At 40.1% G+C, this 126,957-nt stretch overlaps 4 protein-coding genes across 9 annotated transcripts; 1 reads left to right on the top strand and 3 right to left on the bottom strand.

Moving 5' to 3' along the window:
- Positions 1–19,528: 19,528 nt before the first annotated feature.
- LOC148803584 (uncharacterized) lies at positions 19,529–20,251 on the bottom strand. Its single transcript, XM_088896882.1, has one exon. It carries the CDS (start codon positions 20,249–20,251, stop codon positions 19,529–19,531), a length of 723 nt encoding a protein of 240 aa, XP_088753008.1.
- An 18,075-nt stretch (positions 20,252–38,326) lies between these two features.
- LOC104605589 (uncharacterized) lies at positions 38,327–39,842 on the top strand. The gene is made up of 5 exons (XM_010270414.3): positions 38,327–38,550; positions 38,639–38,898; positions 39,044–39,137; positions 39,272–39,383; positions 39,456–39,842. Exons 1-5 carry the CDS (start codon positions 38,373–38,375, stop codon positions 39,646–39,648), a joined length of 837 nt encoding a protein of 278 aa, XP_010268716.1. The 5' UTR covers positions 38,327–38,372; the 3' UTR covers positions 39,649–39,842.
- A 3,405-nt stretch (positions 39,843–43,247) lies between these two features.
- Positions 43,248–76,584, bottom strand: LOC104605588 (CDPK-related protein kinase). Of its 4 annotated transcripts, none has more exons than XR_016077198.1 (12): positions 75,791–76,584; positions 70,978–71,108; positions 67,474–67,515; positions 67,221–67,329; positions 48,586–48,664; positions 48,193–48,489; positions 47,990–48,102; positions 45,149–45,256; positions 45,008–45,070; positions 44,729–44,896; positions 43,708–43,898; positions 43,248–43,632 (listed from the first exon to the last, which is right to left on the bottom strand). XR_016077198.1 is itself a non-coding variant. In XM_010270413.3 (12 exons), the coding sequence occupies exons 1-11, from the start codon at positions 76,367–76,369 to the stop codon at positions 43,758–43,760; spliced, it is 1,830 nt and encodes a 609-aa protein (XP_010268715.1). In that variant the 5' UTR covers positions 76,370–76,584; the 3' UTR covers positions 43,248–43,632; positions 43,712–43,757. The 4 variants fall into 4 exon arrangements, 3 of the variants coding, with proteins under 3 accessions (XP_010268715.1, XP_088745504.1, XP_088745511.1); XM_010270413.3 differs by having other exon boundaries at positions 43,712–43,898; XM_088889378.1 differs by having other exon boundaries at positions 43,734–43,898.
- Positions 76,585–85,397: 8,813 nt separating this feature from the next.
- Positions 85,398–100,333, bottom strand: LOC104605586 (Phosphoglycerate mutase family protein). 3 transcript variants are annotated; one of them, XR_016077194.1, is made up of 8 exons: positions 100,037–100,333; positions 99,668–99,788; positions 98,181–98,231; positions 97,992–98,102; positions 96,496–96,627; positions 93,555–93,681; positions 87,637–87,712; positions 85,530–85,768 (listed from the first exon to the last, which is right to left on the bottom strand). XR_016077194.1 is itself a non-coding variant. In XM_010270412.3 (7 exons), exons 1-7 carry the CDS (start codon positions 100,255–100,257, stop codon positions 85,545–85,547), a joined length of 936 nt encoding a protein of 311 aa, XP_010268714.1. In that variant the 5' UTR covers positions 100,258–100,333; the 3' UTR covers positions 85,398–85,544. The 3 variants fall into 3 exon arrangements, 1 of the variants encoding a protein (XP_010268714.1); XR_016077195.1 differs by having other exon boundaries at positions 93,585–93,681; XM_010270412.3 differs by lacking the exon at positions 93,555–93,681 and having other exon boundaries at positions 85,398–85,768.
- Positions 100,334–126,957: the final 26,624 nt, after the last annotated feature.

Raw genomic sequence — 126,957 nt, 5'->3', positions numbered from 1 at the left:
TGAGTAATGCATGAGAAGGTCTCTAATTGAGTTGTGATGGAGGAGACCAGTATGGTTAGAAAGTTTCTGAGAAATCATAAATGCAACATGCACAGCAGCCCATGTTTGAATACTTCGTGAAGAAAGAATGACCTATTGATTTTAATTTGCATTTTAGTTTTGTTTTTTTACTTTTTATTAATAATTAATAAAAAGTAACAAATCGTTTATAACTTAAGCAACTATTAGATCTATAAATTTGCAGGCTCAAGCAACTATTTTCTTTTAATTTAGGTCTACCTGAGATATGCATCATGCCCACACATTATCAAGGATAATCAGATTTGAAGTCTAATTAAGTATCAAAGTTTTGGAGTCCAATGATGGCTTTAGCGGATAGGGCCCAAGCTAAATAACCCCTAATAAATTTGGAAGTTGATGTAGTGTGATCTGGTCACTCCTAGCTGGAAGCAGCCTCGCTCCTACCTAGCAACGGACAACACCTGAGAAGGAGAAGATGAAGAATTCCCGGGGAGCTCGTCCGGCGGGAACACTCTGATGCTTAAGTTAGAACTCTGAGAGAGAGGCTTAGAGAGTAATGACAAACTAAGAGTGGGGATGCACACTACTCGATTACCAAAAATTCAAATTACTTTTTTCTTGGGGGTCAGAGCCCTTATATATTAATGTGCTACAAATCGGGTGTAACCGCCTCTAGCTCTCTCCCACAGCCGTTATTCGTCAGACTGATTTGATTGGCACAGGTATCTGTCGTAGGGTACGGTCCTGTCACCTGAGAGACGTTATGCAGAGCTGGCGTGTATGCCACCTGATGTGAGACGTGGGCGCAGTCCTTTGGACTAGCAGGTGTTGCGCCGCCGGACAAGAGACGTGGGAGCAGACTAAAAAGCACGGTCTTGTCGGATAAGACGTTACCCGAAGACTCCAGGTTACTCAATAGCGAGCTCCTTTGTAGCGCGCTCCCTTGTAACGAACTCCTTCGTAGCGAGCTCTAATAGCGAGTTGTCTTGCAGCAAGCCGTTCCGTAACGAGTTGTAGCGAGCTGCCTTGTGGTGAGATGTTCTGTCGGGGTTCCAGCGAGCTCGTTACAACGAGTTGTGGCCAGGCTGTCATGCCGAGCTATCACTTACGTCGAGTCATATCCACGAGTCCCTTAGTTAGGAGGTCGGGTCAAATCACCCTCCATCAATTGCCCCCCACTCCCCGAGCTAAGAGTCTCACTCTGGCACAGGAAGTTCATGAAGTGATGGGTGGATTTGACCCATATTCAAAACTAGGTTGACTGATTGCATGATGTGTACGCACAGATGTCAGGTGACTTCTGGATTTTTGGGCACCAAAAAATGTGCCAAATTTCATTCAATTTGGGAAGACGTGCAGCCGTCTTTACTTCAATTTCGGAGGACGTGCAGTCGGCGTTATTGTACGCCGTCGGATATGCTCTAATCGAGACCATTGGTTTTTCTAGCGCAGCGGCTATAAATAGGAGGGCCTCAAGCCTCGTTTTCTTTACGCCAACTTGCCTTGCATTCAGTTTTGAGGTCACGCCTTCGCCTGGTGAGTCCTCTATTTTGTCCAAGCAATGTTTGGATATCCGTACCACAGTGGCTTTTCCCGAGACGGTAACCAGGGCGAGGTCCCCTCGAGCTTGGGGGTTCCCTAAAGGGCAGGCTCCGGAAGCCTGTGAGGCCTCCGGTAATGCGGCTTCCACTTCCCAGGGTCGGGAGCCTGATAGTTTCGGCCCTTCCTCCATGTCCATGGAGAGGCTTCGGGCCCTAGTCTCTTATTATAACCTCCCTAGCGATCTCATCTACAGCCTCCCATCGGGTAACTATCCCTGGGAACACGGCCACGACGAAATCGTGGTCTTTGAGGAGCAGCTCGTGGCTGGTCTTTGACTCCCTCTACATCCTTTGATAGTGGAGGTTCTTACCCATTTTAATGTCACTATAGGCCAACTCCATCCGAACTCAATCCGGAATGTGGTTGGGACGATTTCTTTGTTTTTTGAGTATTGTCTTCCTCTTTCCCTTGACATCTTTGCCACCATCTTGTCCATTAAGAATGCCTCCCCCGAAGCCCCTCCAAAGAGGCGCTCGTACTACTTTTCCCCTCGTCCTGGCTTCAAGCTCCTCCAGGATCTACCGAAAGTTCGAGAAACGCTGCAGTCTTAGGCGGGGGTAGGCTTCCTCTATTGGGACTACTTGGCTAAGGACAAGCTCGTGCAGGCCGGTTTGAACCCCGGTAGGTCACCTTTAGGTCATTTTTTTTTCTTTTTTTTTTTTGAGTTGGACTAATCCCTTGTGATTCTTGCAGCCGACATGTCTGGTGTGGATGTGCGTCACCTTCTGTCAAGCAACCAAAAGCGCAGGGCAAAGAGGTTGCGCCCCAGCCAGGCATCCACTTTTGGGGCCGCTGAGTTCGAGGCTGCAGACCCAGCCTTTGTTCTGCCGCCAGAAGTCCCGCCTATGTCCTTTGAGGGAGTAGCCGCGGGAAGCGGCGAAGAAGAAGAAGAAGAAGAAGAGGTCCCACCTCAGGAGCAATACCCTTCAACCCCGTGGTTTCCTACCGAGGGAAGGGACAAAAGCATCACCAACTACCTCGTGGCCTCACGGAGGAGCCGGCGGGTGGTCACTCATGATGAGGTCGCGAGTTGGGCCGGGATGCACCATAGGGAGCTCACCAAGCTGGCCTCGGCTTACTGCATGGTGGTAAGTGCCTGCTTCTTCCCTTTTTCTTCCTCCCTTCTCTTTTTCTTTATCTCCCTTACTTACTTCGACTTTCTATTGGCAGCTGAACTCCGCCATCCACACCATGGCCTGTCAGACTGCTATCCACTCACAGGATGCCGCCAATCAGAGGTCGAACGTGCAGGGTCTCCAACGCGAGCTTGACCGGGCCCGGGAGGAATTCCTCCAGGCTCAAAAGGGGAGCAAGGCCTAAGAGCTGCTCGTTAGGGACCAGGAAGCACGGATCTCCCGTTTGTCTGAGGAGACCACCCGCTACAGGAAGGAGTCTTCAAGGGTGGCGGCGGAGAGGGAGCTTCTTCGCTAGCAGGTCTAGAGCTTGAAGTCCACACTCCATGAGAGGACCCGCAACTTCGACGCCACGATGGAGGCATAGCGTGCTAAGGCGGTGGAGGACTTCAAGGAGTCCTAGCAGTTCCACGACCTCCAGGTCGAATACGACTCTAAGTCCTACTGCTCGGGGTTCAAGCTTTGCTAGTGGCTGATCCGGAAGAAGTTCTCCAGCCTTAACCTGGAGGGCGTAACAATGAGAGACCTGGCCCCAGAGACGGCGGACGCGGCAGAGGAGGAGAAGCCCGACTCCCTGGAGGAGAGTGACGAGGAGGTAGAGGAGGTGGAGCCTTGAGGCTGGTTGCTCTCTTTTTTTCTTTTGAAAAATGAATCTTTTGAAGTTGTTGCTCCCGGGCGGCTAAGCCCGGTTCTCTTTCTTTTCTTTCTGTTTTGATGTACTCTCCCGGGCTGTTAAGCCTGGTTTTTTTTTCCTAGTAATGAAATGTTTCTCTTTTTTTTGCTAAGTATGTGCGATTTGCTCTTTTGCCGAAGTGACTATTTCACTCGAACTGTTAGAGCTAAGTGCCTGAAGTGGGGTTTCTCGATTATTGTTACCCCGAGCTGTCTCCCAGTACTTGGTAGGGGTGATTTTATAACGTACACCGAAGTGACCAACATAGCGAGCATATGCCCGACCTTTATCCACCTGGTTACTTAAGTTGAAGTCGGTTGTCCTTAACGGGTCCAACTTGTATATCGGGGCGGGCTATGCATCATAGGATTCACACCCGAGTTGTTTGTGCCTTTTGTATTAATACTTAGCCTATGCCGACGAAAAGGTTAGATCTTATACGGTGCCGAGGTCTTCGTTAGCTTGGCGTTTTAGCCCTTATGCTGGGGGAGTGACTTATGGTCCACTCTCCTAGAGTTCGCTTATGCCACAGAGGCGATTGGGTCTGGTAGTGCCGAGGGTTTTGTTAGCTCGACGCTTTGGTCCTTAGGCTTTGGGAGTGACTACAGTCCACTCAGCTCGGCGATTATAGGCAATACTGCCTTAAGTTGACAATATTCCATGCCCGAGGTACTTGTTTCCCTTCTAGGGTTTCGAGCTCATACGTTCCTTCCCTGAGAACCCATTTTACACGGTAGGGTCCTTCCCAATTTGGCCCGAGCTTACCAACATCGGGCTTAGGCACCATAACCTTACGAAGGATCAGGTCACTGACGCAGAGGTTCCGCTTCTTGACCTTGGCGTTATAGTACCGAGCTACTCTCTGCTGGTAGGCCGCGGTCCTAATGTATGCGAGGTCATGTACTTCATCGAGTAGGTCGAGGTTGGTGCGTAGCTCGTCTTCATTTGCCTTGTCATCATACACTTCCAGATGCAACGTGGGGACTTCGATCTCAGCTGGGATAACTGCTTCAGTGCCATAAGTGAGGTTGAAGGGAGTCTTTCTTGTTGCGGTCTTCACCGTGGTCCAAAAAGCCTATAGTACACTGGGTAGCTCGTCTACCCAGAGTCCCTTGGCTCGGTCGAGGCGTGCCTTCAGTCTGCGGAGAATGGCTCTGTTCTTGACCTCCGCCTGACCGTTTGCTTGAGGGTGTGCTACCAAGGTGAAATTTTGTTAAATCCCCATATCTTTACACCGGCTCTGGAATTTGATATCCCCGAACTGCTTACCGTTGTCAGAGATTAGCACTCGGGGTAGTCTGGAACGACACACTATACTCTTCCAAAAGAAGTTCTGCACATTCCGCGTCGTGATCGTTGTGAGAGGTTCGACTTCTACCCACTTGGTGAAATAATCAACTGCGACCACTAAGAACCTCCTCTATCCTGTTGCTGGCGGGAACGGTCCGAGTATATCGATCCCCCACTGTGCGAAAGACCACGGGCTGGTGAGATACTTCAGGTTGGTGGCAGGTTGGTGGTGGATGTCGAAGTGCTTCTAGCACTTATCGCATCTTCTGACAAGCTCGATCGCATCTACCTTCATTGTTGGCCAGTAGTATCCCTGTCGTAGCACTTTCTGGGCGAGAGCCCTACCCCCCAAGTGTCCACCACACAGACCCTCATGAGTGTCGCGAAGCACGAGCTCGACTTCGGAAGGTCGCAAGTAGCGCAAATAGGGGAGCGTGTAAGATCTTCGGTACAACTGTCCGTCTATTATGATGTATTTGGCCGCCTGACGCTCTACCCTTCTGGCGGCATTGCGTTCTACGAGGAGGGTTCCATGTAACAGGAAGCTCGCGAGTGGATCGATCCAGCTCGACTATGCTTGAACGACAGGAGCGACCTCCTCTGCCCCCCCCCCCCCCCCCCCCCCCCGAGAATGCAAGGCCGAGGCAGGTTCTCTATGTACACGGTCCTCATGGTATTATCACTGGTGCTGGCTAACCGAGATAGGGCATCGGCCTCAGCATTCTCTGATCTCGGGATTTGCTTGATGAAGTGTGGCTAGAAGTTGAGCAGAGCCTCTCTTACTTTAGCTAAGTAGGTGATCATGGTTGGCTCGCGGGCTTCGTATTCACCCATACCTTAGTTGACCACGAGCTGAGAATCACTGCAGACAATGATGTGTTTGGCTTTCACTTTGTTTGCTAGGGCCAGCCCGGCTAGTAACGCCTCGTACTCTGCTTCATTGTTGGACATCGTGACTCAAAGCATAGCGCATACTCCAGTTTCAGCCCGCTCGGCCCATACAGAATGATTCCAGCTCCACTGCCCTGTTGGTTGGATGAGCCATCTACGTGAAGGATCCAGGGCTCCTCATCCCAGCTTGGGTTCGATCTAACTAGGAGAGAAGCCGCACTAGTTGCTACTTCACGGTGCTCGAGCTCAACCGGCCTAGGAACCTCGGACTCGACCGGCCTGGGGACTTCGGTGCTGAAAGTACATTCCGCGACAAAGTCGGCTAAGGCTTGGGCCTTGATAGCAGTTCGGGGCTTGTACTGGAGGTCGTACTCGTTGAGTTCGATGACCCACTTCGTCAGCCTACCAGAGACCTCGGGCTTGAGTAGGACTTGCCTCAGAGGCTTGTTGGTGAGGACGACGACAGTATGAGCTTGAAAATACGGGCGAAGCTTCCGAGCTGCAATAACTAGAGCATACGCCAACTTTTTGATCTCTGGATACCTCGTCTCTGCTCCCTACAACACCTTGCTAACATAGTAGATAGGTCGTTGGACTCTATGTACCTCTCTTATTAGTACTGAGCTGACCACCTTGTCACTTGCAGAGAGGTACAACTCCAAAACATCATCCTCCTCGGGTCGGGTTAAGACCGGGATACTAGCAAGGTACCTTTTGAGCTCATCGAACGCGAGCTGACATTCTTTGGTCCATTCAAAGCCTTTGCTTTTAATTGCCTTAAAGAAAGGCAGGCAGCGATCTACTGATTTGGACATGAAGCGGCTTAGAGTGGCTATGTGGCCATTCAGCCTTTGAATCTCCTTCAATTTATGGGGTGGTCTCATATCTAGGATGGCCTTAATTTTTTCTGGGTTGGGCTCAATGCCACGCCGGTCGACGATGTACCCTAGGAATTTACCCGAGGTGACACCGAAGGCACACTTGTTTGGATTTAGTTTCATGTTAAACTTACGCCGAATTTCAAAAACAGAATGCAAGTCTTGTATTAAATCATTTGAAAACTTGAGTCTTGACGACCATGTTGTCTACATAACATTCTATTTTCTTGTCGATCAACGGCTCAAACAATTTATTTACAAATCTTTGGAACGTTGCCCCGGCATTTTTCAGTTCGAAGAGCATGACCTTGTAGCAATACAGGGCAAGCTCAGTTATGAAGACTGTCTTTTCTTCGTCAGCAGGGTCCATCATGATCTGGTTGTAGCCTGAATAAGCGTCTAAGAAACTCAGCAACTCATGCCCTGAGGTCGCATCGACGCACATGCGCCACTTACCGTTAGCCTTTTTTACCAGAACGGGGCTGGCCACCCAGCTCGGGTAATGGACTTCCCTGATAAAGTCGACTACGAGGAGCTTCCCGACCTCCTCGTCAACTATTCTCCAGCGTTCTGGGGCTAAGTTGCGTTTCTTCTGTTTAACGGGCCTAACTACAGGATCAATATTCAGCTTGTGAGTGATGATGCTAGGGTCTATGTCGGGCATCTCTGCCGCGGGCCATGCAAAAACATCTAAACTTTCAAGTAAAAAACTTACTAGTTGGGATCGCAGAGGCTCATCGATTGAAGCGTAGATCTGGAGTGTCCAAGTTGGGTTCTCTACCGAAGTCGAGACAGAGATGGTCTCTTCTGTGGGTGCAGCTCGCTCCTCGCACTGTTCCGTAGGTCGTCTACCACCTTGGCTTTCCCTTTGAGGGCGGTGACGTAGCACTTGTGAGACTCAAGTTGATCGCCTCGCACCACCCCAACTCCGAAATCTGTTGGGAACTTCATTGCCAGATAGTAGGTGGAGACAACCGCACGTAGGGCGTGAGTGATGGGCCGACCTATTATGGCGTTGTACGGGGAGGGAGTCGCGACCACCAAGAAGTCATGGTTGAGCCTCACTATGCTAGGCCAGGTGCCGACCTCCACAGGTACAGTGGTTCTCCCCAGGGCCTGACTTCCTCTTAGCTGAAGCCCACCAAGGGAGTATTTGCGGGCTTAAAGATTGCCTTCTTGGAGCTTAAGCTTGTCGAACGCCGCTTTGAAGAGAATGTCCGTCAAACTGCCAGAATCGACGAGGACATGCTTGACTTCAAAGTCGTTGATCCTTATCTTCACGACGAGCGCATCATCGTGGGGGTAGTGGACCCCACACGTGTCATCCTCCATGAAGAAGATCGGGTCTTTTGTCTTTGGCCGCTTCGGGGGGTTCTGGTCTTCCCTTTCGACCTCGCGAGCTGATGTTCGAGGTGTAGCCTGCGACAATCGATCCTCCGACGATCACATGAATAGTCCCCCGAACTAGTCTCTCTTCCGGGGGCTGTCTCTATGGCTACTCTGCTTGCCTACCGGAACCGACGAGGACATGCTTGACTTCAAAGTCGTTGATCCTTATCTTCACGACAAGCACATCATCGTGGGGGTAGTGGACCCTACACGCGTCATCCTCCGTGAAGAATATCGGGTCTTCTGTCCTTGGCCACTTTGGGGGGTTCTGGTCTTCCCTTTCGACCTCGCGATCTGATGTCCGAGTTGCAGTCGAGGTGCAACCCACGACAATCGATCGTCCGACGATCACATGGATAGTCCCCCGAACTGGTCTCTCTTCTGGGGGCTGTCTCTGCGGCTGCTCTGCTTGCCTACTGGATTCGGGAGCATCTCTACTTTGCTCCCTCTGCCGACCTGCTTTGTTGTTATTATTTTGTACAAAGTTTCTTAAGTATCCGCGACAAATGAGCTCCTCTATCTCGTCGTGGAGGTTTTTACAACTCTCGGTACTATGACCGTGATCTTTATGGAAGCTACAATACAAATTTTTATTCCTTACATTAGGGTCCCCTTTCAACCGGGGTGGCCACTTCACGTACGGGGCGTCCTTGATTGCCATAAGGATCTCGACCCACTTCGCGTTCAAGGGTGTGTAAGCTGTCTTCATTGCTGGTGGAGCTCAGAAGGGCTGACCTGGCCTTGCCCCCCGAGTTAGGTCTTTCTTCTTCTTACTATCCCCTTAGGTCGGGGGCTCGACTTCTCTTTTCCTTTTTTCAGGGATCTGCTCACCCTTTTGGTTGATTTCCTCCTCTGTCCCTATAAACTGGTCTGCGAGCTTGAGGAACTCGGTTACCGTCTTGGGCCGATTAACAACCATGTGCCACTTGAAGTTTTTGTGCGTGATGCCTTTCTTGGCCTCAGTGAGCCGAACAGCGGGGTCCAAGTCAAGTATCTATAAACAAGCGTCATTGAACCGATTAATGTAACTTCAGATAGATTCTCCTTCCCTTTGGACTATGCCAAGGAGGCTCTCCTAGGTCCTCGGGCACCGCTTGCTGGTGACGAAGTGAGAAGTGAAGACTTGCACGAACTGTGCCCAACTTCTTATTGATCCGGGCGCAAGGTTCTTGTACCATGTGCGGGCCACTCAATTGAAAGTGGTGGAGAAAGCCATGCACATGCACAACTCACTGGCCCTTGCCAAGTGCATCTCTGATTGGAAGGTGTCAACATGGTCATTTGGGTCGAACGACCCGTCATATTTGTCCAAGGGAGGCAGTTTGAAGTCCTTGGGCATTGGGATGACCAAGAGTTCTGGAGACAGAGGGGATGGTACAGAGAGGAGTGGAGTAGCTTTTATTTCACCTGAGATTAACTCTTCCTTACCCTTGAGCTCGGGCAGGTTGTGTGTTGCAGTTCGGCAAGCTCGGCGACGTCTCCGCTGCTTGTTTGCGGGCTCCACATTAGTGCTGTTGGCCTCGGTATTGTCAGGTACAGTTTTTGCAGGGAGGGGGACGGACTGCTAGTGATGGCTGCGAACAGAGGGGTCTTGCTTGGAGTCCGCGGCCAAGACCTCAAACTGGTTCTCCACAAGCGGGGCCACGAACTCAGAAAGCTGGGGTGACGGGGGCTTGGTAGGCTGGGACCCTCTCGACCTGACTGCGCGCAGCGAGGCAGGGGTAACTGGTCTTTCCTTCCTCCCGTGGAACGAGACTTGACTCTTGAGAGGATTCTAGGTCTGAGAGGTCTCTCCCCGGTGAGAAGGATGCTCATTCTGACGGCGAGTCCGGACTTGTTGCGCGGTTGGATGCTGAGGGGGAAGGGGCTGCTGGGTATGAGGCAGGGAAGGAAACTGCTGTTGATAGTGATGCTGAGAAACTTGGTGCAGCACTTGCTGCTGATATAGTTGGAACTGTTGGACCTGTTGCATCTGAGCTTGCATGGATCGCATGCATTGCACCAGGTCTTCAAGCTGGTTTTGGGTTGTCACGGGGGGAACAAGGGAGGGTTCAGTGAAGGTCGTTCCCACCATGAAGGGGAGTGGAGCATTCACGGGTGCCATTGTCTGAGGCACGTTTGGAATGGGAACTCCATCCGTGGAGAGTAGGATGGTGAACTGTCCAACACACACCGCTGGGACCTGGAGTTGCTCCTCGGCAGTGCCCATTTTTGCACTACGTGCTGCGTTGTTGGAAGAAGCCATGAGAATTGAAGTTTGCAAAGTTTTGGTGGAAGGCTTTTTGAAGCATTCCACAAACGGCGCCAAATGATGTAGCACGATTTGGTCATTCCTAGCTGGAAGGGGTCTCGCTCCTACTTGGCAACGGACAGCACCTGAGAAAGAGAAGATGAAGGATTCCCGGGGAGCTCGCCCGGCAAGAACACTCCGATACTTAAGTTAGAACTCTGAGAGAGAGGCTTAGAGAGTAATGACAAGCTAAGAGTGGGGATGCGCACTACTCGATTACCAAAAATTCAAATTACCTTTTTCTTGGGGGTCGGAGCCCTTATATATTAATGCGCTGCAAATCGGGTGTAACCGCCTCTGGCTCTCTGCCATAGCCGTTATTCGTCAGACTGATTTGATTGGCGCAGGTATCCGTCGCAGGGTACGGTCCTGTCACTTGAGAGACGTTATGCAGAGCTGGCATGTACGCCGCCTAACATGAGACGTGGGCGCAGTCCTCTGGACTGGTAGGTGCTGTGCCGCTAGACAAGAGACGTGGGAGCAAACTGAAAAGCGTGGTCTTGTCAGATAAGATGTTACCCAAAGACTCCGGGTTACTCAATAGCGAGTTCCTTTGTAGCGATCTCCCTTGTAATGAACTCCTCCGTAGCGAGCTCTAATAGCGAACTGTCTTGCAGCAAGCCGTTTCGTAACGGGCTGTAGTGAGATGCCTTGTGGCGAGCTGTTCCGTCGGGGTTCCAGCGAGCTCGTTACGCCGAGTTGTGGCCAGGCTGTCATGCCGAACTGTCACTTACGTCGAGTCATAGCCACGTGCCCCTTAGTTAGGAGGTCAGGTCAAATCACCCTCCATCAGAAGTTATATGCATATATGGTAAATATTATTATATAATATTTAAATAACAAATTTTATATTAATATATATAGAAATGTTATATATTTTTTATACTAGGCTATAATTAAATAGAAATTTTAATTTGTAAAGAAATCATAGTTTTATAATTAACACGGGCCTCTTTATCAATAGAAAATGTACAAGCCCGAGCCTGAGCCCAGCCCGACCATCGGGCTAGATCTTGGGCCCAAGCCTAGCCCTTATATAATGCCCCAAGCTCGAGCCTGAGCCCGAAGCCCGATCTGTACACAAAATGTCTTATTTTCAGTATACTTTTATAAACTAATATTGTATTAATTCAATAATAATTTAATAACTCTAAGCACCCCCACCTAAAGAAAACCCGGTATCTAGTTCATATCAAGCGTGTCAACCCAACTTATATATATTTAAGGAAAAATAACTCTAAGCGCCCCCACCCAAAGAAAACCCGATGTAATGATACATCTAGGTATGTAAAATTAAATAACAAAAATATAGCTAAATTCTCCATGTTCTCAAAGACATAATCCTAGCATTCGATCAATTCAATATTTCGACAAAAGTAATAAATGGCAATTAAGTCAATTAAAAAATGAAATTTGCTTCCTTAATTTCTTTTGCCAAGAAATCATCGTCTATATTTATTTTGTTACATAAAAATAGTCTATTTTTAGTTTTTCCCATTTCTAAGTTTTTCCTATTTCTAACCAAAAAATAACCCAGTGGCTATTTAAATGAGAGAAAATTTGAATGTTGAGGGAGTTTTTATAATAACAATTCATAACATAGGGTCGATTTTCATAATAACGGCTAGTAAAATATGACCGGTTTCCATAATATTGATTCCCAATGTTTTCAACCCATTATTGATCCAACCAGTTGAACTGTTTGAACCGTCACCCAATCAAGATTTTAGGTCCAATTTTAGTAAAACTCAGAGGATGGTCAAAAACTATTTGATTCGAAGGGTTGGACATTAACTCCTTCAACCTGGTGATTGGGTCACGAGTTGCACACTAAATGTGCATGCAAAGTAGGGAAGGTATAGGTGCCTTGCCCCGCTATTTTTTTGCCAAAACACCTTTTTTTTGCCACAAATTGCAAATTTTAATATTTTTATAAATAATATTTTTAAATTGAATTATAAAACATAAATTAAATATAAAATAATACATATATTACATGTAGAACATAATTATACCTTATTTATTGATAAAATACTTGTTTATACATACATGTAGATGTGTGTGTGTGTGTATATATATATATATATTTGTATGTATGTATGTATGTATGTATGCATGTATGTATGTATTTACATATTGTTGACGTGGCACGATCAGACCCGTTTGACCCAAAGTGGTGACATGCGACCTAGAGGCAAAAACGGTTCAACTTATGGGCCAATTTTTAAAACATTGTCGAATTAAAAACAATTACTACTTTTTTACATTACCATTGCTTGGGTAGGGACAAACAGTATTCAAAAATCCAATTTAGAATTTGAGATTCAACATAATTGAATCAAATTCAGATAATTGGAATTTCACAAATTTGAATATCTTATTCATGTCATGTAAGTAATTGAACCAAATTTGAATATTACCATATTCATTTTGATAAATATCTAAATTCAATAAATTATTTAATTCTTATGTATAATATATAAAATATTTAAACATTTTTTTATAATTTATATATTTATATACTATTTTATAAATGAAATAGTTATTATATATATATATATATATATATTAATTACATAAAATAATTAACTTGCCGAATTTGAATCAAATTTAAAAATTAAATTTTGTGATCAGATTTGTATTAAAATAATGCCTAATTTGATTAGAATTCGATACTTGGTTATCGTCTTATAGAAATTGATGTGGATATCTGTTGAATAGAAGGCAAAAATAGTTTTGATAGTCAAAATTACGATTTTACATTTTCAGCCATTATGGTAGTTTCGGGGACCAGATAGGCTCCATATTATAGGGGTTGATTATGGTAACCTATTTAACATATTACAAAATTCACTACATCGACATGTTAAGAGAGACCAGATTGGCCTAAAGTGTGATTACACATTTTTTATCGTTAACGATTGTAATGGTGACTCTAGTGGGGATGGACACCATATTTTCTGGGTGGATGTTGTAAAATATTTCATGGAGAGTGGAATTGGTCTTGAGACATTAGACATGCTAGGTTTCAAGCCATCCAACAATATAAGTTCACATTAAAAATCTTATGATATTTCTGGAAACCGATTAGACAATGTATTTTATGGGTAAATATGGTAACACCTATTTAACATATGATAGAATTGTTCTCAAGGCCTAGACATGTTAGATGGGGCCGAGCTAGTTAAAAAATATGATTTCACAATTTTGATCGTTAAGGACCATTATGGTGGTTGTAACAACTAGTTAGGCATCAAATTTTATGGGTGGATGATGTTGAAAACTATTTAACAGATGGCGGTTTTAGTGGTTGAATGGGCACCATTTATTACGCATTGATGTAGAAACTCATTTAACATATTACTGAATTAACCTTGAATTGTGAACACATCTTCCACCACTATTGCTGCTTACTTTTCAATAGCTAGGTCGTCGAATAGTGAAGACATCCTCCACCAATTTGGCTCTTCACAAATTTACACTCCATCTTTCTTATTAAATTGCAACAACATACTTCTATTGCCATGACTGTATTGTAGTAGGCTGAATTTCTAGTGGCTTCTATATCCGAGAATTGGAAGAGAAAGGATTGTCAAGATTTTAATGAAATCCAATGTTCCACTCGAATGGTTCTTGATAGCCTTGACCAATAGCTGAATGGTTGCGATGCCCCTTTTTTTTAAAAAAAAAGTCAACTCAAAGTTGTTTTTGCTTACCAATAACAACCAAACAATTGAGATTGGTTCTATGGATTTTCTTGGCTCCGTAGACAATGGTGCATCATTCTAATTACTCTCTCTCTCTCTCTCTCTCTCTCTCAAATTCCTGTCCTGTCATGGCTGTAATTAATTTGGGCGTTTTATTTGCTTAGATACTTGTAGAGCGCTCTATTTGGTGGAGACACAATTCATTCCAAGTATCATGAGATCCATTTGCTTTTAAACAACATGTTGAGTAAGAACTTCACAGCTTGGCACATTTGTATGGCTTCACATGCAACAGGCCCTTGCAGACCTTCAATGGTCCAGAGCTTCGTAGACTTTTGGGTTTGAGGTCTCTTGGATTTAGGGATTATTAGCTTGCACAGGGCTTCTTTACCAGAGAGTCACATCATGCAGAGAGCTTCATCAGCAACAGACCCCCACAGACCTTCAATGGTCCAGGGTCCCTAGGTCTAGAGCTTCGTAGACTTTCGGGTCCGAGGTCTCTTGGATTTAGGGATTAACTTGCATAGAGCTTCTTCACCAAAGAGTCACAACATGTAGAGAGCTTCATCAGCAGCAAGCCCTCGCTGACCTTCAATGGTTTGGGGTCTGTAGGGCCAGGGCTTTGTAGACTTTCGGGTCCAAGGTCTCTTAGATTTAGGGATTATCTTACATAGAGCTTCTTCACCAGAGAGTCACATCATGTAGAGAGCTTCATTAGCAGCAGGCCCTCGTAGACCTTCAATGGTCTGGGGTCTATAGGTCTAGAGCTTTGTAGACTTTCAGGTCCGAGGTCTCTTGGATTTAGGGATTAGCTTGCATAAAGCTTCTTCACTAGAGAGTCATAACATGCAGGGAGCGTCATCAGCAGTAGGCCCTCGCAGACCTTCAATGGTCCAGGGTCTGTAGGTCTAGAGCTTCATAGACTTTCGGGTCCGAGGACTCTTAGATTTAGGGGTTAGCTTGCATAGAGCTTCTTCACCAAAGAGCACGATGCACTGAACTTCTTTCTTCACTAGAGAGCACATCATGCAGAGAGCTTCATCCGCAGCAAGCCCTCGTAGACCTTCAATGGTCTGGGGTCTATAGGTCTAGAGCTTTGTAGACTTTCAGGTCCGAGGTCTCTTGGATTTAGGGATTAGCTTGCATAAAGCTTCTTCACTAGAGAGTCATAACATGCAGGGAGCGTCATCAGCAGTAGGCCCTCGCAGACCTTCAATGGTCCAGGGTCTGTAGGTCTAGAGCTTCATAGACTTTCGGGTCCGAGGACTCTTAGATTTAGGGGTTAGCTTGCATAGAGCTTCTTCACCAAAGAGCACGATGCACTGAACTTCTTTCTTCACTAGAGAGCACATCATGCAGAGAGCTTCATCCGCAGCAAGCCCTCGTAGACCTTCAATGGTTCGGGGTCCTTAGGTCCAGAGCTTCTTCGACTTTCGGGTCCAAGGTCTCTTTGATTTAGGGATTAGCTTGCAAAGAGCTTCTTTCCTAGAGGACTTGATGCACAAAGCTTTCTTCTCTTCAAGGTAAGGTACTTTTATTTTATTTTTATTGTACTAAAACTTCTCTTTTGCTTATATAGGTGATGTCTTCTTCTAGATCATTTGGTCAAGAAGCTTCATCACCATCTTTAATACATCCTCCAACAAAGAACTTTCCTCAAGAAGGAAGGTTGCAAAGCTAGAATACCCAACTTTGAATGGGTGATCTCTCTACTTTCCTTGTAGAACTCTCAACACACTTATTCTTGTAACGGATGAATTCTTGATAAGTTCTTGTTGTCAACATAGAGCTAAATAGGAAGAGCTCTTTGAACCTCTCCAACCAAGAGGAGCTATCGTAGATCATGTAGTGCTTGAGTCCTCTATTTCCTTAGAGAGTTTGCTAGTCTTTTGGAAATCACATAGAATGAGTACTCATTTAACATGAAAGGGATAAGATTGCTCTTGACTTCTTTAAGCGAGCTTGTTGCAAAGATCTCTATATACATGAGTTGATGTCTATGACCAAACTGCCCATGGTGGCAAGGTTCTTGAAGAGGTTGGTTCCTCGTCATCATGTGGAGAAGAGTAACTTGCTTATAGAGGTAAAGTTAAACATGCTCCAACTAAGAAACAAAAGGAGGTGGAAATTGGCAGATCTAACTATTGAAGTGATGCATATGAATTGAACAAGTCCTTTTCCAGCAACCAAAGTATTCAAATCATAGTTGACATGACTTCCACTGACAACAAGAAACCCCACATTGATGTAATGTTTGTACCTTTGAGGAGGAACAACAAGGAATAGAGAAGCAATAATAAAAGTAGGTAGTGCATCACTTTTTCCTTAACCTCTAAAGACAATACTCTAGCAAGAAGCAATAGATAGATAGTGAAGCACTTGTAGTGGAAAAGCTCAACATAGCGAGTTGAAACAATTAAAGGCAACCAACAAGTAAGAGATGCAAGTCAATGTTAAGTGACAACACAACTTGTAGAAGCATCCATTGCTCTTTGTAAAAGTATATTTATTTAGGCTCATGCGGTCCAGGAGCATTACAATGCAAAAATACCTTTTTTTTTGCCATTCACAGTTTAGGCTCATACGGGCCAGGAGCGTTACAATGAAAACGACTTATTTATTTTCTTTTGTTTTGTCATTCAAAGTTTAGGCTCATGTGGGCTAGGAGCGTTACAATGAAAAAGACTTGGGGTAGTACCTCTTAAGGTACTTTCCATTAATGGGCCCAAGACATAGACCCTCTGGCATGATAAGGAGATAAGCACCATTAGTGTAGACTTCTTCCACTACGTGAGGCCCATCCCATTTAGGGTCAAATTTCCTCCCTAAACGGTGTGAGAGAATGTTAGGTCGTCGAATAGCACAGACAATATCTCCTTTCTGAAATGAGCGGAGACGAACCTTCTTGTTGAATGCACAAGCCAAACGAGCTTAGTAGCACTTTAGGGGAAGTACAATGCAAAAATGTGTTAGACAGAGTATGCCCTTAGCTCCAATCATAATGATGTACATTATGACATTTTTTATAAATGAATAAAGTACATATTTGATTCATGTTATTATGATGTATTTCTGTGTAATACCCTTAAACTGGACACATATGAGACTCGTGTTAGTTTAGAATCTTCACAGCCGTTGGATAGATTTGAGGAGATTTATCCTACCAAGGTTGACACTGATGTGCCGCCAAGTTGGTTGGGGTGGCTTGTCTTAGCTGCCTGGGTGAGACCTGAGGTACATGCAGTGTAGGCTTTCTTGAAACCCTGAACCGGACCATAATTCCAGTATTGCCCTGGACCTTGGAGATTGATGGGCAAAACTGGAATGTTACACCTGACCCCTAGACTCGACTATGATACTGCACTAGGTGTCAGATTGGGCTGTATTTGATATGCCAATCAATGAGATCCTTAGAGGGGGTCAAAACCTGGGTATGTTGGAACAGTCTGAGAATTCATCTGAGTGGGTGATCATAGTGACAGGATCAGCCCCTTTGTTGGACAAAGGTAATGATCAGGGATGCACTCTCTCTGATGGAAACCAAAGCTGTTTTCAATCGTTGAAATTTGTTTTTGCAACCTGGGTATGTTGCAAAATTCATCTGAGTGGGTGATTATGTGTAGAGAGTGCAACACTGTTCCTTGCAGCCGAGGGAGAGGTCCTCTCTTGTCGGGCAGTGTTTGATCATTATGGGCTGAGAGGTTAAGTGTAAGACTATTGAGGATAATACCTGATGGGCTAATCTTGCATCTGTCCACAATCCTTGGGTTTTTATAAGGTGGTTTGACCTAGGAACTACTTAGTGTAAGTGTTGGGCCCATTAAGAGCCCATGGTGATGGGCTCAGGGGTTCACTGTTTCTTACAATGAATTCAGCCAGGTCTTGTAACAGAGGTTGGGCTGGACCCATGTGGCTGATGTGTAGATCAATGTTTGGGTCCCATGCCATACAAGGATACCCAAATGGGCAGCAGTTTGGAGGCCGAATGATGTGTAGATTAATGGGACTAAAGCCCAAATCGAACTGGTTTAATTTGATTAATTAAAGAGGGGCAGTTCTGGGATTTAGATAAACAGATAGGATAGGGAGTTATCCCTATCCACTCAGAGAGTCTAGATCCAAAAAATGATTTGGATTAGGAAGCTCCTAATAAGATTAGGAAGGCTGATCTTAATCTGCAAATAAGATAAGGGTTTATCCTTATCTCTTAAAGAGAGTCCTGATCCAAATACAGACTTAGATTAGAAAACTCCTAATGGGATTCAGATGAGCTCTCTTTAAGGCTATAAATAGAGGAGGAGGGTGAACCCTACTTCATCCAACAAGATCTCAGATCCAAGAGAGAAGACAACTCCAATCAGACTGACGCCATCTTCTACTCTTGCCTCCCTCTATTGCTGCCGCTATTGCCAGTTAGTTCTCCACTAGTAGGAGTGATCAAGAAGTGTTATTGATATCAGTTTTTGGAGAAAAAACTAATCTAAAGTCATGGTCATACACCCTCCATTAGATTCTTGGTAAAGAATCAGGTTTTTGCTGAAGGACCACCCTGCTGATTCTGCTTCACCCTATACTGCGTCATCTTCAGTGGGAGCAGTCTTTGGAGATCTCCTTGGCGTGAACACATTCATTGGGAGTTACTACTACTCTGTATCAGGTATATCCCTCTCCTACCTTTTGGTTTCAGATTTGGTTCGGTTTAGGGTTCAAGACTGCTCATTGAAAATGCAGTTTTCTAAAATAGGGAATATGATTCCCACATGGAAGAGAGAGAAATTTTTGAAATTTCGCCCTACCTTCTTGTAGGGTTCAGCTATCCATATGATGAATCTCTCATCCCTACAAAATGAGCATTACAATGCAAAAAGACTTAGGGTAGAATTGTTTATTCTTTGTTGAGCTTCTAATCTCTTCTCGTCTAGCTCTTCGAGCTCAGCTAGCCGTAACTTTGCATTCTCATCTTCTGTAATTCCCTCTTGGATAGCCATCCTTAGGGAGTTCATTTGTCTCTCTAGGGAAAGTACAAATTCTACACCATATACTAAGGCAAAAGGAGTTGCATTTGTAGTGGTGTGGTAAGATGTCCAATATGTCCATAAGGCCTCATCCAAGCATTCATGCCAATCTCTCTTGGACTTGGACGCAATCTTCTCAAGTAATTTACACAGAGTTTTGTTAAAGGCCTCTGCAAGTCCATTGGCTTATGTATTGTACATGGTTGAAAACCTTTGCTTAATGCCAAACTTGTCACAAAACTGTGTCACCAATGTTGTTGAGAATGGCTTCCCGTTATTTGTGATTATGTAACGTGGAACATCGTAGCGATAAACAATGTGAGTCCGGAGAAAGTTGACAACATCTTCTTTCTTTACTTCTCGAAGAGGAACAACTTCAGCCTATTTGGAAAAGTAATTCGTTGTTGCTAGGATGAAGAGGTGCTGGCAAGAAGACTTAGGCAAGGGACCAACCACATCAAGACCCCAAGCACCACATGGCCATGATGCAACTGTAGGATGTAGAGGTTCTGGTGGTTGGCGAATAAAATCCCCATGAATTTGACATGCCTGACATCTTTTGGCATATTCAATTGATTCTTGTACCATTGTTGGCCAATAGAAGTCTATTCGCTTAAGGCGATCATGGAGCTTAGGTCCTTATTGATGAGCACCCCAAACCCTAGAGTGTGCTTGGTCGAGTGCACTTTGGACTTCGTCTCCGTGGATACACCTCATGTAGCCATCATTGAAGGAGCGTCTGTAGAGGTTGTTAATGTAGTATAGGAAACGAGGTGCTCGACGTCGTATCTCAGTTATACGCTTGGGATCTTCGGACAACTTCCCATGCTGCAAATAGTCGATGAAGGGTTGTCTCCAGTCCTCAACATCTATAGTGAATGCAGAAGCCACATTGTTTTCTTTCTCTATCTCTTCTTGAGGTGACTTAGGGGGGAGAACCCATTTTGCACAAATGGGTATTGTTGTTGCTTCATCACCCGTGAGGGCTAAGACTGCCACTGGATTAGCAAGGGCATCTTCTTGCTTGTTTTCGCTTCTAGGTACATGTTCAATGTTAGCATGCTCAAATTCCTTCAGTAATTGGATTGGATAATGGTGATAGAGAACTAGGTCATCCTTGCTCACCTCATACTCTATCTTCAATTGGTTGATTACCAATTTCGAATCCCCATAGACTGGGTGGTAGTAAATTTCCAAGTCAAGAGCCATTTCTAAGCCAATGATTAAAGCTTGGTACTCCGCCATGTTGTTAGAGCAAAGCTCAGTTAAGACAAATGAGTTTGTGAGGATTTCTCTTTGTGGTGAGACAAATACAACACCAGCACTCCCATCTTTGCGTGCTGCTCCATCGAAAAACATCATCCATGCTAGTAAGATGTCTATGTAGAAAACCTCTTCACTAGGAAGGTCTTCGGAGACTTCCCAATCTGCTGGAATAGGGTGATCTGCAAGGAAGTCTGTAGTGCCTGTCTTTTCACAGCCTTCTGTGGGACATAGGTGATGTCAAATTCTGACAAGAGGAGAGCCCATTTAGCCAATCTCCCTAAAAGTACAAGTCGTGTCATGATGTTCTTGAGGGGATCTACCTTTGAGATGAGGTGGACAATATGTGCCAACATGTAATGCCGTAACTTCTTCATGGCAAAGATGAGAGCAAGACAAGTCTTCTCTATGGGTGAGTAGTTCAACTCAACTCCTATTAGTGTCCGACTGAGGTAGTAGAGTGCATTCTCTTTCCCTTCCTCATTGACTTGTGCCAACAAAGCTCCCAATGACTGCTGTTATGCAATGATGTATAAGATGAGTGACTTCTCAGGGATTGGTGCAACAAGTACTAGAGGTTTGAGAAGGTATTGTTTTATGCTTTCTAAGGAATTTTTGCAGGCCTCATCCCACTCAAATAGGACATCCTTTCTCATCAGCTTGTTGAATGGTTGACAACGTCTTGATAGGTTGGAAATGAACCGTCAAATGTAAAACAGTCATCCTTGGAGACTCTTCAACTCCTGTAGGTTCTGCAGCTCTGGCATGTTTTGGATGGCGTCAATCTTTGATTGATCAATTTCAATCCCTTGATGGCGAACAATGAACCTGAGGAACTTGCCTGAGGTGACTCTAAATGCACACTTGAGAGGGTTCATCTTTAGTTGATACCTCCTTAACCTATTGAAGATGCTACACAAATCATCGAGATGGTCTTCTCTCTTCTTAGACTTAACAAACAACCAAGTCATCGACGTAGCACTCGGCCTTCTTGTGAAGAATGTCGTCGAAGATCCGCTGCATCACGCACTGGTATGTAGCATCGGCATTCTTAAGCCCAAAAGGCATCACTTTGTAATAGTAGATCCCCTTTGGTGTTCGGAAGGCCATGAGTTCCTTATCCTTAGGTGCCATGCGAATTTGATTGTATTAGATGAACCGTCCATGAAGGATAACGCCTCATGGCCTGGATTTGGCCATTCTTCTTTCTCACAGGAACAATATTTGCGATCCAAGTTGGATACTTCACCCCCCGAATGAAACTAGCTTCAATGAGCTTGTTGATTTCGGTTTCAATTTGCGGGATCAACTCAGGCTGGAATCGATATTGTGCTTGCTTAATTGGTGGTACCCCATGACTAATAGAGAGGTGGTGGGCAACAACCTTTGGGTCTAACCCGACATTTCGTTATATGTCCAAGCCAAGACATCCTTGTTCTCTTGAAGTAGTTTGAAGTATTTGGTTTCTTCCTCATGGCTAAGGAGTGCACTGATGTAGATAGGTCTAGGTTCCTCTTTAATGCCAAGGTTCAACTCCTTTAGGTCATTCACTGTTTCTTGGCCTCCTTCTTGAAAGTTAGGTGGAGCAGGCTCAAGTTCTTCATCTGAAGAAGTGCTTAGATCTTCATCCTCAATTAGCCATTCACTTTTCATGTCTTGTCCTGGTTGAAGGTTGAACTTTGATTGAGAAGATGATGGAGATGTCATGACAATCGTTTGTTGTCTAACTGTCAATGTCTCATTAGAGGAAACTTCTAAGTTCGCCACCCTCTTCATACGAGAAGGAACAACACTCTAAGGCTCTAGCTTCTCCTTTGTAGCAATGACACATTGTTGGCTTTGACTTTGTTGTCAGCCCTTTTTCTTCATATTGGTACCCTTAGGCCTTATGCGGGAGAGTACTGAAGTCCTTTGTGGTTGAGCAGATGACGTTAGAGTAGCATCTTTTCCTCCGAACCTATTGAACACTGATTGTCTTTCTCTCGGTTCTCCTAGCTGGTTGAAGATTGAACTCTGGTGTGTATGCTTCTTTTCCTTCTTGTCCACGACTTCTACAGTGATGTAGTTGGATGGCGCCTTCCTCCGTGAAATTTGAGTTGGTGGATTTCGATGGTATATTAAGCCAACATTTTTGCTAAGGGATGTGGGAGCCTCCACTTAGTAAAGCTCTTTGCGTCTTTGTTAGAATAGGCTTGTCCACTTGTAAGGATTGGCTCAAGGTTCCCTAACTAACAATTTTCACCTTCTTTGTAACCTACCTTCTCGAGGAGTTTCTCAGCGTTGGGGTTAAACCACCCTTCTTGACGTTTCCCTACCTTACTAGTTGATGAAACTCTAACAAATCCCTTTAGTGAAGGTTCAGAAATCACTAACTTCGATGCTGTGAAGATTGGAAGCACAAGATCATTCTCAAGAACTTTAATGTCACTCCTTGATATCAGTGTAGTGCTTGGTGCAGCCATGACCTCATAAGGTAGTTGCCCTTCCCTTCTCCTCAACTTTGGTGTGTAACGAAGCACGGGGGTTGATTGGTTACAAGAAAAGGAAATCGATGGTGGAGTTGTTGGCAAGGTAGTAGATGCATGCTGGTTTTGTAGATGCTCCTTGTCACCACTTGAAGATGCATTTTCTTCTTCATGCATCTGGTCTTCCTTTTCCTTCCAAACCTTCATTGTGAAAGGTTTCAACACAGAGACCGGAAGATCTTCTGAAATGACCTTGTCAGTATAGAACTTTGTGTCAGCAAAATGTGCTTCGGTTTTGTTGAAAGGCTCTGGCTCAATGACTATTTTCATCTATGTTCTATTATGGTAGTATTTGAAACATTGATGCCACGTTGAAAGAACCACTCCTGTCTCATGCAACCAAGGACATCCCAAAAGTAGTTGGTAGGATGTCTTGGCATCGATGACATGTAGAAGGGCTAAAGATGTTAAGTCCCTATTTCTATCTCGAGACGCACCATGCCAACAACACGTTGTCCCTTTTGATTGAAGCCTTGGATTGTCAACTTGCTCTTTAGCAATTCATCCTTGTTAATTCCAAGTTGTTTCATAGTGGAGACCGGCATGATGTTGACAGCAGATCCACAACCAATGAGGATGCGTGACATCTTCTGTTCATGAACATATCCAGTAACATACAGGGGTCTGTTGTGTAGACAGGGTTCGAGTTGTAAATCCTCATCTATGAAGGTAATTGTTGCCATGCAATCCGCACAGTTGTCTCCTTTTGGTATTTGTTGGGGAGGATCAGGGTCTTCGCCATTGCAAAGCGAACATTCTATGGTAGTTGTAGTACTTGGGTAAGGCTCAAGTGGGATGGCACTTCCTTCAGTTGCTTTGCTACTTTTTCATCACACATGGGGTACTCTTGAAGAAGCCTTGTCATGTCTTCCTCCTCGTTGGATGATGCTTTTTCCACTGATGGTGATGTTTCCTCTTCATCAACCTTCACCATGTATGTCGCTACACATTCCTCTAGAAAAAGTTCTCTTGGCATGAACTCCCAAAGGGTTACTGGAGTTGGATGAGGCTGTTGAAGCACTTCCTCCTCACTAGCTGGTGGTACCTGAGGTGCTTTCTTCTTTGGCACTTTCTTCTTCTTGGAGGCGTTGTGTACTCGCCGTCTTCTAGTCTGCTTTGGTTTGGTTGACGCAGGGACGACGGGACGAGGAGCCTTGTTCTTATGTTGAGAGACGACAATCCATCCGATCTCGTCCTAAGGAGATATTTCTGAGTCACTAGAGTAGATGGAGATAGTCTTGCCCCCATTTGAAATGATTCCTTTGGGTTGGTGTTGTACCTTCTCCTTACTTTTCCTGCTGGTGAAGGTGGACCACCCATCTTCTATCTCATCTTCCGAAACAGACGACTCTTCTCAATAGTCCAAGTCATCAGTCATCAGCTCATAGAGAGTTGGGATGTCGGGATTGCTGAACCTTGGCATGTCAGGATAGGCATAAATCGTGGTCATCTCTTGATCCATAATAAACTGGACACGAACTGCCCCATGTGGGAGGGACACAGTAGGAAAAGACGTCATTGGGGGTCTAGCTACCTTGCCCCTAGTCTCCATAATTTGAGGAGAATCCATGGAGTTGTGCTGTGGTGTTGACTTCTCTTTTTTGCAGGTGTAGAGTTCCTTGAGGTCGGGACACTCTCTGTAGCTTGAGTAGAGGAGGAAGAACCTGTAGAGGGTTGCAGTGGTATTGGGTCTAAAGACCCAAAAGTTACCATGGTGACGTTAGTAGTAGCAAAATTGTTGCCAAGATCTAGCTCAATCTTTCCTTGTTCTGCGAGGTGGAGTATTTTGTCCTTCAGGACAAAACACTTTTCAGTTGGATGACTTTTTATCCGATGGTACTGGCAATACTTGGGGTCGATCAAATGTCCTTGCTCTTCAGGTCGCTTGGGCGGTGGAAGTGTTAGACAGTTTTGTATGCCCTTAGCTTCAATCAGAATGATGTACTTTATGAGTTTATTGTAAATGAATAAAGATACATATTTGATTCATGTTCCCTTGGTATGTTTCTGTGTAATACCCTTAAACTGGACACTTAATGAGACTCGTGTTAGTTTAGAATGTTCACAGCCAGTGGGTCGGTCTGGGGAGACCTATCCTGACAAAGCTGACACTGTGGTGCCACCAAGTCGGTTGGAGTGGCCTGTCTCAGCTGCCAGGGTGAGACCCTAGGCACATACAGTGTAGGATTAATTGAATATTTGAACTGGACCAGATTTCCAGTATTGCCCTGGACCTTGGAAATTGATGGGCAAAACTGGAAAGTTACACCCGACCCCTAGACTCGATTATGATACTGCACTAGGTGTCAGATTGGGCTATCTTTGATGTACCAATCAGTGAGATCCTTAGCGGGGGTCAAAACCTGGGTATGTTGGGACAGTCCGAGAATTCATCTGAGTGGGAGATCATAGTGACAGGATCAGCCCCTTTGTCGGACAAAGGTAATGATCGGGGATGCACTCTCACTGATGGAAACCAAGACTGCCGGCAGCCGATTTCAACCGTTGAGATTTGTTTTGCAAATATATTTATATAGGATATAAAAGTATATATATATTATGGTTTCTAAAATGTTTGCAAGAAGGTTTTAATTCCCGGGATCCATATAAGTGGAGAGTGCAACACTGTTCCTTGCAGCCGAGGGAGAGGTCCTCTCTTGTCGGGCAGTGTATGATCATTATTGCTGAGAGGTTAAGTGTAAGACCATTGAGGATAACACCTGATGGGCTAATGTTGCATCTACCCACAGTCCCTGGGTGTTACAAGGTGGCTTGGCCCAGGGACCACTTAGTGTAAGTGTTGGGCCCATAGAGCCCATTTGATGGGTTTCAGGGGGTACACTGTCTTCAGCAGTGCATTCGGCCAGGCCTTGTAACAAAGGCCGGGCTGAACTCATGTGGCTGATGTGTAGATCAATGCTTGGGTCCCACGCCATACAAGGAAGCCCAACTGGGCAGCAGTTTGGAAGGCTTTTTGAGTACATAACCTTAAATGGGCCTTAAGCCCATTTCGAAGTAGGCTGATTTGATCAGTCATTTAAAGGGGAAGGATTAGGAGATAGCTGATCTGATCTACAGATAAGATAAGGATTATCCGTTATCACTAAGGACTTCTAACCCAAATATGATTTGGATTAGCAACTCCTAATCTGATTAGGAGCTGATCCCTTTGAGATTATAAAAGGGGAAGGGGGCGGCAGCCTTTTATATGATCAATAGCATTCTTCTCTTTGAAGAAAGAGAGATTGAGAGATTTCCTGCATACTACGAATCCTCTCCTACCGCCACCTTCCTGCCATTGCCATTCCTTCAGTTTAATCTCCAGTTCTTGGGAGCAATCAAGATTTGATCTTGATCTCAATCTTTTGGGAAAAGATTGGTTGGAGCTGTACTCACAAGCCGTCCAGTTGATTCTTGCGAAGGGTCAAGTTCTTTTGAAGAACACTGTTGATTCTGCTCCATCCTTCATTGCGCCATCTTCAGTGGGAGCAGATTTTGGATCCTTCCTTGGGCGTGAACACCTCCATTGGGAGACAATATTTCTCCGTATCAGGTATAATCCTCGCCCACTCCTTTTGGTTCAAATCTGGTTCAGTTTATGGTTCAAGATTGATCATTGAAAATATGATTTTCTAAATAGGGAATACGATTCTCAGTTGAAGGGAGAGATAAATTTTTGAAATTCGCCCCTTATTCCACAATCTTTGGGCGTCCATAGGATGGATCTCTCATCCCTTCAGTGGTATCAGAGCCATGGTTCAAATCTTGAACCAGTTTGTTTCAGATCTGAACCTGCGCAATTGGGCAGAAGGTGTTCTACCCAATTTGCACAGATATGGGTTTTAGGAAATTTGTTCCCAAAATTAATGGGCGAATAATCTGAAATTAATTTTATATAAATCTGATTATTATTTAGAATTGTTCTTTATGATTTTCTTGATTTATGGGCTATTCGTACAAGAGGAGATCGAAATCTTGGTTTGCGCAGGGAACCTACAAGATTTCCAGTTTCTTGATTTATTTATTACATTTGGTCTGTAAATAATTTTTTTTTTTATTTTCTAGACTCAATGTATAGGTATTCGATCTGATGTAATTATTAATAGAAATAGGATTTTTATTTATTTTAATTATGGATCGAAGATGGCGGTGCAGAAAGGGAGATTTCGCAGAGAAGAAGATTTCGCAGATGGGAGAATCGCTATCTACGATTTGTAGTTTGTGAAACTGCATTCTGTGAGCTAACCTCTGTTTTGCAGGATGGATTGTGCGAACAGCCCTGATTTACTGATTGTTGTTTTTCTTTTATCAGTAATTAATTTCAGATTATTTTCTTGAATTAAAGATTTAATTAAAGATCAAACCCTAGACCCATTCGAACCAAGATTGGTTCAAACTGTTTGGACCGAATCTAGGGTTTAATCAAGGCTGAAAGTCAGCCCTGATTTTCCCACTAATGGGCCTAAGGATTGATATTTAATTAAATGGTTAATTCGGCCCAACTTGTAAAGGCCCAGTTTTAAACAGTTAAAACTGCTAAAAGCCCACTTAACACATAAAGCTATATGGGTTGAACCGTTCAGCCCACATACCTGAATAATATTAATGGTTAATATTATGGATTTAAAATGGGCTTCAAATGGGCTTTACAGATAATTAATTGATTGGATCAATTTATCCCTGCATGTGATGTATGGATGTGTGATGTGCTACGTACATGGGCCATAAGTACTTGGCCCATGCTCAATCGACAGTGGCTCTTTCGCACACATGGCTGAATGCACATCATTGCCATGGTGTCCCTTTTTGGTCATTGGATGACCTCCCTCAGTGGTGGTCCCCACACCTCATCATGAGGTCTCGTGCGGAACCCTAGCCGATTTAGGCCCACCAAAATCTGGCTTTATGAAAGTCAGTGGGAGCCAGTTTGGTTTGACCTAAAGTTAGAACTAGGGCGTAATTATCTGTTCCCTCCAGACAATATGAGTGCATGTGGTAGGGAGATTCATATGATGAACTCTCTAAAGGCCTTCCATCATTAGCACAAGGATGGGTCCTTCAGTAAAGAGGAAACGCACCAAAAAATGGGTTATCCATTTGCTGTTGGGCTTGTCTAAGTGTTTCATAAGATGATAGGGGTGTCATAGACCGATGTGGGAGGGGCTTCACCAGAAAATGGGAACTCTCTCACGGTACCTTGGCGTTCACGAATATGATGGGTAAGCACTCACTAGACAGAAAGGTTTACCTGAAAACGGCTCTGAACCTTGTCTGACAAAGGCCAAAGGGAAAACTCATATGATGAGTGGATATGATCCTTCACAGAAAGGTGGTGGGGTTATGCAACTGAAACAGTTGGCCTCATGCACCCTATGTGATTTCCCACATATCCAGAGACAACCTGTAGTCTCCGCCACTGAGAAAGGAGGGAAATCTCAGAGATGAATAAATGGAAATAGATCGTAGATTAAAATCCATATCTATGAAATGAACATGAATCAAATTAGGTTGTGGACTGATGTTTGCTCTTTTATCAGAAAATGGCAAACGGATCATTTGCAAAGCTACTTGATGACAACAAGATGAAGGGCCCAAACTATGCTGACTGGTATAGGAACCTTATGCTGGTCCTTGCTTCTGAAAAACTTGACAAAGTGGCAAAGAATCCTGCCCCGGAGCGTCCGGGAGATAGGGCTTCTGAGGCCCGAAGGAGAGACTATCAAGAATGGGAGGAGAAAAACTCCCTTGCCCGGTGTTACATCATTGCCTCCTTGGACAATCCGATACAGAGGCAGTTCGATCAGATCGAACTTGCCAAAGACATATTGGACAGTCTCAGGACAATGTATGAAGAGCAGAATCGTTCTACTCGACAAAAGGTCTTGAAACAGTTCATGACCACACAAATGTCCAAGGGTCAACAAGTTCACGACCATTGTCTTTGGATGATGGGATACATCAATGAACTGGAGGCTCTTGGATCCGGGCTGGACCTTGCAATCCAGATAGATGCTATCCTTAACTCTTTGCCTCCTTTCTTTAATCCGTTCATCATGAACTATAACATGAACAAGCTGAAGCTTACAAGAGCTCAACAATATGTTGCAAAGAGCTGAAGAACTGATTAAAAAGGATGAGCCTGTAGCCATGCTTGTTGAAGCTGGCAAGACAGGCAAGAGAAAGAGGAAGGCAAAGAAGCCTCAGAAGAAAACCACTAAAAGCAAGAAGCAGAAGAAAGACAAAGCATCGGATGCCTGTCACTTCTGCAAGAAGACCGGCCACTGGAAAAAGAATTGTCCTGCCTACCTGGAATCCAAGAAAAATTCACATGTCTACAATGCCAAACATCACCTTAATCAAATTCAGAACATGCCCATAATATAGACACTTGTGGATATAAAGCAACCTTTATGACCATTATTTGCTTTATACAAATTAGGGAGAAAGGCGGTTCAACCCAGGGTCAAAATTTTTAGGCCCAAAATACAGTTTGGGGTAGGTGCCAGGTCGGAATTGATGCCAATTCACAAATAGGCATTGATATATAAAATGGGAGATTTTGACATTTAGAATATTTAACTTTGAGATGAAATTCAGAAATCTGCATTGCATTGGGCCTATCCTTACTTTTCCTGAATTCTAAAACCAGAAAATTTACTCGCAATTTATTACCCATCTAATCCATCTTTGAATTATTCAAAAGATGTAAAGCTTCTTTATCCACAAAGAGAAGAGTTAGGGATAAGCAAGGTCAAACATAGTCAAAGGACAACTACACCAATTATAAAGCTCATTAGAACAATGCTTTCAGTTGCATCATCAATAATATATCACTGCCACCATCACATGGAGTCGAAAGGACAACTACACAAGTGATAAGCCTTGTCGGTAACCACACATGGTCATCTAAGAGACCAATCTTCCTCATCTGCCTCCAACCCAAACTTAGCAATAAGTATGAAGGATGCCAATGGAATTTGGCCAAATTGAGGTGATTTGTTTGGATCTCATCTGCTTTATAATTTACAATCTGGGCTTCATTTTTTTGGGCTTTTATCATTCTCTCTATTTGTTATAGATTTTATGCTTTGAAGAGCAGATGACCCAATTAGGAACACGGGGAGGGAAATCGTTTTGTCTTGTCATATAGAGAACTGAGTGGACGAGACGACTATAAATGCCACTCAACATCAGCTCGATTGTTCAACCCAAAGTTCAAAAAGGTGGAGATGTGACTGTCGAAAATGATTTGCAAAGAATTTTCTAGTACTTGATAAAGGTTTTTCTATATTTCCCTTCTCCAAATCAAATACATCCTTAATTCTCAGTTTTCATGAAAATTAAGAAATTACAAAACAAATAGAAAATGACAAAAATTTTTAGAAAATTTTCAATAACACGAGACATCTTTAGTTGTCAACAAATTATCCTTTTTTTGTTTTCTATTTTGAAAAGAACAAAGTTGCGACTTGCATGAAAAGAGCCTAAGCACAAGAACTGTCCAGCCTGTAACTTTTGTTATATTGATGCACCTTATTCGCTACCCAGAATGGGTTGGATCAAAGGTTCCAAAGCTTGTCGCCAACTGAGCTCCAAGTCAAAGGATTCAACCTAATTAAATATAATACTTTTCAAAATACAGAACTGTTGCTTGTCTCCTCTAAAATTATATTGAACAACCATTTTACATTTTTAAAAGCACAAAAAAACCTGAACCGAACCATTGCTGGTCTTGCATATATTCTCGCTCTTAATTTGTTTTTTTTTTGTTCCCTGTTGCCTTCTGAAGAAACAACAAAACAATAATATTCTGAGAGAATAATTGGAATCAAGAAAACTTTGGCGCCGCGACTCATTTTCTCAACCCACCGAATCACCAAATTAAAGCCGATTCAACAATTCTTCTTTCTTCTGATTAGACATTTGGAATCCTTAATCAGATTTTCATTGATACTGCATGCAAATGGAAATATCCTCACAACATATTTCTTTGTACATGCATTGAATGATTCCGCTGGCTGTTTCCACATTCTCTCTGGTTCGGATTGTCCTTTCGGCCGGTCTCGCCGTTGCAGCTGGACATCCTGACCTCTGCTGTGAAGATTTTAGGGATTTAAATAATCAATTAATTTATTTAATATAACCCCACAAGCCACAACACAAGTGGAGAGTTGAGACAGCACCCAACGAGTAGGTTAATAGCCCAATACACACCAGTTACGAGGTGTGCCTGCACCAGCAAGACAAACAATGTGTATGTGTTTCTGGTCTCTCTGTCTCTTCTTGTACTTGATTAACTTAGATGGGAAGAGAATTGGCCAACTGGGGAAGTAGTGGGTTCCTCACCCCTGCCCTATGATATGGGACCCGCCCCCTTGCGTTGAATGATGAGTTGATTAATCATACATTCATTAGTCTTGAGCCTGCACGGTCGGCTGTCACATCACTGCCAGCATCAATGGATGGGTCTGTCCTTTCTTTAATTTTAAAATACCATAATTCAGTATTCGAATTTATAAAGAGTATCAATTTAATATATTTTGACATTTGATGAAAAATATAAGTATTCTTCTGAGTGTTATCTAATTTTTTATTAATTATTCAAATATTGATAAAAAATGATTAATCTTAAAGCTTTCAATAAAAAAAGATAATGATTTGAGATTGTTCATTTTTTTTTTTTTTGTTAATACTTAGATGGTTGATAAAAATATTAGATGACATTTAAAAGAAATTTATTTCTTTTCAAATGCCATTAAGGCCGGTTAATAGTAGGTATTGGATTGACACATTCTGAAAGTTTGGGAACTAAATTGTCATACTTTAAAAAATTCAGGGACGAAAGTGACACTAGACCTAAAGTATAGGATACTAATCGGAAAATTTCCCTTAATTCAATGCTAAACTTTATAGAATTGAGAATCACAAGCCCCAACCCAATCCTAACCAAATAATAGTAATGACTATGAATACTCCCCATTCCATTTTCCATTAGACCTATTCATGAGCCGGATTCAAGCTTAACTTTTGCAAAAATTTGAATAAGGCCTGACCCTAAGCCCAAACCTGACACAGTAAAAATCAGGCCCAAAGCCTGGCCCGTGAACAGATCTATTTTCCATTACATCTAATTATCTAACAACCAACTAATGCCGCCTTAATGAATCTAATCTTCGATTGTGTTGGGGGCCCAGCGAGTAGGTAAAGAATGAAGATCGACAGTGCATAATTCAATCGAGTTGATGGGTTGGAATCAGTCATGCCTACCTGTCATACCACCACCATTCAGCCATTCAATTCAATCAAGGGGGACAAACGTCACTTTAATTAGTCTTAGGTCGACTAATTTCATGTGGGCATGCGTCATATGTACCACCATACAAGAACTCCTAGTCCAGATGAGATGGACCTTAGGCTTCAACTTGCCAGACTCTAAAAAAAGCTGATTTTGGCCAGTACCCCACTTTAATGGCTAGAATTGAAATGCTGCCGTTAGCATGGTTCGGGTCAGGGCCAACCCCATTTACCCTAATTTTATGGATCTGCACCTTGAATCCCCGTTAGCATCAGAATTAGCATCATTGCTTGTTCTCACTAACGCAAATCTCAACGATTGTGCAAATTGTTGAGGAATAAATTATTCTCTAATATGCCTCTTTATAAGAAAATCCATCGAGTTTGAAGCATACAAATACGGGCCTTGATGAGGGCGGATTTGGCCATTCAATGATATTGTGACACATGGCATCTCGGAACAATTAGATGACACCCAGAACTACTTAGGCAACAACTTGCTTTAGTCAAGGTGATTGTGTCCTAATTGGTGACCTGGCCTAGGCGCCGACCTGGCAGCCTGGCATAGGCGTTGACCAGGCGACCTACGAGACGTGTTCGTCGACAAATTCGGCATGCATATCCAAACACTCCCACGATCCTTGGAAGTTGGTCCACGTACCGAACGATCCGGAGGGTGGCCAACGTGCATGGCGGTTGCCTTCGGGAATATCGGGCCACTTAGACGATCTCTCAGAAATCTCGGATGTGGTGTGTGAAGCCCATGCCAAACTATGCCTATATAAAGGCACCAACCCCAATGGCATGGGGGGGGGGGGGGGGCAAATAAGCATATTCTAGCTCTCATACTTTATGATTTTTAGCTCGTAGTCTACCATGAGGGTACTGACTTAAGCATCAGAGCGACCTCGCCGGGTTAGCCACCCCGGGTTCTCTGATCAACCTAATCTGCCGTCCAACTGAAAGCCAAATCACCTTCAGCAGGGAGTAACTAGATTGCGCTACATCATTTGGCGCCGTCTGTGGGAAACGCTACAAAAAGCTAAGTTTTCATTCTCTGAAAGGCTAAGTCATCTTCTTCCAGAAAGCTAAGTTCTCACCTTTTAGAAACTAAAAGCTCTCACTTTCTATCTCGGATAATCAAACCACTTCGGCACGGGTTACCTCGGAACGAGGTCACCTCGGTACAAGGTCGCATTAGGACCACCTCGGTCCCAAGGCATTTCGGCGTTCACTCCAGTTCGGAACTAAAGAGCATCAGTTCGGGGATACTGACTCAGACCACTACATGGCGACCCCGGAAATCTCTCCATCAGATTTCGAGCCTCACGGGATCACGCCTCGTAACGGTAAGCCTTATCTTCCCCTTGCCCGGTTCGAGTGGAATTGATAAGCCTTATCAGATGGCAACATTATCCCTCAATTAATGCGGAAACGGATCTTGGAACCGCTCCGCGAAACCCGCGAGGACTCAACTATATAAAGGCTCCAACACCAAGGGCACAAGGTATGCGTTATTTCCCTACTCTCTAACTCTCAATATTCTCAGCAATTTTCAGCTCGCAACAAGTTTGCTAACTTAAGCATCGGAGCGACCTCGCCGGGTTAGCCACCTCGGGTTCTCTGAACCTCCTCTTACAGATCAACCTAGTCTGCCGTCCAACTGGAAGCCAGATCACCTCCAACAGGGAGCAACTAGATCACGCTACATCATTTGATGTCGTCTGTGGGAAACACTACAAAAATCTAAGTTCTCATCCTCTGAAAGGCTAAGTCCTCTTCTTCCAGAAAGCTAAGTTCTCATCTTTTAGAAACTAAAAGCTCTCACTTTCTAGTTTCCATTTTTATGAACTCAAAGACTATGCAGGAAGTTGATGGCCAATAGACTAACTCTACCGACTTTATTTTAACTCGGATAAAGCCTCATCAGTCCTCTTCACGAGGTACCCTCTACAAGATGAGCTCTTCGTGGCTTCCGCGGGAGTAGGCGGCCAACAGACTGCATGGACGCCCTTGCCGGTCGAGCCTTCCAAGGCTCCCATGCGAGCTGGTGACCTAAAGTTAGTAGTGTTGCCCCCGCAGGTCGAGCTCCTAGTAGCTTCTTGTAGGAGTGGGTAATCGACATCACTAATGAGGTTGATGCAGCGCAGCCATAGCTCTAAGGTGTCGAGCTAATAAAAGACCTCGGCACCACATAAGACCCAGTCACTTCTTCGGCATGGGCAAAATCAAAGATCAAGGAGAGTGGACTATGAGTCGCTCCCAGAGCCTAAGGGCTAAAGTGTCAAACTGGCAAAGACTTCAACACCACATAAGACCCAGTTGCCTCTTCAGCATGGGCAAAATCAAGGGTAAGGAAAGTGGACTGATAGTCGTTCCCAGAGCCTAAGGAATTGAATCGACGCTTACGAGCTCATCGAATTAGTCATTTCAGGCCAAAATGAGCAATCTACTCCCTTCGTCGAGTTACTTTCAGCTCGGGAGTGGGGGGCAATTTATGAGGGCAGATTTGACCCTCCAATGATATTGTGACACATGGCATCTCGGAATAACTAGATGACACCCAAAACCACTTAATTGACATGCTACTATTTTATTTGAGTGGGGGAAACTATGAAAAAAAAAAGTTCAGTTTTTTCATAATTTTCATAACTATATATTTTTTTTTCAAATGTCAGTCGGGGCAATTGCCCACACTAACTTATACATAGATTTGCCTTTGCCAATACATATCAATATTTTGAACCTTGAGGGGAACGAAATAGAGTTATGAGATTGAGCTATTAAGGATGAAAAAAAAAAAAAACAAAAGGACAGCAAAACATAAAGTTAAAACCCTAAATCCCAAACATCTTGGTCAACATGGAATGGGAAGATAGGTTCATTCTTGTATATATATATTTTTTATTTCTTACCTATTCATTTCTAAAAAATTGACCCCACTTAAGAAGCCAAATTTTAATTGACATGCTATTATATTCTTTGAGTGGGGGCAATTATGAAAAATATTCAGTTTCTTCATAATTTTCATAACTATATAAAACTTTTTTCAAATGTTAGTGGGGGCAATTGCCCACACTAACTTGTACATAGATCTGCCTTGGCATCAGATTATTTTGATTTGAATCAAAAGCATTCTTCTTCTTTTTTATTTGAAGCTCCCTTTATTAGTTAAATATGTAAAATGGACAGAAAACTGTTTTAGACTAAAATATTTTTGTTGTTTTTATCAAAGTTTTGCTTTATTTTTCTTTTACAACAAAACAAAGGGTAAAGTAGTCATTTACCAACATCGTTAATCTATTTAATGTCAACTTACTGACATGGTATTCCGTGGATGTTTTGAAAAGTTATGGCGAATTTAAGAGAAATGTTAAAAAGCATAATGAGTTTTAGACAATTTCCCTATTTTTTTTAGATTTTTTATTTCAAAATAGTGTTTCCTCAAAAAAGCCATATCGACCAAAATTTTGAACCTCGCATATAGGGTTTTCTAATAAATAATAGGGTTATCAGGGTTGAGAGTTTGCTTTATCGGGTCAGTTCTAGGTGTATTGATACCCGACCCGTTGAGGATTAGCCCTATGCCCCCCCTATTATGGTATTAAAGAAATATCAACATAAATACATTAAGTTGGAATGTGTATGAAAGAAGGCCTGAGAAGGCAAGAAATGGAATATAACAGTAAATTTTGCTTCTTTTTCTTTCAAATTACAAGAATGCCACTCTCTACCAACTCTCTCTATTTTTTCCCTTCAAATTACAAGAATGCCACTCTCTCCTACCAACTCTCTATCTCTCTTCCTTTTTTTATTCCAAATTACAAGAATGTCACTCTCTCTCCTACCAATTCTCTCTCTTTTTCTTACAAATTACAAGAATGCCGCTCTCTCCTATCAACTCTCTCTCTTATAAATTACAAGAATGTCATTCTCTCTTGCCATCTCTCTCTCTCTCCTTATAAATTACAAGAATGCCACTCTCTCTCCAACCGAGAGAGACCTCAGCTCAGCATGTCAATTGCTAGGGGACCTGCAATCAAAGGTTGTCAAGCCAAGCTCAAACTTCTAAGCTCGAGCTCAAGTCTCTAATTCGAATCAAGTTCGAGCTAGATGACATCTCAACCACTGAGGGAGACCTCAGTTCGGCACCTTGTCAACTAAAGGAGACCTCAGCTTGACACCTTGCCTACTAGGGAAACCTCAACTCAACACTTCAACAGTTGAGGGAGACTTTGGCTCGGCACCTCGGTTGCTAGGGAGACTTGCAATCAAAGGTCTCACAAGCCTAATCGAGTGTGTACATAGGGTGTCACCTCGGCTCAACACCTTGGTCATTGAGGGAGATCTCGGCTCAGCACCTCGACAACTGAGGGAGACCTCAGCTCAGCACCTTGTCAACTAAGGGAGACCTCAGCTAGACACCTCACCTGCTAGGGAAACCTCAGCTCGACACTTCAGCAATTGAGGGAGACCTCAGTTTGGTACCACAACAATTGAGGGAGACCTTGGCTCAGAACCTCGATTGCTAGGGAGACATTGGCTCTGCACCTCAACTGCTAGAGAGACCTACAATCAAAGGTAACCAAGATCGAATTTCCAAGATTTTGACTTGAGTCGAGCTTGAGCTCGAGCTCAAGTCTCTAATTCGAATCGAGCTCGAGCCTGATAGTTTATGAGCGAGCCCTTGGAGCGCAAGGCCCCCTCCGCTAGTATATATATTAAAGGGAAAGAGGTGGTCTCCCCTTTCGCCAAATGGAAGTATTTCCCTTTTTATATATATAAAATTCTTCATTGAAAATTCTCAAATTACAAGAAACAAACATAATAAATCTTATATATCTTATCTGCCACCTGGTTTTTGGGTTAACGGTTCGACCATCCGGTTCGAATGGACGATCTGTTTTGACAACAAAAATTACAAGCATAAAATTATGGAACTGTTATGGCCACCGGTTTTTGGGTTGACGATTCGACCGTTTGGTTCGAACGGACGACCCATTCTGACAACAAAAATTACAGGCAAAAAATTGAGTGTGTGAGGTCTATTAAGCAGTATCATACGTGTTATGTCATTCGAGCATGTGACTAATACGACCCAAAAATGGAACCATTATGGCCACCGGTTTTCAGGTCGACGGTTCGACCATCCGATTCAAACAGACGACCCATTATGACAATAAAAATTAAAAAAAATAAAAAAAATGACCAAAAACCATTGAATGGGTCCACGGGTCGATGGTTCAACCATTCGAGTCAATGGGTCATTGACTAATTCAACGGTTTTTGGCCAGGGACAAGGATTGGGATAAAACGAAATCAGTTGCTTGGATGGTTCCCAATTAAATAAAAATAAAAAAAGGGCAAAAACCATTGAATGGGTCAATGGGTCGTTGACCGATTCAACGGTTTTTGGCTAGGGACTGAGATTGGGGTAAAATGGAACCGATTGCCTAGATGGTTCCCGGGCCAAAATGTCCATCCGTCCGGGTCAATTGTGGTTTGAAAACCATGTTTTCTTGTGCAATGTTTTTTTTTTCTTACAAGACGATATGCTTTGTCTCTTTCTTTGGTTGCATGTATGTTTAGCTCCATCTCAAAGCGGAACTTTGGACTCGATTTTCTAATTTTTTTCCTTGGTTTTTCCAGTTTGGTGGATTACCGCCAATTTTTGTTCTATGTTTAAGGTCACTTTGCATTTATCTTTCAAGGTTTTGGAATCCCTTGCAATGTCCACCCATCCTTCCCATGACTATGACTACAAAGTTATTTCGTTTAATTATTGACATGTAGAAGAAATGACTCGGAAACACAACCGTTCTGGCCACCAGTTTTCAGGTCGACGGTTCGACCATCTGATTTTAACGAATGGCTCGTTTTGACAACAAAAATAAAAAAAAATTAATAAATAAAAAATGGCCAAAAACTGTTGAACGGGTCGATGGATCGACGGTTTGACCACTCGAGTCAATGGATCGTTGACTGATTCAACGATTTTTGGCCACGCACCGGGTTTGGGGTAAAATGGAACCGGTTGCCTAGACGGTTCCGGAGCCGAACGGTCCTACCGTCCGGATCAATCGGGAGTTCTCAATGTGAAACAAAGACAATTATGAAGTAAAACTCAGATAGTAGAATTATCACTGTATGGTCGTGTTCTTTTATATGAGATGCTTATGAAGCAATATTTAAAAAACAAGCACACCGTGATCTCTTTTAAGTCTTTATATAAGTTTCAAGTACAAATTTGTTATCAAGAAACTATTATCTTTTTTAATATAGCAAATAGCAATGTTACAATTCCTTTCAGCCCTTCAAAGCAGGCCCCTCGGCTAGTTATTATATTAAGATAAAAAAGGCAAGACTAATTAAAGCATCCGAGAGAAAGAGAGTTGGATGCTATGTCCATCTCTCCATGCGGCCCAAACAAAGCAAAGATGCATAAAACTAGTAGCTGCGTTACTTCCTCACTAAGAGGCATCGCTGCTATCGTTGGGGTCGGCCCCAAGCTCGGCCGCTCCATTGCCCGCAAGTTTTCCCACCAAGGCTACACCGTCGCCATCCTCGCCCGAGACCTAGGCCTCTCTCTCTCTCTCTCTGACTCTGTGTGTGGCAATTATATATATTATTATCATTATTGATGATATATAGTTAACGAACCATACAGATAAACTGTCGAGATTTGCGGACGAGATAGCAAGAGAAGAAAAGGCTCAGGTGTTCGCCATCCGCATCGACTGCTCCGACTCTCGAAGCATTCGGGAGGCATTCGAGGGGGTTCTATCTCTTGGTTTCGTCGAAGTTCTGGTTTACAACGCATTCCAGCCCGATTCATGGCATCCCACCAGCTTCACCGATATCCCCATCCAATCATTCAAGAAATCCCTCGCCGTCTGTACCGTCGGCGCTTTTCACTGCGCCCAACAGGTAAACCACTCAACCCTACTGCTCACACCTCACCCATTAATCAAGAACAGAAAATTGTCCTAGCATAAAATAAAAATATATTTGTCCTGGATTTTGATTTCTTTTTATATTTGATTTTCTTTCTGGGATCTGCGACTGTGTGAAGGTTCTGCCGGGCATGATTGAAAGAGGGAAGGGAACTATCCTCTTCAGTGGCTGCTCTGCTTCTGTCAGCGGTGCTGCTGGTTATTCTGAATTAAGTAATAAAACTTGATAAACTTATTCTGTTTCTTCTTTTCAGTTTTACCCAAGGAAAAAGAAAAATGATACTCTTGTATATATAACTTGTTCTAACTTTGAAACCCAAACATACATATATCATTGTAATTCACAGGCTGTGGGAAATTCGCGCTGAGAGGTCTGGCGCAGTGCCTGGCGAGGGAGTTCCATCCTTTGGGCATCCATGTGGCTCATGTTATCATCGATGGTGTCGTCGGCCTACCTAGGTTCTTCTTCTTCTTCTTCTTCTTTGTAACAGACAAGGTGCAATAATAACGCTAGATGGTTTTGGGTTTCAGATCACCACCGACGCCTCATGGTAATACATCTCTGGTTGGGAAGCAACAATGCGGAGGAGGCGGGTCCATGGATCCGGACGCTTTGGCTCAGACGTACTGGCACTTGCACGTCCAGGACCGAGGTGCTTGGACCCAGGAGGTCGATCTTCGATCTCCAACTACAGATAATTCCGGGTATCGTCCCACCTTCTAAGATTCTCTCCTCTATATACATAGATCGATTTCCTGACCCCCTCAAAGTTTATATATATATATAGTGCAATAATAAATGGTGTGGTGCCGCTTCTGCTTAATTATATGCGTAAATGGCGTGTTAAAGAATTTAAAATTCTGAAGTGTAGTGCATTATACTCTCGTTAATGAAAGATTTCAATTAGTATAAAGCTTCCACTTGTAATACTGGGCCAATCGATCAGAATACACCAATGTCAGCTCCGAGCTGACATATATGTCAAATCAGGATTGACACAACTCCACAAAGTTATGTAATGGGTTCTGTAACTTCTGTTCCGCTCACAATGTTTTACAGGTGTACGTACGTAGTAGGTGAATAGAAAGAATAGTAATTACCTGGCATCCTGCTGCGTGCCAGAGAAGTAGTACTATCCCTGGTAGAACACAGATTCATTGGATGTCTGGGCAAGTCTGAATGTTCAATGTACGGGTTCATCATTCTGGATTAAGTCTGAATGTTCAATGTATGGGTTCATTATTCTGGATTGAATCAAGATTAGTACAAATTAATGACCTGACACACAGGAAAGAGGTTTTCTTGTCTTCGATTTGACAGCCTGAGGCCTGAAGTTGGGTCATATATATCAAATGTAGGCGTGGTCTAAATGCTCAGTTCTTCCTACCAACACCACTTATGGCTTATGCAGAGAATCGGAGATGTGGCCTGCCATCATGCAAATAGAGTTTACATCTGCGCCCCACAATGCCCCTACAGCACATCTCCACCTTGTATTGGGAATATCTCCTAATAACAGTACAGAAGATGATGAGACATCACTGAGAGATATTCTCAACATAAGATGGGGATGTGCTGTGGGGCACAGATGTGAACTCATGCAAACAAGCCCCACATCTGGCCCAAATAAATATAATAATAATATTAACAATAATAAATATGGATGAGCCTCCATGATATATAGTTTATAACTAATGTTCTTTGATATTACCAAAATATTAACTTTACCAATATACCTCTTAATGTATCAGACCTTAGAGCAAACGAACAGATCCTTAATTATCATACCAAAATTATAAATAGTGATAGATTTTTTCAAGGGGAAAGGGGTGGGGACAGAAAGGGTGCAACTACTGGCGGGTCATCCAAAGTTCAGATTCTAAAATATGTAAAAATTAATATATCTAGAACTTGAACACCCCCCCCTCCCCCCGGCACCCGATGTTTTGCTGTTGACATGACATACCTTTGATGGCACAAATAAGGGAAAGCATTGGCTGTTGGCTGTTTGAGAACTTTATACACATGACACGTTGCCATGAATGTAGGGCAAGAAAGTGTTTGCAGCCACTCTTTTTTTTTTGGAAAAACCTACACTCATTAATCTTGATAAATAACAACTGATTGATTATCACGTTTATATTCTAGTTGACTGGTGAGAAGTTTTTCAGATATTATATATTTTTTCTATATCATAGTCGAATTCTTTTTTTAGATAAAAATAAAGGAATTAAGTGGGGTAATAATGAAGTTGGATTTTTTTCTTCACAAATTGGTCTTCACAGTACTTGTAGTCACACACTAGGCTGAATTTTAAAGCTACTTTTTCAAGCATATGTGTTTGGTTCCATTTACGTTTATTGAATAAACGCTGCCACATAGGTGCCCTATCAGCAAAAGCCTCATTATGCGCATTCATACATATTACTGTTTGCAAAAGCTAACATTGATTTTTGTATGCCTCCCGTTTCAAAAAGCTTTATTTTGGAGCTTCCTGAAACGGGTAGGCGTTTATTGGCACTTTACTTATATGGTGTCTATGCGTCATAAATGCTCTCATTAATTGCTTTTCTTGGTTTTGAAGTCACACAAATACAAAATATTTACTCAATAAATATAAATAGAACCAAACACCCTCTTTATTATTATGGGAGTTTCACTAGCTAAAATATATTCTTGGTGACATTTTGGCGCCTCTCACATGATGTTCATTCTTGGTGGTCAGATTATCTGTTTTTTTTTTTCTTTCCTAATAATTTAGCCTGATTTTATTGTTTAGGCAAGTAAGTTACTTGCTTCGTGTTCTATTATCTATTTTTACTGATAAGTCCATTGCCATTTAGCTTAAAGAAAACAAAGAAAGAAAATGGATAACAAATCAAATGTATGTCATTGTTACCTAAAACAAAAAAAAAAAGAAAAAAAAAGAAAAAAGATATGAGAAAGAACATATCCATAATGAAAAGCAATATTCTCTAGACATATGTCATTTGGATTTTTGAACATGAAAAAAGCAATGTCGAATTATTGAGAGCCATCTTTGGAGTTTTCATTTTCTGACTTTTTTTTTTTTTTGAAAAGAAATGATCATGGAATATGTTCTTTTTCAGATTTTTGAATGGTAACAATGACATATAGTTTGATTTGTAATGCGTTCTCTTCCATTTCAACTTTCTTATTCTACAAGAATAGTATTCTTCTACCTAAAATCTCTGTACCTCCCAAGGCTACTCAACCTCCCAAAATGCTTTGGTAAGTCATCACATAATGATGAATAGATGTCTTTCATACCAAGGGATCTGTTACAAGCAAACTGAGTGCTTAGGACAAATGCAAATCATGAGGGTTCCATACCCAGTCACCAATATGCGCTTATAGTGCCATGAACTGATGAATACAGTGAATGGAGATGCACCATGTGCAACCTCTTGTATTGCTAGATTTTGTTTTAAATATGGCCTCACACAAAGCACCACATCCAGTTCAAGGCATCAAATGGATATTAACCAACCTTGTATTCTCAGCATTCAAATTAACCTCTTTTGGGCTTTTATGGGTCTGTATTCCTGACCTGGTCCTTATGCCGTTCCATGTTAGGGATGCAACTTTGATCAGGTTAGGCTGGGTTTATGCTAACCCAGACCTAACACTGGACCTTGGGTCTAGGCCCAGAAAAAGCTAATGTCAAATGTCGAGCTTGCCACAACAAGCCCAACCAAAGTTAATCAGAACTTGGTTTAGTTTGAAGGTATCCGTATCTCATTCATATTTTGCACTTCTACCTTTCATCTAAGACTTTGTAACCTAATTCAAAAAATAAAAATAAAAAGAAACTACATACAAATCACAAGTGCCAGTAAGATGGTACATAAAGTTTCATTAATTGGATTAAGTAGGGAACTAATTGCATAATCCTTCAATCCACATTTCAACAATGGAATGTGGAATGTTCCATACGGCTTTATAATAGAGGTGGTCAAGTTGCAGGTTCCATGTTCAAAATGGTCTTTTATTCTTAATTTAGGTTGATTTGGCAGTTGCCTATCTGTAGTTATTCTAGGTCTTTGGATGTGAATACTATTAAGGCACATCTAATGACAATGGTGCGGAGCCGGAAACAGTTTGCTCCGGCACGGACACCACGTATCCGGGCCCGATTTGGCAGACTCTCAACCACCCAAATACTTCCACTCCATCTTCACGTCATAAAATTTACGAGGCAAGACCGCAAGAGAAAGGGCCATGGGCTATATGCAAATAACTAAATTCCTTTTCTAGAACGTAGAGGTCAGGCCAAGATCAGATGGTTGAGAGAGAGAGAATAATAATAAAAGGGATTTTTCATTCCACATTTCCACTTTGAAAGCAACGGAACAACTGACAGCAGGTTGTTATGTTAAGTGGGGGCTATAGAACACAGTTAACAATACAATGCGACCGTAGTCATGTCAAGACTCAAGGCACAATCCGATCAGACGGAGCATTTACTATCAAATAACCAGTTAAAAAATATTCTCACCCAAATCACATTTTAACTACTAAAACTTTACAGCGAGCAACACGTGGCTCAGAGCCCAAGCAAGAATTCCAACTGCATATTTCGGACAGCTCCACCTCCCTCGTTTTCCACCAACAATTCTGGTGAGAACAAGCTTCTGTCATACTTGCCATGTGAGAGTGTGACATGTTTGGTCCAGCACAACAAACCTGCAAAATCAACCAGAAATTAATTACACCTCCCCTACCTTTGTTTCAAACTTTCGACGCCCAAAACAACGGTACCTACGATGTTCACAGACATGTCCAACCTTCTTTCTTCTTCCTTTATTCATTTACTGAGTCTTTGCGAATGTTCGGCTGGACACACCATGCAACAATTTAACAAACCCAAGGAAACTCAGCTTTCCATCAGTATGCCTTATCCAATCATGAAGAACAGCATGGACTGGGACAGAGGGGCTTAGCCCAAGTTCCTGAAACAATAGTTTCCAGAATAGAAAGACCAATCAATATTTTTGTGAAGGGTAAAATCAAATAAACCGAACAAGATTATAACCAAAAAAATTGGAATAAGAAAATAAGGCACTTTTCCTGTTTATTAAAAGGGATTTTCAGTTTAATCCATATTCAAGGTACTCTTCCAAATATCACCCGTCTCTCTCTTTGTATTTAAATACTACCATTTCAAGCTCCTTTATTTACACATGCAAATATTTGTATATTAGGGATGGCAATTTCTACCCTATCGAGTGGGGTACCCACCCCGACAGGGCTGGTTTTTTTTGTTTTAAGGATGGGTTTTGGAATTCTATAACCCGTATGGGTATGGGTACGGTACGGTATTAGGCTAAACCCAACCCTCCCAAACCTGCATATTGTTGGAAAACATATAAAATTTAGGATAAATTACAGATAAGTACCCTATACTTTGGGGTAGTGATAGATAGGTGCCCTGAACTTTCAATTGCAACACTTCGAGTACCCTGAACTCTCAAAAATAGACACATGGGTCCATCCGTTTGTATTCTGTCAGTAAAACATTATATAATGCCAAAAATACCCTTCTCATGTATTTCTGGGGTCATTCTCAGGTAACTGAATGTCACCCCACTATGAAATTCTCACATAACAGATTCAAATTTTTCGATGACGGGTTAAGTATCGGGCAACTTCAGAGCCACTAAAAGCTGCTAAAAGAGTCTTCTAGAGACTAGAGCCTGGTTGTGTACCCTAGTATTGCTTGCTAGAATATCTTAACATATTAACTTTGTTTTACTACTTAAGAAAATGAAAATTCACATACTGAAGCAAGTTCCTCGATCACAATTGCTCTGTTCCCATCCTTCTCAAAAAGTTCATAGGCACAGCGAGCATGTTGCTCCCACCGATCGAGTGCCTCGAGCTGATGAACACTTAATGCTGCTGCACAGAACTCTTCAAAATCCATCCTTCTGTATTGAAGTGCAAGTAGCTGTCATAGAAAGAACAAGTAGCCATACCACTTCAGAACGGTAAACCATCAAATTATAAAGCCAAAAAAAATCATACTAGAAAATTTATACTGTCAATAGTTGAGAATCACCGATCCAAGAAAATCATGGGCACGGGACTCCTTCATTGCATCTGTTGCATTTTTCATCAAGGCCTGTCCAAAACAATATGGTTCAGATATCTTTTATCACTATTACCAACGGCATCTAAAGAATACATGAAAGAAACTGACCGCCTTAATGTTCTCTAAGTTAATACTGTTGTCCTTGTTTGGTTCTAATAGTGCAAACTGTTCTTTTAGATAGAAGAGCTCATCCACAGTCAATGTTTTTGACAGTGCCTGTCATATAGATTCAAATATTAAAAAGAAGCAAGTTTATTAGAACATAATCATCAATTAATCTGCACATAAGGTATTTTCTTGACCAGTCTGGACATGATTAAAGGTTAAAGCAGAAGCTAGAAACTGATGCATTTCAAGATGCCGTGTAATCACGTACAGATATACCTGCACGAAATCACATATCCAAAGGGTAAAAGTAGCTATTTTTTAGCCATGTTTCTGTATATTCCAACTAGTGGACTGTTCCAGCCAACATAGTTCACTGTTTACCTTTTTCACTTAAAAAAAAAAAAAATCCTTAAATAGCATATTAAAAAACACAACTATAATCTTGTAAGAGTATATAAGCCCATATGTGTACAAGTATAATTCAATTTATATTACCAAACAAAGGAAAAGAGATGGCCCTATGTAGAATTCATTGTACATCAAGAAAAGTAAAGAAAAATGAAAGGCAACTATTTGAAGAGAAGGAATAATCTGAATTTTGAAATTGCTTGCATCTCCAAGGATGGGAGCCCCCACCTCTTGGCCTCAGGGTTGAATATTTTGTTCAGTGATAATAGAGAGGTGAAGAAGATAGGAAAGAGGTGGCTGAGAAAAAACAAGTAAAAATGGTTTACTAGGCTGCTTTGCACATAGCACAAATATTGTGAAGCGACATGTGCTTTATGGTTGAAGTGATCAATAGCAAGAGTCTTGTCAAGATACAGCATCCACATAAAAGCCTACACTCTAGGAAGAACCTTCTTTCCCCAAACAAATCCTGAATCCACTCTGTGGCACCTCTAGCCAAAGCAACATAGAAGGTCCATGACATCTTTGGGGAATGGAAATGCATGGCATGGTCAACAACTTCAAGAAGGGTTGTTTCGGTGCAAAGGAGTCCGCTGCCCACCACACACCAATCAAATAAAGCTAAACTTTAAGAGCTGCAATAGGGGTAATCGGGGACCCTCAGGCATAGGAGAATTTATAAAAATGGGACCATTCTAGCCTACTCTAGGTTAGTAGACTAAGAGCTGAGCTGCAAGCGGCACTACAAAAGTTGGAAAGACTCGAGAGGTGGTCAAGCAAAGGGTGAATAGGGATCACTTGTTTTGGGGTCAAATGTAATCTAATGAGTAAGGAAACAGGTTAGATGGCTATTTTCTATCCTAAAGTGGAGGGATGCTTGGCAAGTTTGTACATAGTACATTCTTTTCTTAATTAATAGAAGTTTATGGTTATCAACCTTCTAAAAAAGAAGGTTGATAAGCTGCTCCTCAACCTTCTAAAAAAGAAGCAAAATATTCCATGCTCTCTTTATTTAAAAGGACTCACTCACAAAAGATAGTGTCCATACTACTTCCTTGCATTGGATGAGGAAAAATGCAGAATATGTTATTTCCAACTTGAAAGGAAACTCTATAAAGCCTCAGGTTGAGGGAGCACAGCTTACCAGCACTGGACCAATTATCTTCCCAAAATAAAAATGTAGATCCATTTCCAACCTTGTATTCTGTGAAACAAACATAATTTTATAGATCTTCAAAATGCCCATTCAAAAGCATTGTTAAGTGGAGTTCATTGATATAGTTGCCCCACCATTTGTTCCTCCCCCATATTTATCAATCACCCCTCCAAAGAGCAAGTTCCTTTCTGGGAAATCTCCATAGCTATTTTCCTAGTAAACCTTAATTACTTATATCTCATTCTTCTAAAGCCAAGACCAAGACCTCCAGACTATTTGGGATGACATCCAGTTCTATTTTAACCAAATGGAGTTTTTTCTTTTCACATCATTTCAAAGAAAAGCCCTCTGGATTTTCTTAGGATCTTTTTTTGCTACCAAATTTGGAATTTGAAATTCTTTCTATATGATTTGTAAAAATTCCAATTGTATTTATAACATTACAAGTGTAAATGACTTCCATAGTTAAATTTTCAACTGTTACAACAAGCAATTCATATTCCATCCATCTTGATCTAGTCGAGTTAAAAAAAAAAATATTGTTTTAGAGTGAGCCACTCTCATTAGAAATAAGAATACTAATTTTATGCAATCTACGTGAAACATCTTGGAACCAAAATATTCAACATATCCTGTGATTCATACAGATAGTAACTATGTAGCTCTCTTATTTCGTAACTTCAGTCATCATCAAATGCTGGCCTTGCATTTTCTTAATACGAATTTTAATTTTAGAATGTTACAATGAAAAGGGGACAGATAAATAAATTTAATAAAGGAAGAGCATCAGCCAATGATAGCTAAATTATAGAAACTATGATACATTAAAATAAGGTCATTACCCAATGTTGGTCCCAGCTCTCTGGGTCTTGGGAGGGGTAGACTGGATACAGTCCTAACCTTTGGCTTTTCTTTTCATTTTCTTTCTTTCTTTCTTTCTTTTTTTTTTTGCTTTTTTTTTGCTTTTTTTTTCTGCACGAAGTGGTTGCTCTCAGTCTTGAACCTGTGTTCTCAGGCTTGCGAACCCTAGATTTTACCATTACACCAAGTAATGGCCCCTAGAAACTATGATACATTATTCAATAAAATAAATTGTAACAATCCACTCAATTAATAAAAAGAATACTATGAATCTATCAATAAATAAATAAATTAAAGGAACATTATGACTAAAAAATCATGAAACTATAAAGTTCAACCTCATATTTCAGTCACGCGTCTAAAGACACTAAAAGATAGAAATGGCTTCATGTTCATCAATTTCATTGGATACACACCCTCAGAGCAGCTTTACGCAGAGATGATGAGCGCATATATGCCTTCATGAGTCTGAACATTAGAATGTCCAGAGGTACTTTTACGTCATTATAATTTCTAATCCAAGGATGGCCTGGAAACAAAAGGTGGTTGGTAGCATTATGGAAAATAGCATGAGAAACCGCCATCTTTTTTAAACTTTACAGAGGACGAGGACACTCACTTAGAGCCTGAGCAGCACTCATTCTTTTGCGTGGGTCCTTATTCAATAGACGCTTGACAAAGTCTTTTGCTTCCGGGGATAGAGTAGGCCAAGGAGGTTCATCAAAACTTGGATCAGCTTTCAGAACTGCTCGAAAGATTCCAGATTCAGTTCTAGCCCAAAATGGGCGACTCCCACACAAAAGAATATAAGCTATCACACCGATACTCCAGACATCAGCCTCAGTGCTGTAAGATCTATGAAGAACTTCAGGGGCTACATAATATGCACTTCCTACAATGTCATTTAGCCTTTCATCTGCAAAATACCTGAAGCATTAGAATCTTTCATGAACACACAAATCTAAACAACCAGATTGGACTCAAGGAGATAGACCTCAGATTCAGGACCAACCTGGCTTAACAAAATCCGATAAGCCAAAGTCTATGGCTTTCAATTGCGAGTTTTCATCCTTGGAACTGAAAAGAAAATTCTGATACCAACAAATCACTAAGTAAGATTAATACGAGCGAGCATTTTGTCAGCATAATAAAAGAGGCATTTGAGTGCTCAGAAAATGATAACCAAAAGTTAGAACCTTCATATAGATATAAACAAAGAGTATGCAACTATGGTAAATCTAAAAATAGATGCATGCTTACAGAGTTACAGTTTATTTCACAGAAATGCTCTTTTCAAATATAGCAGAGCAGTTAAGACTACAATAAAGTAGATTTAGATGAAAAACCATGGACCAATTTGGAAGTTATCTCGAATGAAATCCTTTAGACTTGGGTATTTTCCACAGCATAGGTTTGCACAAGTTTGTTACTTAAAATGGATTCAGTATCAAAACATTAATAAAAATTGGAAAGTAGTTCATTTATTTAAATCTTAAATACAACTTCATCTAAATTTCTGTTAAAATTCCAATCATGAGTTCATGTCAAATGGTGAATTTTATTTCAGGTGTTATAAGAACTTAAATGATCAAGAGATTGGATGTATAGGAAAGGGAGATCAGGAGATTATCAAGAGAAGTTGAGGCCACCTTCAAGTGGGTCAGTAGAACAGCAAACTCTATGGCTGACACATTAGCAAAGCGAGGGCTGTCGAGGGATCATTTCTTTGGGCTAATTTGTACACACGAGAAAAGGTGGCTCCAGATGGAAGCCTTACATTGTAACAAGATTTTTAGAGATTCTAGGTTAATGCAAGGTATCAGTTTTTTTTTTTTTTTTTTTTTTATAAATGAAGAAATTTATTAGTCACAGAACATAGGAGATACAAGTGACACAAGAAGAGGCACAAGGTGCGACCTCTTCAGAAAAGCCAAAAGAAGATTCTTAAAACTATTTTGAAAAAGTTACAAGGTAGTCCAAAAAAGACTGTCCCAAGAAACCCCTTGTTTGGCTAATGAATCAGCTATAGCAATATAGAATTTGCTGACGTGCTCACCCATTGGACACTAACAATCATGTTGCTAGTCAGCCAATTCACTTTTCTAAGGAAGTCTCTATAACTCTAAATGGCAGAATCTGGGTTCAGGAGCCACCCCACCACCACCCGTGAGTCACTTTCAATTAAAAGATGCTCTACCCCAATCTGGTTTGTAATCTGAATCCCTTGTATAGCATTAATGCAAGCTATCAGTTACTTATCCCAAAAAACACTTAAATGATCAGGGGCTTGGTTTCAGTGTATAATGTATTATTTTTCTAACAACTCTCTGGTTTTTGCGGCACATAACTAAGATTACATCACTCCCCCTCAAGTTGGGGCGTAGATATCAATCATCCCCAACTTGTCACAAAGATTATAGTGCTGCATGGAGTTTAACCCTTTGGTAAGGATGTCTGCAAGTTGTTCCTCAAAGCTGATGTAGGCAGTGCAAAATTCTCCTTTTTCCAATTTTTTTAATGAATTTTTCCTATTTATTTATTTTATTATATTTTTCTCCTTTTTCCAATTTTTCCTGATGAAGTATTTGCCGACCTCTATTTGTTTAGTTCTATCATGGAGAACAGGATTGGCTGCAATGTTGATGGCCCCCTTATTGTCACAATAGAGTGACATAGGGTCACTGAGAGGAAAGACCAATTCACCAAAGAGATTATTTATCCATAGTAGTTCTGCCACACTATGAAACATGGCCCTGTATTTAGCTTCTGCACAAAATCTGGCCAACACACTTTGTTTCTTACTCCTCCAAGTAACAAGGTTTCCCCCAACAAAGGCACAATAGCCACTAGTGGATTTTCTATCATCCACAGAACCAGCCCAATCTGCATCAATGTAAACCTCAACTCTCATATGCCCATGCTGCCTCTAAGTGTGTGGCCCTGGGAACATGCATAAACTGACCAAGGACTCTCACTGCATACGCAATGTCAGGTCTTGTCATAGATAGGTAGAGAAGTTTGCCCACCAATCTTTGATAATGCTGTGTCTGCTATGGGCTCATCACTGCAATCCCCAAGCCCGTGATTTACATCTATAGGAGTGTCAACAGGTTTTGCTCCAAGCTTCCCCGTATCTTTCAAGAGATCTGGAATATATTTCCTCTGGGAGATGAAGATACCCTGATTAGAGCGGGCAACTTCAATTCCAAGGAAATAACGTAAAGGCTCCAAATCCTTCATTTCAAATTGAGTAGCCAAGAATCTCTTCAATCTCTGTATCTCTGAGTCCCAATGATGATAATAATGTCATCGACATACACAATTAAGGCTGCCATTCTTCCTTGTTCTCTCTTCACAAAGAGTGTGTGATCAAACTAGCACTACATAAAACCCATCCGTTGAACTGCCTTGTGGAACCAATTGAACCAGGCCCTTGGAGATTGTTTTAAACCATACAGAGATTTTTTCAATCTGCAGACCTTCTGCTCATTTCCTTTAGCACAAAAACCTAGAGGTTGGATTATGTACACTTCTTCTTCTAAGTCACTATTCAGAAAGGCATTTTTAATGTCCAGTTGATGAAGCTCCCAATCTAGATTTGCTACCAAAGAGAGAACTCAAATAGAACTCATTTTTGCTACAGGTGCAAAGGTTTCCGCATAATCAACTCCATACACCTATGAAAAGCCTTTTGCAACTAACCGGGCCTTTCCCTCAAGAAGATCTACCAACTCCCACGTGCCATTTTTGTGAAGGGCATTGATGTCCTTCATTGCATCTATCCACTCAGGAACAAGTAAAGCTTTTGCAACACTCATAGGAAGGGAAACACTATCAATAGCAAAGATGAAAGCACGGAAAGAGGGTGAAACATTCTCATAGGATAAGGAATGAGCCATTGGGTGGTGTGTGGTGCATGATCTGACACCCTTCCTCTTAGCAATAGGAAGATCCATATCACAATTGGAAGTGTCAATTAGGGATATCAACTCATTTTCAAAAAAAAAGGGATATCAACTGGAATAATAGTACTTGGATGCGGTGATGGATTCAACCCCAGAGAGTCTGATGGCATAGGTTGCACAATTTCAGGATGCTCTATGCCTATTGAACTTTGTTCACCCCAGCCTTGACTTTTGCACCGCTGTATATGAAAGACCCGAAATGGAGGAGGGTCAGGAGGAGAAGGCAAAAAAACGTGTCTCTGTTTCTCCTCACTTGGACTCTCCACTCTCCCCTTGAGGAGAAGCAAGAAAGAAAGACACATCTTCAAAGAAAAAAACATCCACGGATACAAAGTACTTTTTGGAAATGGGATCAAAGCAACGATAACTTTTTTGGGAAAGGGGGTAGCCAAGGAAAACACAACGATGGCTTTGGATCTTGTTAGACATTGTATACCCTTAGCTCCAATCAGATTGATGTACATATACATTTATTGTAATTGAATAAAAGTACATAACTGTTTCATGTTATCATTGGAGAATAGAGAGACTAGAAGAAGAAGAGGAGGAGAGAATAGAGAAGAAGAAAATTCTGGTTCGAACTAGAGAACATAATTCTCTCTCTAAGAGGGTGAGAGGGTGAGGAACTGAGATGGGAGGGAAAATGAAGGGGATAGAGTTCGTGCAGACAGGTCAGTGGAGGAGATCCTTGAAGATAGAAGCAAAAAATCTCTTGTTCGAAGAGATGAGAATCAAGAGGAAGGTAAGCCTGAAGGTAAGGGAAGCAAAGAAGGGTACAATATTGCTGGAAGGATTAGAAGTGATAAAGTGGCTAAGAAAGTTCATAGCTGGAGCCTGTTCAAAAGGTAAGCAGATAAATTGGCAGGATTTTAGTACACTAGAAGGGAGAAGATATGTTGTTGAATGTAAGAGGAATAGAAAGGGGTGTCTACCAGCAGGAAAACAGAACCAAGGTTGGGGGGAAGTTGACTGGTTGCTCAAAGAGTAGCAAATGAGAAAAAAGCCTCCATAAGGGAGGAGAAGACTTATCTCAACAACAACAGGGTACAACAAGGGCCAGTGGTCATGGCAAAAATAAAAGGCCATTGCAGAATGGTGGGAGGTCTAGAGAGAGAGGAGTGGGATAGTAAGTTTGTGATACCAGCCAAGGAAAAGGTTAATGATTGGAGGAGGGTAGCTAACTTACTGGCAACCAAGTTGAAGTTGAAGAGTGTTTTCATAGTAACCCCCTTCGATAACTGTAAAGCCATCCTAGACCCATTAGAGAATGATTTGGAAATATCAACTATCAATGTTTAGGCTGAGTTCGGATCATTCACAGTCTTCAAATGGAATCCAACATCCAACTCCAAGGATTTTTTTGTCGAAGATGGTGTGGTGGTGCGTGTAATAGGCTTGCCATTCCATCTATGGAAACAAGAAATAGTAGAGTCTATAGCTGTGTTGTGTGGAGGAATCTTGAAAGGTGCTTTTTGGGGCGATCTCTATTCAGTAGCAATCCTGTTAAGTGGTGTGAAGCCAGAAGAAATTCCATGGAAGGTAGAGGTATGAACAGAGGGGAGCTTTGTCTCTGTGTGGTTAGCTTCCTCCATTGAAGCAGGGTTGTGGAAGGAGGCTCGTTTGGTAGGAGGGGAGAAGGAGGAAGAAGAAGCACTACGTGGACTTGTGAGATTGGGTAATTCAAATGGGAAGGGATGTTTCACTAAAAAGGGCCAACAAATTCTGGGAAGCCAAAAAGCTTTGGGGCAGTTGGAAGGTCAAACCTGGAGAAAGCAAGAAAAGGTTATGACAAATGGCAGATCCTTTGCACAGGTGGTGTCAGGGGAAAAAGACAAAAAGCTTCTAGTGTCGAAAGGGAGAGGGCTGAACTAGCAACCTCAAATAGGGAAGGTTGCTGGTTCGACCATTAAAACAGGGGGGCGTAACTCTTTAAGTGGTCACGTGGGACGAAAAGAAGGGCCCAATCGAGTGGATTCCTTTTATGGTGGGCCGGAGAAGGCATCTCAAGTAAAGGCCTTAAAGTTGGGCTCCTATAGTCTTGAGCCCAAGGCCCATTATAAGACAGATGGGCCGAGGGACATGTTAAGTGAGCACGTGACTGGGAGGAGGGATGAGTTGATAGACGAGTTAAAGCGTCTATCTTCTTCAACCTCGAACCCTTCCTCTCGACCGAACAGTTCAGGCGCAAAAAAATCTCAAGACTCGCAATCTTGAGGCTCGCTACAGTGGGTCCCATCCAACCTGGCGAACTGTCTCTCACCAGATAGGTGCAACCCGAGATACTTGAAGCCTAGTGATGAGAACAGAACAGGGCTTGAAGATTGGTTGAGTGAACGAAACAGCATTGACGATTCTGGCGAACCGTCTGGGAATTCTGTCTCCGAAAAGCAACAATGATCTTGAAACAGAAAGTTTGCATACAAAGCTGTTGTTTTTAGAGGAAGAAACTGAAGAGGCAGGTGGCGGGAAGACTAGAAATGGTGAAGAAATTGGTTCTAAAGCTATGAAAACTCCTCCTCCCTTCGTCGAGGGAGCTGACCCTGAGTCTAATGAATTACAGGATGTTGGTGGAGAGGGACAAGAATCGGCCGTGAGGATGGATGCGGGTATTCTAGTGTCGGAAACACAAAGAAAGGTTTTCCAAGTGGGTAGGTCGTCAGGAAGTGATTCTTTCACCATGTCTACTTCACAACCTTGTCCAAAAAGGGGAAAGGCTTTAAAACCATTTGCCGCCTGTCAGCAAGTCATTTCCAGTGATTCTAGTCCTACCCCCGTTCTATCAGGTATGGGTGTCAATTCTGTTTTAGGTACTGACTTGTTTGCTATGCCTATAACAGATATCCCAGCTTCCCATCCAGGAGTTTCTGATGCAAGAGAGAGGGTGATAGTGGAAGGAGGAGAGAGGGTGTTGGAAGGAAGTAGTAAGGGGGAGGCGGATAGAATTTGGGAGTTGATTTGTACAATGATGGAGGAACAAAATAAAAAGGAAGGACTAGTAGAAAGATGTTGTAGCCAAAATAAGTGTGAGAAGGGTAAAATTCTTTCTCAAACATTGGTTGGAAAGGATGGAGAAATTGGGAAGGGGGGGAAAAGAGGAACAAATAAGAAAAAAAGATCTGAAGTGGAAAGGCTAATTTCAGACATTGAGGAGGATTTAGAATTCAGTGGTAAAGGGGATAGGAGGAAGGGCCTAAAATGAGGAGAATATGGCCTCTTATTGGGTTACTTTGCTATTTTGTATCGATGAAAATTATTAGCTGGAATGTAAGAGGGTTAGGGAGTGCAAGGAAGAGAAGGGCGATCAAAGACCTACTCCGAAGGGAAAAACCTGATATTGTGTTGTTATAAGAATCCAAACTGATGGAATTAGATGGGAGATGGGTGAGGAGTTTTTGGAGGTCTAGAGATTTAGGTTGGAGCTCATCTCCTTCTTGGGGAGCCTCGGGGGGGATTGTAACACTGTGGAGGGAGGATGTGGTGGAAGTAGTGGAAGAATTGATAGGCAGATTCTCAGTTTCCATTAAGTGCAAGAATGTAGAAAATGGGTGTGTATGGGTCTTAACCAATGTTTATGGCCCTAATTCCTATAGAGAGAGGAATGAGATGTGGAAGGAACTATATGCAATCAAGGGGCTATGGGATGGTCCTTTGTGCCTAGGCGGGGATTTTAACGTCATTAGATTCTCTAATGAAACCAATAATCCCCAACAGGTAATCTCCACAAGCATGAGGAAATTTAATGGTTTTATTGAAGATTGTGAACTGAAGGAAATACCTCTACTGCCAGCCAGTTACACTTGGTCCAACCTTCAGGAAACCCCTTTGTGCTCGAAGTTGGATAGATTCTTATTTAACCTTGCCTGGGAGAATAGTTTGGAAAACTTGGTTGCTAGGGCGTTACCCAGGGTCACCTCTGATCACTGTCCTATCCAAATAGGAACTGAGTCTTTTCCTATAGGACCCAAACCTTTTAGATTCGAAAATATGTGGCTTACCCATCCAGATTTTGTGAAAAAAGTGAAAGAGTGGTGGGGTGAGGAGGAGAGGGGGGTAAGATGGAAGGGGATCAAGTTCCATAAGAAATTAAAAAGGTTGAGAGCCAAAATAAAAGAGTGGAATAGAGATCAGTTTGGTAGAATTGAGGAGCAAAAATTGGGCCTAATCTCTCGAATAGAGAATTTGGATGTAAAGGAATCTCACAATGGGCTGACCGAGGAGGACAGAGTGTTAAGGAGACAATTAAAAAGGGAGTTGGAAGAAGTGTTATTGAGGGAAGAAATCAGTTGGAGACAAAAATCTAGACACAAGTGGATTAAGGAAGGCGATGGGAACACTAGATTCTTCCATGATTTGGCAAATGGGAGACGAAGAAAGAATTTTGTGACCAAGCTAGAGATAGCGATTTATAGAAGGCCTTTGAGTGAGAGAACAGTCATGGAAAGGGTGGTTTGGCCAAGAATTGATGGAGTGGCTAGGTGGCTGGAAAGGGATTTCGAGGAAGAAGAGATTAAGAAAGCTGTCTTTCTAATGGATAGATCCAAGGCTTCGGGTCCAAATGGCTTTACAATGGGTTTTTATCAAGACTGTTGGGAGGTGTTGAAAGAGGAACTAGCTGAAGTCTTTAAGGAATTTGCAGACAATCACTATAAGCCCTGGAATTAATGCCACCTTTTTGGCCTTGATACCTAAGAAGAATGATGCCAACCACCCAAAAGATTATAGGCCTATTAGTCTGGTGACAAGCATCTATAAAATTCTGGCTAAAGTGCTCTCATTGAGGATCAAAACAGTCCTCCCTACCATCATTAGTGAAACTTAGGGGGCTTTCATTCAAGGGCGACAAATAACAGATCAGATCTTAATTGCGAATGAGTGTGTGGAGGAAATGAAAAGGTCTAGTAGGAAAGGATTCATTTGTAAATTGGATCTTGAAAAGGCCTATGATTTGGTGGACTGGGAGTTTCTATTAGAGGTTATGCGAAATGGTGGATTTGGGGACAAGTGGTGTAGTTGGATCTTTGGGTGTATCAGTACTTGTCACTACTCTATTCTGGTAAATGGTACGGTGAGGGACTTTTTTCCAGCTTGCAGGGGTGTCAGGGAAGGGGACCCACTTTCACCCTTCCTTTTTACCTTAGTAGCTGATGTGATTAGTAGGATCATTACTAAGGCTAACAGTGAAGATGCCATTAGGGGTTGGAGAATAGGGAGACACCAAGTCCCTGTCACCCACCTTCAGTTTGCAGACGACCTAATGATTTTTTTGTGAAGGAGGTCTTAGTGAAAAGGTAGCAAACCTAAAGGGGCTAATACAAGGATTTGAAAGTGTCTCTAATTTGAGAATATCTGGAAAAGAGTTGCGTAGCAGGTATAAATTTGGAGGTAGGGGAGGTCGAGGCTATTGCGGAGTGTCTTGAGTGTTCCACCTCTGCTTGGCCTATGTCATATTTAGGGCTTCCTTTAGGGGCAAATCCTAGGGAGAGTAGATTTTGGACCCTAGTGTTAGAAAAGTTTGAGAAGAGATTAGTCTCATGGAAGAGGAACTATATCTCTTTAGGAGGGAGAATTACCCTAATAAGAGCAAACTTGGCTAACTTACCTACCTATTATTTGTCTGTCTTTAGGATACCAGTTACAGAAGCTAGGAAGCTGGAGAAGTTAATGAGAGACTTCTTATGGGAGCCGAGAAAAGAGAAAAAGGATCACTTGGTTAATTGGGAAATTGTGCGCAGAAGTAAAGAAGAGGGGGGTTTGGGAATTGGGAGGGTAACTAGAAAGAATCAAGCTTTGTTAGGGAAATGGTTGTGGAGATGGCCTTTGGAAAGAGAGAGATTGTGGCATGAGGTGGTGGGAAGCATTCATGGGAGGTCAGAGAATGGATGGGATGCTGGTGTATCGAGGCAAGCTAACCTAGCAGCACCTTAGAAGGCTATTCACAACACCCTTCCTCAATTCCTCAATTTTATCAGGTATAAAGTTTGTTCTGGCAACTCTCCTTTTTTGGGAGGATATTTGGGTAGGAGACTCACCGTTAAAGGATTTGTTCCCTTCGCTTTTTTCTATTTCTTTGTACAAAAAAGAGGTGGTCTCAAAATTTGTCTCACCTTTGGGAACACCCTTAGATCCTACTTGGGATTTTGGGTTTCGTAGAGGACTTAGGGATGCTGAAATTGAGTCTCTTTCTTTTTTGCTTGGTTGTCTTAATCAGGTTTGTTTGGATCCCTCCAAGCCAAATAAGAGGGTTTGGACTCCTAGACCCAATGAAACCTTCACTTGTCCTTCTTTTTTCAAGTCCATCTCTCAACTTTCTACTCACCAACCCTTTCCACCAAAAGAAATTTGGTGTAGGCCAGTTCCCCCAAAAATTATGTCTTTTTGTTGGGAAGTTTTCCATGGGAAAGTAAACACTTTAGACAACCTACAAAAGAGAAGACCTTTTCTTTGTATTTCTCCTAATTGGTGTATCCTCTGTAGAGCTCACGGTGAGGATTGTTACCATCTATTAGTATCTTGTCCCTTTTCTGCAGACCTTTGGGCTTGGCTACTTTCGTTGTTTGGGGGTAGTTGGAGTCTACTAGTAGAAGTTCACATGCTCTTCAACCATTCTACCTTTTCTTGGCCTACAAAAATAGGGAGAATTATGTGGAGATGTGCTCGTGCTGCCTTGACTTGGACTCTTTGGGAAGAAAGGAATCTCAGAATTTTTCAAGATAAGGAAAGAAACAGCCAAGATTTGAAAGACTGTGTGTTAAACAGGGCAATACATTGGCTGAAAACCTTGGAAATCTTTCATCAATTCTCCTTTAATGACATTTGGAGAAATTGGTCAGCAGTAGCAAGGTGTTCATCTTTAAAGGACAAATCAATTACAAGCTGGTCTCCTCCACCCGAAGGCTCAATTAAGTTGAACTTTGATGGAAGCATGGGTAATCCAAGATTATCCGAAGTGGGGGGTGCTTTGAGAAATGAGAAGGGAGAGATTTTGTTGCTCTACTCAGGTCCTTTGGGAATTGGGAATTCCATCAGGGCAGAACTTTTAGCTACTGTACAAGGGGTCCAATTTGCAAACCAGCTGGGGGTACAACACCTAATAATCGAGGGGGATTCCAAAGTGGTGGTGGGTTGGTTGAAAAATTCTGAAGAGGCTATGTGGCGATACAAGAATGAAATGAAGAAATTTAGTTGGTTGACAAGGAATATGTTGGTCACTGTACAGTGGGTGGGGAGATCAGCAAATACCTTGTCAGGTGTGTTAGCTAAGCAAGGGGTAAATAGGGAAGAATTATTTTGGGCCCAGTTGTGATTCTTGTTTTTCTTTCCTAGTAAGTTTCAAGGAGGGGCTGCAGCTCGCGCCTCTCGTTGGGATGATGTATGAACTCACTCTAATTTGCTTCTAAATCAATAAACTTATTATTATTCATAAAAAAAAAAACATAATTCTCTCTAGTCAGCTAGATTAAATTTATATGTTTCTATCCATAATAACAAAAGACTACTATGTCCCTACTTAAGTATGGGACACATCACTTAACATTACACATCAGATTTAAACATAAATATAAAGACTAAAATACCCCTATACAGTAGACACTAACAAACCCCTCAAGCCGGTGAGTATATGTATAGTCCCAGCTTGTTACATATGTAGTCCACTCTCCCCCGACTCAACCCTTTGGTGAACAGGTCTGCCCATTGATACCCTGTGTTAACATATGCAGTATCTATCACTCCACTAAGCACCTTCTCTCTCACAAAGTGAGTCAACTTCTATATGCTTTGTTCTCTCATGAAACTGTAATGTGCCGTAGGAGAACTCACCCCTAAAAGCTAGCTGTTAGAGGGAGGGAACCTAGACACATATACACCCCACAACGACATCCCATACTACCGATGTGGGACTAATGAATTGTAACATTCCACCACGCTCTGTAGTCCCGACTCTCATGCAGGCTGGCTTTGCACTAGTCCCCCTAGTCCCGACCGAACACTACAATATTGACGTCACCACCTACGCCGCATCGGGACTAGGGGGACTAGTGCAAAGCCAACCTATGTGAGCATCGGGACTGCGGAGCGTGGTGGAATGTTACAATTCATTAGTCCCACATCGGTAGTATGGGATGCCATTGTGGGGTGTATATGTGCCTGGGTTCCCTCCCTCTAACAGCTAGCTTTTAGGGGTGAGTTCTCCTAAGGCACATAACAGATGGTATCAGAGCCTACACTACGACTCCCAGCTGCAATCGTGCGGCATAGGTGGTGACATCAGTATTGCAGTGTTCAGCTGGAACTAGGGGGACTAGTGCAAAGCCAGCCTGTGTGAGCGTCGGGACTGCGGAGCATGGTGGTGGAATGTTACAATTCATTAGTCCCACATCAGTAGTATGGGATGTCGTTGTGGGTGTATATGTGTTTGGGTTCCCTCCCTCTAACAGCTAGCTTTTAGGGGTGAGTTCTCCTAAGGCACATAACAGAAACACTGGATTAGAAGAGACGTAGACTGCAACTCGGTTGTCACAATAAAGCTTCATTGGAGTGTCAGTCGAATATCCCATCTCCTGTAGAAGATTTCTCAGCCACACTAATTCACAAGTGGTACGTGACTGAAGGGATGAGAGATCCATCATATGGATGGCCAAACCCTGCAGGAAGGTAGGGCGAAATTTCAAAAAATTTCTCTCTCCCATGTGGGAATCACATTCCCTATTTTAGAAAAACTGCATTTTTCAAGGATCAATCTTGAACCAAGAACCAAACCAGATCTAAACCAAAACAGTAGGAGAGGGATATTCCTGATACGAAGAAATAATATCTTCCAATGGAGGTGTTCACGCCCAAGGAAGGATCCAAAGACCGCACCCACTGAAGATGACACGGTGTAAGGTGGAGCAGAATCAATAGTGTTCTTCCAAAAAACCAAATCCTTCACCAAGAATTCGCTGGAGGGTAGGTGAGCACGACTCCCAAACAGTTTTTCACCAAAAACTGATACCAAGAACGCTTCTTGATCGCTCCTACAACAATGGAGGTCAAACTGGCTATGGCGGCGACTGGAGGAGAACGCAAGGAGAAGATGGTGCAGTCACACTGGTGCTGTCTTCTCTTTATGTAAACTGAGATCTGTTCTCTAGAATTTAGGATGCTTGGGATGAACTGAATGGTTCGCCCCCTCCTCCTTTTATAGGCTTAAAGAGAGCTCCTAATCTCATTAGGAGTTTCCTAATCCAAATCTGTATTTGGATAAGGAGTTCTCTTTAAGAGATAAAGATAAGTCCTTATCTTATCTGCAGATTAGATCAACTCTCTCCTAATATTATTAAGAGGTTTTTAGATCCAAATCAGTATTCAAATCTATACTCTCTGAGTGGATAGGGTAAGACCCTATCCTATCTGCTGATCCAATCCCAGATCCGCCCCTCTTTTAATTAGTCCAACTAAACCAGTTCGAAATGGGCTTTAGGCCCAATAAGTCCATATGCTCATTAACCTTCCAAACTGCTACCCAGTTGGGCTTCTTTGTATGGCGTGGGACCCAAACATTGATCTACACATCAGCCACATGGGTTCAGCCGAGCCTCTGTTACAAGGCCTGGCCGAATTCACTGAAAAGACAGTGAACCCCTTGAAGCCCATCACATGGACTCCTAATGGGCCCAACACTTACACTAAGTGGTCCCTGGGCCAAGCCACCATATAAAAACCCAGGGACTGTGAGCAGATGCAAGATTAGCCCATCAGGTATTACCCTCAATGGTCTTACACTTAACCCCTCAGCCCATAATGATCAAACATTGCCCGACAAGAGAGGACATCTCCTCGGCTGCAAGGAACAGTGTTGCACTCTCTACTCACATGGATCCCGGGAATTGAAACCTTTTGCAAACATTTTGAAACCGTAATATATATATATCCGTATATAAATATATTTTGCAAAACAAATTTCAACGATTGAAATCGGCTGCCGACAGTCTTGGTTTCCATCAGAGAGTGCATCCCCAATCATTACCTTTGTCTGACAAAGGGGCTGATCTTGTCACTATGATCACCCACTCAGATGAATTCTCGGATTGTCCCAACATACCCAGATTTTGACCCCCGCTAAGGATCTCACTAATTGGCATATCAAAGACAGCTCAATCCGACACCTAGTGCAATATCATAATCGAGTCTAGGGGTCAGGTGTAACTTTCCAGTTTTGCCCACTAATCACCAAGGTCCAGGGCAATACTGGAAATCTAGTTCAATTCAGGGTTTCAAGTAAACCTACACTACATGTACCTCGGGTCTCACCCTGGCGACTGAGACAGACCACCCCAACACTTGGCGGCACATCAATGTCAGCCCTAGCAAGATAAATCTCCCTAGACTTATCCAACGGCTGTGAATATTCTAAACTAACACGAGTCTCATAAGTGTCCAGTTTAAGGGTATTACATAGAAACATACCACAATAACATGATTCAAATATGTACTTTATTCATTTATAATAAATGCCATAATGTACATCAATCTTATTGGAGCTAAGGGCATACACTGTCTAATAGTGACATGACTCACAATTGTTTGTTTCTTACTTTTCCATGTCATTAGATTACCCCCAAGGAAAGTACAATAACCTGTAGTAGATCTTCTATCAGATACAGAACCAGCCTAATCAGCACCAGTGTACCCCTCTATTTCGAGATTTCCTCCACTCTTATATATCAAGCCACGACCAGAGGCTCCCTTCAAATACCTTACAATCCTTGGAACTACATCCCAATGTGGAACCCGAGGTTTCTGCATAAACTGACTCACCACACTAACTACAAATGAAATATCTAGTCGGGTAATGGTTAGGTAGTTTAGTTTACCCACCAACCGCTTGTACCTTCCAAGATCTTCAAACTCTTCACCCATATATCAGCTTGGTATTTGATTCCATAGATGTTTCAGCTAGTTTGGCATCTAATTATACTGTTTCTTCCAACAAATCAAGAACATATTTCCTCTGACACAAATTAACGCCATGCTTAGACCTTGCTACTTCCATCCCCAAGAAGTATTTTAATTTACCAAGGTCATTTGTCTAAAAGTGTTCCTGCAGAAAGGTCTTCAACCTATCAATTCCCAATCTATCACTGCTGGTAATGACAATATCATGTACATATACCACCAATAAGATCTTTCCAGCATGCGAATCATGACTAAAAACTGAGTGGTCAACCTAACACTATTTCATACCAAACTTCTTTACTACTTCACTGAATTTACCAAACCATGCACAAGGGGATTGTTTAAGTCCATAAATGGCATTCTTTAGTCTGCACACCTTACCATCCTCCCCTTGAGCAACAAACCCCAGTGGTTGCTCCATATAGACTTCCTCAAGTAGATCACCATGTAAGAAAGCATTCTTGATATTAAGCTGAAAGAGAGGCCAATCATACATAGCAGATAGAGATATCACAACACAAACTGAACCAATTTTAGCAACGGGAGAGGACTCAGTGTATTCAATACCATATGTTTCGGAATACCCTTTGGCAACCAATCTAGCTTTTAACTACTCTACACTACCATCAGGTAAATGCTTAACAGTGTAAACCCACTTACAACCGACAGCCTACTTACAAAGAGGAAGCGTGATGAGATCCCACATATGATTACGAGTTAAGGCGGAGAGTTCTTCCATCGCATGGCGCCACCCTAGAAAGGCAAGGGCTTATTGAACATCCGTAGAAATAGTAATAGAAGACAATAAGGAAATAAACTAGCGATGGGAAGTAGAAAGATGAGTAACAAAAACATAATTAAAATTGGGATGATGTGTGCAACTGCATTTACCTTTCTGTAGGGCAATCGAAAGATCAAGGCCAGAAACTGGGGTTGTAGCTGGTGTGGGAACAATTGCCAGATCTGTCAACAGTGATGAAGCTGGAGGAGGAGCTGATACATGTTGTTAATGTGTATACACTTGACGAATGGGTGGTCGTTCAACAGGAAGTTGCACAGGAGGCAAAGACTTGGTCACAACCAGAACAAGTGGAATGGGGTCCTCGACTAGGACTGGAAGAGGAGGAGGTGGTGAAGAAGAAGAAACATCACCTGACCCCGAGAAAAAAGGGAGTGGACTCAAAGAAAGTAACATCAACACACACAAAGGAACATCGAGAACTAGGGTTATAACACTTGTACCATTTCTGGGTCCGGGAATAGCCAAGGAAGATACACTTAGTGGATCGTGCATCTAACTTGTCCATTCCCGGTCCAAGGTTGTGAACAAAACAAACACACCCGAAAACCCGAGGAGTAAGGGGAAACGGAGACAAGGTAGGAAACAAAGTGGTGAAGGGAGAATGACCTTCAAGGATGGGTGTGGGCATCCATATCCAGTTAATCAGGAAGCAAGATGTAAGCACAACATCACTCAAAAAATGTTTGGGTATCATATGGTGCATAAGGGATCGAGCAATTTCCAAAAAGTGACGGTTCTCTCTCAACTACCCCATTTTGTTGTGGGGTGTAAGTACATGAAGTCTGATGGATAATGCCATGTTGTTCCAAATACTCCTGAAACAGTGTATAAAAGTATTCACGACCATTATCAGAACGAAGAATCTTAATGTGTACACCAAATTGGTTGTGAATTTCAGCATAAAATTTTTGGAAAATGGAAAACAATTCACTCCTTTCTTTCATTAGGTAAAGCCACGTCATCCTTGAATAATCAATCATCAACAAAAATAACAAAGTATTTATAACCATTGTATGACATTATTTTATTTGGACCCTAAACATCTAAATGAACTAAAGAAAAAGGACTTGGCATACAATTATCAACCCCAGGACTAAAGGGAACATGCTAATGTTTCCCTAACCGACATGACTCACTATCCAAAACAGAAAGGTGACTCAACGACGGAACAAGAAACTTCAATACTTTAAGTGATGGATGACCAAATCTATAGTGCCACTGAAGAGGAAAAAGGGATGTTTGAAGAGTTGTCAATGCACTACCACCACCATCAAGATAATACCGTCCACCAACTTCATGCCCTCTACTAATCTTCATCCCCATCTTGAGATCCTTAATAACACAAGAAGGGTAAAAAGTAATAGAGCAATTAAGGGACTTGGTCAACTTACTAACAGACATAAGATTAAAAGGAAATTTGGGAACATACAAAACTGAGGATAAAGATAAAGGGTCTATCTTTACATTACTAACACCACAAATGGAAGATGTGGAACCATTAGCAAGGGTAACAAAATGTGATGTGGGGCACTGAGAAAGGGAGGAAAACACACTTGGAGTTCCAGTCATGTGATCGGAAGCTCTAAAGTCAATAATCCAAGGGTTGGCTTTGGATGCCAAACAAACCATACCTGAGTGTGCAAGAGTGGTATTCTACTGAGATGTAGCCTGAACAAACCTCTCAGACTCATCACGTAGAACACTCATCATCTCCTTCCCGAGAACATCTGTAGATATAGAAGGCATCTTATCAGCTTGATGACCCTCCTGTCTGGGACTACTATCACTGGCCACTGCATGATTTGCCCAAGTTGAAGGTGGGCCATGCAAATCATAACAATAATTGATGGTATGTCCTTCCATACCACAATGTGTACACTTTCTTGGACCAAAACTACGTCCTCTACCATGAACTCCCCCTGAATCTCAACCTCCAATACGTTCACGACCACGACTATACATAGGTCCACCACCACCACTACGACCATACACCACCACTGCTACCACTACGGCCTCCCCCTCTTGACATTACAAAGGCCGACTTGTTTGAGATATTAGAATTCTCTATAGGCCCAATAGAGATCCTTCGAATACGAGCAAACACCTCTTCTAAAGACGAAAGAGCTGAACCTCCTAGAATTTGTGCTCTCACTGGTTCATATTCAGGTTTCAGTCCTACCAAAAATTTGGTCACATCTTGTTCTCTCTGTTGTTGCTGAATTTTAACATCAATCCTACCAAAAATTTGGTACACATTCAACTCATTGCAAAAGTTCTTCATGCTAGCATAGTACTCCTAATAAAGTTGATACACTCTAGTTGTGTTGTCTTGTCCCAAATACAGCTTCTTGGCGTGGTCCCAAACCTCCTTGACTGTATCAATGAACATGAAATTCACATTGATCTTGGGTTCTATACTATTCCATAACCAGGTCATAATCTATGCATCCTCTTGTTCCTAATCACCATACTCATTAGAGGGTTTTTCTGCCCTTATATGCTTCACTTTCTTCTTAGCTTTAAGAAAGACCTCTACAAATTTCGCCCAAGGCACATAGTTCTCCCCATTCAATTTGATAGAAGTCATCTAAACATTCAGGTAATCAGAGGGAACCATCACACTAGTTTTGTTTTCACTATTATCTCTCATATCTGAAAAAAAAAAAAAATTCTTAATTCACTTCTCACCACACTACACACTGCACTCGGCACCACTCGTCACTGAATTCTTCACTCTCCACACCACAACCCTACTACACACGACTACCTGAATTCTCACCACACTGCTTGCAACTCATCAACCATTCGATCCACACTGAAAACTCCACAAAACCCACCTATCTAATCACCAAAAAATCAACCTGCACTCAACAGTCCATTGCATCACCCGAAACAGCCCTTTTCTCACCATCGATTAGGGGGGGCTTCCTAAAAATCACTGAAAACACCCACAAACCTACTGACCGGAGGCATAGAAACCTCCAAAGGGAAAGGGCGATCACTCCTTTTCAGCCCCTTTCCCTATCTTCAACAGATGATGATGAAAAAATTAAAAAAAAAAAAAAAGAAAAACTAGCTAAATGCGAGAAAAACAGAATTCTGGGCAGATTCGATTTTTTCACAGTAGCTCTGATACCATATTATAAACCTGATCTGCACTAGAATTCTGTTAGAAATAGAGTTCAAGAAGTATTAGAGAGACTAGAAGAAGTAGAAGAAGAAGAGAAGAGAGAAGAAGAAAATTCTGGTTCAAACTAGAGAACATAATTCTCTAGTCAGCCAGATTAAATTTATATGTTTCTATCCATAATAACAAAAGACTAGTACGTCCCTACTTAAGTATGGGACACATCACTTGACATAAACATTACACATCAGATTTAAACATAAATATAAAGACTAAAATACCCCCTATACAGTCAACACTAACAAGGTGAAGAGGTTTAAATGGATCACTTCTAACAATGACAATGAGGATACAATGGGAAAGAAGATCGGCAAATGAGCTAGCTGATTGTCTAGCTAAACAAGGTTAGGGATAGACTTTTCTGGGCTAAACTGTAATTTTGAGGCTGCATCTCGTGCCTCTTTGAGGGAAGCTTACTGTAATTCATGCTTGATTCTCTTTAATAAAATTTCTTCTTTACTTATCAAAAAAATGACACAACAAATATAAAGGGTGACCATCATGCCAGTTAAAATTCCTCTGCTGAACCATATCAGAAAGAATGAGAGAAAAAGCATTAGAAACATAAAAAGGAGGAAACCTAAAAATCTGATTCCGAGATCTATTAAATATTAAGGTCATTCTTGTGTCCAGGAGATCTCCTAGAAAGCAACCATTGAACTATAAGCCACTGACCAACTATGTAATTCTCAGAAAATGTGGCCTACCCAAGAGGAAACCAGTACTAATTATGAAAGTAATCATGGAATATGAAATACCTCTGGTTTAAGGTCACGGTGTACAACACCCTGGAGATGACAAAATGCAACAACATTTAATATCTGCACCATGACAGCTTTTGCATCATCTTCTGAGTACTTTCCACCCCTAAAAGAAAAAGGAAAAGAAAAAGATTAATTCATCATAAGCTAAAACACCCAGCAACTTTGTGGAGCCAATTCTCTAAATTAATGCGCTAAAGCGTGACAAATAGTATTATGATTTCAGTTTAGCTACTGAAAAAAGAAATACCTAGAAAGTATTCTATCTAAAAGCTCTCCTCCTTCACATAACCTGAAAAATACATAAATACATAAACAATTTATCAAATAAAGTATCAAAACTCAAAACTTTTATAAAAACATGCAATAATCAGCTCCAGATGATGTTTCTAAATCCAGACAAAAAAGAAGAAAATGGATTATCTCCATGACTGATACAGAAATAAACATTAATTACAAAGAAACAAACAGGCCAGTGTCCATGTAACTCCAATAGAACAAATTTTACCATTCCCATTTCAGACCAAAGAGTGACAAGAATAGCTGTTCATAAAACTGGAATGCAGAAGTATGTAATTGTAGCTTTAAACATGCACATATTCTAGTTGTTGGCAATGGTATGCACTTGTAAGACAAGCACAATATAAAGAAAATACCATGTGCTGGCACCATATATGTTGTTACCATATACTAAATCTAACACAACACTGAGGGTACCAACAAATCCTAGAATGGAAATAAGTTTAAAAAGAATGCAGGTCCAGCCAACCTCAAACAGACTGGAACTATGGCTAAGTATCAGCGCCAGTTTCAGACCCTCCTTACAAGAGCATCTTCGGTACGACCAGACCAACAAGTTGACATGTTCACCACGGGGTTAGCGGAAACTTTGAGGGTGGATGTGGAGATGCAAAATCCCCCCAATCTGGTTACTGATATGAATTTGGCTCGCGCTTTTGAATGCAAATTGCAACTCAACCGTGGAAGTATCAATATAGGGCGGCCTCAAACAACATGGGCAGCCCCGAAACCACTCAGAATGGCTCCATCTTCAGCAGCTAGCCAAGAACAGAAACCACAGACGAGCAACAATTCTAGATCAGCATCCAGTGTGGGAAGCAACGTTGTTGCACCCCCTATTAAGCGCTTGTCCAGGGCTGAGATGGCGGAATGCAGGGCGAGGGGACAGTGTTTTAATTGTGATGAACTTTACTTAGTAGGGCACAAGTGCAAGAGACTTTTCTGCCTCCGGGTGGAACAAGAGGAAGATGAGGATGAATCCTCTTCATTGGAACCCGATCCAGGAGGGCAAAATCATTCCACCTATCCTGGATTCCTTTGACTGTGTTTCAAGACACCTATCCTGAATTCGAGCTTGAGGACAAGCTCTTAGTCCAGGAGGGGAGTAATGTTGTGGATGCTTTTACAGCCACAAACAACAGCAATAATGGACAGCAGCAATAATGGGCAATTAACTCAGTGTTCCTATCTTATCTCTTAGCCAAATTCAGTGTTCCTATCTTATCTCTTAGCTAGATTTAATGTTCCTATCTTATCTCTAGGCTAAATTCAGTGTTCCTATTAATTAGGCAATAGCATTATCATTTAGAGATAAATGTTGTTAGAATGTCTTCCTAAATGACTCTTATCTTCTTGTAATCTCCTATTTAAAGGAGCAGATGTTATTCAATGAAATCATCGAAATTTTCAGTCAAGAAAAGAGCAGAGGAGAGTTGGTGATCTCTTTAACAAATCACCATTAAGGCGCCAAAGATAGGTACCTCGAGGAAAGGGAGAAATAAGGGAAAACAAGAGGTTTTCCCCGTTAACTAACCTGTGACGAGATCCTATTCGTGGGCCCATAACACCCATCCCCTAACCCATAACCCCCCGAACCCAGGTGCAAGAGGGATTTGATCCCAAGTCTCCGCCCAATTTCGATCTTACTGCTGCCCAGTCCAACTTCATTATGTATCACCTACATTGGACATTGATGTATAACAACAGACATTAAAATAACTAAAGTAGCAGCCATTTTGTCATTGTTTTTCTTTTTGGTGTCATCTCCCCCCCTAATATCTTCTTTAACTTTTTCAAATTAACTCCAACCAATCTTTAAAATCACAGAGATGTAAGGCAAGGCACCAGAACTTTTAGATGTGTAAGGCATAATACTCATGATTTAACAATTTTAAGAAAAGCAGCAGATTAACATAACAAAATTATAGAAATATGCATATAAGCCATATAATTTTATCTGAGAAAAGCATATAAATGAATAAATTATCACATTAAAGATGCTGAGAATATAAAGAGCTTTAGAGATTGAATTCTTACAAAAACATTTAATAACTGCTAAGAAGTTCTAAATGTTAAATAATACCTCAAAATGGCTTGAAATTAGAGTGATCATTCCTAGCCTGGCCCAGAATTTTGTTTGTAATTTTATATATGCATATAATATGATATATAGTGTACTTGTTACTTGGTGCATGGACACCTAGGACCAGCCCAGCCTAGATTAAGCCCCCTATATTAAGTGCTAGGGCCTAGGTTAAAGCATGGGAACCTTTTAGGGGGCTTGCAAGTAGGAGTGCTCATAAAAAACCGAAAAATCCAGTTAACCAAACCGATCAGTTTGGTTTGGTTCAGTATTTTTGAAAAAACCGAAGGACTGGTTCAGTTTTCAGTTAACCTAAAAACCCAAGAGTTAACCCAACCAACCGGTATATATATTTATATTATATAAATCATATATTATCCAGAATATTATATATAAATATATATGCATTATATATAAATATTTTATATTTATATTTTATAATATATATGTACATCTATATATTTATTTATAATATATATTATCAATATAAAAACCGAAAAACCAAACCAATCAAAAACCAAAACTAGTCAACTGGGTAACTGGTTGATTTGGTTTGGTTTCAATTCGGGGATTTTCAAAAGCCAGTAGTAGTGGTTCAGTTTCAAAAAATACCCCATGGTTAGTTAACCGTGTGATTTGGTTTGGTTTCAATTCAGGGATTTTCAAAAGCCAGTAGTACCAGTTCAGTTTCAAAAAAATACCCCACAGTTCAGTTAACCGTGAGCACCCCTAACACGTGTTCATGAATCAAATCATGTCTAACTCTCCAAAATATGTATCAGGCTCAGATACATAGCAAATAAGGGGTTTTCGATCGCCTTGGGAGCACATAGATCTCGAAAAGCCACCCAAAATCAAAGAAAAAGATCACCCCTATCTGATAACCGAGTGCAATGTTATTGCCTCTGGATTCTGGAGGTTTCAATACATTTTAGTGTATAACTCGTGACTAGGTCAAATGGGTCAATGGTTCAACTGCCTAAGTTGGTTGGTCGCTGACCAAGTCAACAGTTTTTGACAAGTGATAAGTGATGGTTTGGATGGTTCAACCATCCGGGTCAAACGACAGGTTGAAAACATTGATTTAGATTGTCCAAGATGGCACTCTAGTATTTGCATTTTTCTAATGTTTATTTCCAATTCTCATGTCCACGTCCATGCAACACTAGATACAACACAAGCACCATGCAAAACAAACACATACTAATGACATCTCAAGGTGTGAACCGTGAGCAATGTGCTCTGCATTTTAAATCTCAGACATTTTTTAAAACATTAACCCCATCAAGAAGCAATCAAAAAAAAAGAAATATCATCAAACTCATAGTCATGAAATGTAATTTCAGAAAATGTAATGTGTTCCAAGCTTACTCCATTACTATATAGACATTATCATGATCTTCATATGCATCATAGAACTGCACTAGATTGTTATGTCCTGTCAAAGCTCTCAAAATTTTCACCTCCCTTCTAACATCCTCAATGGCAATAGCTGTAGTCATCTGTCAACAAGGAATGAACAGCCTTGTAAAAATTAGTTGTCATCCATTGAAAAATAGAAGGTAAAAATCTTAAGGAATTCAATAGAACTTGCAAGAGTCTGTGCAAGTTGGAGATCAAACACCAGTTTCTCATCTAATCAAATGAATATGATGTGAAGCACAATGGACTACTACATTTTTTTTGGAAAAAAAAAAGAATCTATCGTTTAATTGCAAAGAAAGAAATATACTTTTCCATGCCTAAAGAAAGGATTATACCAGATATCAATTTTTCAAATGCAAAAACAGGCTATAGTTCACACTCCAAGGATCAGTCTTTTGGACTAAAAACCAATTCAGGGCCTGAGTATTATAGCAACACAGGAATTTTCTGTATCTATTAAACTTCAGTATTACATTGCATCACAGTACCTGAAACATTTGGACATAAGAGAATGATCCAGTTCAACAAAAACCACATGACTAAAACTCAAGATTCTGTAAGAACCTAAGTCCCAGCCTGCTTACAAGGTCTTATTGCTTCAAATTGTAGTCTTTCGGAAGCTTGATAGAAGGGAATCATACAGTTTTTTTTAAGAAAGACAACTTTATATTAATCACAAAAAGAAAAAAGAGGAGGGGTGTACATGAGAGGATGTACAAGACTTAAAGACAAAAAGAAGTGAATCATACAATTGCAAGTCAATGCCCCTCTTCCTCCTTAAATGTGACATTGGTGGCTTTTCAAATAACAGGGTGCACCTTGGTCCAGGTAGGATTGAGAGAGAAGAAGCCAAGCACATCCCCAATTCACCCTGATAAAAAATTTAAGCGGGTTATAATAACTGAATCCATTTGTTGTAAATTTCTGTTTGAGCTAAGGCCCCATTTGGGGGCGCTTCTCGAATGGACTTTTTTGTGCTTTTCACACTGGGGAAGCCAAAAGAAAGTCAAAAAATTGTTTGGTGAAAAAGTCCAAAACATTTTTTTTCATAAAAAAAGCTCATTTGTAAAGGAAGGGAAAATAACTCCATCTAGATTTTCAAGTTCGCAATTACCCAAAAAAGGGTTTTCAAGTATGCAAGAAGTTATTTTGAACAAAGATTCTGGTGACCCAGTGATTTAAAAGGCGCACAGGCAAAGCGCATTTTAGGGTAGGTGCCTTGCCCAAGTCCTAGGCGTAGCACTTTCAAAAGGCGCATGCCTAATGCACCTTAGCCTAGGTGTGCGCCTTTTGAAAATTTTATGTTTTTTTGCTTTTTTTGAAGCCCCTATTTGCTAATGTTGTTCATTCATTCATCCTAATAAAATATCTTCTTAAAAGGCAATTAAAATTATAAAATCATTATTTTTTTGTGAAAATTAAGAATTTAAGACCCTAACATGAACTTGTTTGGGCTTGGCTCGAGGGGCGTGGCACAAAGGGGGCTCGTAGAATCAGGAATGTAATATGTTTTACATCACATTAGCTACTTTAAGTAATGCAATTGAGGAAAAAAAGATATTGTGGGTTTTACATGCTTGAAAATGTTTTATATGTTTGATTTTATTTTTAAATTTTCATTTGAATACGCTTTACATGTTATGTTTATGTATTTTAATTTTAGATAATATGTTTTTTAAAAAATTTATTTTAAATTTTAGTTTATATTTTTATTAATATTATGTTTATTTTTTATTTTTTTTGCCTTTTTGGCTTTTTTTTAATTTTCTGACATTTTTTATTTTACCGTGCTTCATGCACCTTGCCCTGCGCCTTGGGCGCAAATTGGCCCCTGCACCTTTTCTGCGCTTAGCGCTTTTAAAACACTGTGGTGAGTCTGGTGACCAGAAAAACACTAAAAAGGTGTTTTTTCAAAAAGCCCATTTCAAAATGTGGCATTTTCAGAAGCCTGTCTAGACCAAAAAGCACTACCAAACTGGGCCTAAGATGGCTATCATAGCAACCTAAACCAAGATTCAAACGCAACCTCCTCCACTCAGTGCAAGACCCCTTCATCTGAGCCAGTCTCTAATGTTATACAGTTATATAGACTTCTATATATTTTACTGATCCTATGCTAGTTTATTGTGTTTAACAAATCAAATGCATGAAAAGAGAAATGTCTAAATTAGGTTGAGTCAGCAGGTTCAGTTTGAGTCAAACCATGTCACACTGCAGTTAAACTGGCATCTTCACTTTTTGGTTGAACATCTCCTACAGTCCTACTACATGCTAAGACACCCCAGTGTACTTGATCTTCAAAGTTATTCTCAATATGCTGCAGGACAGTAATCCCAGTAATGTTGAATCTTTCTATCTTTGTTGGTTGCACTATATTTCCACTCCCTTTCAGAAAAGGGATAACTCCTTTACACTAACAAAGTTTGATGTTATTGATCAAAAGAAACAGGAAGGCAACTCAGACCAGTATGGCAGTATCAACAAAGCCAACTGATATATAGCATTGTTAACAAGGTTAAAATGGGTTAAATTACATGCCCAATGAAACTCAGGTTCCATTTTGATTCAGGCCTTGAGCAGCCATACATAACCTGAGCCAGTGTTCTAAAAGTGCATGGCGCAAGAAAAGCACATGGGACATTTTGCAAGTTTGCAACTGAGGCACAAGACACAAGGAAGGCGCAAAATTTTTAAAATATTCAAAATAAGCCAAACTAAAATTAAAAATAATATTAATTCAGAAAACTTTAAACCTGAATTTTAAAAGAATCTAAATGTTTTAAAAAGCCTATTGACTCAAATTATAATGCATAGAAAATTATAGTACATATGTTTTTATCTTCAAAAAAAATTATAATACATAAACATCGCATATAAAACATATTCAAGCATATAAAAGTTTCAAGTTGTTTATTTCTCTCCCAATTGCATTGCTTCAGGTAGCTAATGTGCCTTGCCTATGCACTTGGGCATGGCTTTTAAATCACTGACCTGAGCAACTGCTCCATGGCTTCGCCCCCGGCCCAGCCGCTAGGTTAAAAAAAAGCAAAAAAGCGTACAATTTTAAAAAGGCGCACGCCTGAGCCAAGGTGCAAGGCGCATTTTGAAGTGCTGCACCTAGGACCTGGGTGAGGCACCTACCCTAAAATGCGCCTCTCCTGTGCGCCTAAGCGCGCCTTTTAAATCACTGGGTGATTCTAGGCGACACTGAGGTGGCAGGGCAACAAGAATTTTATAATATAAAGAACTAACTTTTGGCTAGTTCACTAGTTTTGCATACCATTCAGCATGTATAGTAATTAAAAAAATAGATATTCTCTTTATTAAGAACATTAATTTCCTCTAAAAATGTGGCAAATCATCACAACTAAAAGATAAAAAATCTTTTACATATATTAATTTCATTGTTTTCAAAAATAATACTACTATAATGTATTTAATAGAGCAATTTCACATCAATTAGCAGCTAAAGAAGGTTATTAACTTTATATGATAAACATTCAAGATGGAAAGTAAAATAAAAAAAGGATGGAATTTCTGTTTTATTTAATTGAAGAGAGAGAGAGAGAGAGAATAGAAAAAAAGAACCTCTCTATACTTCTATTCTTTCTTTCCTTCTTTCTTTTTTTCTTTCCTTCTTTCCTTCTTTCTTTCTTTCTTTCTTTCTTTCTTTTTCTCTCCTCAAAACCCTTTGATATTTTAAATTTCAATAGTAAAACATCAAAACAAAGTATAAATGATATATATAGCATATAATAAAATGTATTAACACACATATTAATAAGATACAATAATATAAATGATATTAAATAAAAGGTTCCCACCTTGTCTTTTTTGTTGCCTAGGCAGGCTTCTAGTTGCTATAAGTCAAGGTGTTTAGGCATGGTGCCCAGCCAAGGGCACCTACTCACCTAGGCAATGCCTTGACGTGATGGGATCTGCTCCTCACAAATGGGCGCCTCACAGGCACATCCACCGTGCATTGGGAACATATCCCATGAATAATCACTAATAAGTACGGGAGATGTTCCCAATGCATGATAGGATGTGCGTGTGAGGCGCCTGTAAGGCACCAGGTGTGAGGAGCAGATCTGGTCTCTGACTTGACAACTATGATTAGGTCCTGCACAAAATGAGTCAGCTCTGCCAGTTTAAACTTTAAACAAAGTCAACGAACACATCCATCAATTACTTCTTATGCTAACACTCAGCGAGCCTCTGCTGATGGGCTAAGAACTTATTCTCCCAAAATACGTTCATCAACTTGCCATTGACAGATTTGTTGCCCTTGTATTAGAAATCTTCGTATACAATCAGTTTTTCATTCAACTTCAAGAAGACATAAATACCAGTAGAACTTGAATCGCACCAAATACTGGCTCATTGTTCACACATGCAACCAATAGGAAAGAAAAGCCAAAAGAAAAACAAAACCATCTTCTTGATCCCAGACGATAAGGACGAATGAAAATTGTTGGTTTTATCAGAGATAAATGCATCCTAGCTGAAAAAACATCCAGATCATTAGATGGAAACAGTTGATCCGTGCAGCCCCATCTCTGAAATGTCAAAAGCATTCAGATTCAGCCATGATTCAGTTTCTATAAACTAAAATAAAAAATTCCACACAACCTCAACCTAGTGGACACTAATTCATAAGAAAATGTGGGAAAAGAGTTCTCCGGAGAGGTAAGAAATAACTGATATCTGAACTTTAATGCTCTTCCATTAACGAGATATAAAGATAGAGAGGCCAAACCTTGGCTTTCGGGATAACTTTGACAGCAACCTGTTGGCCCTTAAGCTCTCCTTTCTTAAACCTGGCCGCACACGTGTACCCGAAATGACCACGTCCAACCTCATCTCCAAGCTCATACTTACTGGCAAAATGTTTCGAAAATCCAAAGCTCTTATCAAGGCCAGCAATGCTCTCTGACTCGTTTCCTTCAGGTATAGCGGCTTCATTCGGCTTCACCGATCCGTGCCTCCGTGCCAAGACAGCCCGGATATGCTTGGCGGGAGATGGTGGTGGAAAAGGCTTCTTAAAGAACCTCCTCGGCGTAGAGTTAGAGCTTGGTGCCGGAGATTTCTTAGAGAACAAATAATGAGCAGGGCTTGGGCTGTAAAAAGGGAAAAAAGGAGATTTTTTTCCTACTTCTGCCTCAGCTTTCTGCTGCTGCCGTTGCTGTTGGTGGTGATGCTGTTGTTGCTGATTATGATTCTCATTTCCCCCATTAACAGAAACCTCAGAAGGCTTAGGGTTTTCTGGCACTCGTTTCTCTTCTCTGCTGGCGTAAAGATCAGGTCTTGGGGAGGGTTTCGAAGTGCAGAGCCCCATTTCCCCTACCTAAACCCCACTCTAACACATCTCTCCCCAAATCAAATCAGTTCAATCAGATTTCAAGTATCTCTCCTTTCTTTCTCTCTATCTCTCTCCCTCTCTGCTAATCTCGACCTTTTTCTCTTCAAAACCCTAGTAAAAAAAAAAGAGAGACGGGAAGAGGGAGACAGTGAGAAAAGAGTAAAAAGAACGAAAGAACGACGAGGAGTAGATGAATAGTAGAAAATAAACGTTGATGTGGTCGCTTTTGCAGGTACAGTACGTCAACGCACGGATAATCCAGGCTGTACATTTTCTTGCCACGTGGCGTATACTCAGGATTTTTTCCTGAGTAGGTTATCGGTTAGTTATAGTTATTGACATTGTTAAACCATCGTCTCTGATCGGGTTTTAAATCACAGAACAAGCACAACCTGGGATGTTCTGACAAGCAGTGAATCCGGTTTCCGGTGTACAGACGATAGTTAACAGAAAAATACAAACAATTTAAAATAAAAAAATTAACAAATGTGAGTAATTAATAATAAAATAATGGAGTTTAAATATTAATTAAACATGGTTAATTAAAGGTGGCTCCATTAGCCAAGACGTGGCCCCACCGGTTGATCCATTTGAAGATCATCGGACTTCGGATCACCTTGGGCCAAGCAGAGCTTCTATGCGGTGGAAGTGTGGGGGTTTGGGTTTTAAGTATCTAACGGCGGGTAACCTAGACGATTATTATTTTATTATTAAATTAATGTAATAAAATAATAAGAGATGTATCGAATCTTGAAATTGGAGCAATGCTATTATTGTTTAATATTATTATCCACAAAATCTGAGCATCCAGACAACAATAAAAGGATTTGTGAATGCTTTTGCTTTTCCTTGGAATTTTTCTTTTAACCTGAATCTCTGAATTTCTGGAAAAAAAAAATTGTGGGCTTTGTAAGTGTACAGTATACCTTCTGAATTTTAATTTTATTTAGTTTGGAATTAATGATAAGGTATTACGCCAGTATTAAATACATAGACCTACATCTTTTACGATAAGGCCTATAATGTTGATGTAAAACTTCATCATTGGTTCCACAGCCTACTAAACGATTAAAGCATTCAATTAATCAGAATTCGTTTAATGGGCTATGAAATTAAGACTTATGAGTATTTCATGGGGATAAGTTGATCAACCAGGCAATTGATTTTTTTTTTATTTAGTATAATGAGTTCCATGAACAAAATCATTTTTTAGAGAGTATCGGCTTTTCGATTAATCGATATTCTCTTCGGGGTGATAAGTTGTTTATTCACCCGCCAAAAAAACATTAAAAATCTCTCACCCCTAGGAAAAATTATATGTCAGATTCATGTGAAGATGTTATGCTTGCATGCTTTTTTACCTTCAGCAGATCTGATTTAGGTATTGAGACCCTTCACATTCAATGCCCATTAAAATCATAAATCAACTACCATTCATTAAACTATTTTAGATAATGTATGCACAACACACAATCTTTGATAAATACTTAATTGCCAGATGGATCTAAAGGACTCCCCCATATTACTTCTCTGTGCATTCATGGGCCACAGTTCAGTTCAGAGGACTTAGGCATTTGACAAAAAAAATAGAAGAAATGTCATTTTCTTACAATTATTACTTATTTTTTGGAAAATGGTTGTTTTGGTAAGTCATTTTGCATGCAAACCATTAGACCTGCTCATGGGTTAGTTTTGCTTATGATCAATAATTATGTTTAGGCCCGAATCCGAGCCTGTCCCAACCATCAAGCCTAGATTTTGAACCTGAACCCAGGCCTGGTTTGAGAAATGTTAAACGTGGCCCAAAATATAACTGGGCCTGATGATTAGACCCCGGTCCCCAGGCCTAAAACTATGTCTAAGCCTGACAATGAACAAGTCAGACTGAGCCAGTCTGTCAGGCTATCCGATCCTTGAACAGGTTTATAATACCATAAAACAACAATGTTCAAGAAATGGTTCGATTTCTTTCATCTTATTTCTGATCAAATAAAACCTAAACTTGATAATCAAAATTCAAAATAAACGACATTAAGATCTTCCTATACAACTTCCCATTGTTTTCAAAAATGTGTAAAACTGGTGTAATCAATCTAGCTAGCTAGGCTTCTTCATCATGTCAACATGTACACATCTAAATCAAATTTCACTTTCTTTAATTTTCTTTTCTTTCATTATTTTCGGTAAGCAAAGTGACTAATAAGAAACCCAAAAATCATTCAACTCTAACCAACCCATTCATTGATCTGCTCTGCTGCCAAGGGGGAAAGGATGTGAAGCCTCGGAAAGATAAGTGGTTCCTACGGCTCTGAACCCCACCTTACGTCCATATCTTCTCATGAAAATGCAAGCCACTTAACAACTTTCATCTAAAAAAAGAAGAAACTTAAAAGAGAGGGCTTTCTTCTGCAGTGTTATAACAGAGACTGTTGAGCTGAAAAGCTACCTACTGAAGTTGAGATGATAAAGATGCCTGGGTTTATGTAGATGCATTTGCTTTGAGCTATCTGTAGCCAGTTTACTCCCTATACATGCCTGAATTATATAGATGTAGGTATATGGATCACCTAGAGTTTTTCCTGATGAACAGCTTAGGAGAAGTTTAGTGTCTAAAATAAGTAGACTCCCTACTCCCTACCTACAAAATGCGTGGTTTTAATTATGAGTAGTCTCTTTCTCTTCACACTTTCTTCCCAATGTATAATTACCCAGCACCATCTTTGATTCTTTCTTCTCTCCCTCCTCAATACTAGCTAATCAATATATTTTGCCTTTACGCAAAGGATGTAGATGAGGGCTTAAGAAGACGTCGTGCTTATTAATCTGACTAGGGATGGTAATAGGGTGGGTTTTGTAAATTCAATACCCTATTTGTCTCCCTAAACCCCCTAACTCGTACCTACTCCAAAATTCATAGTGGGGTGTTTTTTGAGAAACCAAATCCTTCTCACACATAAAAATTCAAAACCCTCCCCGTTTCTGTCCTCTCTGCATTTAAGGGTATGGCAGGTTGGGTTTAGAAGCCACATCTAATTTCCTAGTATTTCTTATTATATATAAGCAATAAATAAGTAAAATAATATAAACAAATAACAAAATTTCTAATTATTTAATTAAAACTTGCAAAAAATACATAAACCATCAATTATCCTTCATATAAAATTCAAAATATTATTAAGTTTAACACCTAATACATAAAGTTCATATTATTTCCAATAATATGCAGTATGGGTTGTAGAATCTCAAAACCATCCCTGCCTCAAGACCCGTCCTTCAAACAAAAAGAAAAGCACGCCATCCCTAAACCTGACCCACCAACCCCACTTGAATCAGTCTACCTTTTATTTCTTTCTTTTCATGATATTGTGTGTGAATCCAATTTTCTTATTTCTACTCAAATTTCAGATTGGTAATAAACCTCACACAAGATAGATTCAGACTCTACCTGAGATAACCTGCTGCAGTATATCAGGATCTTTTGTTTGTTTCTACATTCCATTTTCTCTTAATAGGGTCGACAACTTTCATCCTGTCTGAGTCTGGACGGGGTTGGACGGGCTGCCTTTAACACTTGGATTAACAAGTCCTACTGGTATGATGTTCAGTTTGTGGTTCTAAAAAAGGTGGCATGGTTCAGAAAATGCATCGTCTTTTTCATAAAATGACAATGCATGTTTCTAACCCAACAATACAAAAGAGGTTGTTTTGTTCAAGGTTCATTTTTTAGGCTAAATATGTAAGTACAATCTGTGTTCATTGTTTGGCTTGCATGTAAATGCATTCTGACCACTCACTTTTGATTGTACGGTTGTTATTGAGTAAGAGAAGAGAGTGGACCTTCATGTAACAGTTGAGTTGCTCCATTGCGACCTGGGTGATTAGGGTTTTAAAACTTGGAAACAGTCTCTCTATATATGGGGAACATCCGTGCCCCCTTAAACCCTGCATTGGCAGGAGTCTTGTGCATTGGGCTGCCCTTTTTATTAAGAGAAACATTTTTAATGTGTAAGATTCAATATATAACTGTCATGCCATATCATTCATATACTATTGATGACAGGGCAAGGCACACGTGAGGTCCATTAACCTTACCATCAAGAGCCTGTGGATACGTGGGTTTTATCTTCTTCTAGTGGGATGCCAAATAACCATCTGAACTAATGGCTCATTGGCATATTGTCCAAATTAAAATACAAAATAATTGGTATCTTGCTGATTCTAGAATCATGGGTTACTGGTTTTAAAACCACAAATTAACATGGTGAAAGCAACAAAAGGGATTTATCATCATTAGGCTCAGTTTGGAAAGAGTGCAAATACAAATATGTACAAAATAATATAAAATATAAGGTTTTGCATTCTACAAATTTGTATTTGTATTCCTTCAAAACTGAGCCTTAAGAACAGAAACTAAACCACAAACCACACACATGCCCTTGATTTAACATCTTTGTTTCTTTTACCTTTTTTTCCTTGAAAACATCTCTATTTCATTTGAACAAAATATTTAGACCTTGTTTATTTTCCGGTAAAAATGAGGGGGTGGGGGCTAAGAGGGTGGATCTTATGGAATTGCAATAACCTTGTATTCAAATGCCACTACATTGGGGCCCATAGAAAACTTCGTTTTGGAGAATATATTTCCTACTCACTTTTTCTACCCACATTCTATCCATCATAAATTGCAGCCGCACATCTCACAGTTTAAGATGGTAATGTGTGCTGCAATTCACAGTGGGTAGAGAGTAGTGGGCAGGAAATTCAGTTTGGTTATTTGGAGGGATTTCGGATCTTCTGTCCATGAGAACTCTGTCCACGTCTACCCACAACACACTACCCCCGTGAATTGGGACATCTCCCCCTGCATAATACTATGTAGAGGTTGAGATGTTCTCCATGTGTAGCTGCGATAAACATGGACAGAATTTGTGTGAACAAGAGACCCAGACTCGTTTGAAGGGTGGATACATTACTTTTTTTTTTATTCACCGAAAATTCAAATTACATGAATTCTCATGCCTTAAATAACATTCTACCCGGGCAACGTTTTCCCAGGAATCACTTGTAACTTGAATAACGCAGAGCAGAATGAATGAGGCCTTGGAGAGTTATACTTACATGCCGTAACACTGTTCATTATAGAGGATATAGAAATACCTCAGCCATTCATTTTATTTTATTAGAAATAAGGTCATAAAATGGGACTTAGGATCAAAAAGTGACATACATATCCAATACAAAGGGGGAATATATGGTTACAATACAAATCATTCTCATTAAATACAGAATGAACAACACCCTCACATTCCAGTATTTTCCAAATATTTATTATGTCTTTACATAGTTGACCGACCATCCATCATATAGCGACTGACAGTTTCATGAATGCACAAATGAAACTTCAGTGCATGTATCCAGAGGCCCATATATTCTCTCCACTAATTTGTACATCTAATTAATGGACCAAAGAAAAGTTAACCAGCGGCCCATTTCGACGCCAGACTGATATGATGCCAACATGAACCATCTGTGTGAACCAAAACCCAACAAGGGTCCCACTGCAAAATTAGTTTAGTTTGCCTTGATGGGTCCACCTCCACCGTGATTTTTTCAAATGCACCAAGAAGTAGAAGTTCAATCATCAATGTGAACCAATATAGCTCTTTTTTAGTGATGTGGGTGAGTGAGTAGGAGTTCCAAAAATCTCTCATTCCAGCTTCCAAGCCAAAAGTGGCCCTTGGGCCTCAGATTTGTTTCTCCCCACTAAAATCATTATAATCATGGGTGGGTTCTGCACTAAACATGGATGCCATGATATGAAATCCTGTACGTGGGTCTGCACTAAACATGGATGCCATGATATGAAATCCTGTACCATCTCTCTCTTCATCATCACCATCATTGTGGCTTGACTAGAAGACACCGAAATTGACCAAGAATAAAACGGGCATTTGTGGAGTTGATCAAGATCTTGTCTTTACCCCAAGTGAAAGCATCCCTTCTTCTTTCCTGGAAAGTAAAGGTTATATATATATATATACTGTTGAAAGAAAAAAAAAGGGAAAAGAGAGAAAGTTGAGAGTTGAGGAAGAAACTCAACTGCTTGAAAGCAACCACCACCAAAAAAAGTTGTCATTTATCTACATCCTTTTGGTTGATGGTGATTGCAATATATGGTTTGGGCCCAGATAAGATGCATGCCCATGCTTGCAATCGGACACAAACTATTCATTCATGAGAATACAAGGGACATAGACTTTCGATCCAACGAGTTCGGATTTGGTCCTCACACGAACCTTACAGAAGTTGGAGTGCATATCTGGAACCTCTCCCTACTTGTAAGTTATCATTTATGGGGAGATGTTCCTAATGCAGAGCTGCAACGTGCTGTGAGGTTGGTCTGTACATCGGTTTCAGAAATCATCTGGTGTATGCACTACACTAGTTACCCATTTGGACTGCATCACTGTTTGAAGAGAGGATCCCTGAATCCAGTGAGTTATTTAAACTGGGCCAGTTCGGCTCTTGTGGGCTGGACATTTCTCTTCTCCCTTGTAAGGGATGCGGAATGCCTAGCCTCTTACAAACAGAGAAAGAAATGGGGAGGGTGTTTGGCGTGTTAGAACGTGATTGGTTCCAAAGTAACAGGTAGCAGAAATTAGTTAATGCGCTATCGACTAGAGGTGAGTATGGGTCAGTTCGGTTTGGTTTCAGGTTTTTGGATCTGGAACTAATTCTGTGAATGTTGGTCTCAAGGTCAGTCCTGGCCTTGGCAGTTCCGGCATTGGTTCCAAGGTCTACCTGTGGAATCTATTCTTTCTTTACTCTCCCATTTCAAAAAAAAAGAAAAAAGAAAAAGAAACATCTCTTTTAAAAACTTAATTTTCAATAATGATAATATATAATTTTAAACTTATATTATCTTTACTAATTAAATTGAGTAATTTAATATATAGATTATCATAATATATTAATATGTGGTTCAAAATTTGTCATTATAATTTAAATTTTGTAAATGCTACATTTTACATTATTTAGGTAACATATTCAAATATTAAAATGAAAACAAATGATCAAACCACTTAAGTAACTCAATGAAAAAGTGAGACCATGGCTTTTGTAACCATGAGTGCTTGGTTTCAAATCTTCACATCCTTAAAAAAAATTTGGGACATATTTCAAAGCAAGTTCGGTTCCAAGGCCGGTTCCATCAAGGCCAAGCAAGGTCAATTCGGGTAAGGTAAACCCCTAGACCCTAGAACCGACCTAGGGTGGGGGTTGGTTCTAGGAATTTGGAACCAGATCCAATCCTATAACAGACTGGGTAGGGTTTATTCAAGGCAGATTCGAGGTTGGTTCCATTCGGTTCCGGGTAGAACCTATCCATTTGCTCACCCCTACTATCGACCACCACATTTTGATTCCCAAACATTAAGGTTATGTTTGGTTTGAAGGAAAATAACAGAAAAACATAAAATTGAGGTGGCCTCGCTTCCCTCAACTTTATGTCTCTCTTACTGTCTATCAAACCGAAACAGCCTAAATTATTCAGATACTACTTTTGGTCACTTTCCTCAACAAGGTGTTATGCAGATTCAGGCAACCTATAGCTGAGTTCTATGCAATTCCATCGGAAACTGAAGCTATGGCCTTCTTGGAAGGATTCTCCTTCGCACTAAATCCGGACCTTATTCATGTTCAAGTTCAATACTTCAACAGTTCAACTATTCAATTTGAAGGAGGCGCCTGTTTGTTATCAAGTGCCTGTTGCAGGTCACTCAGTAAAAGATTTCTTCTATTGCTCTTTTTATCATGTCGCCCGTAACAGTAAAATTTGCATGCAGTTTGTGTAGGTCATTTACGTGGTCTTCTCCTGATTTTGTAAATGATGTACTGGCGACTGATTCTTCTGAGCAATGAAATATTTCATTCATTTCCACAAATACAAACAAAATAAAACAAAAAACACTATGGTTCGATTCTATTGAAGGCTCGTTTTATCTGTATGGGCCATGGAAGTTACAATCAAACGCTTCGAATCCTTGTGTTTTATGTACTGACGCCGATGGGGCATTCCGATAATAATCAAACAAGAACAAGATACAGCCGTCCTACTTGAACATCACTCAAGATCCTAGTTGAGAGAGAGAGAGAGAGATTGGCAATATTAATTTTTTTAGACTAATTAAAATCAAGGCGGCCGATATCTTGTTGATAAGGTATTTGATTGGCGTTCCCACGACCTGGGAATCTGTTGATTACTTCATTATACACCAATGTTTTAAGAACAGGTTCCCACAGAGAAAGAAAGGGCCAACTCTGGATATTATTGGTTTTCTTCATTCAACCGCGTGGCTGGCCTGATTTTCCAAGCATTGGTTGTTTTGGTAGTCCAGAATACAAGCAAAGAGAAAACGACAGAGAAAACAAACAGCTTAAAAAAAAACTAAACAAGAAAATTAAACTTTATATGCATTACAAGAGTACAAGAAATCAAGAATATTGGGCAACTTTACATTACAAGAGTACAAGAAATTAAGAATATTGGTGTACTGTTACCCAATATTCTAAATTTCTTGTACTGTTGTAATGCATCATGGTGCCAACCAACTGGTTGGTGGTTGTAGCGGAGAATTTGGATCGAATCCCGCCTGTACCTGGGTTGGGGATGGACTACCAAAAAAGCATCTGAAATTTAATGTTCTCAATTATTCATCAATTAACTATATTTATGCTACTCTTTTATGCCTTAACATTGGATTTTCATAAGCGTGGAAATAATTTTGCAGACATCAAAAAGATTTTCCTATCAAACTAAAAGAAAATTAGTGAAAAACAGACGCCTAATGACCATGTTAATTGGTGAAAATTCTACTCTTGCGTAACTTTTTCCCAATGTTCAGAAATTTTACCGAATAAAAAGGGTTTTATCTTAAGCCTCCCGAGTTTAATGACATCGTGGGACCATTTGAACTGCTTAAGTGAATGACTTTATAGCTTTGACTAGTTGTGAATAAGTTGTTCATTATTGGTTTCTTAATGGCTGAGTGGCATTTTGGGTGATTAATCTGCACACAAACATAGTGAAAGAGACTTATGTCCGCAGTTTCGGATCAAATCAAATAGAACCCTAGAGTTAGTAGCTTATGAATCATCCTGAATTTTTGTCACCTCCAAAGGCGTTCTGGAGAAACCCTGTTTGGCTAAGATGGCTCACATCACCCCATGATTTTATTAGCCAACCCTCCCTGTCTGACAGGTGAAATACGCTAACAGACGTATTTAGTATCTTCCCTGAAGATGGTCCCTTTGGGACAGCTCGCTTGTAGAATGATCTGATGACACCTCCGTGAGCGACTACGACCACTCTATCTCCTGCGGTAGACAATACCAAATAAGTGGTGTTAATAATAACCATAATTGTTTCCAAACAAACAGCAGCAGCAAAGATTTTTATGACTATCCAACTTCCATGGCCATGCATACAGAAAGAAATCATGAGGGGTTGGCAGAATGGTAGAGGTTTATGGTACAAACTTCAATTGTTCTTAAACTAGAAAAGTTATAGCATGCAACTCTTCTAATATTGAGTTTGTCTTGCTCTCCCACTGCCACTCCCATGCCTCAACAAAAGAGGTTTTTGTCAGACTGGCAGCCAGCGTATCACTTATGCCAAGCCATTATGAACATGAACCTGAGTTGTCGTTTCATAGGGTGGAATGGCAAAACAGGACTCATGACTTGTTAGCCAACCACATATATAGTTGGTTAAGGCTTTGCTAGGTTCAATTATAAGCAATGGCATGCGCTTATTCAATCATAGTTTGAGGGTAAGTTTAAAGTTTAAACTACAAACATTTTTTTGGACTCTGACAAAGAAAGCAACTCAGAGAAATGAAAAGCAAAACATGGCACTAATGAATTGACATAGGCACCATCTAGTTTAGATAAACTAATGCATTGAAGATTAGTTCCAACATACATCTCTTCCACTTTTGGATTGAAAACTGATCCTAACTTCCTAACAACTCCGGCAGGGACATTTCTAACATGGAGTACCTGCCAGAACAATATCACATCATACTGAAACATTCTTTTTTGTACTTGGATGATATTAATATATCTGCCTAATTTAGAACTTTTGGATCCTTTTTTCTTCTTTTTTATCAACAACTGAATTACTTCATTAAAGATTAATAGAAAGAAGATACAATACAGTCAGAAAAGGGAGAGACAAATTCTCTTAACTCTCCACTTGAATTTCCTTTTTTCATTAACATAATTCCACCAATCCACATCCTCCTTTTGCAGTCAGCTTATCACTAACTTTGAATCTCCCTCAATAATCAATTTCCAAACATTCAACTCCTTGGCCCTTATACCTTCCATGGGCCCTCAAAGAATCACCAACACCAAATGGACATGAAAAAACAGGCAAGAATTCTTCCTTCATCATTCCTAAAAACCCCTCCAATGCCTGAAGGACAAGGATTTCCTTCACTACTACCACCAAAATTCAGCTTGGTGAAGCAACCAACCGTCAGGGACCAAGACCACCTGATAACAGCAGCATGAGGAGCTGAGTTTGCCGCCTCCTTCCACTTCTTATGCAAGCCATTAGCATTTATATCCTCAAAGGAGTAAGGGTTTCACCCAATGTACCACCCTGATGGTAATAATTTCAAGTAAGGCTTCTCTACTTCTTTGAAAAAACTCTCAAGTTTCTTTCTCCCCAAATTATCCACCAAACTGCAACTCTTGTGCACCTCTAAAATATTCTTCCCTACTTTTTCAACCAGCTGAAGAAAGTAGAAGCAAACAAGCTTTGTACATCTGGCAGGGGGGTCACCCTTAGCTTTCAAAAATGCTCCCCAACAACAAACACCAATCTTAGGAGGAATTGGTTTTACTCCAAAACATGTGTGCTGGGCACAACCAACAAATTCCACCTACTCACATCCTCCTTTCGCAACCGGCTTATAACTAACTTCGAATCTCCAATTACAGTTGCATTCTTCATGATGTGATAAAAACAAGATATTATATATTTTTGATAAGGACAAGGTATTATATATTAGAAGGTAGGAAAATGAAATAGCCATATAGAATCATATGTGATACATGATGGCCCGATTAAAGGATAGTTTGCAGCACTTTCTGATTCATCCAGTGACTTTTGAACAAGTAAATGTTTCTTTTTGCCCAAGAAATCTCTCAAAGAGGCAGCTGTGAAGAAACCATACCTTTATGCTTCCTGCCGATTCTTTCCAGGGTAGACGTGCATCGTTGATGAAGTTGATCAAGACTTTCTCCACCACCCTGAATATTATAAATCAGAGAAAGCCAACTCAAGGATTAGATATGATTCCATTAAGTGTGCCAGGATCTGACTAATACATGTGGAAAATAATCAAGTAGCATATGGTGCCTCAAGGAACAAGTTGCATGGCAGGCAGTTCCTGGATAATTCCATGCATCTTTTTATACTTATAAAACAGTTATTTTTTATCTGTTTCTTTTGACAGTTTGGTCCACTCGTGGCTTTGCTCTTAATCCAGGGGATGGTTCATTTATAATAGCAGAAACCAAGTGGATCATTGAGGTGTTAGTTCACACCTAAGAGACATAGAGGTTATCTGTAGAACAAAACTTTATTTGTTTATTGAGCTCATAAAAAATACATTCATTAGGGCATAACCCTTTTTGAATAAATGGGACACATCTTTTGTGAAAAGTAGAGGTGTGTTGAATAACATAGTTTATTTTTCAGTTTAGTGCCACAAGGGAACATTTGTAATTACACCTTTTTATTTCTGTATGGTCGCCCTAGTACAAATATTAAAAAGGCTGGCGCCGCCAGGTGACTTTTTTCCCCTCTCAAATCTTTTTTCTCTTTTCTCTCTTCTCTCTTCTCCTCCTCTTCTCACTATTCTGGAATCGCACTACCTCTTCACCAAGAAAACAAGGTGCAATTGCATCTAAGATCAAATATTTTGAGCTGGATTCTATGGAAAATTCAGACTTTCTTTTATGCTGCGATCACATAACAACATAAACATTGAGGTTCAATAACTAAATACACAGCAATTGAATCATGAACCGGGACCATAAAGAGCATATTGCGAGTATGAAGTGGAATTAATACAATGGAATCAGGAGAGACGTCTGAATATTGACACAAGGTCAAAACATGTGTGCCAGGCACAACCAACAAAGATGGCTTTGGAATTTAAGAAATGATCAACCTGAGCCCACTCTAGTTGCACCCTTAGTGAAAAAAAAAACAAAAAACAAAAAAGAACATTCATCAGAAGTTAGAAGTTAACACTTCTCCCTTTCCAAAGCAACACTTTTGGCCTTGGACTTGGAGGGGCCTCCATTTGAAGATTTTTTGAAACTAAATTTTGATGGAAGTAGTCAAGGCAACCTAGGTCCTTCTGGAATTGGAGGGGCCATAAGAGACAAGGGAATCTAATATCACTCTATTCAGGACAGGTGGGGAATGGAGACTTGTTGAAAGCTGAGTTGTATGCAGTATTACAAGTTGTCCAGATAGCAAAAGAAATGGATGCGGAGAACCTGGTGATAGAAGGGGACTCCAAGGTGGTGGTGGGCTGGATAAAGAATCCGGAATCAGCAATATGGTGCTATAGAGATGAAATGAAGAAGTTCAAATGGCTAACACAACATATGAATCTGGTTATACAATGGGTGGGGAGGGAAGCTAATGGTTTGGCTGATTCTTTAGCCAAGCAAGGGGTAATGAGGGATCAGTTGTTTCGGGCACAGTTGTAAATATCTTGCTATTTTTTCTTTAAGTGTTAGGCTGCACCTCACACCTCTCCTTGGGATGCTTGTAACGTTTACTTATTATTTATGATATCAATGAAATTTTAACTTTTATATGTATATACCCATGGGGGAGGTGCTTTGGTCTTGTTATAGTTTGGAATTGTCAAATATATATTGTTTTTTAACCTTAACAAAAGCCAGCATGGTCCATGCATAACAGCACAACCCAAGTTCATTTGGGGGCACTAGTTCATTCCTAGGTGACATGCTGACAGGATATCTCTGAAAGAGAGATTTCCAAACTTCTGATCAACGTGGTTGATTTTAGGTAAAGACAATTAACTACTTCAATCATAGTTGTCGAGGCATATTGGTGATTCTAGGTGACATGCTGACAAAGAAAAGAATCTAACTTCCAGGTTAGGTTCTTAGTTTTGTGTATCAATTAGCAAGAATTGAAAGATAGCAATGATCTTTACTAAGCAGCAATGAATTCCATATCAAAACATGGTAAAAATATAAAATCATGACATTTAAAGGACATTACTATTTCAAAACTATGAATTTAAATATAAAAACACAATGTTAGCAATATTATAATAGATAGTAATAATTGTAGAAAAAGAAGAAAAAGAGAATTAAGGGACCCTTGTTTTTTGCCCTTCACTTCTTTTTTCTCTCTCCTCAAAGCCCTTAGGTCTTTTGTATTTCAAAAATAAAATCCTAAAACAAAACATAAATAATGATAAGATGTATCACCTATCAATATTCATACTAATAAGACACCTTGTAGGTGCTGTTTTAATATAAATCATATGTTTTAGGCTAGGTGCTGAGTGTGGGCCTTGGTGCAGCGGCTGGGTTGCTCCACTGTGACCTTGGTGACTAGGGTTCAAATCTTGGAAACAGCCTCTCTGTATGTGCAGGGGTAAGGCTACGTACATCTGTCCTTCCCAGACCCCGCATTGGCAGGAGCCTCGTGCAATGAGCAAGACCAAATCAGCCCCCCACAATGTCCCACAGCACATCCCCGCCGTGTATTGGGAACATCTGCCGATGATAATCCCAAAAATGATGATGTCATCATCGGGAGATGTTCCCAATACACGGCGGGGATGTTGTGGGGGGGCTGATTTGAACTCACAATGGGCTGCCCTTATTTTAGGTTAGGTGCTCCTCATTGAAGCAACACCTAGATAGGTGCTTTAGTGAAGCTTTAACAACTATTCCCTCAATGTACCTATCAAATAAATAAATAGAATGGCCTTGATGGCACCAAATGTATCATGTGGAAGAAATGGGAGCAGAGAAACAAGAAAGAGCATGTAAAAATCTTTAGTACTTTTAACAGTTAAAACATTTATGTTTCTATGGTGCAAATTGTATATTGTTTTCTTATTGAGACCATTATCTAGAAGAGAAAGTGAAGAGAAGAGAGAAGGAAGAGGAGAAAAGAGAGATCTGTGAGCAAAACTCAGTGCTGGCAGCGCCAGCTTTTTTGGTATTTATATTAGGGCGACCATAACATAATATAAAAGAAGGGGACTTACAATAGTACCCCTGCAATACTAAACAGAAATAAAACAAAAGACAAACAGCCTTTTAACACTCCCTGTCTCCCCCTCAAGTTGGGACATAGATGTCAATCATGCCCAACTTGTCACATAGATCATTATGCCGCAAATGATGTAACCCTTTTGTGAAGTTTGACAACATTTTCTTTGATAAAATGCTTGTCTACCTCAATGTGCTTGGTTCTATCATGCAATACTGGGTTAGCATCAATGTTTATGGTTGCCTTGTTATCATAATATAAAGTCATAGGTCCATCAACTGTAAATCTCAATTCACTCAACAAATTTTGTAGCCACACTATTTCAGCCACTCCATGAGATATTGCTCTATATTCAGCTTCAACACTAGACCTATCCACCACATTCTGCCTTTTGCTTCTCCATGTGACTAGGTTTCCTCCCACAAAGGTACAGTAGCCACTGGTAGACTTCCTATCATCCAGTAATCCTGCCCAATCAGCATCAGTATACACTTCAACCTTCAAATGCTCATGCTTTTGGAACAATAAACCTACACCTGGGAATTTCTTAAGATACTTGAGAATTCTTTCAGCTGCTTCAAGGTGGGTGGTCTTAGGGGCAGGCATGAATTTACTAAGAACACCCACTGCATAAGCAATGTCTGGCCGAGTCATGGAGAGATATAACAGTCTTCCTACAAGCCTCTGAAATTGCTTCACATCTTTGATGAATTCACCTTGACAATCACTTAATTTGTGATTAGGATCAATAGGAGAATCAACAGGTTTCACTCCCAATTTTCCTATATCCTATAACAAATCTAAGACATACTTTCTTTAAGAAATGAAGATACCCTTTTGTGAGTGGGCAACTTCGATTCCAAGGAAATATCTCAAAGGACCTAGATCTTTCACCTCAATCTGAATAGCAAGGAATCCCTTCAACTTTTGAATTTCATCTTTCCAAGCACTAGTGATAACTATATCATCAACATACACTATTAGGGCTGTAATTTTCCCTTCCCCTCTTTTCACAAACAATGCATGATCAGATTGACATTGCTTGTAGCCTTTTTGTTGTACAACTACCTGGAATCTGCTGAACCAAGCTCTTGGTGATTGTTTCAGGCCATATAACGACTTCTTTAACCTACATACCTTTTGTTCATTACCTTGAACCCGAAAACCGGGGGGTTGTACCATGTACACTTCTTCTTCAAGATCATCATTTAGAAATGCATTCTTGATATCCAGTTGGTGAAGGTCTCAATCAAAGTTAGCATCTAAAGAGAAAAGAACCCTAATGGAGTTCATCTTAGCAACAGGTGCAAAAGTTTCTACATAATCCACCCCATACACTTAAGTGAACCCTTTTGCCACTAAACGAGCTTTATACCACTTCACTGTGCCATCAGCCCTATGTTTTACTGTAAATATCCATTTACATCTAACTGGTTCCTTCCCCTCAAGAAGATCCACCAATTCCCATATACCATTTTTATGTAATGCATTAATTTCTTCCTTCATTGTATCTATCCATTTAGGTACCAAGAGAGCTTCTGCTACATTCTTAGGAGTAAGAATAGAGACACTATCAATGGAAGAGAGGAATGCCCGAAAGGAAGGTGAAATGTTTTCCTAGGAAACAAAATGGGAAATGGGGTGCTTAGTAATGTAAGACCTAACACCCTTCCGGTGAGTAATAAGAAGGTCAAGATCATCAGACTGGAGGTATCAATAGTAATAGGGTTAGAAATGTCAATGGGAACTAAGGTACCTGGCTGGGTAGGATCCATCCCTGGAGAATTTAATGGTTTTGGTGGTACAGATTCTAGATGCTCCACAACTCTTGAACTTGGTTGGCCTTTGTGACAGTGACAGAAAACACGGAAGGGAGGAGGATCAGGAAGAGGAGGGAGCTGAATTTGAGGCAGAAGAGGAAGCTGAACCTGTTTTTTCTCATGCCTACACTCCCCATGAGGGAAACATGAAAGAAAGGTTCACTCTCAAAAAAAGGAAACATCCATAGAACCATGATATTTTTGAGAGACGGGATCAAAGCACCGATACCCATTTTGAGAGTTGTAAGGTACTCCAAGAAGATGCAAGGAATAGCACAATGATCCAATTTCCCACAAGTGAGTGACAAGTTTTGGACAAAACAATTACAACCAAACACAGAGAAAGGAATAGACAAAAGAGGAGCCTTGGGAAACAGAAGTTGATGTGGGGCTTTGTACTCTAACCATTGAGAGGGCATGTGATTAATGAGATAAGCAACACAAATGATAGCTTCAAGCTAAAAATGTTTGGGGACAATCATATGAATCAATAATCCCCAAGCCACTTCAAGAAAGTGGCAGTTCTTTCTTTCATCTACACCATTTTGCTGTGGTGTTCGGGCACAGGAGCTATGGTGGAGTGATCCACGTGAAGCAAAGAACTTTGTGAGATCATTATGAAAATATTCTTTGGCATTATCGGATTAGAAGATTTGGATTTCGATTTGAAATTAGGTGAAGATCATTCTTTGGAAATCTTGGATAATTTTTGGTACTTCATCCCTAGTTCGCATGGGATACACCCATGTGTACCTGGAGTAGTCACCAATAAAGGTAATAAAATACTTGTAGCCACTTTCAAATGATAAAGTAATTGGACCCCAAACATCAGAATAAACAATATGGAAAGGAAATTCAGATTTATTATTCTTTGAAGAAAAATGAGTTCTACAATGTTTACTCAACTGACAAGTTTGACATATCAACTTTGACATTGACATTGACTTAAACAACTCTAGAAACACAATCTTTAAGGAATCAAATGATAAATGACCAAGACAACTGTGCCATAAATAGGCCTGACTCTTGAACTTTGTGACTGCAAGACCAGCCTTATTCTCCAGCAAGCAGACACCATCCACCATACGTCCTCTACCAATCATCTTCCCCGAGGCCAAATCCTGAATCACACAATAAGGGAAGAAGGTTACTGAACAGTTTAATGAATTGGTGATACTACTAGCAAAAAACAAATTAATAAGGAATTATGGAACATGTAAAACATTAGAAAGGGTAGAACTAAAAGGAAGAGAAATAGTTCATTGACCAGGTATGGTAGAGAATGAACAATCAGCCAGTCTCACTTTGTCTCTTCCAAAGAGAAGATGATAGGTCTGAAAGTAAGTAGACTTACCAGTCATATATTTTGACGCTCTAGAATCAATTATCCAATGAGAGTCAAAGGAATGAGACGATACATGGAGAGATGTGGTAGAATTACCTGATGTAGACACATATAAAGTTGATGGAGGAGGAGCATCCATCTGACAAATTGTCTTACCATAAAGTTCTAAATGGTCACAAAAGGAATTAATGATATCCTCCCTAGGGTCAGAACTAGAGGTGTATGTCTGAGTTGTAGTAGTAGTTGAGGGCTGGTTCTCCTAAGTAACCATGTTTACTATAGTGAGCTTTCTTGAACCTTGTTTCCCTAACTTTTTATTCAGATCTGAACCTTGTTTTTTACTTAATTCCTGAGCCCATTTCGGATTTCCATGAAGGTCCCAGCATGTGTCACGAGTGTGCCAAGACTTCTGGCAATGGGTGCACTATAATTTTTCTTTATCATCCACCCTTTTTTGAGAGTCTCCCTTCTTAAAGGGATTTCCCCCACTTATAACAACACTTCCTTTCATTGATGTCCCACCTGTAACAACACATGGTGGGACAGCACACTATTACTCATGATACATTTCTCTCAAACCTAATTTCTTCTTCTCTTCCTAATCTGGTTTCTTATTTTCCTTTCCTGGATTCATCACAACATAATCGAAATATCAAAGATCTGATCTCCAAGTAAAAGGGTCCATCAAAGAGGGTTATGGAATGCTCAAGCTTCAGACCTTTTCTAGTTTCTGCTTGTCATCCTTATACAATGACCAGTTTTTTTATGTGCTTTCTAATTTTATTAGATGTCTTCAAAAGGCACTTGGCTGAGTGTCATAGTGAAGCAAGTATTTTATACTGTAAATTGTTAAAGATAATTAGTAAATAAACAATCCCTTGCCATCTCTCTCTTGTTAAGGACCACTACCCAATGTTGGTCCTAGCTATATGGGGCATTGAGAGGGGTGGACTAGATACTTGCATCTGTCTTATCATATAAGAAAATATTTTATTGTCATGTGGGGATTGTGGAAGGAAAGGAATACAACAATCTTTGGTAAAATGCATCAAGATCCATTCATGGGAGATGCCAAGATATTAGGTTGCTAATAAGAGATTGGGCATCCAAGCTATCAAACAATTACATACTTCCATATATGGTCTCCAAAAAACCTGAGACTGAAGCCATTTGAGAATATTCTCCAATCGCTATGATTTCTAGTCATGACAGATCCAGGAAGTCAACTCATAATTTTTGAGTTATCAAGATGAGAAGTTGAAGAAAGAATCTACATAACAAAGTTTTGTAGTTTTCAATGACAACTAGACCTTGAAGTTCTTCTATTAATTTATAGTCTTTAATTATGAATTGTAGAAGGACTAGCAATCTTTTGGTAGTTTTCGATTTATTTTATATTGCTGCCTTTTGTATATGTTGAATCCTAGCTTCGTAAGGAGTGGATTTCAAGTTATTCTTGAAGTTAGTCCATTTCTTGGTTACTGCATATCTATGGATTAAGTAGGAGTCCCAACCGGAGAACTTGGGTGGTTTCTATTGCAGATATCAATTTTCTCTGTTAGCCACTATTCTTGCATTCTTGAACTGCTGTAGTAACATGAATGATGAACGAGAATGATATTTGCTGTTATCATAGGTTTGATTTTCTCCTGTGTTACATTTCTATAGTTACTACAGGACTAGGACGCATGTGTAGGACTAACTTTGATCAGAATTGAGAAGGCATATAGTGAGATACTAATGTTATACTTTATTTCATATCTGTTTTTGTAAAGTGTGATTCACAAATAGGAAAGGCTTTATTGTCCTCCCTCTTGTAACTCATCCACATTTTAATACAGTTAGGTCCATATCCAATCCCCTCCTCCCAAGACCCTGGATAGCCAAGACCAACATTAGGTAGTGGCCCATTTTGGCCCAATATGATCAAAAGAAAAATTTTCAATATTTTTAAAAACTGTTGACCATAAGTGGAGTAGCACATTTCTAGAGCTCTACCACAGAATATATCACCATTCAATGAGAAATTTGATTACAATTTCAGGTCTCAAACTAAGTTGGTTGAATTCACATCTGAATGGGATGATTATAAAGTAATTAATTGACAACTAGAAGTAAAGTCTTTGTAAATTATTAAGGAGAATGTTTATACTACCGTATCCATATTTTATAATAATAATTCAGGCTAAATGGATTAATTTTGTTATGCATCATCTGATTCATCTTCCAAGTAGAAATGCTGCATAGGTATTGGAACATACCCCAAGTCATTTACTTGTGCAACTATTTGAATAACTGAAAGATTAATGATATAATTAATTTTTTTGAGGATAAGGTAAAGTAATTCATTAATATCAAAAGCCAAAATACAAATAAGCCTCTGTACAATGAGAAACTGTATAGCAGGAAAACGGATATCCACATATTTCCAGTCCTCCAAAAAAATAAAAAAAAAGACTATAAATTCCTTACAAATAGGAAGTCAGAATCAAAAAAGGAAGACATATGCCTATTTTTGAATAGGTGATTAACTGCCAACCAGGAGTGTATAAATTAGAATAAGAAGATCACAAAAGATAAAAAAACTTACTGGTATTTCTTGATTGGTTTTGTGAGATATAAATGCTTGAAAAGCCTTAGGTTTTAACTTGGCAGCTTCATGGTATACTACACCTTGAAGATCCCCAAGATGTCGTTCCCTCAGTCCTGGGTCTTGTATGACCTATCATGAATAAAATTTTGAATGAAACAAAAAATGTAACATATTGCAGGTAATAAAATATTCAAATTGATCCATTTTTCACTACTCCAAGGAAACAAAACAGAAGATCAGATTAAAAAACTCAATGCAGCCATAGAAGAAATAAATTCCAAGGTCAGCACATTATTCTTGAAGCAACTTTCTAAACCAACAGATTCTTCCTAAAGTAACTCTAGTTCTATCTTCATCCAACCTAGATATACATGTTCCTTTGATATCCATATATTCAATTTATGGTAAACAAGAACATTTCATCAATGCAAAAAAAAAAAAGGAAAAAGAAATTACAACAAAAGGTAGGCAAGCAACTAAATTCCCAAAAACCGAAGAACACACAAGTACGTCTTAATGACAACAGGAATCCAACTAACCATCATGAACAACAATATCAAGAGAGAGATTTAGTCATTTTTTTCCAGATTTCACTCTTTCTATTGTCCATAGGTTCACTCTTTTAGTTTTAGTCCATAATAGCAGGAATCATAGAATGCAAGAAACAACAAGAAGGATTTCCATCTTTTGCAGGGAAGGAAGGTTCTCTTGAAACAAAACAAAAGAACGTGGGGATTTTTCTTTGAAAAGCCTAAAGCCTCATATCATACCAGATTGTCTGGTTTGATTAAAAACTTACTTTTGAATCAAATGTCATCCTTCCAAAAATTGGATAATGCAGAAGTGCACCCATACCATAGCAGTATCAAATTCAACGTAAATTTGAGAAAGCAAATGTGTGGATAAGAAAGGATATAATGTATAGAACTACAGCCTGCTTATCTTATTAAAAGGAATTCTTATTATCCACCATAAACCAATAAAAAGAAGCCTGCATGTAAATAAAAAAAAAAAAACTCTATACTAAAAGATGTGTATAGAATATTTAATTAAAACCCTGAATCAACTGTCCAATTAAATGGGTGAAATAAGCTGACCTACTTTATTTATAAAAAAATAATAATAACAATAACAACAGCAGCTTTGCAAAGCCCTCTCAGTTGCCACAAATTAAAAGAAAAACAACAAAAGAAAAGGAAAAGAGTCAAAATTGCAATTGATTGATTTTTGGTCTTTCCAGCAATAAATGAAAATAAGTGAATGCATATAGAGTAGGAATGAATAGATTATGAATATCAATTACTAAGAAAGAAAAACATATGTAAAATTTAGCTTAAGAAAATGCAGTCCATCAAGACGGTTCCAGATATTTATACCTCTTTACTTCTGCAATGAAAATTGGCATCAACATGCATTCAGCGGGTATAACTTTGAATTTGTATCAGTAATAACACATGAATGCTGGCTTGAGAAAGTGTCTTAATGATTCATACCTCGACAGAACCACATTTGCCTGCTATAATTTGTGCAGTTTCAAGTGCTCGCTTCAAATCAGAGGAATAAATAGCAGAAATTTTATATTCCTTAGACAGTCGATCAGCAACCTTCAATGTAAGCAGAGCATGTCAAGATTCAACAGGGAAAAAGGTATATTTGTAGAAAATAAGTAAGATATAACTTACTGCAGCTGCTTGCTGTCTCCCAACCTCATTTAATTCAACATCCAGGTGTCCCTAATAAATAAAAAAAAAAAAATCACTGTGAGATTGAGGCGCAACTGTAAAAAGGAACATGAGATACAAAATGCAAGATGGAGAATATACTAAGTATAGCATGGTTGTGATGTATCCTTTATGAGGGTTATAGTCTTAAAAGAGTATGTAGTGATGCACAGTGTGAATTGGGAAAAAAAGGAATTGTAAATGCAAATGTATATTAATATGTAAATTGCCCACTGTCATAAGGATTGTATTTCTTTTAATTTGAGGCATGCCTTAAGCTAATACTGAAAATGGTGGGTATTATTATAGGATTAATGGGAAATATAATAAGTTAAGTTTGGACTTTGGATTAGTTAAAAAAAATGTGATCCTAGGATTATATGAGGCAAATGATTTTTTTTATAGATTTATTTCAAGAATGGCATCTAAAATAATGTGATATGTTGGATATTGACAACTTAATCGCAAGGTGCCAACCAGTGGTGGATCCAGGAATTTTCTTTTGGGGGGGGGGGGGGGGGCAAGTTGAACAAGAAAATGAGATAGGGAGTAGATGAGGTAGGATTTGGAGAGAAATGGGGTAGACAGGTTTGGATCTATTACAGATTTTTTAAGAAAAAAATAAAGATTTTTTTTTTTTAATTTTAAGAATTCAAGGAGATGCTTAACATTTTAGTGGGACATTGAAGTATTTATTTATTTATTTTGGGGGGGAATATACTTGGCTCCGCCCCTGGTGCCAACCGACTGGTTGGTAAGGTCTCCTGCTGGTTGTAGTGGAGACTTGGGATCGAATCCCACCAGCACCTGGGTTGGGGAGGTTTATGGGTTTGAGGGATGGGCTAACCCCCGTTGTGTAGCCCCTTGGGAAAAAAACAACTTGATCTGCACAAAAATGCCACTACAACAGTTCATGCCATTTCCAGATAAAAAAGGTGCCAACCATCATAAGTCAATCAACCTTAGCATAACTTTATGTTAATCCGCTTGGAAAGTCAACAAAACTGAGAAAAGATCAAACCCCACATTCTTCCATATCTAGGTGAACTAACGGCTTCTATATCAGATTGCACCCATTCAAGTGATGATAAAGGCTTGTTTTTCTATTCACAGCTATATCATTTCGGCAATAGTTCTTAATGAACACATGATACAACGAAGTAGACCTAAATTTTTTTTTTTGGAAACTACGTAACTACGTAAATAACACTCTTGGAGTGCAGGAGACATTGAGGAATATTAATTTCCCATTCAAATAAGGAAAAAGAGAAACACATAATCACGGAATTACCTTCTCAAGAAAATGTGATGCATAAGGCAGTTATGCAGTTATTTTGGGGGTAAAAGATGCATAACCAAAATCAATTTATGTGCGTTTAAAGCATAAGAGGCAACCGATACGTGTGCCAAGGTTAACAGATGATACACATCAAATGGAAAAAGGAAACCTGAATTCTTCCATCAGCATTCCACATAGTCTCCCCGTGCCGCACCACGATAATTTCGGCATAATCAGGAGGAACAGTACCGAATCCAGAGCCCCCGTTGCAATCAGATTGCAGAGACAAGCTTATCATTGAGTCATACAAATGTGTCATTTGGATTTAAATACAATAACAAGATACAGAGCTAAAGTTCCTGATTCTAGAAAAAAGAAAGGAAAACCAAACCGAAGTTACATCAAAGATACTGAACAACGATACCTAATATGAAGAAGAAAACCTTATTAGGGCGGAAAATAAAGATCTAAACCCTAATTTAAGAACAACCTCTCAAGATAACTCGATGGAATTGAAGAAGAAAGATTGGCAGAGAACCTAGAATTTGAGTTTTCAACGGTGGAATCGGCCATTTTGAAGAGGTGCGTCGAGCGGTGGAAGGCGAGAAAGTCCCGTTCTACTCCTCCACTTCCACCTGCGATTTCCTTGTTCTTCCCGAGCGAGAAGCTGTTTGAGCACCAAACCACCTTGAAGCGGAGATGGGACGGCTTACGGAGATAAATCAGAGGAATATTAGCGGGTATTGCATTTGCAATCATAAATACGAGCTTCACAATATGCGTCCCACGTTGTTAAGAGGAAGAGCGCAGCGCACACAATTGCTTTTAGAGTTTTAGTTTTAGGCTCGAACTCGAAGCCTTCTCTTTTATAACAGGAGCCAATTCATGGGCCGGACCGAACCTGAAGCCCAGCCCATGAACAACCTGCCCAATTACAGCATCGGGCCCATTCGACCAATAAGAGGCAGTGGAGGGGTTCGACTATGATACCGAAAAACCTTGTAAACAATGAATCAGTATCATAAAAATGGTTAAATCAATCAGGTGGTATTCATCAAAATTCATGGGGTTTTTAATTGGTCAAAACTCTTCTGCTATTTTTCTAATAAAATAAAGAATAAATCTATGGTGCCGGAAAAAAATGATACCAGGAGAGCTTTGATCAATCAAAATCCCATGTGTCACATTTGATTAGGGGTGAATTCGAGCCAAGCCGAGTTGAGCCAAATATTTGAGTATTCAAGCTCATCTCGGTAGAAAAATGCAAGGTTCGAGCTCGGGTACGAACTTGATTCAAATTGAAAATGTAAGCTCAAGTTCGGCTCTATTGCATAATTCATATGTTCGAGCTCGATAAGTGAACAGTTCTTTCTTCTTGGGTACCAATTGAATTTATGCATGAAGCAAAACACCACTCCTAATCCTCCAAAGTATCAATGCTCAATGGTGTACTCTCAAGTACCACAACTTGAATCTTTGCAAGAAGCAACAGAATACTTCTAATGGGTACAACATCCTTCAACCATTGCAGTTGGAGGTAGGCCAAAGGCTGAAACAGCAGGGGTATTTACAATTTCCAACTCTTTACTAATTTTTGTATTGAATCGGGGGTGTTACCTCTGATTTTCAAATGCTCTTGTTTCCTTATGGGGGTGGTAGTCTTTACTGTCCACGAGTGAACCCAAAGCGGTCCTTCAAGTCCCAACTGTAAAGAAACCCCAAACCCAAATCATCCACAGAATCACAGAATGAGAAGAAGAAGAAGTCTCGTACCTTGAATCTCCATTAAACAACTTCCATGGGTCGAATCTCTATTGAACAAGTTCTGTAGCTTGAACAGAGAAGAAGAATGAGTGTTGTCATCTATTCGTGTCGTATTTATCTTGTCTTCAACTAAATAAAGCATCGGAGTTTGGATTTGAACTCTGCACTTGCAATCGTATGTGATTGTTATTGTGAGAGTTGAGAGATGAGAGTTTGAGAGATGAGAAGCTTCACCGAATGAGTGTTTTTACGATTTCCCTCTCTTTGGTAATAGAGACAAAACCATCCTCTAGCAGGGACCATGATTGTAATTTGTACCTCACCAATGGAATTCATTAAAACAGTTTAATAATATATATTTAAATATATACTTAGTATATATAAGCTCGAAATCTCACGAGCCTAACGATCCGAATTTCAAAATGTTCGAGTTTGGCTCAATTTACATACGAACTATATTTAAAGCTCGAAGATCGATTTGGGCTGAGCTCGAGCAGCTCATGAATAGCTTGACTTGTGTCGTCCATTCCTACATTTGATGAATACCACCTCATTGATTACCACTTCTATAATATCAGTTACCCTCATCATTTCAGAAAGTAGGAGTACAAATCATGTACCCAATTTGAAGAGTTTACATTGCATTGGGCTTGGGATTTTGTTTCAGGTTCATTGAAAATTTAATAATTTCTCAACCCAAGCCCACTCAAATTGGACTGACATTAAGGGTACAAAGGAAACACTGGCATGTACAATTATGATTGAAAAAAAAAAAAAAAACATAAGAAATGAAGTAGGGATGATATTGTACACACAAGGGCTGTAACATTCACTTTGAATTTGGTGATAGCTCTTACTTTTTACCAATTACTTACTACCCATTTGGTTCGGGGGAATAAGGGTATGGAATCGGAATCAAAATGGATCATTCCGAATCCAATTGTTTGGTTCAATGAAATCGAAATTCCATTCGCATTTCAGGTAGGATGGCATTCCTCCATTTGAGGGAATGGCCTTTTCCTTTCTCTTCATTGATAATGAAATCCCATTCTAGCTGATTCCAATTCCCATCCGATTCCTATCTGAACCAAATAGATTATGGGAATAGACCATTCCGATTCCAATTCCAATGGATTTCGATTCCGATTTCAACTATAAACCAAATGGACCTTTAGTATATTAACCAATGAATAATAATGAATTGGAATGGGAATGGTCCATTCCCATAGTCTGTTTTGGTTCAGAGAATAATGGGAATGAGAATTGGAAACAACAGGAATGAGATTCCATTTCCAAGAGAGGGGCAAGGAATGGCCAATCCCTCAAATGGGGGAATGCTATTCCAGTAGGAATGGGAATAAAATTCCAATTCCACCCAACCAAACAGTTGGAATCGAAATAGCCCATTCCGATTTCGATTCTAGACCCCTATTCCTATGAACCAAACGGGGAAAAAAAAAAGAACTTAAACTACAAAAATGAAAGGAAATTTGAGCTTCACAAAGTTCATTGACAATTAAAAGGATCATACAAAACGTGCATATTTCTGGGGGATAATCTCTTTAGGTGGGACCTGATGGATCCTGTTCTCTAAAAATAAGACAAATGACAAACTATGGAGCCTTATACCCATATCCCAGCCTTGTATATCATAACCGAGATACTTGAAAAAACTAAGAAGAGAGAGAAGTATGGTAGTACTAATTCATTGGCTCCCATTTCTAGAAAGTATGAAAACAAAAAATCTATCTATATACTTAAAGCATTGGGACAGTGTACGATAGCATTGGGAGGTTGACACTTATATGTTTTTTGTTCTCTAAATTGTTGATACGTGTCCCTTTCTCTTCTCTTCTTTATTCTCTCTTTTCTCCCATTTCTCTTTGTTTGGAAAATTATAAGAATGCCACATATAAGAGAAACCTCCCTATATAATTGTCTCTATAATATTCAAAAATTATAGCAATGTCACATATAAGACAAATCTCCTTATATAATTGACTCAATAGCATTCGGAAATTATAATAGTGCCACATACAATTATTTACGATTATGACATCCTATAAATAGAATGACATTCTTCTTCTTTCTCAACTCTCTCTCTCTCCCTCCTTTTCTCTATCTCAACTTTTATTTATTCATTTATTTGTTTTATTATTATTATCTAAACATTTATTTATTTAATAAAATTAAATAAATTATTTATTTTAATAAAATAAATCGGTAGAATAAAAGAGATGTGGCATTAAGAGATAGATTTCAATAAACCTTTATTTATTTATTTAGAAATAATTTACTAACAAATTATTCTCTCCTCTTGAGCCCAATATTTAATGTTGTCAATGGGTCAGGTCTGGTTCAAGATAGCCAATACCAGTCCCATCCTAATAGACTTTTATTTATTTATTTAAGAAAAATTACGGTTGAACCAATGGTTGGGTCTATCTTGATGGAGCTAAATTGACTGAACACAATAATAACGGTTTTGGTTCCATGATTTTGTCTTGATTAATTATTGAATTGATTCTCATTCTTACTTGTCCAGAATTGATTCAAGTCTGGAACCAAACATTTTATGAAATATATAATTTTTTATCTTTCTTTTATTTTTATCATGTTTTATGTAGGACTGTAAATGGAGAAAATTCGAATTGAATCATGTTATATTTGAATTCAAATTCGATTACAAAATTGAAGATTCGAATTTGGTTCGGTATTTGATGGATACTCAAAAGTAAAAACTAAATTTGAATTCGACTTAAATAATCGAATATTCGATTAATTCGAATTTGATAGATTAAACCTAATTCTTGAAACCAAACAATCAAGCATTCTCATTCCCTTTGAATGAACTACAGAGAAAGGAGAAAATATCTTGTTTCATTTTTAACAATCTATGGAGACAAACCTGATTCTATGAATGATGAAGACATACGAAGAACAAGGGGAAAAATAAAAAGAAAACAAAAAACTAATACAATCTAGAACAAATAATAAGTCTTCGGTAACATAGAGAAAGCAAGACAGATGAGGGAGGAGTGAGAGAGAGAGAGAGAGAGAGAAAAGAAAGGAGAAAATATCTTGTTTCATTTTCAAGGATCTATGGAGACAAACCTATTTCTATGAATGATGAAGACGAACGAAGAACAATGAGAAAAATAAAAAGAAAACAAAAAACTAATAAAATATAGAACATATAATAAGTCTTCGGTAATGTAGAGAAAGCAAGAGAGATGGGGAGGGGAGAGAGAGAGAGACTTTTACAATCTTTTCGTATGTTATAAAATCAATGAATAACAGCTGCAACTATGATTTAACACTCTTTTGCTTCATCAATACATGTCCTTCTTTGCCTTTAATATATGCTATTCATATTTTTGAAATCTCTTATGAAAAAACTAGTGAAAAAGATAGAAGGGAGGGAAATGGGAAACTTCAAAACTGGCTTAAGGTCAGAGATGAGATGGAGTAGGTACTAAAGGGCATAGATGAGATGGAGTAGGTCATTTTGACCGAATTAATAATTATTTTTTTATCTCCTGTCAAAAAGTTTGTACCGAGTGGTCTTATCATGTCAGGAGTAATTAATTCTCCTTTTTATATAATAATGTATCTAATATCAAAATGTTAAGACACTTTGGTTGAGTTTTCTTTTATAAAAAGTCATGACACTTATAAATAATATATTATATTATATTATAATAATCGAATTCGGATAATTATCGAATCGAATCAACGTGTATTTGAATTTGATTCGATTGCTTTCGATATTGAATTCGAATTCAAATTTTTGAATACCGTTGAAACCCCTAGCTTTATGTTTGAAATAGTAAATTTGATAAATAATAAATAAGATAATATTAGTTAAAAATGTTTAACTTATAAAAAATAAATTACTATTATTTTGACTATTATTTTCAATATAATGAGGTTTATGATTTGATCTCAATTAAATAATCTCGTCAAGACTGGTTCTACGTGGTTGTTTATTCTTCATAATAATATAGTTATAGTTATTTTATTTTAAAAAAATATAACCTAATTTATTATTGTATCTCCAAATAGGCGTAAAAAAAATGTATCTCCAAATGGCATTTTTAAATTTTGCCCTTGCGAATCAAGGACTTCCCCATTAGTATTCACAAAAATTGAAACCATGTCTTACATAGAGGTCGGATTTTTGCATAGTAGTTCTCTATTTAGATCAGTAATTTTAAACTGTCGTTGACCTAGACAATTGGATCGTTCGGCCCAGAAATAGTTTAGGCAATCCATTCCATTTCACCCTTAACCCATTATTTGGCAAAAAACTATTGACTTAGTCGATGATCCATTGACTCAAGTGATTGAACCATTGGCCCATTTGACCTAGACAATAGTTTTGACTTTTTTTATTTTAATTATTTTTTAATTCTTTAAAATTGGAACAAATCATCCATTCAAACCAAATGGTCAAATCATTGACCCAAAAACCGGTGGCCAAAACAGTTCTGGTTCTGGGTTGTTTTTAAAACATTAATTTAGACAGCTAATATAATTGGATAAGGCAAGATGCTCATTGTCTAATGAACTGTTATCTAGACTTTGGAATGGGTCTATCTAGATTAAACCAAGGTTTTTAAAACTGAACCGAACAACGAACCGGTCAGGGGTGGAGTCTGGTTCCTAGGTTGAATTGTTCGACCGTTCAAACCGAATGGACAACCCATTTTGACAAAAAAATATAAAATAACCAAAACTGTTGGACAATTCGAATGGTTCGACCACCCGAATCAGCGGTTTACTAACCAAATCAATGATTTTTTGGCGAAATAATGGCTCTGGGGTAAAACAGAACCGATCACCTGATCGCTTACCAATTTTTCCAGTCCAATCGTATGGTCCAATCCAGTTTTTTTCATTTGCACTTCTATGCATTTGTTCTAGTGCAAATAAAATTGCACCACAACCAAACACAACCTAAATGTCAAATTTGAAGTTTTATCTATAAACCTTAATGATCAATCCCATTTATGTATTTTTCTAGTTGAAGTAACTTTTAACTATCCTATATGATATGATAAAATATTTTTCTCAAAAAATTGTATTAATTAACCTAGGTAGAAAAAACAATGGTACCAAAAACTTCATACCATAATATAGTACAAGAAGCAACAAAAATTTACCAAGTGAGAGAGAAAAGAGACTCATGACTAGGGGTGCAAATGGATCGGATCATAATCTGATCCTATTTGGTCAAATTTGGATCTTCAGATCGGATAATAGGACCGATTAGAAATCAGATCAAATTCAGATCACCCCCTATCCGATCTGACATATATGCTATATATTTATTTATATAAATATATATAATACATGTGTATATGTTATTTATTTATGAATATATTATTTATATTATATTTTTGTAAATTTGTTATATTATTTATTTATTTTTTATAAAACATGTATATATGATGAAAATAATTAAAAAATACTTGCATTTTTTGTTTTTATTTATTTAAATTGATATAATTTATTTTTTTCCTTTAATAATTTATTAATGAAAAAAAAAACAAATCAGATCGGATCAAATCTAAATATCCGACTTTCCGATCAAATTCGAATTCAAATCCATATCTATAATGGATTTGATCCACAATTAATAGTATTGAATCAGATTCGGATATACCCCGTTTCGAATCGGATCCAATCCATTTGCATCCCTACCCATGACCCAACCCACTCAACCCATCAAATGTGGATCTACATTAGGTTGGTGATCCATATATTAATTGATATATTAATTGAGGTGGCTGCAGTTAGTGGTTTCAAATTTCAATCCAGAAGCCATAATACATAATACATGTAGTGAAGAATTTGTCCATACTATTTGTTACTTCTTTCACATCATTTAACAATTTAATTGGCCAAAAGTTAGTTAAGTGTTATTGAGGTATAACATTGAAAAATTATTAATAAAAAAACAAAAATAAGGGGAAATTATAACATTTAAACAATTCCTATCAAAAGATTCTGCCATTAACCTAAATCGGAGAAAAATCAAGAATATCCTCATACCCAAATTGCCATTAACCTATCAAAAGATTCTAATCATAGGGTTTTGGAAGTCAGAATTTAATACCCAAATTGCCAATGCATAGTAGATTTAAATCAGATTAGTCAAAATTATTATTATTATCTTCTGATCCACATATACTCAATTGGATTGGGCCAGAATCCGGTTCATTGATTAATCACCTAATTTTTTTTTTACGTGACGAAATTAATAGTTTCATGGTAGATCAGAGGCTGGCCCATAATCTAAAACTTGATATCTATTTAGCTTTCATAAAGCAAAATGGAGAGAAATTGTTTGGTGCCCTGTGGCTGTGGGCTGTGGGTGACAGGAGTGGATTCAAAGGTGATATTAATTTATTGCCTGAATTTTAAGGCCAATGATCTGCCACATGCTTGGATCATTTTAGTCCACAGTTTGAAAGTTTAGTGTCTTTTCTTTCTTTTTCTTTTTAAGGTAAGATCAGGAGATTTTAGCACTTGTGAGAAAACCCTTAGTTGATGGACTCACATTGTAAATTTGCTTAATTAGCAAAATATAATTTATGGTATCAAAGTTGAATTTGTTAGTGGCCGAGTCACTCAAACCAGGATGTATCACTGTATGATGGAGATTGTAAGCGCAAGCAACAAAGGACATATGGGCTGTTCTTAGCTTGCACAGTGGTGGTGGATCCCACCACTTTGTTTGTAACATGTCTACTTGTAAGGACCATGTGGAGGGGCGGGCCTCGTATCATTTTCATTCTCATCATAAGTCGACTCAAAGGGAGTCATTGAGTCGTTTTCTGTCAGGAAAGGTTGCATGATATTTAAGATCATGTTAAGATGTTACCTCATCAAAAAGTAGAATAGCATTTGGTTTTGGTTTTGTTTGTGTTTAATGGGGTCATTTATTCTGAAAGCGAATTGATTTAACTTTATATTTGAATAATTTTTTTGTAGTGTTTTGGTAGAAAAATAAAAATTAATGCTTCGCCTTTTATAGAGAAAAACACTCGAAAGAAAAATAAATTTTTTTTTTTGTGCTTTTGCTTTGCACTTTGTACTAAATCCACTTTTCATAAAACACATAAGGTGCAAATGTATATATTCCAATCCCAAAATCTGTGGCACAAAATATATGCTACGTACAATGGTGGAATTAGGAATTTTCTTTGGAGGGGCCAAGTTAAACAATAAAATGAGATAAGGATCATAAGAGGTAAAGTTTGGAGAGAAATGGAGTGGAAATGTATGGGTCTATTATAGATTTTTTTAAAGAAATAAAAAATAAACAATTATTTGTTTTTTTTTTATTTTTATTTTTTTATTTTGGAAGTTGGAGGAGCGTTACAAAGAGTAATCATTGATGTTGTTTGATCTGAGGTGCTCCGAATCAAGATCGCAATCGGATAGTCCTGCCAACTGGCAAAGCCGAGGTGGAATGACGAAGTCGCATAGCAAGATCTGAAACCAAGAAAGAGATTAGAGGTCCGAGGAGTTGAGAAGAATGTCGGTCCGAGCAGAAGTAGAGTGACAATATGAAGTCTTGAAGAGTCAAAAAGTCCCTTACCTTGAGCGGAGGTTACCTATTTATAGTCGAAGATTTGTGTCTGATTCGGATGAGACTTCTGAGGTTGTCGGGATGAGGTTATCCACCGTGGTATTTGAGGTAAAGTCCTAATCCTTGACGGAATTGTCCTTATTTGTACGGGGCTCATTTTCTTAGTCGCGCTTATCCATCTTACGTGGTGTTGACATGGCTAAGGAGATAAAATAACCACAGAAGTTGTCACGTGGCATGCAAGGCCAGATCAACCATAACCCAAACAATCATTAGCATTTTAGCAAAGCTTTGAGGTGTGGGGGCAAGTATCCACTTTATTAAGTTTTTGACCCTGCTTCCATTTACTAACTATATAAATAATGGTTTTAACAAAAAAGTTTGAGGGGGGAGGGGCAAAGACCCCACCAATATACTTAGTTCCGCCCCTAGTTACGTTTGGTGCTTGCAAATGTATGACATGTGGCAAGATATATATTACATGACAAAATATATGCTATGTGGCAAAATTAGTGATACATGCCAAATATATGCTATGTGACAAAATCTTTGACACAGTGTGCAACTATGAGTCATATGATATTTTTATATTATAAATTTCAAAAAATAACAAGTTGGCACGTGAAATTTATCATATCATATGTGGTAGAGCAAAATGGCATAACCGAACACTGTGCTTTTTAATTTCAAAGGCTTATTTTGAAAATGATATTTATCAAACTACAAAAGCACACAATAAAAGTAGGAAACATAACTGCACGTATTAACCAATCATATCCTTTTTTTTCTTTCTTTTTTTTTTTTGTTTTACGCCAATTGGCATGAATTAACCAACCATATCTTGAACTTTGATGCTTTTACTACTGTCACATTGAGAATCCAAATTGGTTGTTAGATGAAAAAGGAGAAATGAAATCAAATGGCAGTTTTCAAATAATAGACTTTATTTCCCTTAAACCCTAGTGATACTTTTTGGTTGTTTCTATTTACATAAATATATTTAGTCTTATTATTTAGAGATTTCTTGTAGAACAATTTATATGAATCCCTAAATTCAAAACTAATTTCTTAAGAAATTTTACATATATATTTTAGTTTTTCTAGTGTATCCATATATTTCCATGCAATTTCCTATTTATGATTTCAAGAGAGGGACTTACTTCCATGATGTCCTTGGTAGTTAGATTGATGCTATGACATATGCTCCATGAGTATCCAAAAGAATGGGAAATTGAAAAGGTGTCAAATGAAAATGATATGGCCTCATTTTGACCACCAATCAGAATGTGACACATGGCCAAGGGCAAATTGGAGAAATTACCGACGTAAAGGAATAGGAAAGAAGTCCAAATTGGAAAATTCATCCATCGTAGGAGCTAGGTCAAACAAGGAAACCCTATCACATAAGAAAATTGAGCTAAACAAAGAAACCCAGTCCCCCTTTGGTTATTACCCTTCCTCTATGGCTCTGTTTGCTTTTTGGCAAGTTGCTTATCCAGGTAAATACATTTACCCAGGTCAGTGTTTCCCAGGAAAGACTTACCTAGGTAAGTGTATTTACCCATGTTCTTTTATTTTCTATGCAAATTAGACAATGATCATTTTAGCCATAAAATCCATTATTACAAGGGGCATTTTTGTCCCATTCAAGTATTGAAAACTTTCCCCAAGGTGGGAAAGTTATTTACCCACCTAGGAGATACCTAGGAAAATAAACTTTCCCTAGTCCCCACATAAATTTGAAAAAAGAACAAGGGATTAATGGTCAGGGGGAATCAAAATCCCATTGACCGACTTCCCCCCTCTCAAAATCCAGAAAAAGAGCACCCCCTATATAAGAGCACTTAATCCAAGGTATGCTTCACTTTGCAATTTCTCTAACAAAGCTCAGTGCCTCTCTTTGTATTCTTCTTTTCTAATGGTAGAGTGGCCACAGGCCTTCATTTGATCCTCAACATATTGGACAAATCACATGTTGATGGAAGATTGATTATTTCATGGTTATCTATGTGCAACACTTTCACACACACAACCAAAGTTTTTATTTTTTTTCTTAAATTACTATCATTATTTATTGATTTTCTATTAAATAAAAATTTATTTGATTGTTTACTTGAAAATATTTTTTTATGCATAGAAATACCAATATTGTTGGATTACTTTGGATCCTATTTCCAGCTCTTATAGGTCCGGCAATCTTGACCCAACCCATGTAACCCACCAACTTGAAAACCCACCCAAACCTACCCACCTCAGTTTTGGGTCGACATGGGTCAAATGACCCATCAGGGTGAGGGGATAAGGGTCAGGGTGGGCTTGGGTCGAGGGTTACCCATTGACCCTCAGTTTTGGCTTCCTTCGAAAGTTTCTCCTACTGGTTGGTTAGGGCTAAATTTATTCTCCTCTATTCAGGGCTTACTCAAGCCACCAAAGTAACCACCAATGATGGCGTGACTCCTCTCATCGATATGTACAACCGCTGACGATGGCATAGCTCCTCTCACCGATGACGGCGTAGCTCCTATGGTTAGGGCTCTATTTTCAATTTGCAAAGGCTACTGGTCTTCTCACGATGCCTTGTTGTTGTTAGGTTAGGGTTAGAAATCAGAGCTTTCTATCTTCATCTCTATCATAGATGTTTTGTAAACAAATGCCTCTTTGCTTTTTCTCCATCAGATCCTTGTAGCTTTCATCGTTGGTACAAGTTGTGAATCGTTCTAGCCTTCACTGGAATCAACTCTGCCTTCTCCATTTTCGGATCCTTTAGCTTTTCATTTCCCTCCATGCTATATCTTCTCCATTTTCAGAAAACATAACCCTAGCTCCGATGTTCTTCACCTCCCATCTATTTTTTCTAAAATGTAGATTTTTTCAAAGTTTTTATTATTTTTTGTGTTTTAAACAATTTTTTCTTTCTGTAATTTCTACTTTTGGCTAAAATATATGTATTTTTTGAATATTTTTGTTGTTTGAAATTTATGTTATTTATTTAGCTGTAATTTTCTTTTGAAAATTTTATCATTTTCTATACTTTTTATGATTTATAAATATAATTTTATATATTTTTAATAATTTCTATGTTTTTCTACAATTTCTGATATTATAGATTAAATATATATTTTACCATTTTCTATGTGCTCTGCAATTTTTTAAAATTTTTTATTAATTTCTATAATTTCCTATATTTTCTACCTTTTTCTCTACAATTCTACAATTTTCTTATATTTTTATTTATTTAAATTTTTTGCTTTCCATATTTTTTCCATTTTTCAAACAATTTCTATTTTCATGCAAATTTTGCATTTTCTACAACTTTTAGCACTTTTTTTGAAAATTTCTATAATTTTTATTAGATTTTAGATGTTTTTTTACAATTTGTTTTTATACTTTTATTTAAATTTCTTCATTATTTCCAATATCTTTTCTGCAATTTCTATTGTTTTACATGGTATATATTTTTTACCATTTTTTGTGTTTTTATGAATTTTTATTTTTTATTTGAAAATTTGATTTTTTTTTTTTTTACGTTTTTTAGTTGAAGTATATAGTTTTATGTTTTTATGCATTTAAATTAGAGGGTCAAATGTGTGGTTTTGGGTGGGTTAGGGTCAAAGTGGGTTGTGACCCACTGACCCTCTAACATGGGTGGCAAATGTGTTAGTGGGTCAATATGGGTGCACTCAACCCACCTACCCATTTGCCACCCCTAAGCTCTTACTAGGTGAATGAAAATCCATTTGGCTTGGTGTAGGTTAGATGACCAAGTGATGAGATTCTTGGTCAATGGAACACTTTTTTCAATTTGATGGGGCTTCATTTAGTCTCTTGGGGAGCGATCCACCCAGTGTACTTATTTGGTTGTTTTATTTTTGAAAACGAAGAACTTAGGTTATGTTTGATTTGAAGGAAAAAGTAGGGAAAGGATGGGAAATGTAGAAAAACTTTTACAAACCTTGTATAGGTTTTCCTATGTTTCCCTTTCTTTCCCTACATTTCCCTTCAAATCAAACATAAATTGTTCATACCCTTTTTTTGCCCGAGGCTGCGAGCCATTGAGAGACATTTAGACCTGTTCGAGACATAAATTGTTTATACAACTCAACTAGCATAAATAGTGGGGCTATTTGAAACCCAGCGTTGCTGATGATAGTGATTGACAAAATCGTATAACATGAGCTACTAAGAAACCCAAAGTTATTTAATTTTATTTGAGAATGTCTACTACTACCTTGTCTTAACAACTCAATAAAACTGAGAAATTAAATTACACAAATTATGCTCTCTAGAAATTTAGGATTAGGAGGACATTGGATGAAGAAAATGTTGACCATATATTAAACAAATGTGTTCCTTTTAAACCTATGGATGATGATGCTTTGATTGTAATCCATGAATATAAAAAGTGGGAAGAAGACAATAGAAGGGGTAGAACCTGTCTATTAACCTTAATGGAACTTGATATAGAAGTTGCTTTTGAAAAATATAACATTGCTAAAGACATGTTTGAAGCTATTAAAGAAACATATAATAAGGAAAGAAACCGTTCTTGGAACTTGAAATGGCGTGCCCCTGTGAACTGTCAGATTGGATGCATCGGGGCGTTAGTTGCTTAGTTCCCCTATTTATATATAGGGGGCCCATAGAGGGTTCCATTTGCATAATTTCATGGAGTTTCTTGGAGTAGCGAGGTTGGTCCAATTTTCTCAATCCTGTAGGTGAGTACTTTTTCTCTTTTCTTTCTAGTAATTATGTGTTTTGGTGAGTCAGGGGGGAGTACTACCAAGTCGCTCAAGCCGAAGAGGGGACCTCGACTCAAGAGTGGCGAGGGTCCCAAAAAGGAGCCTCAACCTCTTGTCATCAGCCAAGGACTAGGTCAGAGTTTAAACCCACTAAGCTGAGCAGTGAGGAGATAGTAGACTTAGTCACTACCTATCACATACCGAACACTTACGATTGTATCTAACCTTGCGAAGACCAGTTCCCTTGGAGTCACGGACAAACTAAGGTCCGTGTCTTCGGAGAGGCCTTGGTAGCTAGACTCTGTTTTCCTCTCCACCCTTTTATTTGCGAGGTGCATAGATTTTATAGCATCACCTTAGGTCAACTCTATCCCAATTTCATTAGGACTATTGTTGGGACCATCTCCTTTTGCCATCACTTTGACTTTCCTTTGGACATCAATATCTTCTCGGGGCTCTACCAAGTAAAAAGGATGTCTAGCAAGCCCTAGTACTTTTACTTAAGCTACCAAGTAGGCTTCAAATTCCTGGGTGGCTTCCTTATTAAGGTGGCACAATGGAAGAGGAGATTCTTCTTCTTGTCCTAGGATAATGGCTGGCCTATAGGCATGACCTGGAGTGCTAACTTAAGAAAGGTCCCAGAAGTTGAGTTCGACAAGGCACTACCGAATGAGGTACAATTCCTCGTTGAATGGCAATCACTGGTTGATGAGTTCCTAGCTGAATCGATGCTTATTTGAGTTGGTCTGAGCCCTCTGGGTAGGTCATCCTTATTATACTTAGCTTTTTCCTAGTTTGATGTGCTTTATTGCTTTGACTAACTTTTCCTTGTTCCTATGGCATATATTTTTAGCACATCGTCTATCTTGAATGCTGCTAAGAGGCCATCCAAGAAGAAGAGAAGGACCAGCGATCCTTCTCATATGTTGGCAATGGATTAGGGTTGAATGAGCGTGATGTGGCAAACTTTGAGGAGGAGGGCACTGATCCAGTTGTCCAAACGATGACTCCCCATGTGCCTATGCCCGACCCTGTAGTCGAAGCCTCCAACTCGCATGGTTCTTCCTTCACTCCTTAGTGGCGCATTTCTACAACAAATCGGATATGGGATCCCCGTGTCGCCCTTGAAGTGGGGGGGGGGAATCCTCCTTCCCGAGGATGTTCAGGTATACAAAGGCTAGGACTCTACAGAACTCGATGTGAGGATGACTTGGCATATCCTCTCAATAAGCATTTCCACCTCGAACACTTGTACACGTCTTCTATCAGCCTTAACTACTTTGCTTCCAATGTTTACAAGCAACACCATGGGACAAATATTGATGCATCAAGTTGTTACCTCGGAGCATAGCGCTGACAAATTAAAGGTTTATGTGGTGTCCCTGCAATCTTAGTTAGCGGGTGCTTGACTCAACATTGAGGAGGATCGTTGACGGTTTAGCAATGCCAATGCTGACCTGACTTGAGACTTAGAGGAGACTAAGGGCAAGATGTAGCACTATGAGTAGGACATTGCCAACCTGACCGGTGAGGTGAGGCAATGAACTTGATAGCTCGAGGAGAGAAGGAGCAAGTACTCTGAGGACATCCATTAAGCTAAAGATTTAGCCATCGAGGAGTTCCATCATTCGCCCGAGTACCTAAAGGAGAAGGTGGAGTTCGTCGCACCCGCCCTCAAGAAGGGGTTCAAATTGTGCTACCGCTTCCTCAGGTCTTTCCATCCACACTTTGACTTTGGCATGGTATCCATCAAGTCAATCCCCAATGAGATGGCTGACGAGGTCGATCGGATCCCGAGACCGGGGCAGAGGATAACAAAGAGGGCAACAAGAATGATGCCAACAAGGGTGTTGACAACGTTGACGACGAGGACTATTAGTGCTTTTGGCTGATTGATGATTGAGTTTTTTTCTTCTGCTTGAATGTATCTTGGGTCTGTGAGCTCAACAAATTTTTTTAAGCATCAATGTACTTGTCTCCCTTTTCTCTCTTTGTTAAGTAATGAAAACTTGCTTTTGCCGATGTGTTATGTCTTCTTGCACCATTTTATTTTCTAAGTTGTTGGACTTGGAAATTTGGCTAAGTTAAAAAGTGTTTGTCGAGGTGCAGAGTGGTCTGTCATACACTTGCTAATGTTCTTAGAGCAGGTCAACTTGAAAGGAGCCTTGGTGCTAAAAGCGGTCAAGCTTTCCGTTCATAGACTTTAGTCAAAGTGTAGATACCATAGGTTGACTCGATCGCTTTGCGAAAGAGGGTGGTCATCAAGTGGGAGCTTGGTTGGCCAAGCTCTTGTCACCAAACTTAGGGTGCACATAGGTCGAAACTGCAATTAGAACCTCAGATGTAATATCTCCACAAGTTGTCAGTGAGTTTCGAACTTGTACGTCCCAGGTAAGACCTAGTTACCTTGTAGGGTCCTTCCCAAGTAGGACCCAGTTTTCTTAAGTTCGGATCGGGTACCATAACCTTCTTGAGCATCAGGCTGCCAACTCAGAATTGGCGTCCCTTAAGTCAAGCATTATAGTATCGAGCTACCCTTTGTTGGTATATGACGGTTTGGATATATGCCAAGTCTCGAATCTCTTCCACCACTTTTAGATTCGTGTGCAACTTTTGTCATTAGTGTCCTCTTCGTACACTTCAAATTGCAAGGTGGGCACCTTGATTTTGGTAGGAATGACGCCTCAGTACCATACACCAGGTTGAACGGTGTTTCTCTAGTTATCGTCCTAATTGTCATGCAATATGTCCATATGACACTGGGCATCTCATCCACGCACAAACCCTTAGCTTGGGACAACGGATCTTTAAGACCTCATAGAATGGCACAGTTGGTCACCTTGGTGCACCATTTCTGGAACTTGGTGTCCTCGAACTGCTTCCCGTTGTTTGAGATCAATACGTGAGGAAGGTCGAAGCAGTAGACGATGTTCCTTTAGAAGAAGCCCTGTACATTCTAAATAGTGATGGACACTAGTGACTTGGCCTGTATCCACTTAGTAAAATAATCAACCGCCATGACTAGAAACCTCCTTTGCCTGGTTGTCGGCGGGAAGGGACCGAGTATATCAATCCCCCACTACGCAAATGACCATGGTCTAGTGAAGTACCATAGGTTGGTGGCGGGCTACTGGGGTATATTGGAGTGTTGTTGACACCTATCACATTTCTGCATGAGATGTATGGCATTTGCTTTCATTGTCGGCTAGTAATAGCCTTGTCGTAGGGCGTTTTGGGCCAAGGCCTTGCCCCCTAAGTGTATGCTACAAAGACCTTCATGGATCTCTCATAGCACTTGGTTCGCCTCGGTAGGGCAGAAACAATGCAGGTAGGGGAGCGTAAACGACCTCCTATACATTTGCTCAACTAAGAGGATATAATGAGCTAACTGTTGCTCAACCCTTCATGTTGCATTGCGGTATATTGAAAGAGTTTCGTGGAGTAGGTAATCGATGAGTGGATCTGTTTAGTTCAGTTCTGCTACTAGGATGTGAGTGACTTCCTTTGTCGCTTTTTCAATGCTTGGACGCAACAGGTCTTTGATGTATACAGTTCTCCAAGTGTTATCCATTGTGCCATCCAGCTTAGAAAGCGCATAAGCTTCGACATTCCCAGACCTTGAGATTTATTGGATGTGCCACTAGACGAAAGTTTGGGAGAAACTCCCTCACCTTGGCTAAGTAAGCCAACAAGGCAGGCTCCTGGGCTTCGTACTGCCCATTCACTTGGCTTACAGCCAGTTGGGAATCGTTGTAGAAGACGATGCACTTTGTACTGACCTCTTTGGCTAGTGATAGGTCAACGATGAGTGCCTCGTACTTTGCCTCATTGTTCGATATTCAAAACCCGAACCAGATAGTGTACTCCAACTTCACTTCGCTAGGCCCAAGGAGGATTAGTCCAGCCCCACTTCCTCTCTGATTGGTTGAATCATCCAGATCGAGGATCCAAGGCTCTTCATCCCAAGTCGGGATTGGTGTCGCATTGATCGAAACCTCCAAGGTGGGGTCATAGGCCCTCTAATTTCAAGGGTCGATGAGCTGAATGTACACTCGACGACAAAGTCATCTAGGACCTACTCCTTGATCATTGGACGAGGCTCAAACCATATGTCATACTTACTGAGCTCTATGGCCCACATTGTTAGTCTTTCCAAGACCTCAGGCTTCTATAAAACTTGTCAAAAGGGACGATTGGTGAGGACGATGATGGAATGAGCTTGGAAGTAGGGTCATAGCTTCCAAGCCAAACTGATTAGTGCGAAGATGATCTTTTCATTGTTGGGGTACCTATTTTCAATGGCGTGCAACACTTTACTTATATAATGGACAGGTCATTGCACCTTATCCACTTCTCAGATTAGGATCAATCTAACCACCTTGTCACTCACGGAGAGGTAAAGTTTTAGTTCATTCCTAGGCTCTGGTCTAGTTAGAAAGGGTGGGGAACTAAGGTAATTTTTTAGCTCGTCAAAGACGAGCTGACACTCTTCAATCTTATTGAAGTCTTGGGCTTTGTTAATGGCCTTAAAGAAAGGAAGGCATCGCCCAGCCGACCTGGACATAAATCTATTCAGGGTAGCTATCCAACTTGTTAGCCTCTAGACTTTTTTAATGGACCTAGGGGGTTGCATATCTAAGACAACTTGGATTTTCTCAGGGTTGGTTTCGATGCCACGCCAATTCACTATGTAATCAACGATTAAAGATTTTGAAGACTTGCTTTTTACTACAATATCATCTACATAAACTTTAAATTTATTACTAATTAAATCGAAAAAATTCTATTTACATTGCTGGTAGGTCACCTCGACATTTTTTAGGCTAATAGGCAATTATAACAATATAAACCAGTTTTGGTTACAAAAGTTGTATTCTTTTGGTCAATAGGATCAATCTGGATCTAGTTATAACCGGAGTAGGCATCCATGAAGCTTAGTAACTCGAACCCTGAGGTCACATTTGCTAGTTGATTTATCCAAAGGAGTGGGAAGTTTCCTTTTGGGCAGACTCTATTCATGTCAATATAGTCACCGCACATGCACCATTTCCCGTTAGCCTTATTCACAAGCATTGTATCCGCGATCTAGCTTAGGTATTCGACCTCCCTAATGTAGTCTACAGTGAGGGGCTTCCCAACCTCCTCGTCAATTACCTTCCACCTTTCCTGGGCAAATTTCCTTTTCCTTTATCTAATTGGTCTAACCGGGGGTTAACATTTAGTTTATGAGTAATGACAAAGGGGTTTATGCCGGACATATTGACAATTGACTAGGCAAAAACATCAATGTTCAATTTAAAAAAACTTACTAGTTTGGAGCGTAGTGGTTCCTCGAATCGAGAGCTGATCTGCACCATCTTCTAGGAGTTAGTATTTGATACCAACACCTAGATGATGTCCTCCATTGGGCGAGCTTTGTCTTCACCGTTCTCTGGAGCGACTCTAGACTCGAGCTATTCCTTGCATACTACTCCCACTCCATAGTTTGTGTGGAACTTCATGGCTAAATGATAGGTGGACACCATGACCCAAAGTGCATGTAAGATTGGGCGACCTAATATGGCATTGTATGGTGATGATGTAGCAACGACCAAAAGTTGTAATTGAATCTAGTCCTATTCGACGCGGACCCCATTGTCTTCAGGTTTTGGTAATTCTTAGTATCATGTCCCCTCTCTCTATGGAAGTGGTAGTACTTGTCCTAGTTCCTTTTCACTAGATTTCCCTTCAAACGAGCTGAATACTTTAGATACTCTACTGACTTGATCTCCTTCAAGATCAAGCCCCTTCTAGCATTTAGTGGTGTATAGTTCTTGGTCTTGACAAGGGGAGTCCGGGAGCGTCGGGTGCACAACTTGTTGCTTCTTTTGGGGGAGGAACTCGTTCGATGGTGGGGAGACCTACTTCTTTTGGGCCACCTACTTTTTTCTTGTGTTTGCTACTTCCTCCTTGATCATCTTCCGACCTTCTTTTTTTGCCCAGCTCGCGTTGGGAAATGAGCACCTTTTCAGCCTTGATGTACTTACTAGCCTGATTGAGGAACTCCTTCATGGTGGTAGGGGATTCAATTTGATCGTCCAACGCAGGTCTGGGTGTCGGATGTCATTGACTACTATAGTGAGTTAACTCCATGGTTACGTTTCAGAACTTGCTACTGTTCCAGGTTGAACCACTTGACGTAGTCTTTAAGTGACTTGTCATGGTGTTGAACGACATTCATCAAATTGGTCATAGACTTAGGGAAACATCTGTTAGTGGTGAAGTGAGTAGTAAACATGTCTACAAACTGCCTCTAGGTTTGGATGGAGCCCGCAGCTAGTCCAGAATACCACCTCTGAGCTTTTCCTCGGAAAGTGGTCGGGAAGGCCATGCACAAGTTCTCCTTAGTAGCTCTGTGCAACTACATAAGAGCCTAGATGCTCTCCATGTGGTGAACCGGGTCGATGGTGTTGTCGTACAGACAACGTCCCGATTCAGCTTGCTTTTGGATCCTTTTTCATGGTTTCCTCGTCCTTGGGGGTGAAACAACTCTTGGCAGGCTCGCATTTTGCATGTCTTCGACGTCTTCTTTGGGACCCTTCAATGGAGGCTGTATTCGTGGGCTCGATAGGAGAAATGGCCTAGCTAGTTTCTTCACAAGGGATGTATGTTGAGTCCTAGGCTTTTGACGTGTGGGTTCTTGCCAAGTCATTGATCCCAGGTGCTTGCGTGTTGTTCATCGAGGGGACATTCTGCTTATGGAATGGCTCCTGGGTTTGGTTTTGATTGCTAGGTTGTTAGTTCAACACCATTGTTTGAGTAGGATTCTGGTCGGGGGCATACTGCTGAAGCACCTACGACATCTGCAGATGGGGCATGAACGGGGGCTGCATCTGAGATCTTTGGGGAACATAGTTTATCAGCCTACCATCCTCAGAGGTGGTTTAGGGAATAGTGAAAAGGCTTATCCAATTATCTCTAAAGTGGGCGACATGGAAGTTAGTTCTATCGATTAGGCAACCTGATCACAGAGGAATTGGAGACGATAAGTCGCAAGTAGCGGAAGTTGGTTGCCACTTGGGACTTTGGTCCAGTCAGTGAGTGTTTGGTGAGAGGTCAACCCTCCTACCGAGGTCTTTGGTCTACTCTGTTGAGGTGTGTACACTGCGTAAGGCTATGCCCTTCTCGGCCCTAACTGAGGTGATACTAGGTGTTAGTTGTCTCTCAAAGTGTTCAAGGTGCATCCGAGGTGGTTTTGACTAACTTGGTAAGGACACATTACTACCTACGTGGTGTCGAAATGTTATGCAATGGTTCGGAAGTCCCACGTGGTGTGATGTTAGTGGAGGGCCAAATTACCCCTCATCAACTGAGTTTATTATGTTGAAACGAAGGGAAAGAAAGCCCAACCATCACCGTTAATAGTCACTTATAAAACTTCCTCAATGGCTGAAAAACCTAAAGGAAAACATTTTAAAAATAATGAGAAAAAATTTAATAAAAGGTTTAAGTTCTCAAAAGAGTTCAAGAAAGCTAAAGGAAAAAATTGCTTTATCTTGGAAAGCAAGGCTATACAAAATATAATTACCTTGAATGTATGAAGAATAAATTAAATAATGAAAAGAATAAAATTGAAAAGAAGGATATTGTTTCTATAATCTCTGAATCTTACTTTACTAATCCCATTTTTTTAATGGTGTATTGATTCTAGCTCCTCTAGGTACATTTGCAAAACTAAGGAAATGTTCTTGGAATTTAAGTAAAGGCAGAAGAACATAGAATCGTTATGGGAAATAACATCTATACAAATGTGCTTGGAACTAGAAATGTGAAGATCCCCATAAATGAGAACATAAACTTAATTCTTACTAATGTGTTTTATGCATCCAATTTTAGGAGAAATTTATTGTCTATACCTTTGTTAGATGAAAAGGGGTTTGATGTATGTTTTAGGAGAGAAAAAGTGTTTATTGGGAAGCATGGTATAGTGTTAATGTTTGGGGTTAAGTTTGATGGATCATATTGTTTAACTTGTTAATAAAGTTGATGATCATTCTAGTTATTCTGATTGTGTTTATCATGTGGATGAAAATGCATATATTTGGCACATGAGACTTTGCCATATAAATAAAAATAAAATGATGAAAATGAGTTGTAATGGCTTAATACCCAAAACAGAAATAAACTTTAACTATTGTGAACCATGCTTTAGTGGAAAAATGACTATACTCCCTTTCAAGAAAGGAAAGAAATAGGAAGAATTAGTAGCAATTATACACTTAGATGTTTGTGGCCCTTTAAATGTAAAAACGTATAAGGGTATGGAATATTTTGTAACATTTATAAATAGTAGCAAAGAACCAACTAAGAAGAAAAGTAGTAGCAAAGAACCAACAATACAAAATACAACTCTTGGCATAGGGGTATGGAATGTTTTGTGGCCCTTTAAATGACTCTAGATTTGGTTTTGTGAACTTGATTAAGAGGAAATCTGAAGTATTAGAGAAACTCAAACAATACAAAATAGTAGCAAAGAACCAATTAAGAAGAAAAGTAAAATAGTTTGGAGTAATAGAAGTGGAGAACATATCTCTAACCTATTTGGTGATTTCTGTTAGGGGTGGAAACCAACTGAGCTTTTTACAGGCTATTTGAGCTCAAGTTGCAAAAAAGCTAAATTCTGATTGATTTAAACCAAGCTTTGAGCTGAGCTCGAGCTAGATATATCTAGAGATAATGATTGTGAGGGCTGAATAGTAATTTTACTTTCTTATTGCATTTTTATTTTTCTATTCTTTATTTCTTGTACATAACTTTTTTGTACTATAAGGACATAAATGTCATTTTACATTCTTTAATATAAATTATTCTTTCTTGGTGTGGTTGCCCTAATGAGACACACCCCAAATCTGTTGTGTTCTCTCTTGTACAAACTGTACTGGTATGGTATTAGAGTAGGTTTAGTGTGGGAATTAGTTTGGTGAACAAAGGAAGATTGATAATCGAGTTGTTGTTCATGCGAGGTTCATTCTATTTGGTTTTGATCTTATACTTGATTCATTCTTATTTAGCATAGATTTGGGTATACTTTGCAACTATTTCAGACTTTTATATTCCCTCTTCTTGGATTTTCTTGTTCAAGAAAAGAAATTTGGATTTTTTGGATTAGGATGCCCATTAGGTCAGTTTTTCAAAGTTTTCTCTCAAATCACTATTTCATTTACTCTAAGATTTTAGATATGGTGTCATCCTATGTTTTTCTTACGGCCCTAGAAATTTGGTGAGATTCAGAGTTGATTTGCTAGGGTTTTGATCCCTTCCTTTTTTTGGCATGTTTGAGAACCTTCCTTTTTTGGACTATTAACTCTTCATATTACTGTTTCTGCTTGTTGGAGCCTTTTTCCTCTCTGTTTCTATCATTGTGGCATTTGAAACAAGTAATGTTCTTCATGTTAAATTTGATGGAACCAGCTATGCCTTATGGTAGTTTCATTTTTAGTTTATGTTGAAGGCAAACGGTTGTGGGGTTACATTGATGGATTGGCCACAATGCCTGAAGTGACTGATGCAAAGGGGCAGTGGACATGGAAGATTAATAATGCCTACATTGCATCCTGGATTTTGATCTCGGTCACCTCTGATGTTTCCATCCCTATGAGGGGTCTTCGGATAGCCAAGGAGATTTATGAATATTTGGAGAAAGTGTATCAACAGACCAATATCTCATGACAGTATCAGATTCTATTTTGGGCGAATTACTCCAAGAGGAAACTAGGATAATTACTTAATCAACAATGAATGCTAAGAATGATAAACTAGATGTGTTCCTAGCTACTAATAAGTCCAAACCAAAGAAGGATTTATCTAGGGTGCAGATTACGAGTGCAAGGAATTTGACCATGTGATATCTCACTATAAGAAGAGAAATACTTATACTAGTTGCAAAAAAATTGGTCACAATATTATAGGATGCCCCACACATCCACATAAAGGGAATCGATCCTGTGGGAAGAAGAGTCATCATAAGGCATATCGGACTTCAGTTGAGACCTCATTTGAAGGATCAGATGATATTTCATCCTCTACATCTCAGACTTAAACATATGCTACAAATGTTCTGTTTGAAGAAAAGATTCGGCAGATGATGCCCTTGACAATCTCCTTTGCTTTTTTTTTTGTTTTTGGCTTGTTTGGTAAGTGATGAGGAGCTCTTTGGCAGCATCCTGTTGTTTTGACTACTTCCTGGTGTTTGATGACTTAGAGGTCGAGCTAGAGTATTTCTCCTAGATAAAGGCTTGGATGCGAAACTGACTAGATTGAATTAGGAGGCTGCTCGGGTGCCGATCTGGGTAGATCTTCGAAGAGACCTGCAAGGAAACAGTGTCAAAGGACTTGGGGTGGCTAACCCGGTGAGGTCGCTCTGAAGCTTAAGTCAGTAACTGTGATATACAAGCTGAGAGTTTGAGAAATAGGAGAACTAGAATGCACTTAATCGCGCGTCTCCCCCGTGTCATTGGGGTTGGTGCCTTTATATAGGCTTTGTTTTGCGTGGGCTTCACTCATTGCATCCGAGATTTCTGGGAGGTCGCCTAATCGGTCCGAGGTCTCCGAAGGTAATTGCCACGTACGTTGACCATCCACCGGAACACTTGGTACATAGGCTAACTTCTGAGAAACTTGGGAGTGTTGGGATATGCATACCAAATTTGTCAATGATCACAACTCGCAGGTCGCCTCCTGGACCTCAGTCAGATTGACAAGCCCTCGCGGGAGGTCGCTCCTTGTGTCGAGGTGACACTGGCCAGTGATGAGGTGCTAAAGGTTGGCCCTAGACGAGGTGTTCCTAGTCGGCCTAAGTTGTGGTCGAAGTCGCTAGGTCGGAGTGAAGATGAACCGCGATCTGGGACTCCAAATCATCGCTTAGGCGGTGCCCATGTGTCATCCAGTTATTCCAAGATGCCATGTGTTACGATGTGACTGGAGGGCCAAATCTACCCTCAACAATTGCCCCCCACTCCTGAGCTGAGGGAAGCTCGGCGAAGAGAGTAGATTGTTCCTTTTGGCCTGGAATGATTGTTTGATGAGCTCGTAGTCGTAAGCTTCAGACCAATTTGCTTCTCAGGTCGGAAGAGTTTGAGTGTTTGCAACCTTACGTAGGACCTTGCCGTCTTGATTTTCGAGGCACGAGAGCGAATTCATCTACTCAAGGAGAGGTGGAGTAGGTACCCCGAGGACATCTACCTTTTTTAGGGACTTGACCATCAAGGGGTTCTGCAATCCGGCTAAGTACCTCAAAAGAGAAACTCATCATGCCGTCCTCAAGAAGGGGTTCTAACTGTGTGATTGCTTTATTGGGTCGCTCCACTTAGGTAGACTTCAACGTAGTGTCACTCAAACTGGTTCTCAAAAGAGTAGCCAATGAGTTCGACGCGGAGCTTGAAACCGAAGTGAAAAGATCGGCCAAGTTTCCATCCATCATGGTGCTGAGAGCGAACTAGTCTTTCCTTTGCTCTCTTTCTGGTGATGAATGCGAACTGCTTTTTATGTCACCATGCAAAAGAGGTGACTGGGTCTCATGTGGTGCTGAGGTATTTTATCACATCGGCACCTTAGCCCTTAGGCTCTAGGAGCGACTCGCGGTCCACTCTCCTTATCCTTGATTTGGCCCATGCCGAAGAGGCGACTGGGTCTCATGTGGTGCCGAGGTCTTTTATCAGCTCGACACTATAGCCCTTAGGCTCTGGGAGCGACTCATAGTCCACTCTCCATATTATTATTTATCTGACATGTGGCCTGACCAGTTTGCTTAAGTGGGTGGTCATTTTGTTGACCCCTTAGATGTGGCTACTTCCACATTGTCACTTGAGATTGGCTTCCTCGGGAAGGTGCTTGCAAGATCATGGCGTACTGCTCCTGGAACTGCTGACTGTCTGCTTCTATTGAAGTCATGGGAGGCTCACCCTGAGGGGGCAGATTTTCTATTTGCGGGCCGCCTACTCTCACAAGAACTATAAGGGGCTTGACCTATGAGGGTGGTTCCACTTTCAGCTCGCTTCCAAGTCTTTGGGGGGCCATAAAAGCTCGATTTGTAGTGAGGCTTCGCAGTTCGGGTTGGAGGTAGTCTGGGTTAGATCGCTGAGCCTCGCTCTAACTAGTTATTCATTTCTGTTTTGTTTGTAGGTTTTGTCATTACTTTCGACGTCAGATGATAAGTTGATGCTGCAGTTGCACTGCATCAGCCCTCGGAGATGCTGGTCGTCAACTCCTACAAGAAGCCACAAGGAGATCGACCTGCAGGAGCAGCTCGACTAGCTGTAGGTTGCCAACTCGCGCGGGAGCCTTAAAAGGCTCGCCCAGCAAGGGCGTCTGCTTAGTCCGTAGGCCGCTAACTCCCATGAGAGCCATGAAGGGTTCAACCTGTAGGGGAGACCTCGTAAAGAAGGCTAACGAGGCTCGTCCGGGCTGAAATGAGGTTGGCAGAGCTGCTTAATCGGTTGGCCATCAACTCCTACGGGAACCATGAATGGCTCAACCTGCAGAGCGGCCTTAGTCCGATGTGCTTATTTCCAAACTGTTGGTTATTGAGGTCATTCTGCTGCTTATTGCTCGAATGCACCGAGCTTCTAGATTGTCATGGAGGAGGCTTCTCATGTTCTTGCCCCCCAGTAATTGATTCTTTATTCTCGATGTTGGTGCTGCTTAAAAATGCCTTTGAGTTAGTAAAAAATGGAAATTAGAGAGTGAGAACTTAAATTTTTAAAAGGTGAGACCTTAGCATCTTGTAGCATTTCCCACAAATAGCTCCAATTGATGAAGGGCTTTTTGGCAGCACCCTGTTGTTCTGACTACTTCCTGGTGTCTGATGACTCATAGATCGAGCTGGAGTATTTCTGCTGGATAAAGGCTTGGATGCCGAACTGACTGGATTTAATTAGGAGGCTGCTCGGGTGTCGAGCTGGGTTGCTCTTCAAAGAGACCTGCAAGGAAACAGTGTCAAAGGACCCAGGGTGGCTAACCTGGCGAGGTCGCTTTGATGCTTAAATCAGTAACTGTGATACGCGAGCTGAGAGTTTGAGAAATATGAGAGCTAGAATGCACTTAATCGGGCGTCTCCCCTGTGTCATTGGGGTTGGTGCCTTTATATAGGCTTTGTTTGGCATGGGCTTCACGCACCGCATCCGAGATTTCTGGGTGGTCGTCTAATCGGTCTGAGATCCCCGGAGGTAACCGCCACGCACGTTGACTATCCTCTAGAACACTCGGTACGTGAGCCAACTTCTAGGGCTGTTCATAAGAAGGCCCAACCCGACCAAACCGACCAACCCGGACCGACCCAACCCGAGTCGGCCGGGTTTTCATCAGCACTGGTCGGTTTCG

This window comes from Nelumbo nucifera, chromosome 1 (genome assembly GCF_055504915.1).
Source record: "Nelumbo nucifera cultivar China Antique chromosome 1, China Antique-T2T, whole genome shotgun sequence".
NCBI lineage: Eukaryota > Viridiplantae > Streptophyta > Magnoliopsida > Proteales > Nelumbonaceae > Nelumbo > Nelumbo nucifera.
Note: the sequence above shows the minus strand (reverse complement) of the source record. Positions and strands in the feature narration are given on the sequence as shown.

Bases quoted from the DNA above. Each gene is read 5' to 3' on its own strand.
- LOC148803584 (XM_088896882.1), bottom strand. From the start codon at position 20,251: ATGATGTTTTTCGATGGAGCAGCACGCAAAGATGGGAGTGCTGGTGTT.
- LOC104605586 (XM_010270412.3), bottom strand. From the start codon at position 100,257: ATGATTGCAAATGCAATACCCGCTAATATTCCTCTGATTTATCTCCGT. The intron at 87,713-96,495 runs GTAAGTTTTTTT...TATAATATTCAG, and splicing joins AAACCAATCAAGAAATACCA to GGTGGTGGAGAAAGTCTTGA. The intron at 85,769-87,636 runs GTATGGTTTCTT...TGTCTACCGCAG, and splicing joins AATCGGCAGGAAGCATAAAG to GAGATAGAGTGGTCGTAGTC.
- LOC104605588 (XM_010270413.3), bottom strand. From the start codon at position 76,369: ATGGGGCTCTGCACTTCGAAACCCTCCCCAAGACCTGATCTTTACGCC. The intron at 67,516-70,977 runs GTAAGCTTGGAA...TGTATTTTTCAG, and splicing joins AATGTCTATATAGTAATGGA to GTTATGTGAAGGAGGAGAGC. The intron at 43,899-44,728 runs GTATGTGAATTT...CTATTGTTTCAG, and splicing joins TGATCGAGGAACTTGCTTCA to GAACTTGGGCTAAGCCCCTC.
- LOC104605589 (XM_010270414.3), top strand. From the start codon at position 38,373: ATGTCCATCTCTCCATGCGGCCCAAACAAAGCAAAGATGCATAAAACT. The intron at 38,551-38,638 runs GCCTCTCTCTCT...CGAACCATACAG, and splicing joins CATCCTCGCCCGAGACCTAG to ATAAACTGTCGAGATTTGCG. The intron at 38,899-39,043 runs GTAAACCACTCA...GACTGTGTGAAG, and splicing joins CTTTTCACTGCGCCCAACAG to GTTCTGCCGGGCATGATTGA.